Here is a 143,889-nt window from a genome sequence, read left to right on the forward strand (position 1 = left end):
CTGATTGCCTCTAAGTACCTCAACCCCATTCGATCCTGGGAACTTCACCATCTGGTGATAAGTCGAGGAGACTGCCCTCATCTTGTGCAACCACGTCCTTCCTATAATCGCGTTATAGGAAGAAGGAACATCGACGACTAAAAAGTTTGTTCTCAAAACCACTGACCCAGCCCGAACAGGAAGTGTTACCTTCCCAAGAGGCCAGACTGCTCTTGCACCAAACCCGATCAGAGGTGTTGTAGATTGCTCTAAGTCTATTTGGGTCAGTCCCAGCTTCTTGAATGCATCGTAGTACATTACCTCTGTACAACTTCCTGAGTCAACTAAAATCCTCTCAATGTCATATTCCCCAACTCGTAGGGTTATGACCAAAGCATCGTTGTGGGGTATTTGAACCTCTCCCAGGTCATCATCACTGAATGCTATGCTCTCATTGCACACACCAGTCTCTCGCCCTATCTTGTTTCCCAGTCGCATCAAATACTGATCGTGTTTCACTTGCCTTTGTAACAGCCTAACCTCATTTCTCGTATAAGGTGTGGCCAACCCATGTATCATATGGATTACTCATTTGGGGTTTTGCTCGTAACCCAATTCCATAGCTTTCCCTTTCTCCTTTGGATCCTCCTAGATAAATTCCTTGAGATAGCCCCGAGAGACCAAATCATCAAGGTGTCTCTTATACATCTCAATATCCTCAGTCATATGGCCCCAATCTTTATGGTAACTGCAGTGCTGATTCGTAGCACGTTTTGCATCCTTATCTCCACCTAGACTCGGGGAGTCGGGGGCCATTTAAAATATGGCTGATTCTTTATTCGATAAAGAATTCTATAGATTGGTTCCTTCCAAACCGTAGTGATAGAAAAGAAAGATTTTGGGTCAGGAGCTTGCTTATCCTTGTACGGCTCTTTCTTAGCCTGCCCATACTCCCTTCTCTCTCCATAAGTTTTGGGCTCTAGCTTATCCACTTTTTTGGCAGGTGCCTTCGGCTGTTCGGCGACAGTCCTGCCATCCTCACGGAGTATGTCATCCTCCATTCTGGCATGTTGCTCTATCCGTTCCATCAATTTAGCCAATGTGGCTACCGGATGTTTATTCAATGAGCGACGCAGTTCTCCCCGAACAGGCAAACCAGTCTTGAAGGTGGCAATTGCATACTCCTCACTGCAACTTTCAATCTCGTTGAAAGTTTCCCAGTACTTCTTTGCATAATCCCTGATCTGTTCGTTCTCCTCCTGTTTCATGGTGGATAGACTCTCAAAGGTCTTAGGGGCCTTTCTGCTCGTCAGGAACCGAGCAGTGAATTCCTCGGCCAACTGCCTCCATCCTCGTATGGATCGCGGGCCCAGTTTATGAAACCAAGCTAAAGCCACCTTACCAAGGCTGGAGGAGAACATCTTGCATAAGATGGCATCATCTCCCTCGTGCATGAACATAGCCTGCTGGTAATGCTGGATGTGAGCTACGGGATCCGTATTTGTCTCGTAAAGTACGAACGTACCGTGCTTCATTCTGCTCGGCAACCTAGCCTCTTGTAGCCTCTTTGCAAAAGGGGAGGCTGCAATATTACTTAGGGCCTTTCGTGCTGCTTCTCGTGCAGTCACTGTCCCATCCTCATGTTCCTTCGATTTGTGAGCCGTAGCCTCGACCCAATCAGCATCAGGCCTCTCGTACCTATCTCGATGATGCTTCCTTTTTTCCTCCTCTTCTGTGGTGGAACTTCGGTCTCTACTCTTCCTTTTTCGTGAAAAAGCCCTTCTCACCGGTGCTCGGCTTCTACTTCTGCTTCTCCTTTTCGTAGAGAAGCTTCGTATCTCCCTTTGTTAGGACTCCTGCTCGTTCTCCTTCATGAATGAGTCTGCTTATGGACTACCAGAGTCCGTCCGTCCGTCCGTCCTTTTGGGAATTCCTGCTAGAAAGTCCAGAATCTTCTGGGTGCTCTCGTACCTGCTGCAATTCCTGTATCTCGTACTCTCATTTTTTAATCAAGCGAGCATATTCCTCGATTTCCCTTCTCTTTTTATCGAGGACATCATTATCATTATATACACTTCTTGAATGTGTAACTAACTCATCTCTTCGATGAGACTTACTCCTTCTCGTGGAACCAGTAGCAGTTTTATCTCCTTTTTCTCTGGAGTTATCCCCGTTATGTCTACCAGTGGGCTTTCTCGGAGCACCTGGTGAGGATTTATCTCTTCCCCCATCCAACTGGTCCTTCGGACTAAATGGAGTAACTGGATCTTCTTCCATCATAATTATTTTTCTAAAAAGCTTGGTTCGTTTCCCACAGACGGCGCCAATTGTAGGGGGATGAAAACAATTGATGCTTCGGATCACCTTGGATTGCAATGGCTTATTCGTGCCTTTTCACCGGAACCCTAATTCGTCGTCGGAACCCTAATCTGCAAAATAGACAAGGGATGAGTGCACCTTTGCCTCTCGTGGCAAAGGCCCTCCGATGCCAAAGTTAGTATCACGTACTAGCAGTCAAACCCTAATTATCAGTAGGAAAACAATAAGAATGCAGTGTATTGCGTACCTTTCACCTCTAGGTTTACCTCTTATTTATAGATTTTTGTATGCTTGTTGCCCAAGCATCTCTGTTGCCATAGGATTTCCATCTCGCATAGGAAACCTCAGGATATCAAGGATTCTTGTTTCATTTATCAGTTTATTGGAAAAGAGTCCTTTTTGGATTCTTTTCCATAATGAGCTGAACATCCCATACTCGTTAGGTATCTTTCTCAGATCCTATATTCTTGGGATTTCATCCCTTAACGGAATACCACTATTTCTGGATCCTTCCAGAGTGTTCCCTTTACTCCAACATCTGATTGGATTTCTTTCTCTGTTCGGCTGTCTCATCGCCGAACAGACCGCCTGGACCAATCACTTCACATGTAACTGGTCCATATTGCCGAACATTGTCTAGCACGATGACTGTCCTGTCTATATTCAAACTTTGGTCCCATGTACCATTTGTTCGGATATCAATTGCACTGCTTTCAACCCGTCATCCCTCGTATCACGTGTTTGGTTCTTACTTCACCTGTTCGGCTGTATCATAATCGAACAGTCTGCTTGGACCAGCTACTTCACATGTAATTTGGTCCAATGTAGTCAGAATGTCTCTATCTTCCGAACAGTCAGTTTACACCCATGACTTCTCATGTCATTGGACCTTATCGCTTTCGAATGCACTGACCGGCAATTAGTCATGTTCAATTTCTCACGTGTTCTTATACGCCACGTGTTCGGCAACTAGATGTATCTGTTCGGGAATCACCTCCCTACAAGTTCAACCTACGACCATCATCGGAAAATGGGAATGCACGACTGTATGCCTTAGTGGCAGAACCAGCACTTCACCGAGAGATCTTACTAGCCCAAACTTTCGAGCAGGATTGTGAGTTCATTCGGTATCGAATCCGAGAAGAAAAGGTGTTACCAGGATGGACAATCGAGAAGGATAACAACCTGAGATTCAAGGGAAAGGTGTTTGTACCTAATATTGGGACCCTTCGAGAAGTCGTACTCTGAGAAGCTCACCATTCGAACTTCGTAGTACACCCTGGCAGTACAAAGATGTATCATGACCTACGAAGAACGTACTGGTGGGAAGGAATGAAAAAGGACGTAGCCTAATTTGTATCTACCTGCCTAGTGTGTCAACAAGTCAAGGCTGAGCATCAAAAACCGGGAGGAGATCTCCAACCTTTACTAATACCAACCTGGAAGTGGGAGCACATCTCAATGGACTTCGTGACTGGATTACCAAGATCCGCCAAGTCCAATACTGCTATATGGGTGATGTGGATCGGCTCACCAAATCTGCGCATTTTCTGCCTGTTAAGATGACAAAGAACGTAGAACAACTGAGCCTACTGTACATTCGAGAGGTCTACATGGAGTATCTATCTCGATTGTATCTGACAGGGATCCACGTTTCGTATCACATTTTTGGAAAGGATTGCAGAAGGCATTAGGAACAGATGTAAGGCTTAGTACGGTCTTTCACCCACAAACAGATGGACAAACGGAGAGGACTATTCAGACATTGGAAGACATGTTAAGAGCCTATGCTTTAGATTTTTTCGGGAATTGGGAGCAGCACTTACCATTTGTAGAGTTTGCCTACTGCTTCGTTCGCTCCGGTATAAGAGATAACGCCCCAAGCGTAGGGCCTAATACGTCAGTTGAAGCATGATAATCCGAAAATTCGGGATCGTACCCAAGGAAATAATTAATACGGCTTTGCTGGATTTGTAGATGCAAGCAAGGGCTTTCAGCTTTTTAGACAGCCAACTTGGTTTTACGTGCGTAGTGAAAATTAAAAGGGGCTAAATTGAAAAGCTAATAAACTAAGAGAAAAGACAGGTTAGGTCTAGGAATTATTAACACTCACGACTCAAGTTAAAACTACATTTCTTACCCAAATACGCAATCCAGGATACACAATTAAGGTTTCCGAATCGAAAAAATAGAATGGTTCGAACACCAAGCTAGCTCTAGAATTTATTTAACAAATGCCTCGTGCGTCAGAGCTCCAAGTATCATGTGTGGTAAGTAGGCGATGCTCCTACTTACACATGATCAAGGAGATTAACACCTTAGCGATTTGATAAATAAACCCGAATCCCACATCGATTCCCGAACCAAAGGTTTAAACTTTATGGTGAAAAACGCAATTCTACTTGAGCCATGAGGTGCTAATCACCCCGTGACTTAACCTTGAAAAACTACTCACCCATATCTATTGAGATAGGAGCAAACAAAAATCTACTTAACATAATGAAATAACAATACTAGAAGAAAATTAGAGATTATGATAGATCGGGAGTAAAGCAACAACTTTAATTAAAGCGACAATATCAAAAACTAACAAATAAATGCAGAAATTAAAATATTCAAAACTGAAAATGAAGAACACTCAAGAACAATGTAAAGAGATTCAAAATCTATTCTAGATCTAAAAGTTGTGTAAGCAAATCTATTCTAAATCTAAAAGTTGTGTAAGCAAATCTATTCTACTCCCTACTACTTGGTACGCGCCCAGCATATTCTCCAAAGATGCTTTGAAAGTCCCCTCTAAGCCTTTCGGTACTGATGGAGAAGGCCTTAGGCTGGTCTGCTTAATCCTCTCGGTACCGATAGAACCAATTACTTGGTATCGGTACCGAGCTGTTTATCTGTTGCCGCTAGAAAGGGTCTCAATACCGATAGAACCAATTACTTGGTATCGGTACCAAAGAGCTTAAATCAGCACTTGACATCGTGGAGAAAATCGGGAAGGTTGCGTATCGTCTAGCGCTGCTGCCACAGCTAGACAGAGTACATAACGTGTTTCATGTTTCAATGCTCCGCAAGTATCTCGCATTACCCACGCATGTCCTCAACTGAGAAGACCTCACCATCGAGGAGGATGCGACCTATAAAGAAGAACCAATAGAAATTCAGGACCGAAGTGAAAAGACAATCCGAAACAAGACCGTCAGGTTGGTACAAGTTTTGTGGAAGCACCGCGGTTCTAAAAAAACCTTATGAGAAAGAGAAGAAACTATGAATATGAATTACCCTCACCTGTTCGAATCCGAGCGTGCATCTAATTTCGAGGACGAAATTGTTTAAGGGGGATAGTTTGTAACGACTCTAAATTTTAATGAATAAAAATTTCATTTAAATTTTTTCATTTCTTTTTAATTTCATAATATTGCTTTTAATATTTCTTTTTAATTCCTATAATCCGTCATAATTAGATTTTAGCCCTTTAAAATTCATTTCTTGATTAAAAGCCCTACTTGGCAAGTATAGTTAGCTTCTAACCAATTAGTTGAGGAAACCTAACTACCAATTCATCTAGTTACTTTCTCTTAACCCTATCTTTTAACCTTTACTCATTGGACAATAAAAGTTAGGGAAACTTTTATCCATTAAACACTAGGAAATCTAGATTTTTCACCTAAAGTACCATTCTAGATTTATTGAAGTACATATATAAGATTATATATAGACTTCTGTACTTCATACATTTATTTAAGCTTGCTTAAAGGACTTTAGTCCTTTCAAGGTATTATTCTAGAATATATTACCTCACCCCTTTAACCATTGGTCAACACATGCTAGGGTAAACTTTACCCCTTGGAAAATAAGGTTAGTCTACCAACAAGTACTAGGATTTTATTAAATAATCACTTCCTAAATTTTTCATGTGATTATATCCTTAAAAAAATATGTGTATATGTACCTTATAAATCTATTGCCCTAGATTTTCTAAAGATATTGTTATATATAGATATGTGTACTAAAGTACTCTAATATAATAATGTAATAGGAACATGTGCTTATTAGATTAGTTTATTAAGAAATCTTGACCTTATAATTTTTTATTGGATACTTGAAAATTTTAGTAGATTACATAGTACATTATGTACTTCTTTATTTATATATATACTTGGTCATACATATATACATACTCACACCAAGTACTAGAGAGAGAGAGAGAGAGAGAGAGAAGAGAGAGAGAGAGAGAAAAGTAAGGGAGAGATTTGAAGTGTACCTTGTCTTGATCTTCCATAATCTTCTTACACCCTTACAATCTATGGTTATACACTTCTCCAAGCAAAATTTATCTCCCATTGTCCTTATATGTTCTTTTAATCACTAAATCTTTGTACAAACCCTACTTTCTTCCACAAGATCTTTCCAAACCAACCCTAGAAGTACTAAATCTAGCCATACAAGCCTAGAACTAGGTGGGAGATGTACAAGCAACCCTTAACCTAACCTATCAAGCTTTTAATCAAGCTTGACAAGTGAAAAAAAATCAAATATATATATATATATATATATATATATATATATATATATATATATATATAGAGAGAGAGAGAGAGAGAGAGAGAAAGAGAGATTTCAGGTGGGAGAGGGAGAGAGGAGAGCCTTGGCCTATAAATAGCAAGCTCACCCAAGTCATTTCTCACACCTTCACTCCTTGCTCCAACCTTTCTCTAGAAATTTTAAGTTCCAAAGTTCAAGTTTCTTTAAGTTCTTGAAATTCTTGAGAGATACCACCAAACCACCTCTAGGTCTTTAAAGTCGCCTAATTTAGTTAGCAAAGTTGTTTCTAGGAAGAGAAAATTCAACTCTCTTCCTTTCGAAGCACTTTGGAACCATTACGCCACCGATTCGCAAAATCGACGACTTATTCTCAAAACCGACCAACCGCCAAGAAGAGAGGTAGAATCCCTTGTCATCTAACTCAACGTATATCGTAGAACCGTATGTTTAAAAATAGGATGTCTTTACTCTTTAGTTTAAAGTATAACATGAATATTTTTAAGTAGATAAGGTTATCTATCGCTTATAACGTTTAGAATGCATGATGGTTAACAAACTCGTTTTGCTAATGGTACTATGAGCATGTTGAATAATAAACTTTTACTTCAATAAACATATGTTGTTTAGAATTTTCTACAAAGGAAGAAAGAACGGATTTTGAAAGATAAGTATTTAACGTTTGATTAGAAGCATTCGTAATTTGATCTTTAGAATGATTTTGAGCATGATTTGTAATATAGAGTTGAATGATCTTATTAGTTTAGTTTCAAGATTACAATGAATGAATTATGAGTACGTATGTGAAATGTCCTACCGCGGAGTCGTTGCATGAAAACGAGACACAAAAATAGAGAAAGTAGAGACATGGCACCTAGGGTGTGGTTAATAAAAAGACGTGTTTTGAAAATGTGAAATGTTTTGAAAACCGCAATGTGGTCGGACGTGGTAGCCCATTGTGTGGTGTGTGTTTTTGTGTGCCAATGGGAACCCGGTGCGGCGGAACCATTGTGAGGATACTCGAGAGACCGGAATGGCAGAACCGAGGTTGGGTGTGTGGCATGGTTATCCGCGAAGAAGAGCCAATGCAAATGCGCCAATGGGAACCCGGTGCGACGGAACCATTGTGAGGATACTCGGAAGACCGGAACGGCGAAACCGAGGTTGAGTGTGTTAAAACGATTTTGGAAACGTTGATATGGTTATGAAATGTGGAAAATGGTGACACGGTTTACGAGGAATCGTGTAAGAGAATCTCGGAAAATCATGGACACCAATGTTAGTTTGGATAATGAATGTGGATGTGTCATTGTTAACTATTTTGTCGAATATGTATGAACTATGTGGAAATCATTGAATTTATGATCGTTTGTTCGTAAGTTAAAGGTTAGTGGGTATGAGTTACTCTATTGAGCTTTTGTAGCTCACGGTGTTACCTTTGGTGACCCTGACATATTATATTGGTGGCGACACTGGTATAATGTGTCAGATCTTATAGATGAACATGGTGAACTTTATACCTTGGAAGCCTTTGGAGCCGAGGAGCTGGTTAGGATGGAGGAACAGGCAGAGCAGTAGTTAAGAACCCTAGTTCCCTCCCTTATTTGAATAAAAGTACTTGTTTAAGGCTTATGATGTAATATTGAGTCAGACTCTATTTAATTTTTTTCAATGAAATTGTCTATTTAACGTTTCCAAAATTAGGAGCGTTACACAATGCATATTTGTCCAATCACAAACGAGTTCCAATCACGCATCCGACGATACCAAATTATTCGTCTCGATGAGATGATTCCAATGTAGGGTGTTTTTGAGTTATTAAGTTTAGTTATAGAATTGGTGGAATTTGGTTATTTGCTAAAAGACTTGTAACTTTGCTTATAACAATGTGGGGTGTTTTCTGAGTTTTATTGTTAAATTTGCTTATCTATACCCATCTGCTTATTAGAATAGGGATGCTTTAAAAGACGCTAGGCGAAGGGTTTTCGCTCATTCGATAGCCTTCTGTGAGTTTAGAACGGATTTAATCTCTGGTGCCAAACTATGGGGACGACTATTCGCAGCCCCGTATTTTCTCCCATAGCCTGTTAAAAATTTTCAATTATACTAGACAATTAGTTACCGAAATTGAGATACATTTTCAGCATATAATTACTGAAATATAATATTTTTTTCAATAGCTATTTACCGAAAATGTATGTTCGGCAGTTGTTTACCGAAAGTTGAACATATTTTCGACATGTAATTACCGAAATATAATCTTGTTTTCAACAGCTATTTATCGAAATGTTGTGTATGATTTTCTTATCGAAATGTAGTGGGTTAAGGAAGAAAATACGGAGCTGCGAATAGTCGCCCCCAAACTATTGATTCGAATCCAATTCAAGTGCAGGGTTTATATAATTAATAAATAGAATACTTATATGAAATATACTAGTAAATCGATTAGCACATAATTATGAAGATTACTGCGACACAACATAACATTGAGGACAAACCAAGTACTAAGTAATGGTGTAATTACTTTGTGCCACCACAAGCCCCACCAATTGGGTGATTGGATAATGCAATAGGTGGGACCCTAAACCGACCAACTTTCTATACCCTTGAATGAGTAATTATTGAATGGTCTTAGGGCGCCATCACGTGATATTTTAATACTTTTTTAGTACATATTTTTGTGGGATTCACACTGTGAAGGTGCTTCAAAACCACCAAATATTTTTTCATGTACTGCAACTGAAGGGAAAAAATTTCGGTGCCGAGCGGGTACCACGTATGGCTTGCTCACACATTTAAGCCGTCCATTGCGTGTTTGAACGGCTCAGATTTGGAGAGAGAAAAATGAAAAAAATATTGGGGTGAGAAGAGAGAGAGGGTTTTAATATGAGCCATTCAAAAGTATATTGAACGGCTCGGATGCGCCGAACGGGTACCACGTAGGATATACCCACTCGGCACTGAAAAATCACTCCCACTGAAGAGAGTTGCAATAAGCATCTTCATTTGCCACGGTGCCTCAATACACAAATCATGGGCGCCGCTATTCGCAACCCTTTATTTTCTCCTATAGCCCACTATATTTCGGTAAATAGTTGTTGAAAATCATAAATAACATTTCGGTAAATTGCTGTTGAAAACAAGATTATATTTCGGTAACTACATGTCAAAAATATGTTCAACTTTCGGCAAACAACTGCCGAACATGCATTTTCGGTAAATAGCTGTTGAAAAAAATAGAGTCCTGCTACATACACAACAAATCTGTGCACAGATTGTGCAAAGATTTTGTTGTGGGGCCCACCACGGGTCCCACACAAATCATCCGAGCCGTTCATTAAATGTAAAACATTTTTTCAAGGGTCCCCGTAAAAAATAAGCTCAATCCAATACCAATAGGTGCTTCATCCAACCATTTAACTTTTCATTCAGATTTTCGGATAATGAAAAGTTATATGGTTGGATCGAGCACCTATAGGTATTGGATTGAGCTTATTTTTTACAGGGACATTTGAAAAAATGTTTTACATTTAATGAACGGCTCGGATGATTTGTGTAGGACCCATGGTGGGCCCCACAACAAAATCTGTGCACAATCTGTGCACAGATCTGCTGTATATGTAGACTTTCTGAAAAAAATATTATATTTCTGTAATTGGATGCTGAAAATATATCTCAATTTCGATAACTAACTGTCGAATATAATTGAAAATTTTTAACGGACTATGAGAAAAAATAAAGGGCTGCGAATAGCGGCGCCCCAAATCATTTGACTTTTAATATGTCAAAACTTTATTTAGCCAATTGGCTGGCTAAATAGGCCCTAGGCCCTTAAATGTGCTAATTGCGAATAGTGGGTGAATAATCAAGTATTCAAAATTTCAAATCCTAAGAACCACAAGCTGGGTGAAAGTTCAATGGCGAGTACCTTGTACACTCATGCATTGCATTAGAAGGTGGTTTTAAACCTCCGCCACTCACCTTACACTCATGCATTGCATTAGAAGGTGGTTTTAAACCCCTGCCGCACACCTTGAACTCTTACTGAAATGCGTATAAGGGCATACCACTTGGTTGTCATTTCCTTTGCCACATATAAAGTTGAATAACACTCTCGCAGTCATTTTCAAATTTTACTTTTTAAAGCAAAACAAAAAATCACCATGTTTTGTGATTTTAATAGTCAAAACTTTTTTTTTAGCACACTTATTCCTTGTTCGGTTGTGGGTTTGGAAAATTTTTAGGTTTGGTTTTTGGGTAATGACTGAGAAAATAAAATAGGGTAATAATTGAAGATAAGGGTAATGAGTGGAGAGAGATAGAGAGAGAAATAAAATTAATGATTGGATATAGATGTAATGAGTGGAGAGATAAATGAAAATAATGATTGAAAATATAGGTAATGAGTGGATTTGGATTTTGAATTTTTTTTTTCAAGCCTACAACCGAACAAGGTATTAATTAAAATTCTGAACTCTATTTTTAATCTACTTATCGAAAATTTAAAAGTTCATTTTTGTCGATTCTTTTCCTCCCCTTAGTTCGGCCCCTCCCTACTAGAGATCCTGGCTCAGCCACTGCGAATGGCCGTGTGCGGATTCACGAGTCGATGCTGAATTCATTTCCTTACTCTCCTTTTTTAAAATTAAAATTGAAATCAGTACCATATACTTTTACCAACGAACATAAATTGTTTTTCCAGGTCAGCACGCTAATTTTTCACACTACAATTTGCATTCCTTTTTTATGAAATCAGACAATCGCATGCTCAAATTGAAAAATAAACTGCCCCGAAGGCTACAATTTGCATTCCATGAAATTCCCTTCTTACATTGTAGCAACTACAAAATAGAGGAGTGAGAAGCAAATTCACAAACTCAGAGTAGTAAACTGTAAAACTGAAATTAAAAGCAAGTGGGTGGGTATCTGGATAACTCTCTCTCATCTTTCTCTCTCTACCATCACATACGACAAGTGAGAGAAATCAGAGTGTTCCCGGACACAACCCCCCGCAGAAAACTCGCCGGTCATAATCACCGGGGAAAACCCTCAAGGCATAAACTCCGGTAACCCGACTAGAAGAACAATCTCAGAAGCTTTCCTTCGCTCCGTTGATAACCCAAACCGCTCCCCAACGACGTCGTGTCGGACTCCTCCGACGGCGTCTCCGCCCGCCGCCGACTCTCCCTCCCGCCGGCCGTCTTCTTCGCCGGAAAGATCTGGTTCAGGTTGAGATCGAGGTCGGATGTCTCCTTCGCGTTACACGCCGATTGAATATTCAGGGATCTGAACAAGTCGACGTTGCTTGCATTAGAGGCGTCGTCGACGTCGTCAGCCCGAGATCCACCGGAAAACTCCTGCATCGGATGTAATACGCCGCCTAGAAGCACCGTCTCGACAGCTGACTGGCAAAGGTTCCAGTTTCCGGTCCATAACAGCCCCACCGCTCCGTTCACCGGATTAACTGTCCGTCCACAGGCTTCGAACAACAGTGACTGGAAGAGTGCTGTGTCACAATCCATAAAAACGTCATCGTTTGAACCAACGCGATATACGTGTGTACATATCTATCTATGCGAGCGCTTGGACGGTCCAGTCCGTTTCATGGGTTCCCATGCATCCGACTACCGTTGTATCCGGAACGGTAATGATTTCCACACATATTTTTGTGCGCAAATCATGCACATATATTTTTGTGGGGTTCATATCGACGTCCCACAAAATAATTCAAATCGCTCATGTTTTTTAAAATATTTTTTGAAGGATTCTTGTAAAAAATCAGCTCAAACGGATATCGGTAAGAATTTTTTCAGAAATCGTAAGGCGAATCATTCTGTTTTTTCGTACGATTTCTAAGAAAGCTCTTACCGATATCCGTTGGAGCTGATTTTTTACAGAAACCCTTCGAAAAATATTTTAAAAAAATTGAACGGTTCGGATCATTTTGTGGGACCCCGATATAAACCCCACCAAAATGTATGTGCATGATATGTGAACAAAAGTATGTGCGAGTAGCATTGTTGTATCCGGAATTGCTTTTTAAAATTTGGGAAAATGACGGCCAAGTATATATTTTAATAAGTAATACCCATTAAAGACATGCGGAGAACATTTGTTAATGTTGAAAATATTTTTGACGGGTATTAATTATCAAAATACGTCATGAATCATCATTTTCCTTTAAAATTATGTGCATAAACTTTTTTGGTAAATAATGATACAGTATGTCAGAAAAAGTAACAGTAGAAAGATATTTATTCGCGGAACAACTGTGAATAAGCTGTTTACAAAGGCGGTAAATCTCGCCCATTCATTTCGGCAATCAACGGTTTGAATTTCAAAAAAAAAATTCTGAGCAAGAATTCAGAAAAGTTTTTTTTTTTTAAAATCTAAACCGTTTGGATTTTGAACGCGTGTGATTCACCTTCGTAAAATTTTTATATGTTAACGGAACGGTAATAACAATACTACCTCCGTTCTAATTTAATTATCGCTTTTGAGAGTTCGTGTCACTTTTCAATTGATTATATATTATAATTTATAATATTTTAAATAATTTTGAAAACATTGTATTATAAAACAAATCAAGATCTATCAAATAAAATTCATATTAAATATAAAAGTCATTACCAATTTAAAAATATAACTAATTTTTTTATTTAGTTAAAATAAAACTAAAATAAGTAAATTGGAACGGAGAGTATATGAATTAACTTTATTTTTTACACGGTAATAGTTACAATATATGGTACTAACTTCATTTTTTACCATTTTTTTTTTCCGGTTGTTTCGTATTTTATATTATAGGCCGGTTTCCGTTACGTATTTATTTATTCATAATTCGTGAATTAAAAATAAACAAATATGTAGCAGGAACCGGCCGATAAAATACGAAACAACCAACATTTAAAGCCTTAGGCCTTTCATGAGAGCATCCTTTGCAAGCTCAATTAGAAACTGGATAATCGAGACCGTTAACTCTATAAATCTTATCAAGAACAAGAAATGGGACAAAAATATGTTACAGGAACCGGCCGATAAAATACGAAACAGCCGACATTTTAAAGCCTTAGGCCTTTCATCAGAGCAATCCTTTGCAGGCGCAATTAGAAATTAGATAGTAATCGAGACCGTTCCCTCTTTAAACCTTGTCAAGAACATGAATTGCGTCAAAAATAACGTTGATCAGATACTGTTTTTAATACGTTTTCATCACGGATTTACGTTGAAAAGAAAATACTGTAACACTGCATCGAAAAAATCATCAATTTTTTTCTCAAAATCTCGTCGTTTAATCATCAAAATAAGCTCCAAAAAGGCCCCGCAAATAGAGGGACGAAGGGATCAGATATATCCAATTACGGAGAGGGAATTACCGGGGCGTTGGGAATCGGGGACGGCGGTGAGGAAGGAGATGAGGCCGGCGCGGCCGAAGAACTTGGCGACGAAGAGGGTGGCGTTGGCCTGAGCTTGAGGGTTTTCGATTCCGATGAGAGACTGTCTGAGTATGCAGTTCTCATTGCAACCCTTTCGAAGAACTCGGCACCCGTTGCAACTCATCTTTTAAACTGCAATTCTCCTTCACATGAAAACTCTGATACGAAAAACCGATTGGATTTTCCTTTGAAGAAGAATGGGAGGTGGGTTCTGGGTTTGGGATGTGGAGAAAAGTGGGGGAATTATTGGGTGGGTGGTGGCCAGGGTTTATAACTTTAACCAAGGTTGGGTTTAGTTAGGAAAAGCTAACTGTGATTAAAGGATGACTTTTTGGAAAGGGTTTTGTTTTATAGTAGTAGTATTGGTTTGGGAGTGGGGGGGGGGGCCTGGGGGGTTCCAAGGTGTTTGGCAGAGAGCGGTTCCGTGTCTCCGCGAACGGGTGGGCTCATGTTCCTCCCCTACCTTTTGATTTCTGTGTGCTCCTTGTCACTGAGAATAAATTATTAATCGCTCGTGAAGCACTATCAGTCTATCAAGTAACTTCCGGCCATAGAGTTTGATATTTTTAAAAATACGTGTCATTTTTAAATTGTATATATTTTTTAATTCATAATATTTTAAGTGATTTTTTTAACTTTATTTAATAGAACAAATTACAATATATCAAACAAGATACATATTGCTTATAAAAAAATTACGAATTAAAAGATATAATTAATTTTTCATAGAGCTGGAATAATGAAAGTGCTAAATTTTATAAGATGGAAGGAGTAGTATTTTAGGGGCCTTCTCGATTGCACATACGTGTTGTGATTGCCACATAAATGTATGATTGAAAAAGAGTAGTAGTTCAGTAATTCGGGAGCACCGCTATGTAATGCTTCGGATCATTTCAAACAATACATTTATGTAAAGTGACCTCATATGAACGTGTGGTTATGGAATAATTTGAAGCCTGAAGTGGTAGTGCTCCCCGGGGTTACTGAAAGCACCGAAAGCACTCAATAATCACTCGCTTAATTCAAAAAGTCTAGGTATACAATTCAAATACGACACCAAAAACAACCTTTTACATACATGTAAGATTTACATCCGCTGTATGTAAACCCCACATGTATATAAGATGTTATGTTTGGTGTTGTGTACATATGTAATATAGTACGTTATAATATATATAAATTTGGGAAATGATAATGCCAAAACTATTTTTGTTGGTGTTAAAACTCCAATATATAAAAAGATTGTACCATGTCAAGTGACAAGTCTTTTATGCATTGAAGTTTTAACACCAAACAAAACAGTTTTGGCATTATCACTATCATATAATTTTTGCGCTTAATTACTGTTGTTGTGCAGGCAGTGGAATACTCCCTCCGTTCGGATTTAAAAGTCACATCGTTCAATTCTAACTGAATAAAAAAGAAGTTATATCTTTAAATTAATGAATTTTATATCCAATATAGATTTTGTTTGATAGATCTCCATTAGTTCTATAAGACAATATTTTCAAAATTACATAATATATTATAAATTACAAGATATAATTGATTGAAAACTGGAACGAACTCTCCAAAAAGACTATTAAATTTGGACGGAGGGAGTATTTCTAACTTTTTACACCCCAACTAGCAGGTGACTGGGTGTGTTAAAGTGCATGAGTACCACAGTCCTAAGCATGATCCATGTTGATTCCCAATCCAAAATAGAAGCGGTGTAAAAATTTGATCCGTTTTTTGTTTGGCTTCTCGAATTTTTGTGTGTAAAAAAATTACGTTGATCGAACGTCGCCATTAACTTGAATGGAGTACTTTCGCATTGAGCAAAACTAGCGGCTAATATCATATCGAGACAAACATGTCTCAATCATATTGCTACTGATGTGTGATCAAAGTAGTTATGGTGAGCACAACCTACACGATGAGCCATATAAATTGAAACTAGCTATTTGAATCGACCTTTTTTTTTTTAATACTATGAAATGGGTCGAACATTTGGGTCACAACATATGTATATATAGCTTGTTGCGCCTCACTCTCATCAGGCCCCCCAAATTCCATACTCCCCTAGATAAAAAAAGCTAATTTATCGTTGGCTGCGTGGGCATAAAAAATGAGACTGGATTAAAAGTATTTTTCGAGTGATAATATTTAATGAGAGACTCTGAAGTTACTTTTCTCTTTTATCGGATAGTGAAATTATACAACTATTCACTTTCTATCTCATTCTTTATTCTTTATACCATCTAAATAAAAGAAGAGTTGCAAGGGTAGTGGTAGTCCAATGATAGACGCCTTAAACTCCCATGCATTTGTGCAGGTTCAAATCTTACCGGCCCCATCCACAATCCCTTAGAATATGGAGTACTAGATTAGATTTCTTGCCTTGTGTAAATAAAAAAGATCAATAATTGTACTAAATAATCTCATACTATCATATACAACCTCATCAAGTACTACTTTCCAGGAGATCCTGATGTCACTTGTGTAGTTGTGTGTCCCATCTTGATCTCACATTTTTTAATCTTTCTAGAAAATAATCCACCAATTAATCTTTCTAAAAAATAATCCATCAATCAAACGTGTCCGTTGCGTATTGATGATCAAATAAAAAAAAAAAAAAAACCCATTGCGTATCAATGTTCATTGCATAGTAGTCAAGGCATACGTGTGTTAGGCGGAACACCTAAGTTATTAAAAAATTATTCAATGAAAAAACAAGATGCGTGGATCTAATGAAATGAAAACAGTGCTCCTCGGCAAATATTCCTCACTATTTGCAAACGAACCGAAGCTCGTGACTCGGCTTGTTAAGGCTGGGCTCTACTTGTTTAGTAATCAAACCGAGCTTGAATTCAAGTTTTAGGCTCGTTTACTAAATGAGTCGACCTCAGTACTTAAAAGCTTAGCTTGTTTAAAGAAGCTCGTCAGACTCGTTTAGTAAACAATCCGAACTTGAACACTATAAAGCTTGGCTTGGCTTTTTGCACCCTTGCTTGAGGGAAGTTTTGCCATTTTGAAAAGCCTTAGCTCCATTAAAAATTTGGTTAATAGGCCAGTTGTTTCGATGAACCCAATGGTCGGGTTCGTTTGGTACGTTCACATTTTTTATTAGCCATTAACATCGAAAAATATCTTAGCTTGATCCTTTAGTAACTTGTCAGGATTAATTAACCAACCAAATCAACCCATCCTTTTTACTAACAAAAAGTCTAGAAATACAATTCCGGATATAACTGCGTTGGCAACCGTTCGATATATGTGGGTTCACATGTATCGAGCGGTTTTCAATATAGTTATGTCCAGAGTTTTTTACTAATTAATACTCCTCTTTTTACTAATATATATGCATGTCATGAGTGTAAAGTTTCTTACGCAAAACAAAGACTTTGTCGGTTGGTAGTTCAATAAGGTGCAGCATTATCATTTTACTATTGATTTGTCCTTCACCAAATCTGTACCACATTCTCATTTTGTGACAATGTTATGTTGAGATTCCTCTGCCTCTTACCTGATCTTTGACAGGAAGATATGATTCATGCTTTCTCCCCATTTTTGAAAAAGCTCCCCCAATTATTCTCTTTATTTAATTTAGTCAAGGACCATAATATTCGACGGCAAACTCCGAGGGGTTGGCCGAGACGCAGAGGTTTGCTATTTTTTAGGATTTTAATTAGGTTTGAAACCCCCATGTGTTATCAACTAATTTGTAGTCAATTCATATGGAACTTTGCTCTTACTTTAATTGGATTCCCGGGAAGTGAACGAAGAAAATTAGGCCTCAAAAAATAGTCGAGGTGCATGCACGTAAACTGGCCAAGACATCTAAATTATATAAAAAGAGATATTTGACAGCAAGTTGTGTGCAACCTAGGCTCAATAATTGTGAATTCTCAAGTAGGTATTTTAATTAATCAAAGGGATAAAAGTGGTTCGCATATTGACATCTTGTGCATGGCTTAATATGACAACATTATCTGCAAATTAAGCAATAGATAAAATGGGACTGTTTTTGGAGAGCAGATCGTTCCAGTATGGTAAATGAAAATGAAAACTTTACCCACAAAAAAAAATGAAAATGAAAACATGTCACGCAACATGTCTTAAATGAGAAAAACTATTTCACGGAGCTTTCCGTGAATAGTGCTTTACGGAGGTGAATCGCGTCCGTTCAAAATGTATTGGACGGTCTGAATTTTAATAAAGAGCTAAACTTTTATTTGGTAAAGTTTAATTAAAATTCAGACCGTCCAATGCCGAAATGAACGGCTGAGATCAAGCGACTCCGTAAATTACCTCTTCACAGCGGCTCTTTGAATAAGCTATGCATACTCGTCTTAAATTACGGTACGAAGGAGTACGCCTCTTTAGATTACCAGATCAGAATTGGTGCTTGTTTTAAGAGACAAGAATTGAATACAAGGACTATTAATGATTTCTTAGTTATCCATGCATGTAAAGCAAATCTGCAGAAACATTATAACCAAATTTTTCTATAGCTTATATTACTTAGAGAATCCGTATCACCCTTTCTAAATTTTGAATCAAATTACACCTTAAAAAATTACTTTACTTCTTTAACTATTCACTTTTAAAATGTCTACAGCATCAGGCTCTCTATATTGAAGTTATTCCATTAAAAATAGTGTTTCCTTAATTTTTTTATCCCTCCCATGAATGCAATTTTTTTATCCCTCCCATGAATGCAAAAGTAATATCGTGTGAACAGTAAAATAACCAAATCAATTGAATGCAAAAGCAAAGCTACTGACTTGAAAATAGTAAAATATTCCATACCGTGTGAACAATAGCTCGTGATAGGTAACGAGCAACTGTAGATTACAGAGATGGTGGAGCTAGGCTGATGCACATGATTTTTCAGATTTCAAGTTGCTAGTTTAGCTAAGAAGGACAATTTTTAACTAATGGAGATACTAATGCGGATGCTCTAAAGCTCAAATTTGTCTAGCTTACAAGGGAAAATCTCAGGATCTCTTTGGCTCGTTAATTTCACTGCTTTTTTAAAATGCAAGGAAAAAATATTAATCTTTTTTTTTCGTTTTTGAATATATACAATCTCTGACCTATTATAGCGTAACTTACGGCCGCTTTCTGAGTCATATTCCTGACTCATCCAAACACGCTACGGAAATTACTTCTAAAGGAAAATCCAAACAAGAGAAGCTCCGACGATTTATGGAAATACAAGCCTTAAAAAGCCAGAGTCTGCGAGAAACAGGAAATGCTAGTTTAACTCTCAGCCCTCTTCCCAGTCTATATCATCTTCGTCATCTCCTGATGCATCAGCTTCGACATTCAAATCATTCACCCTTGTAACTTTCGCCTGTATTGCCTGCAGGTGCAGCTTCTTCCCACTGATCCATAACTTCATCTCCTTCATTGTCATCACGTTTGGACTTGCTGCCAACTTGAAGATCAATATTTTGAGTCAGTGGCTTTTTGTCCAATCCACGTTGTTCTTTTGTAAGGTTCATTCCTTGCTTGATCATCCAAGGAGGCAGAACTTTCGTAGCTGAATTTGAATTCTCAGATTCCGTGTCCAGTGTCCTCTCCTCTTTGATCATCAACACCACAAAAGGCTACTTCAACCTTTGTTTTTCCAACAAATGGCATAGGCGGTGTTCCACCAAAACCTTAGGCAGATACACGCCTAGCATTGGCACGACGAATTGCCCACGCGTGGAGATTTCCAAATTCGGGAACTGGCACATCTTTTACTTTGCCGAGTTGATCCTTTAGTGGCTTAAGCTGTTCCTCCAGCTTCCGAAGCATGTCCTTCAGCCCATCCCCCATTTCTCGAGCAGCAGCTAAATTGTCACTCTCAGCCACAAGTTCCCTGTTACAACTTTTGCAATGAAAATATTCATCCTTGAGAGAAGCAATAAGTTGCAGTGCATTCATAGCAGTATAACTCTTTCCGCAGTTGGGGCATCTATACTCCTGAACAGTCTTCTTGTTCTGGATCTCATCTTTTGGCTTCTTCCTCATTCGGTGCAGTTTGTACCTCACGACATCATATATCTGTGCATAGTCCAAACAACAATAGGATTGATCAGTGTGCTGCAGCTTAATCTTTTCTTCTCCCTCTCGCCCATGCTAACCATCAGCTGTGGCAGCACTATATATCTTTGCTGCCTCTTTCCTATGGTCCCTAGTGACTAGCTTTTCTTCTTCGAAGAATCGCAGTGTTCGATGAAGTTGCTTTGATTGTAGCTTCAAGTCCTTTGCTAAATCTTTCTCTCTTACCTACTAGCGTCTGGTGAGAGCATCGAGTATAACCACAGCAATGCCTCGATTGTCGCTCCTCCCAGTTTCGGGCGGATTCTCGATGTCATTGTTAATAGCCCTCGTACCAATTCTCTCATTTTTATGTCACGTCTCGTCATCTATCCTGCCCCTACAGTCAGATTCTCGTTCATAACCTAACATGCAGATGCTCATTTAGGTATTCCTCAACGTGTCAAACTACGGTAGGTTAATTATGTCTATTTGCCAAATGCTATACCAAATGAATAGTCGACAACAGATAATAATAAGAATAGCGTAGTCAACACCCCGCACGACATCTGTTTCCTCTAGTCACCATGTACTACAATGATATTCAGATTCTGAGTTCAATACAACCAACTTCGCCCTTAGAGTCACCACAGCTTTTCTCGGGTCTTTTCCCTAAGTTGAACCTGAAGAGAGTCACCATGGCTTTACCCAAGTCTATTCTTAAATCTGCAGAGCAGTAGGGTCACCACGACTTTGAACGGGTCTATTCCCTCTTTCACAGAGTAATAAGGTCACCACGGCTTTACCCGGATCTATTCCCACATTCATAGGGCACTTGGGTCACCACGGCTTTACCCGGGTCTATTCCCATATTCAACATATAGTCACGATTAGCAGTGTGCACGGGTCGGGTTCGGCTCGAACCCGCCACCTGACCCGACCACATCGGGTTGGGAAATACACACCCGTCGGTCGACCGACTCCACTATCCAACACGACCGATCCGACAACATCGAATTGTTGGTCGGGTTTCGGTTTCGACCGAACAAAACAGATCTCAAGGAAAAAGAAAACAGATCTTAAGAAAAAAAAAAAACCTAAATCTTAAGAAAAGGAAGCTGATAAAGACGACGATTAATCTTTTGGCGTCGGTTGTTGTCATCGTTTTCTGCTGGCGAGGTCATGGACTCATGGTCTCTGCAAAGATGAATGAGGAAGGAGAGAGAGGCGATGGGGAACCAGGAACGGTCTGAGAGAGAGAAAGAGAGACGATGGACAGCGCGGTGGAGGCTTATGGCGGACGGTGCGGCGGAAGCTAGCTCATGGTCGGTCTCCATTTCCAGATCTAGACGAAGAAGTGGAGGGCGGCTGTATCTCTGTAGGTTTTAGTTTGGGGCGACTGGAACAAGAAAAATGTATATATGTGTGTGTCTTCGGGTCGGGTTGGACCCGACGGGTAAAACACATATGAACCCGAACCCGAACCGAAAACAGATTTTTAAACAAAAACCAACCCGTACCCCGACTGAGTGCTTGCTCGGGCCCACCCAAAACCCTTCGGGTCGGGTCGGACCACGGATAAGCGAGTATTTTGCACAGGCCTAGTCACGATGCAAACAAATTGATACGATTTCACAATAGAGTCAACCCTACGATGATCGTTATGAGAGTGACATTTGCATATCAATGAGTACTTCCATCATGTCCTATCTCGGATTAACCTATCTCATACCGATAACAACTCATCACATCACCATTTTAACGTTAGCTTATTGGTTAACCGAATCATCTCATATTTTCCTCAATTTCTTACATTTATAAAACTTTTAAATAATATATGAAAAATACGGGTCCTTACACTTAATTCCAGGGGTCTTGCTAACCTCCGCTTAGAGCATCCACAACCGCAATGGTAATAATCAAAATCAATAACCAAAATGTGTCACATCAGCATTTGATTATCCATTTAGATCATGTATAATAAGTGAGTTAGGAGTTGGGATATAATTATTAATCTTGTAGTCCCTTTTAACTCTTTTTTTGATTGCACAATAGGGGTTGAGATTAGTAATACTATGGGATTACCAATCCTCCAAATTCATGGGATTATCAATACCACCTCCCACTAGGTATTACTAATCCTATCTCAAGCTCTGTGATGCAAAATGACCTCCTTACCCAGGGTATTTTTTGGTAATATCAGTGGTACCCTTTTATTACTCACCCACCTATCCGCAAAAGGACTCCTCATACTTAAAAACACCCAGACCCAGTCATGTATGTATGATAAATATAAAAAAGGATGTTCCAAGCCTTCCATAACTTGAGGACCAGAGTCCATTGGCTTTTGCCTTCTGTAATGCAACATCCAGTATTTGTCAGATACTTTAATCCAAATAAAAAAAAATTACTTTTACCCAAATATTTCTTAAAATATCTAAGAAAAAATCTAAAAGCAGGTTCTTTGGGCTTTATCTTGGATATTTCCAAAAATATTTAGGCAAAAGTCATAATTTTTTACTTTTTTGATTCATTTTGACAAGACGAATCAATAATCTCCACAAGTTAGGTGCAAAATTAACAAACGCGAAAAAACTATGCATAAATAATCATGAAGGAGATGAGAAGATGGAACTCATGCATGCATTTGTAGCCTTAAAGCATCTTGTGGCCTCTACAAATTATGCAGGTGCCTTATTTGTTATAAATTTTGAAAAAAATCAACTAAATGAACCGGTCAATGATATAGGGATGGTTGTCCAAATAAGAATCTGGAAATTGATTAGATGAAAAAAAAATGCAAATTGTCCAAAAATGATTGAAAAATGCAATCTGTTAGTGGGACTTCCTTGCAATTTTATAGACCAGGTTTTTCACCCATGGGTATGATTGGAAAATGCAATTTGTTATCTTATCCCTTGGTATTTCAATCAAACAAGGAATTGAGATTGGTAATCACAATTCCATGATTTAATTCTTACACAACCAAACACCCACTTGGAATTACACTTGGGATTACTAACCCATCTTCTTACCAATCTCACCTCTTACTAATCCTATTTAATCCAATACACTTATCAAACGTGGCCTTAGTTCATAATCAAACTTAACAACCTCTACCTCCACATTGGTTATTTTTTCATCCCTAACCAAAAAACCCCCCACAATACACAATGCACATTTGTCCAATCATAAATGAGTTCCAATCACACACATGAACACACCAAATTATTCGTCTCGACGAGACGACTCCAATGTGAGGTGTTTTTGAATTATTGAGTTTTCAGTTTGGTTATCGGTAAAAGTTGTTAAGTTTGGTTATAGAATGTGTGAAATTTGGTTATTTGCTAAAGACTTGTAACTTTGCTTATTATAATATGGAGTATTTTTTAAGCATTATTGTTGAATTAGTTTATCCACACCCATTTGTTTATTACAGTGGGAATGCTCTTAGTAGGCAATCGGTAATATGTATCCATCTCACTAATATTACACTTTCACCGATATCAATATATTTTTTTAAATATTGATACATCTTTTACATATTATCCTTCGCCTTTAGGACTGTGGTTAGCATTTTCCCAATGCCCTGCTAAATTGTGAAGTATCAATTTTCTGAAAGCTTAAAATTGTTGGACAAGGCCCACAACAAGTCCTCCCAAATTCTCAACAAAGCCCAACCCAAACCCAAACCCAAACCCAAAACCCAGCCCTCCCTAACCATATCCCCAACCAGAAATGCACAAGATTCTCTAACTCTAGAGAGAGAGAGTCTCACTCTCTCCCATGGCGACCTCGCTTCTCTCTCCTCCATCCGCTCCACCCGCCGCGGCCTTCCGTTCCCCTTTCCTCCACGTTTCCAAGCTCTTCTTCGCGTCATCCCCCTCATCCACCGCCGCCTCTCGGAGATGTCGTCTCCGTCCTCCGATGGCGTCGGCCGAGGATCCCATCAACGAGAAACGTCAGTCCCTAAAACCCCCATCCCTTGTTTCCTTTCCGCTAATTTTACTCCTCTTTGAAATTTTCGAGACACAACTGCGTTTGGAGCCGCTCATTGCACAGGGGTCCACATGCATTTGACGGATTTGACTGCTCTGGATGCAGTTGTGTCGGGGGCTGTGTTTCTAGACTTTTTGAACTGAATAACTGTACATAGTAAAACTGGGGCAGAATCTTCTGGGTTTTTTTTTGTTCATTTTCTGTTTTTGCAATGATTATTTATCGCTATTTTTTCATTTTCTTCCTTGTAGCGACGGATGATGACAAGAAATCCTTTGAAAAACTTTATGGCCTTTCTCCTAAACAGTTGAACATGTTCATCAGTAGACAAAAATATGCCGCCAAACAGCCCGTAAGTGTCACAGGGGTTTACTTTCTTTACTTGCTGCTTCATTTTTGTTCCAATTTTAACTACTCAAAGTACATAGAAGAAGTACAACTTTTATTCTGCTTAGTCACTTTTTTTTAGGTGTGCGCTCCAACACAACTAGTCTTTTTGCCTAGAAAAAGTTTGAGGAGAAATATGAACATATGGTTAGCGGGGTGTGTCATTTTTCCATTGGTTATATGAATTTGCCGGGCGATTGGAGACTAGTTGCGTGTAGCCAGCCGTTAGAGCAAAAGGAGAAATGCTCTAGTCTTTGAAAGAGCTTGTTGGGCTTGTAAAAAGTGTGTTTGAATAGGCATTTTCCCTTAAAGGGCTAACATAGGGAGCCTGTTGAAGATGCTTACGCCCTCATATTTGTTACTGTATTTGCTAGTGCTTGCTCCTTACATCTCCAAATTGATTGAAATCTCACGGGCGACTACAACTAAGTATGCCTGATAGATCTTTATTCCTGGTATTGTATTTTTACAGGAAAACATCTCACAGCTTGACAATTTTGTCAATCATTCTGGAATGGCGATTGCATCAAGCATGAGTGACAGAGGACCTCCAAACAAAATCATGAATACCGCTGGGTCTAATGAACCTTGGCCTCCAATAGCAAGGGGTTGGGGACGCGTAAAATCTAAGGGAAGGCTCATGCCTGAAGCACCTGATTTGATGTCACATTTTTTTATGAAACGAGTTATCTACGTGGGGGATGTGAGCTACCTGCAACCTATACCTTTTTTTTTTTTTTTCTTTTAACGCGTCTACTTATCATTTGACTTTGTATTATCTTGATTATTTATGGTTGGTGCAGATATCGAGAGAAGAAACTGAGCATATAATTGCTCAGTTGTGGTGGTTGGATAATTATCAAAGGAAGCCTATATATATGTATCTACTTTCAGAGGGCGAGGTTAATACTTGAACGAATTGCATTTTACCCATTGTTTCTTCTGGTTTTTTAGTACTTTCATTCAAGCTGCGCCAAGAATGCAAATGTGAAGTTGCCTCTTTCCAGTAGATAGTTGGGAATGAATATAGTAAAGTTGCCTCCTTCTAAAAGCTTAAGCTACTATAGGATTAGGAAGGGGCAACATTATTTAACCACTCTCTTGATGTGTTCTGTTTGGAGATTGTATGCTTATCTGTATTGATTTTTATCTGCAATGAATTTTGCCAGGATGAAGACGACATTGAGTATGACGACGAGGAGCAACCTGGTTGGGCCGGGTCTGATTTAGACGGATTAGCCATTGCTAACTTCATGATGGTAAGGATTATTCTTATAAATTGCGTTATTTGTTGTAATGTTTTCCAGAGTTAATAATGTGTTCATAGAAATTCATGAAACGTGTTTCTAAGGAATAGGTCCTAGTTTCTACCTAGAAAATAGAAAGTAATATAGAAAAGGAGATATCCTTAAATGTATGAATCCAAAGTTAGCGTTACATATATAGAAAAGGAGAGTGCTCAATTCAGTCTCATGAGGTCCGGTCCGCCTTTAGCTTGTCTACTTGCTTATTTGTTTGTGCTATAACGATTCGCTGATTTTAATATTTTCTTTAACCATGTCTCAAGACGCGCAAATCGGAAATCATTACCATCAATATGGGTATGGCGGATGGTATTGCAGCATTGCTTTTATCTCTTGGAGTCAAGGGTCGCCGTGGCATTCAACGACACGCTCGCAGTATGATTCATTCCTCTCAAGCATTTTCAGATAATGCATAAAAGTTGTGCACTTTCATAGTATACTTCAAAATACACTGGGTATCCATGCTAATGTCTATCCGTGGCTTGCCAGCATGAAGTGAAAATTTTGGAATTTAACATGGGGTATGGTGTGCCTTGGGGATGAAATGTGTATTATCTAATATTTTGATAAGTTAGTGAGTTGCAAGTACTTCTCATGTTTACTAGGGCTATGGTGTGCCTTGGGGATGAAATGTGTATTATCTAATATTTGATAAGTTAGTGAGTTGCAAGTACTTCTCATGTTTACTAGGGCTACAAGAGTTGGAAGTATATTAGTATTTCTACTGTTCCACATTTGATTAACATGAGTTATAAAGCCCGCTTGTGGGTGGTATTGTTGGCAACATTACATTTTTGTGCTTCCTACGTGTTCTATACTAGTTCAAAATTTCTTAACCCAAAATGGGGATTCGTAGTCCATGTAGAATTTGGAGAAATTGTACAATTGTTATAATATATATGTAATTGTAATTCCTCTATTTTAGGAAGTCAAGCGTGTGAAATTTGAGATCGACTTTTTTTACATTGTGCGAAGTTCCTGAACCACTGTGGGAGCAACGTGTTCCTTCTTTTTGAAGAAACTCAAAAAATAAATTATTGATATAAAGGCTGGTCTGGAGTGTCCTTGAGAGTTTTGTTGTCGCGACATAGACTTATGGTCCTAGGCATTTGCTTGTAAAGGTAACAGAGAATACAAGTATACAACGAAAGAAAGTAAAAGCCCATAAACTAGATGGTGGAGCCGATGAGGAGAATTTGTGGGGTTGTTTAGAGACGAAATTTTAAAGAAGCAAGATAGGATTTGGAAGACTGTAGTGAGGAATTGGGGAGTGCGATGGCAGGCTGAGTAATGCATTAGAAGAGTATTGCAACAAGTCCTTGGAGAGTTGAATGTGAGAGATCTCACCTTCAGAGGTACGCGGTGGATTGACAAGGTCCAAGCCACAGTAAAAGCTAAAAAAGAGTCTTTAACCAGTAGCAGAAAGATAGAATTGTAGACAATTTTTATGAGTAATAATCGAGCCTGCAAGGTGGCTAAGAAAGCCGTGGGGAAGCTAAAGATGATATTGTTTGGATATGTTTGTGCGAAATTAGCTTGTAAGGATTGGGGAAGGATATTTACAGCTTGGCAAATGGAGAAAATAAAACAAGAGGCTTCAAGCGGGAATGAAGCCAAGAATATATGCAGTAGCGCAAATACTAAAGTTTGAAATCGCAAATGCGTTGCAAATGATGAAATCAAGCAATGGATTAGATGGTTTTCCTATAGAGGTATGGAAGAGCCTCGTGGTTGACAAAGCTGTTCAAAAAGAATATTCTAACTACAAAGGTACCTGATTAGTGGTGAAGGAGTATCTTAGTGTCCATATATATAACTAAAGAGGACATTCGAAGTTGTACTAATCACAGAGGTATCAACTTGATGAGTATATAACCAAGCTATGGAAAGAGTTGTTGAGCATCGCCTAAGAATGATGACGATATCAGAGAACCGGTTTGGGTTTATGTCACGCAGATCAACTGTAGAAGTAACCTACTTGATGAGAAAATTAGGCGGATATTATAGAAAGGACAAGAATGTCCTTCGCATGGTTTTCATAGATTTAGAGAAAAGCATATGATAAATTGTTACTTATCAAAGAAAAAAAATTGATAAACTGTTATATGGTGGGTCTTGGAGAGAAAGGATGTGTGGCACATTGATGTGGTTGTGGTTAAGGGTATGTGTAACTACTATTGGATCCTTAGTACAGGAAACAAGCAAATTCTCAGTCAGAGTAGGATTACACCCGGGGGCAGCCCTTTTTTCTATGTGGAAATGGAAATATTCCATAGCTTTTTGCCTTAAGTTATGGATGGAAATATTCATTAGCTTTTCGCCTTAGTTATGGATGGAAATATTCATTAGCTTTTCGCCTTAGTTATGGATGAATTTACTAGACATATTGAGGGTGCTATCCCATGATATATGTTGTCTCTGGATGATATTGTCTTAGTAGATGAAACTGCAAGAGAGGTTAATGCCAAATTAGAAGCATTGGAGTCTAGATTATTTAGGATTAGTAAGAGTAGAGCAGAGTGCATGTAATTTAAGTTTAGTGGTTAGTGAAAGTGCTAGTGTTGACTTGACAGAAAGACCTCTCGTAATCAAGAATTGTCGAGAACCGAGCCTTTAAGTATCTTAACTCAATTGTTAACGAGGATGGAGACATTAGAGAGGATGTGGCGCATAGAGCATATATTGATGGGTTAAGTGGTAGAATGCTGTAATCGTTTATAAAGATTAATACAAAAAACAAGTGGTAGAATGCTGTGGGAGTGTTGTGTGACCTCAAAATAGCCACAAAAGTTGAAGGATAAATTACCCTATCGTTATAAGGTTTACCATTTTCTATGTCACGAAGTCTTGGCTATTATAAACATGTGAGTAAAATGAGCGGAGCTGAAATGATAATGCTGAGATGAATGTGTGGTAAGACTTGGTGAGATAGAATTAGGAAAAAAACTTCACGGGATTTGAGGCGGTAATTTGAAAGACCTAGATTTCTTTGATATCATGGAACGCAATGTCCTCGATAGAAGTGATGGGAAAACGGATTCATATAGCCAGCCCCAATTGTTCAAGTTAGGCTGCGTTCTTTTACACTTATCTTAAAATAAGTTGGTTTGTCATTATTTGAATTTTTTTGGCATTTATTAGTTTTGCGCCAAACTTTTGTGGATTATTGATCCGTCTCAACGAGAGGAATTGGAAAAGTAAATTTTGATTACTTTTACCCAAGTATTTTGAGAAATAACCATTTTTTAGCAAAAGTGAAATAAGTGGTTATTTCCCAAAATATTTGGGTAAAAGTAATATTTTTTTAATTTTTCGATTTCTCTCGTCGAGACGAATCAATGATCCACGAAAGTTTGTCGCAAAACTAACAAATGCGAAAAATATTCAAATAATGACAAACCAACTTATTTTAAGATGAGTTTAAAAGAACCTTAGACTTGTTTCGGTTTGGTTGGTTTGTTTTGGTTATTCACCGACCCTTAGAATGTGCTTATGGGTTAGAAGTTTTCATTGAAATGTATTTTCTTTTTTGGGGTGGGGGGTGTGTGGAATTCTTGTTTCAATTACATCTATTAAGCCGGTGAAGGGCCGAAGGACTTAACCTTTGTAGCACGGACATGCGACATGATACGACACAACACTGACACTTCGACACGTAAGTTTTAAAAAATTGGAGGACGACACGACATGTTGGGGGACACGTAAAAAATATTTGTGCACTATTGTATGCATAAAATGCTCTTAATGGAAATGGGTGACACCATATGTATCTTAAATCCTACTTTCCATTACACCAGTCATAAAAACATTTCAGCAAAAAGCGTTTCATTATTTATGTCTTTAGAATTACCAAACCATTTGGAAAAAATAAGATTTCCGTAAGGTTTAATACTTTAATTTTAGTCTACTATTTCTGTTAACACCCTCGACTTGGTTGTGAGTATCCTGAGAGTTTTGTTCCAATGCCGTTGTCATTTCCAATTCCTTCTAGTCCCTTCGTCGTTTCCTTCCAACTGTCATCATTTCCTTCCAGTCACTGTAGCTGTTTTGGTCTCCAATTGGACTGTATTTTTGTTTAAGTTTGTCTCCAAGCTGCGTGCTGTTGCTGTTGCTGTTTTCGTCTCTGATTGGAGCTGGGAAGTGTAGGGCCAGATGGAAATTGAAAGGCCTTGTGTTGGGGATTGGGGTTTTAATTTTTATCATATTCCTACATGTGTATGGCAAGACGGGAAATACTCTTCACAGCTGTGTACAGTTTTTCTTTTTTTATCACTTCAGCTGTAAACTTTTAACGGAATTAAATGGGACTCTTCATTTTTCCTCTTCTTTATGGGTATGGTATGGGTGTGTATTACAGCAGTGAACTAAGAAAAATGAGCCAGATTATATTTTTGGTTGAATAGAGTTTGAGAGTCTTTCTGTTATTTTTTTTAAAAAATGAGTAAGAGGGAGACAAAGGGAAAAAAAAGAAAGAAAGAAACACAAGGATTATCGATTTTTGGGTAGATATAATCCTTGTATACGCTAAATTATGTTTGGAAGGGAATTCTCAATGCCTACTTTTTTAAGTTAACAATTTCAATCTTACTAAATATTCACGCTTTAAATAATATGAAATGTACTATAAAAATATGCATAGATGCTCCAAAACTTAGGAGCTTCTACGTACCACCACTCCCGCCCCTGCTTTGTGCAACTAAGGATGCTCCTGTCTGTATTTTCTTTTGTTTCCGCTCTTATGCTATTCTATTTGTCCAAAATGCATTTCGAGCCTCACCATATTTGCAAATTGCATTGTCCAATAGGTGTAGCCTGTGTACGCGTATGTGCAAGTGCTGGATAATATCTTCAAATTATTTATCTTCTGGGTCTTACTTTTTTCTATGTTGCAGCAACGTTGCGTCTGCCTGGAGTCAACAGGTCAAGTGGGCTTGCCACGGACATTTGGGAAACGGTCAATCTCTCTCTCTCTCTCTCTCTCTCTCTCTCTCTCTCTCTCTCTCTCTCTCTCTCTGTGTTTGTGTGTATGACTGCAGTGTTAATCAATTCAGGGTAAAGTAGTTGATTCATCCATGGAAATTTTCCTAGAGCTGTTATCAAGAGGAACTGGGAAGCCAATGATGGAGCTTTACAGAGACCTACATGAGCCAAAAGTATTCACTGCAAAAGAGGCAATTGACTATGGGCTTGCAGACAAGATAGTGGCAGCGCCGGACAGCCTTGCAGACCCTCCTAAAAAGAAGAGTCCGGAGGTAAGGAAAGAAAAGCTTGCAGCACGATTAGGTCGATTAGCAAAATTCCAAGCCAAAACTGTACCTTGAGGTGAATCTTGTTCTTTTGCCATCACTCCTTTATATTTGCACAATAGGGGGGAGCTGGTGGGGTTATATGCTGTGGTGCACTTCGGAAGTTTGTCATGTTAAATGATGTGTACGCGGGGAGTCTGAGAGGATGATACGTTTTGTATTCCTGCAATTGTTATTCCAGTCAAACCTAAAGGTTCTATGTAGGAAACATTTTACCATATTCCCCTTTCCAGAGTTGCAACTATCTGTTGGAAATAATTAATGTTCTCTTACAAGTGCGGATAGTCGTATACCCAAGTAGGCTTACAAACATGAGCACATCATGATCAAGTGCTTTCTATGTCGTATCAGACATTGCTATAGATAACCTTCTTTCTTTTTTTCTCGATTCTATTCTGCTCAAGCCTAGATATCTATGCTGCTATGCGTAACTAGCTAGGCACTTTTGGATTGATGTGGAATTTAAAATCTGCACTTTCTGGGTTTTATTGGTCTGTTTGTGCTAATGTAAAAAGCGTGCTGATAACGATTATTGGGATGGCAACAGGTAAAATATTGGTTGGGGTTTCTTCTTCTTCCATAATAGGCAACTGTTTACATATACTTTGTGTCGTAATAGGTAACTGTTTACATATACTCCATTTTTTTTTTTGAAAATCATATACTCCATTTAAGTACTCCAACATTGAAGATTCAGACATATTGCTGTATATGCACAATATGTGTGTGTGTGTGTATACATAGAGAGAAACTTATTCACGGAGAAGACAAAAACTCCTTATTCACGGAAAATCACTCACAACATGCCACATAACCTATTTTGGAAGACCCACCACTAATCTTTACCTCTCATCTAGGCCCTTTTCTCCCCTATTAATTTCCCCTATCCCCCTATTTGTAATGTCTGCCCTTCCTATCTCTCTACTGACCTTACTGCGATCACTGAACGACGACGCCACCCCAGATCACCGTCACCTCTCAGTCCTTCCCTCCCATAACCCCCCGCCAATCACCATTGCACTGCCATTTGCCTCCCTCTCTCTTCTCCATCCACCTGCACTACCTTTGCCATACCGCTTCCACAAAATACCCAAATAACTAGTTTTATTTGATCCGAAAACAGAAACAAAGAAACAGTTCTAAATTTGGTGTCTTACAACTTCCAATTTGTTGAACAGGCTTATAGCTCCCTGTTTTGCAAGAACTTTCTTTGGGTTTTGATTTGTGCTCTATATTGAATGAGAAAATGAGAAGTATAGATTCTATAAAGTTTCGAATTGAGTTTTTGGTTCCTCTGGACTGGTGGGAGTGGGCATCCAAACAAAGCTTTGTCCAGTCGACTTACCAAGAGGAAGGGGAGACATTGAATTTATTAGGTGAGAATGGGTCTAGATGAGAAGTGAATATTAGTGGTGGGTCTTCCCAACTAGGTGATGTGGCATAATGTGAGTGGAGTTCCGTGAGGAGTTTTTGCCTCTTCTATAATGACCCTTTTGTTGGACAGATAAGGGTTTGGATGGATAAGGAACAAGGGTGGATAAGAGGTGGATATGTTACAACGAGGGATTAGTTACTGGAAGGAGAATTAGCTTATACTTTTTGGTTTGAATAGTAGTTGATATGAGTGGATAAGATTAAGTGAATAAGAGTGGATAATATGATAAATTACGTGGTTGCCCTCGTTTAATTTGAGAATACAAAATGATTTGATGGGTAATTTGGTCTTTTTTCCCATTCGGATAAGTTAATCTTAGGATGGGAGGTGTTGTTAGCTAACACCCTTGGAGGGGGATAAGTTCTCCCTAGTGGCGGAGCCAATGTAGGCCCATCGGGGACACTAGCCTCCAGTGCATTTGTTTTGATATTAGTTACTTGAATCGAACTTGTTATTGCTTTTCATATAGTTCAACCAACTTGCCTACACATGCACATATAAAGGATATACTTTATTCAATAACTCAAAAGTAGGGGTGAGCAAAATAACCATGAAACCGTGAATCCAGTCCAAATCAGTCCAAACCGAATAATTTGGTTTGGTTTTTTAATGATGTGGTTAGGTATTGGTTTAAAAAAAATAAAAACCGTGTTAAATGGTTTGGTTTATGGATTTACGTTAATGGTTCTGGTTCCAAACCAATCCGAACCGTGTGATAGACACACACACATATAGTATATAATCTGTTTAGATATACTTAATAAACTTAATTTCCTTATCTAATACTCTATTCCACCATCCTATTCTTTTCTTTCACTTTCAATATTAATTTCCTAAACTTCCTATTCTTACAATTTCATTACGCTAAACATACATGGTTTGGGCTTAGTAAAGTGATTTCCTACTCTTTTATCTCGGTAACTTACTTTCTAATGTATTCTATTCTTATTTAGTTGATTGATGTTAGTGAGATTTGATGATTTTAATATATTAATTTCAATATAACTTTTAGTTTAAGTTATCTATGCAATTTTAAGTACTTAAAATAGTTTATAGTAATGATATCTCAATTTTAAACGAACCGTGGTTTAAAACCGAAACCAAACCGCCTTTGAATGGTTTGGATTGGTTTGGTTTTATGAATTTTATGGATTGGTTTGGTTCTCTAAATTCATAATCCGTAAGTAGTGGTTTGGTTATTGGATTACTATAAAACCAGACCAATCCGATCCATGCTCACCCCTACTCAAAAGTATGGTGAATATTAAAACATTATTTACTTTATTTAGGATTTGTAATAGCTGTGCTAGGGACAAAGAAAATACCCTTAAAGTGTATATGAACGGCTCAGATTCATTGTACAGTGAATTTGAGCCGTGCATGTACACTTTAAAGGTTTTTTCTTTGCCTATTTTCTTTGCACTTAGCATTTCTTTTTGTAATAAATGGGTGAACAAAACACTGCTCCAAAATTTGAAAACTCATTCGTTTCTCGTGATCTAACACGCAAGCCTAACTCCCATTCTTTCCTCGTGATGTGATATAACATGCAAGCCACTGATGCATATATTTGGCTACTCGGGTTGTCTTTGATCTTAGATTTAGTGCTACCTAGCTATTTAGTCCTTAATGTTCAAAGAAACTTATTACAGGCATAGCAAAAGGTATTAGATTTTCCTTCATGAGATAGAGACAGAGTACTTGCCTTGCCTTTGGTGGCAAAGTTGCCACGCTTGCTGGCGTGCTCTATGCTTTCAATTTCTTCCAAGATTGCTTGCACAAATCTCTCTCTCTCTCTCTCTCTCTCTCTCTCAATCAAAATGGGAATTGCGGCAGGCCCAGTCTTGCCAAGAATATGAAAGATCCATAGGCACTCACACTAAAAGCTACAAAGCTTCCGTTTTCTTTTGAAGCATCAAAACATCCGCACTGGACTCTCTAAAGACGCGTGTGCCATATGACCAAAAGTGATAAAAGTGGGGTTTCAAATCTTTTATCTCAAGAATTCGTTATTACAGAAAATGAATGAGTGCTTTATTAGATGAGTTGAAATTTATTTTAGAGTACCTGTTAAGTTATATAGGTACATAAATTACAAAGAGGATACTCTCTCTTTCTATCTCTCTCTCTCTCTCTCTCTCTCTCTCTCTCTCGGCTCTCTACTGTTATCTTGGGAGTTGAAGCATGTACTGGTATGGTGAAATTTTTTGCTATTTAACAATAATATTAAAAGGTCTAGGGGAAGGAAAAATGGATAAAGTTCTGTTAAAAAGACACTTCTAAAAAGGTTAATAAAAGAGCTGATGTACATGCTCTAAACAGTGATCGGAATACAATATATACTGAGAAGAAAATACATGGAGTATGGTGTGGATTTAATTTTTTGAATGATGAATGCACATCCATAATGAATTGGGGTCGGGTCAAGTTTTCCCTGACCAGTTTTGTCCAATTTTTTTTCATTCGGGCCGTCCAAAAGTGTTTTGGACGGCTCAGATTTGTTCGGTGTGTTTTGCATATTTCTTAATAAAAATTAATTTGAACAAATCTGGGCTATCCAAAACACTTTTGAACGGCTCCGATTCAAAAACTGGACGAAACTGGTCGGGAAGAGACTTGACCGGATCCGACTCCGAATGAATTAAATCCATCTTTAGTAATTCTAAATTACGATCCACGATACTTTTTTTCGGTACATAGCATTTTTCGGGCATCCTGTCTTAGTGTACAAGGCAACAATAATTGAAAGAAAATTTTTGAGTCTTGGATCAGCTTTTTAGTATAAAATAAATATACATTGCCAATGCATTCACTATTCCACACCAACAGAGAGGTGAAAAAACAAAGCTCTAGGCAACTTGAGGAAGTCATGAAACAGAAACAGCCTCTTCTGTTACCTCTGTTCTTCTCATTTTCCCTGTGCATCCCACAAACCACACACCAATATGCATGTGACAAGAATGATCCTGGTAACACAAACAAGTACTACCAATTTTGCAACACCTCTTTAACATATTCGGACCGGGCCAAGGACCTAGTCTCGCGCCTGACCCTAGACGAAAAGTCCCAGCATCTAGTGAACACGGCCAGTGGCGGAGGGACCATGGGACGAGCGGGGGCACGTGCCCCCACTCAATTTTTTTTTTAAATTGAAGATTTTAAAATATATTTTTTGTTTTTTATTTTTTTAATTGTATTTTATAAATTTACTTTTAATTTTTCTAAGGCATGTCGAATATCATTTCATTCTCAATTTTTTGTTTCATATATTTGAACATTGTCATTACACTAGCGAAATAAGATGTCTAATGAGAAAAATAGCCACCACTTACTATTTGAAACTCTCTAATGCATAATGTTCAAAATTCAAAAATGCCTAACCAATAGGTTATACGTTTTATACTTTAGCAATAGTATTAACAATGGGAGCGATATTGCTAAATATTTTGTATTGAATTACTTTCAGACTTGATCCGCTAAGACAATTCAAGCAATTCAATTGTTTTCATATTTTCTGTAATTTATATATTAATAAATATGTTAGGTTTTTCAATTCTTAGCACAAACGTTTTCATGTTGCTTAGTACAAATGTTTTTGGTTGAAATGTGTTTAAAAGATGCCCCCACTTACATAAATTTCTGGCTACGCCACTGAACACGGCCCGAGGAATTCCAAGGTTGGGCATACCCATGTACTAGTGGTGGTCTGAGGCCCTTCACGGGGTCTCAAACTCCGGCCTTGGTGTCCACTTCAACGCCACCGTGCCCGGTGCCACTAGTTTCCCAGCGGTGATTCTTTCGGCCGCTAGCTTTAATGCGTCGCCGTGGTACGAGATGGGTCGGGCCGTGTCGATAGAAGCCCGGGCCATGTACAACGTGGGCCTGGCCAGGCTCACGTTTTGGAGCCCAAACGTGAATGTGTTTCTGGACCCGCGGTGGGGTAGGGGCCAGGAGACCCCTGGAGAGGACCCTTTTGTGGTTTCAAAGATATGCTGTGAGTTATGTCAAGGGATTGCAGGACGTGGGACAGGAAGGGAGTTTTAATAGTGAGAAGCTTAAGGTTTCGAGTTGTTGTAAGCATTATATACTGCTTATGATGTTGATAATTGGAAAGGTGTTGATCGATTCCACTTTGATGCAAAGGTATGGTTGATGATCTATGATGTTACATAGATAATTTTACGATTACGTGGTTCCAAAGAATGCAAAATACCAAGCAACGGAGGATTGTCTCTCACGAAGTATCTATGTTTATTTGTCTTAATGCGTTAGACATTTGTACAATCATGCTTCGAGATTCATGTCACCCTCCTAATCAACTCTTTGCACTTTGGTCAAAATTATAACAATCAACTCTTTTGCACTTTGGTCAAAATTACAATGTCACCCTCCTAATCATCTATCATTAACTATGCTCGTGATATGTGAGGCTCATGTGGGGTGATTTTCAAGGGGTTTCTTTGAGCTATTAGGAAGTGGATCCTTTCCAGAGCGGATAGTCAAAATCTTGACCGTCCAATGTTGCAATTAATGGTCCAGATTTGCTCAGAGACTCTTTGATTCTTCTTACGAAGAGTTTGTGAGCAAATCTAAAACATTGATTTTCTAAATGTGCGGCCCATATTAGGACTGTTTTCTCCAGCTAAAACTTGAACCGGAAAGGATCTGAACCCCACATTATGTATCCAGTTCTGCCTATATTGATGTTCCGGTGCATTTCTAGCCAATGTATATCATGGAATGCACCAAAACACACAAAATTGGATACAGTGGATACTAGCTCATTTTTGTGTGCACGCCCATGAGGCTTCTTATAAGGTTCGCTAGTGATTACTAACTCTTTTATACATTAGCGTCTTCGAAAACCCAAACCCAAATGAATTACCTACATCACCTATTTACTGCCCATTTGGATGGAGTGATTTCATTAGAAAAAAGAAGGAAAGAGTTATGGTTTCTTAAGACATTACTCATTTGGATTGAACATTTTTGTAAGAAACGGAGAGACAAGTACATACAAAAAAGAAATGTTTTGATTAGCCATTCCCCTTTTTCATCCAATCTCACCAAAAATGGTGAGATTTGGAGGGAAATGACTTCCCTTTCTTTTCTCCTCCTTTCTCACCATCCAAAGGGGTCTGAAAGTCTTGGCCTAAGACTTCAGGATTTGCTCCCACCTAAAATTTTATAGGGATAAGTCGGAGCCCTTTCTTTTCTCCTCCGTTCTCACCATCCAAAGGGGTCTGAAAGTTTTGGCCCAAGACTTTAGGATTTGCTCCCACCTAAGGTCTTATAGAGATTAGTCCAAAATGCACGCGAGCTGTCCCAGGACACCTTGCATTACCAAAAACATCATTGAATTGTTTTTTTTTTTCCCCAGGTAACTCCACATGATCTAGAAGATACGTATCAGCCGCCATTCAAGAGCTGTGTGGAGGAAGGTCATGTCACTAGTGTCATGTGTTCTCCTACAACAGGGTAAATGGTATCCCCACTTGTGCTGACCCAAATCTGTTCAAAGGGATAATAATCAGGGATCAATGGAATCTAGATGGGTTTGTTCCTTTGGCTCCAAAACTTGTCAAACTTTTATATGCCTGTATACTTTTGTTTCTGTGGATTTGAAATTGAAAGTAGGAAATGCATATCTTTTGATTCAGGTATATTGTTTCTGATTGTGACTCTATTGAGGTCTACTATGATTACATACATTACACTGCTACACCAGAGGATGCAGTAGCCCTTGCCCTAAAAGCAAGTACTGTAAATGAGTGTTCATCGTGGATATGGTTAAGACCGAGTATCATTCTACTAAAAGTGGAAGCTAAAAGTATCAAAATAAAGCTTTCGAGTTATCGGCCTTTTTAACCTTATTTTAGTTGATTTTCCTTATGAATATACCATAGGCATAACTGACATACTAAACACCTATGCAGGTTTAAACATGAATTGTGGAAAGTATGCAGTTAAATTGAACAAAGTGGAAGAGTCCACTGTAGACCAAGCCTTGATATACAACTACATAGTGCTACTGAGGCTTGGTTTCTTTGATGGTGACCTCACCACCCTCCCATTCAGAAAACTCGGTCCGTCCGATATATGCACCGAGGATCATCAGAAGTTGGCAGTTGAAGCCGCGAAGCAGGGGATACTTTTGCTAGACAATAGAAGAGCTCTACCTTTATCCACAAACACCACCAAGACATTAGCCATCATAGGACCAAATGCCAATGCCACTGAAGTTATGATAAGCAACTACGCGGGCGTATCGTGTGGGTACACCAGCCCTTTACTAAGGTTACAAAAGTACATCCCAACGGTCACGTACGAACCGGGATGCACATTGGCTGTGGGGATGAGAGCGGACTTGTAGCGGCGGCGGGGGTGGATGCAATGGTGGTGGTGGCGGGGCTTGATCAGTCCATTGAAAAAGAAGGATTGGATAGAGTTAACTTGACATTGCCTTGATTTCAAGAGAAACTTGTGATGGATGTGGCTAATGCTACAAATGGATCTTTGATTTTGGTCATTATGTCAGCTGGTCCAACTGATGTGTCATTTGCAAGAAACAATAGCAAGATTGGGGCAATTTTATGGGTTGGGTACCCTGGTCAAGCTGGAGGGGATGCCATTGCTCAAGTCCTATTCGGGGACTATAATCCAGGTTCTCTCTCTCTCTCTCTCTCTCTCTCTCTCTCTCAAAAGAACCCACAAAGTGAGTCATAGAAAGCAGTACAACGATGCATTTTGTGATTCATTATGTGTTTCTAGAATTACTAATGTTCATAGTAAAATGCCATTGTTTTCCAGGTGGAAGATCCCTTTTACTTGGTACCCACAGGAGTACGCCGATGAGGTGCCGATGACTGACATGAACATGAGAGCTAATGCTACTCAAAACTTTCCAGGAAGAACATACCGATTCTACAATCGCAAATCGATATATGAATTTGGCCATGGTCTCAGCTACTCAACTTTCTCCAAATTCGTAACATCTGCTCCGTCAATTATAGTAATAAAACCTTTGTCAAAAAACCACCAAAACAACACTCTCTCCCCTGACTCCACTGGCCTTCAACCTTGTTAGTAATTTATTTTAATCCCCTGACTCCACTGGCCTTCAACTTTGTTAGTAATTTATTTTAATCAACGGGTATCTGTAATCTTAACGTGGGGAGATTAATGAGTATTTAATATCATGGAGCTCGTAATATAATTGAGATAAGGACGGGAGTGCAATTATAATTCTGTAGTGGGGTGAATTATAATTAGTGAAATAAAAAATAAAATCCTTGTGGGATTAAGTTTTCTTATTTACACTGGGAGCCCAGACTTATTACTCCTTAGGTCCCTATCGTAGCCCTATATATACACGTTATGCTCTCTAGGTCAGGATGAATGTTTTTCTATTATTCAGTAAATAGAGGCAGACTTAGAGAGAGCAAACAGATCACGAAAGAGTCCACACTTGGTTCGTGTTTTAGACGTGCAGGGAATACGATAGAAGATCGTAAGGTACGGTCGAGCAGTATTCGTGGTTTATAGCAAGACGTGCTATAACAAGTTCAACCAGCGTTCGTGTCGTAGGGAGTTGAGGTAGAACCCTAATTCCGCTTTATAGGGTTTTACAATTTTTGTTGTCTAATCTGTACACGTCATTACTGGGTCTTGGGGATTCAGTTTCCCAACAGTGGTATCAGAGCAGGCTGTAATCACGCGTATGAATTAAACAAGCCATGTTGTCCGTAGGTTATAGAGGATAGAACGTAGAACTGTGCTAACCCTTGTTTTGCAGCGTTCTTACCCAGCTATTATGGTCACATGATTTTTATTGGTTTTATGTGATTGGATCCCACGATAATTTTTTCGTGGTTATTGTTATTTATTGGGTACCACGATTATTTTTCGTGGTTGTAATAATTAACGTAGCATGTGTTATTTATTGGGTGCCACGATTATTTTTCGTGGTTGTAATAATTAACGTAACATGTGAACTCCAATGGAGGCATAAGATCGATATTTGTATGTTTCTTCGATTGTAAAAGCATTCGACGGTTATTCGGAGATCGAAGATGATAGATACAAAAGATTCAAGTTATTTGGCTCGCAACAGTTTTTTTTCCAGACTCGTAGGGTCTGATTGCAGGACTATTTCGACCCAGTAAACATTGGAATCAGAAAATCTGTTCTTCACGAAAGTTGTAGATAATTGAATTTCGAATCCAACCCAATTTGAATCACTTCAATTGGAGGTCAGATGAAGAAGATATGGCCAAAATACTGAAGGCTATGCAGTTTACGCGGGAATATGTTAAATCCGAAATTTCTTGCCTAAGCACGGTTGGATTTTGGTTTTCTTGATTGATTCAAACTATCTAAATCTTCTACACAAGTATAGCCGAAGGATTTCAAGTTTGGAAGGACTCCTTATTGCTTAAGGATTTCAAGATTGGAAGGATTCCTTGTTGCTCAAGGATTGCATCTTTGACCATAATAGTTGGGATGCATATTTTATTATGTTTCCTAAATTATGTTTATGCATGTTTCTATGATTGTTTGCATATGTGATAGTTTACCATATCGGAACAACATGGTAATATATGGCTTTTGACCTAGATCACGTTTTTTGCAAATTTAAAATTTTTGATAACCCTCACAAATTTTTTTTAAATAACTAAGTGGGAGAGGGAGTTTATTTTTATAAATTCCACGGTCTCCATTACTAGTATGTAGATGATGTAATTAATTTTGTGTGATGGTTTTAGAACCTTCCCCCCCATCGGGCAAAATTAATTATGCCCTCATCGGTACAGACTTCCTTAAAGGATAGGTCTATGATGATTGTTGTGTGAATTACTACACCATCTGAGGTAATTCATAACGGAACAATGGGTCATGGGGCTAGGTAATGGTATACACTTAGCTGTAAATAATAGTATCCTCACCATCTGAGTCACTATTATTATTTATAGGACCGAAGTTATATTGGCTATTTAATTTTGCTTGGCACGGTATAGTGTCTAGATAGTAAAATTAAAAGGTTGTGCCTATCTACACGAATGATAAAGAGTAGAGACTTCCCATCGAGGCATGCTCTTCACGGTGTGTAGGATTGCCAATGTTTTTCTTTTAACATGTGGTAGAGGGAACCAATATTAAAATGAAATTCAAAATTTTTATTGCCCTTCATAATTGATTGTTATGTTATTTGATTCTCAGATTCAAAAATGGGCTCTTTCAATCCACTTGCCATTATTCTCAAAGAAAATAAACTTACTGGACCAAACTACGTTGACTGGAAAAGAAACTTGAATATTGTGTTAACTGCTGAGGGCCACAAATATGTGCTTACTACGGCGTGCCCTCCTATACCTGAAGAAAATGCCACAGAACAGGAAGCAAAGCCTTATAAAGATTGGGTTAAGGCTGATGAGATGGCGCGGTGTTATATTTTGGCTTCTATGTCGAATATATTGCAACATCAGCATCAAGCTATGAAAACTGCTTCTGATATGATGCTGAACCTCAAAGAAATGTTTGGGGATCAGAATCGGGCAGCAAGGCTAGTTGCTATGAAAGAATTGGTGAGCATCACCCATGTTGAAGGGACCCCGGTTAGAGATCATGTTCTAAAGATGATAACTCTTCTTAATGAACTAGAGATCCTTGGAGCTGAAATTGATGGGGAAACCCAGATCGATTTCGTTCTCAACTCACTGCAGTCTGAGAGTTTTAAGCAGTTTCGCCTGACTTATTCTATGAACAAAATGCATTTATCTTTAGCAGAACTTCTTAAGGAACTCCAAGCAGCTGAGGGTCTTTTGGTTGCGAAGAAACCACCATCAATGCTAGTGGCTAAGAAGGCTTCTACTTCTAAGCCGAAAGGCGAGAAGAAGCAGAATAAGTCTCAGAAAAAGGTTGTGGAGGCAGTTCATGCGCCTCAAGGTGGAGTGAAAAAGCCTACGGGCAAGTGTTTTCACTGCAAGCAGAAAGGACACTGAAAGAAGGAATGTCCGATTTTTCTCAATAAAGTGAACAAACAAGGTAAATCTTTTTCACTAGTTGTTGAATCATGTTTAGCGGTGTTATCTACCAGTACCTGGTGTGTAGATACGGGAGCCACTAATCATGTTTGCAATTCATTGCAGGGGTTCCAGGAAACCAGAAGACTCAGTGATGAGGAGATTTATCTACATATGGGAAATGCTACGAGAGTGGCAGCAGTTGCAGTAGGAAATATTTTTTTAAATTTTAGTAGTAATAGGAGTTTAATTTTAAGAGATTGTCTTTATGTTCCTACTATTAGAAGAAACTTGGTTTCAGTTTCTAAGTTAATAAAGGATGGATATTTGGTTTATTTTAGTGACTCTGTGGTTATTAAGTTAAATAAACGTTTTATCTGTTCTGGTTCATTGGTGGATGATCTCTACATTATAAATCCTATATTTCCTACAGTGCAACTGCATGAATTGAATAACACTAATAATTTACCATGCAAGAGAAAAGAGCCTTCGAAATTGAACCAAACGTATCTTTGGCACTTACGTCTTGGTCATATTAATTTGAATAGGATTTCTAGACTGGTTAGAGATGGACCTTTAGGTTCATTAGAAGTTAAGGAACTTCCAGTCTGTGAATCATGTTTGGAAGGTAAGATGACCAAAAGGCCTTTTTCAGCAAAAGGATATAGAGCCAAAGAGCCGTTAGAATTGGTTCACTCTGATTTGTGTGGGCCTATGAATATCCAAGCTAGAGGTGGTTTTGAATACTTTGTCACTTTTATTGACGATTACTCAAGGTATGGATACATTTATTTGATGCACCGTAAGTCCGAATGCTTTGAGAAATTCAGGGAGTATAGGGCGGAAACGGAAAAGCGTTTGGGTAAATGTCTCAAGACACTACGATCTGATCGTGGTGGTGAATATCTCTTGGGAGAGTTTAGGGACTACTTGTCAGCTGAAGGGATTACATCCCAATTGTCAGCTCCAGGTATGCCACAACAAAATGGTGTAGCAGAGAGAAGGAATAGGACTCTTATGGATATGGTAAGATCAATGATGAGTTATTCAGATTTACCAATTTCGTTTTGGGGACATGCACTAGAAACAGCAGCGTATATTCTTAACTTGGTACCATCTAAGTCAGTACCATCTACACCCACAGAACTATGGATTGGGCGCAAACCTAGTCTCCAGCATGTTCGGGTTTGGGGTAGTCCAGCACATGTGCTGAATGGGAACGCAGATAAGTTGGAATCGAGAACAGAAGTTTGCTTGTTTGTGGGGTACCCTAGAGGAACAAGAGGTGGACTGTTTTATAGTCCTGCGGATAAGAAGGTCATTGTTAGCACTAATGCCCGGTTCTTAGAAGAGGACTATGTGATAGACCACAAACCCAGAAGTAAAATTGTTCTAGAAGAATTGAGAGGAGAGAGACCGGCACAAACTTCTTTACCACCAATAGTGCAGGAGGAAATGCCACAAGAGATATTTGTAAAGGCACCTATTGACACATCGGTACCTCGTCGTAGTGGGAGGGTTACTGTTCCACCCAGTCGGTATACGTTGTTGGGAGAGTTTTTTGAAATGATCTCTGATGATCAACATGCTGAACCCTGTAACTACAATGAGGCACTTCAAGATAAAGATAAAGATGTGGAACTTTGGCAAAAGGCTATGAAATCAGAGATGGAGTCTATGTACTCTAATCGGGTCTGGGATCTTGTAGAACCACCTGAAGGGATTAAACCCATTGGGTGCAAGTGGATCTATAAGAAGAAGAGAGGGGCGGACGGGAAGGTGCATACCTTCAAAGCTAGGCTTGTTGCGAAAGGGTATACTCAGAAAGAAGGGATCGATTATGAGGAAACTTTTTTGCCAGTAGCCATGCTTAAGTCCATTCGGATTCTCTTATCCATTGCGGCTCATCTCGATTACGAGATTTGGCAAATGGATGTAAAGACCGCGTTCCTTAATGGAAATCTGGATGAGTGTATCTATATGGTGCAACCAGATGGATTCATAGCAAAAGGTCAGGAGCACATGTTGTGCAAGCTTAAGAAGTCTATTTATGGGCTTAAGCAGGCATCTAGATCTTGGAACATTCGTTTTGATCAAGCAATCAAGTCTTTTGATTCTGATCAATGTCCGGATGAGTCATGTGTGTACAAGAAGCGCAACGGAAAAGTTGTAGTGTTTTTAGTACTATATGTCGATGATATCCTGCTCATCGGAAACGATGTGGGAGTGTTATCTTCAGTGAAAGTGTGGTTATCCGGCCAATTCGAAATGAAGGACTTGGGAGAAGCTGGTCATATCCTAGGGATTAAGCTTATACGAGATCGCAAGAATAGGATGTTGGGCTTATCACAAGCTACTTATATCGATGTCATTCTAGCCCGTTTTAGCATGCAAGATTCCAAGAAAGGGTTCCTCCCTTTTAGACTTGAATCAATCTATCCAAGGATCAGTGTCCTAAAACACCTGAAGAGATGGAGAAAATGAAGACAGTTCCTTATGCCTCGGCAGTAGGAAGCCTTATGTATGCTATGTTGTGTACTAGACTTGATATTTGCTTTGCCGTTGGCATGGTTAGCAGATTTCAGTCTAATCCAGGGCAAGAACATTGGACTGCAGTGAAACATATACTCAAGTATCTGAAAAGAACTAGAGATCATATGTTAATGTTCCAGTCAGATAGTCTGGTACCTCATGGGTACACAGACTCAGACTTCATGTCAGATAGGGATTCCAAAAAGTCTACCTCAGGATATGTGTTTACCTTGGGAGGTGGAGCTATAAGTTGGAGGAGTATCAAACAATCTTGCATTGCTGATTCTACCATGGAGGCAGAGTATGTGGCAGCTTCTAAAGCAGCCAAGGAGGTTGTTTGGCTTAGAAACTTTTTGTTGGATCTGGAAGTGGTCCCTTCAGTGCAATCAGCCATTACACTCTATTGTGACAATAGCGGTGCAGTTGCTAATTCGAAGGAGCCGAGGACTCACAAGAAGGGCAAACACATTGAGCGTAAGTATCATCTGATTCGAGAGATCGTACAGAGAGGTGATGTTGCTGTGACCAAGATTGCATCAGTGAATAACTGGCAGATCCTTTTACGAAGAGCTTACCAACTAAGACTTTTGATAGTCACGTAGAAGGAATGGGAATGAGATGCATGGCAGTATGGTTTTGAGTCTTAGTGGGAGTTTGTTAGGAGATTATGTAAAAGTTATGTTTTTATATGATGGATTAATATTTAATTATTAATCAGTTTTATCCATTTTTTATGAGAATCTTTTATGGGCAATATTTGCATGATAATTTTGTATATTGTGCATGTGTGTCTTTTATTCTACATAGTAGATAATCCAGTGTGTAGAGTACGGCTTACACACAGAAGATTGGATCATCGGTTCTTGTGGAATATAAGTTATGGTTCACAGTCTTAGATGGAATTTGACACACCATCGGTAGGACTGTAGCACAATATTTTAGTAGGTTTTTCTTGACTACAGGGAATGGTGTTAATTCCAACTCATTGTGCTAGTATACTTTGTGTGTATTGAACGGGACCGTATTGAGGTAATTGTCTTTATACTAACTTTATAAGACAATTGGAATCTCATGGTTATTATGAATGCTTATGCTCTTAATTCAAAGATAATTATTAGAAGTATATATTTAATGTTGTTGACTTTGATTCATTAAAGAGTGAGATCTTTGTACGGTCAATAGTCTCGGTGAATTGGGTAGCAACATTATGTATATGACAACTATTAATTATTAATGGAATCCACGTCCCGATAGGGATTGATGATACCCCTTGAGTAAGCTTATAAGTTTCGATTATGTCAAACCCTGCAGGTGGATATTTGTATCCGACATATCGAATAAGTTAAGCGGATAGTCTCAAGTTAAGATGTTGATTAAGTGGGAGATTGTTAGTAATTTATTTTAATCAACGGGTATCTGTAATCTTAACGTGGGGAGATTAATGAGTATTTAATATCATGGAGCTCGTAATATAATTGAGATAAGGACGGGAGTGCAATTATAATTTTGTAGTGGGGTGAATTATAATTAGTGAAATAAGAAATAGAATCCTGGTGGGATTAAGTTTTCTTATTTACACTGGGAGCCCAGACTTATTACTCCTTAGGTCCCTATCGTAGCCCTATATATACACGTTATGCTCTCTAGGTCAGGATGAATGTTTTTCTATTATTCAGTAAATAGAGGCAGGCTTAGAGAGAGCAAACAGATCACGAAAGAGTCCACACTTGGTTCGTGTTTTAGACGTGCAGGGAATACGATAGAAGATCGTAAGGTACGGTCGAGCAGTATTCGTGGTTTATAGCAAGACGTGCTATAACAAGTTCAACCAGCGTTCGTGTCGCAGGGAGTTGAGGTAGAACCCTAATTCCGCTTTATAGGGTTTTACAATTTTTGTTGTCTAATCTGTACGCGTCATTACTGGGTCTTGGGGATTCAGTTTCCCAACAAACCTAACAGTCAAGCCATTGACATTTCCTCAATAAGCTGCCTAAATCTACGATTTGAAATTGGTGTTGGGGTGAAGAATGGTGGTCCAGTGAATGGGACCCATGTCGTGCTGGTGTTTTGGAAACCGGCGAGTTCAGAGGGGGTTGTTGGGATGCCGAGCTTGGAGTTGGTTGGGTTTGAGAGGGTGGAGGTGAAGAGAGGGAAGACGGAGACAGTGAAGACGGAGTTGGATGTGTGTAAGAGGCTGAGTGTAATGGATTGAGATGGGAAGAGGAAGGTAGTTATTGGGCAGCATACACTTTTGATTGGGTCTTCTAGTGAAAGGCAAGTGAAGCACCACTTCAACATTAGGTAGGCAAATGAAGCACCGCTTCAACATTAGGTTGGCCCAAAGTGAAGGTGAAGTAGGGGGTGCCTTTCTCGTGTAATAGGTGTTTGGGAAAATTTCAAAAAAGCCTCTAATCTATTGTCAAAATGTCTCATAAACCTTCAAACTTCAATAAATATTAATTAAGCCGATGAACTTGCCAACATTTCATCAATTACACCCCCATTGCTTGTTTTCGTCAATGTAAAAATGGAGGATGGCTATGTGGCCCATAAACACCCCCCCCCCCCCCCCCCCCCGGTGTTTGGAGGGAAAACAGGCACATTATGGTCATTTCCTCTTCTTATCCAGAGGGTATTGTATTTGGAAGGTAATCAACCCTAATTCCTGCCAGTTCCCACCCTTTCCTCTCCATTGATATACACTTGACACCCCATCTTCCATCTTCACTTCTTCCTTCAACAGATTGAAACCCTATAAATCAACCTACAATCTTCCTTCCAGTCTGCAATATGAGGAACGAAGGTGACATCTTCAACTTCATGGACAACAATACATGCGTTGTTTGTGGGAACTACATAGAGATGAAAACCTCTTGGACAATGGTGAACCCAAGAACCCATAAGCATATCCTCGCATGCTCCAAACCATAGTTATCTCCGAATCCTAATCGATGCACTCTGTTGCGTGAGAACCCTAATCGATGATGTCAAAACCCCTTGTACGAAGATTGATGAGAGGATTAACAAAATGAGTTATGACATGAGGATGGGTGCATTGGAGAGGGAGAACCATATTTTATCAAGCACGTGACCCTCACGTGTCTGTTTTCCATCCAAAAGTAGGGGGTTATGGACCACGTAGGCATCCTCTGTTTGTGCATTGACGAAAACGGATGGCAGGGGTGTAATTGATGAAATGTTGACAAATTCAGAGGTCTAATTAACATTTATTGAAGGCTGGAGGTATATGAGACATTTTGGTGATAGTTTAGAGGTTTTTTTAAAATTTTCTCGCGAAATTATGGTAACTACTAAAGATATTGGCAAGCTAGGAAGACTTACAAAGCGATTCTATATAACAAAGGATGGTTAACAGCCCGCACGCTCTGACTAACTGAGCTACTCCAACTTTGGTTGACGACAATTTCTATAATACGATATTCTTATAGTATTGTCTTAGCCCCAACAAGTAATGAACTAGACATGTAGCTCCCAACAATTGCAAAATAATTAGACTTCTACGCAGAAAAAGTAGGCTGATTTTGGAGTAGTCCTGCATTTCCAAGATTTTATGTACTTCATTAGGATCAAAATAATAGAGTCGTGTATCCCTTTTATTCCTATCTCCAATGTTCTAAAAAAATATAACATGCGACCAAAATCCCGAAAACAAAATCTCGGGGAATATAATGAAGCAGTCGGGAGTAAATTGACACATGGACTATTATTTTTAATTTATTTTTGAATATCGGAAATTTCATTCAAGAAGTCAAATGGTACTTACAAAGCAATTCCATCACAACTGTATGGAAAGAACCACAACCACCAACACTTAAACATGAGCATTTCAGGCTAAAAAGCAAAGACTTAAAATAGCACATCCCAAAATACAATTCGGGAGATAGTTCCACTCAAGAAAGAGGAGGTAGAAGTCCCAATAAATGGGTAGCTCAAACCAATAAAAATGAACACATAGGAAAATCATAAAGAACCAAATCCTAGAGGTTGGTAAAAGCTCAATACAGGAAACGGAAGGAGAAGAACTAAACAACAAAAAATAAAAAACCCTTATTCGGTCTTCACAATTGTTGCCCATATCAATAGATCTGTTGATTGCATCGACTCCAAAGTTGCCAGAAAACTTCATTGCCAGACAATTTCATTGACAAAGTGAGCGGTGGCTGCCAAATCTAACTCAAGGGACATCGAAGAGGAAGAGGTGTGATAGAAAGGGAGAGAGAATAAAGGAGAAGACATGGTCTGTGATAGAGATCGCTAAAATCGTTACAACAATATATGATGCAAAGCCCCGAAAACAAGAATCTCCAGGCGTAATCATGCAGTTGAGACTGTATTGAGATATGAACACTGATTTTGTGCAGAGAGTCCAATGCCATTTGATGGTATCGCTACTTGTTATGGCAAAAGCTATTTTGTGCTGAGGCCATTAAGGGTGTTGGTAACTCAACTGCAAACTTGAGCAACATCTTTCCCATATTTTTCCTTTTGGTTCTTTTATAAGGCTGAAGCCAACAAGAAGAAAAAAAAACTTTATCTCAACCTGGGCCCCCCAATGCAAAACACTAACTCATCCAAACAAGAGGGTGATTGAGAATTAGCCTTGCAAAGTTTCACAAGTCCATCCATACACCCGTTAGCCTCTCGAAACACAGGTTGCATAAAGCAAGACACTTTGCCATTTCAAGGAGTTAAGGAAATTGCCAACTCTCTAAGTTGTTCCATACTTCCATACATAACCAAAAAGACTATTACTTAAGATCGAATCACATTACATGCAAACCAAAAAAACAAACTTCAAGAGTACGGACTCTGTTAGTGTCATATCTTGCAACAATACAACATAAACATAATAACTTATTGGATTAATCGTCATCCTCTGGCTTCCAATCTTTAACCATGACATACATCGACAAACAGTTGAATAATATTGTAAAAGTGCAGCAATTCCTCAAATTAACTGTTTCCAAACCATGTGCACTAGAAAAAAGATTGACTAAAATCCTAATAAATACAAGCAGTAACAAATGACAACGAAAAGTCAAAACCTATCCTGTGCTCGAGAAGGTCCCTAGGCAAAACTTCGAGGTCCATTTAGTTGTCTTACACGGGACTCACATACCGCTTTTGAATCTATTGCCTCCATTACAACCAATTGTTAACACAACTATATAGGGATAATGGAATGGCTGAACACATAGGAACACTATTCAAGCAACTGAACACATCTATGAAGCAAACAATACTTCAACCTTTGCAATTTGATCCTCTTCGTTTTCTAGGTTGGATTCGTATTAGCCTCCTCAAACCGCTCATCTTTTGCTTCTATTTCCTCTCCTTCCATCCATTTATGATGGAGGGCTTCTTCAGCTGTTATCCAGGCCTTGGGATCAAGGCAAAACAAACCTTTTTAAAAATACGAAAAACTTACCGTAAGTGATTATTTCAAGCAGAGGAAATGGAAATGAAGTCGCTGGAGAAGAACTCGTCGGACGAGTCTGATCACAACCTGTTTCACTAGGGGTGTCAAATGGGCGGGTTTGGGTCAAAATGGGTAAGTTGCAAGTGGGTTGGGTCTTTAATGGGTCATTGACCCATTTGGACCCATTAATTATGAGTCTCATTACCCATACCCAACCCAACCCATTTATTTAAATGCAAACCCGACCCACCTATTAACCCAATTACATACTATATACTAAAATACATATGTACACTAAAATGACCGTATTACCCCTGTAAATTTAAAGGACTAAAATACCGTGTGCACTAAAATTACCATACTATCCCTCTACTACAAAAATGACCAAATTACCCCTATACACTTAATTACCATATTGGTCGATCTTAATTACCGAATCACAGCGTATCCAAGTGGCTTATTTTTTTATCTTTATTCAAATATTTTTTGCATTTGTTAGTTTTTTGTCAAATTTTTGAGGATTATTGCTTTGTCATGACGGGAAGAATCTAAAAAGTAAAAAATTATAATCGAAATTAATATTTTTTTGAATAAAGACGAAAAAATTGGCTTATTTTTGTCTTCATTCAAAAAATTTAGGTTTCGAACATAATTTTACTTTTTAGATTCCTCCTGTCACGTCGAAGCAATAATCCACAAAAAATTAATGAAAAACAAACAAATGCAAAAAAAATTAAATAAGGACAAAAAAACAAGCCATGAACAAACCAACTTTCTATTCATAAGTTGAATTTTCCATTTGATCAAAATCAAAACTAGCCCGTTGCAAGACGTATGTATCTTTTTTTTTGTCTTTATTCAATTTTTTTCCGTCTTTAATAGTTTTGCGTCAAATTTTTGTGACTTAGTGATTGGTCTCATCGAGAAAATCGAAAAAGTAAAAAATTATGATCGAAACTCATAATTTACACATTAACGGACGTGCTTCCAAATGAGGAAACCACTGACTCCATGAAGAGAAGTTTTTGGGCGTCCCGCAGTACCACACACGTAGGGTGTCCCAACGTATTTTGAACGGTTCAGATTTTAAAGAGAGATAGAGAAAGAAGAAAGAGTGGTGAGATGAGGGAAGAGAGAGAATAAATTTGAGTCGTCCAAAACACATTTAGAAAGTTGGAATGCACGATGGATTCCGTCACGTGGTACCAGCTCGACATCCGAAAATTTCTCAGACTCCTTGAATATACATGTCCATATAGTAACCAAAAAAGACGCTGAGACTATTCTCTACCCTTTTCAGCAAGATAAGATCAAAAGTAAAAAAATTTGGTGGGTTACTTTCATGGCGCATTGGGTCATTTAAATTGACCCAATTGATGCCTAATTAAGACCCAACTAATAATGGGTTAGTTGGGTTTGGACCCATTCTTACCCAACTAATAAATGGGTTGGGTTGGGTCTATCTTTTAGTTGATGGGTTTGGGTTCAATTTGCCACCCCTATGTTTGAGGTGATTATCTCTGCCCCATATCTTCTTTTACTCTCTCGTTCTCACCTCCTATTTCTCTCTCACTCGGCACATCAAAGCTCGTCTGTCCATCTTGATTTTTGCGCGACCATTCCTCCTACCGCACTCGCTCTCCTAGGACAGTCGGAGAGCTCGGCCGAGAACACCAAGTCGGCAAAGACAATTCAAAGGTGAGTTATTGCCGCATTCTCTCTCTCTCTCTCTCTCCCTCCAAGTTCTTGCTGTTGTATAGCAATTCTATCATGTGATCATGTGCGATGTGCTTGATCTTGTAATTTTTTGGGTTAAGACTCATATTAGCCTCCTCAAAAGGTTATGCTTTGTTTCCATTTCTTCTTCTTCCATCCATTTATAATGAAGGGCTTCTTCAGTTATTATCCGAGCCTTGGGATCAAGGCAACCTTTTCAAAAGGTCTAATAAATTGACCTCAAGGTCGGGAAAACTAACTCCTATATCCTATAGAGGCAACATATGCTTCATTGGTTAACTATGCATGTAAATGGGTAAAAAGCAAGTGATGGATGCTAAAAAATACAAAAAACTTACCATAGGTGGTTCTTCGAGGGGTAGGTTTGGATGTGGATTGCTAGGGAGTAGTGTGACATGGGGCCACGATTCTTCTGATAGCCACTCCAGCTTGCTGAAAATCTAACTCATTACATGGACTTTTGAATATCCATGAAAGGATTGCTTTAAACAAAGCATCTCAGCAAAGTACAACCTACCACCCACATGTCTATCGCGATAGTGTACTCAGTGAAATCCATGAGGACTTCCGAGGCTCGGTACCTTAGCGTCGCCACCTATAAATGCATTCAAACTGTCAATCATAGTACAAAAGATTTCCTTTCCAAACTCTCAATTATAACAAGAAAAAAAGTTAGCACAAAAGTTTAAAAGCTACCTTAAACTCGGAACTTTCTAACCTGATATAAACTTTCCACCAACTTTTATAGTTTAAAAGCTGATACCTGAGCAGTAAGAGCGCTACTGCTAGGGCATACAAATGACTTAGCAAGGCCAAAGTCACAAATCTTCACAGTATCATTTTTGGGGTCAACTAGCAAATTTTCCGACTTTAGGTCCCCGTGAAGAACCTTATTTTCATGGTAATATGCTATCCCTAACAATATCTGCTTCATAAAATGTTGCAAGAAAGATTGTTCTAGCAAAATGATGGTAGAAAATAGAGTTGCCATTAGCAGATCTTTTATTTCAGGTGAGCTTTTGCCAACATAGGAAGCCTAGTCATTTATAGAAAGTACAAAAACTATGGATAACTGATAGAGGCATAATCACTTACTCTTGTGATATCCGGATACTTGTGACTATAATTAACCAGGTCCATATGAGAATCTAGATTCATGGGCACGTATTCTAACGCCATAAACACACTTGCCCCGTGTGAATGATATTACTTTTGTTTAACTAATAATACTTCTCTTTTGTAGGATGGATTGTGTGTTTATACACGGGGCAAGTGTGAACATGGCGTTAGAATGAATGTCCATGGATTTGAATTCTCATATGAACCCGGTAAATTATAGTCACAAGTATCTGATATCACGAAAGCCTATAAAAAAAAAGTGATTATGCTTCTATCAGTAATTCATGGTTTTTGTACGTTTTATAAATGATTAATCTTCTTATGTTGGCAAAAGCTCACATGTGCGAATCAAAAGATCTGCTAGTGGCAAGACTCTATCTCTACCATCATTTTGCTAAAACAATTTGTTTTCTGCAGCATTGTATGAAGCAGATATTGTCAGGGAAAGCATATTGCCATGAAAATAAGTTTCTTCACAGGAACCTAAAGTCGGAAAAACTTTGTTCGTTGACCCCGACAATGATACTGTAAAGATTTGTGACTTTGGCCTTGCTAGGTCATTTGTATGCCTTATCAACAGAACTCTTACCGCTGAGGTATCAACTTTTAAACTATAAAAGTTGGTGGAAAATATATATCATATTAGAAAATTTTGAGTTTAAGGTAGCTTTTAAACTTTTGTAGTAACTATTTTTCCGGTTATAATTGAGAGTTTACAAAGAAAGTCTTTTGTACTATGATTGAAGGTTTGATTGCATTTGTAGGTGGCGACGCTAAGGTACCAAGCCCCGGAAGTCCTCATGGATTCCACTGGGTACACTACCGTGATGGACATGTGGGTGGTAGGTTGTACTTTTGCCGAGATGCTTTGTTTAAAGCAACTCTTTCATTGATATTCAAAAATTCTGGTAATGAATCAAATTTTTAGTAAGCTGGGGTGACCATCAAAAGAATCGTGGCCCGGTGTCACACTACTCCCTAGCTATCCACATCCAAACCTACCCCTCGAAGAACCACCTACGGTAAGTTTTTCGTATTTTTTAGCATCCATCACTTGCTTTTTACCCATTTACATGCATAGTTAATCAATGAAGCATATGTTCATATGTTGCCTTTGTAGGATATAGGAGTTAGTTTTCCTGACCTTGAGGTCAATTTATTAGACCTTTTGAAAAGGTTGCCTTGATCCCAAGGCTCGAATAACAACTGAAGAAGCCCTCCATTATAAATGGATGGAAGAAGAAGAAATGGAAACAAAACATAACCTTTTTGAGGAGGCTAATATGAGTCTAACCCAAAAACTTACAAGATCAAGCACATTGCACATGATCACATGATAGAATTGTTATACAACAGTAAGAACTAGGAGAAGGAAGGAGAGAGAGAGAGAGAGAGAGAGAGAGAGAGAGAGAGAGAGAGAGAGAGAGCAGCAATAACTCACCTCTGAATTGTCCTTGCCGACTTGGTGTTCTCGGCTGAGCTCTCTAACTGTCCTAGGAGAGCGAGTGTGATAGGAGGGATGGTCGCACAAAAATCAAGATGGACAGACGAGCTTTGATGTGCCGAGCGAGAGAGAAATAGGAGGTGAGAACGAGGAGTGAAAGAAGATATCGGGCATAGATAATCACCTCAAACAGGTTGCGATCAGACTCATCCGACGAGCACTAGGGAGAGAAGTTGATAGAATCAGTAATAGAAACAGGGAGAAATAGAAGAAAATATTGGAAGAAGAATAGTGTTCTAATACTAGAACTAGGGTTGTTCGCTATCTGGATCGGATCAGATTCCTAGAAATCCGAGGACTGAACCAATCGTAGCGTATCGTAAACTATGTCATCATTTTCCAAGTATCGATTCCACCTCCCATTTTATTTTCTCGAGCACTGATTGCGCTGACCATCTTTTAGGACCAACCGGCTCCCGGGCTAAGTTCAGATTTTGTCACCCAAAAGCACATATTCCGTTGACCGTCTCTTTCCAGGCCTATCGGGCTCTCAGTCTTTAATCATTTCTCATTTCATAACGCATACACGGCACTAGTTCCGTTGACCATCCTTTCAGGACCTACCAAGCTCCTAGGCCACACACACACACCCAAGCCATGATTCACACACACACCCGAGCCATGATTCCGCCGACCATTCTCTTAGGACCAACCAAGCTCTCATGCTCACACAATCACTATCTTCTTCTTTGTTTTCATTCTGTTTTCCCATTTCCTTTTCGTAAGTCAATTCTCGTTTTTCGTATTTCGTAAACATGCATCATTTCCTCGCGTTCACATTATTCTTTCAAAACTTGCTAGAATCATGCGGATAAAATAAATCATACTTTCATGCTTTTCTATATCACCAAATCTAAGATTATATCTGCATGTAGTATAAGAACAACATTCCTACCACGTTATTTGTAACACATGCGCTTGGCATCTTACCACTAAATTTTTGTCACGTAAAAATAGTTGGATTCCGATTTTCCATTTACTAAATTCTAAGTCATGTTTTTCTTACTAAAAAAAATAGTAATAATAATAATAAATAGCAGTGAACAACATTTTAGTAAAATTCCTTTGTTCCAACCATGATACCATTCCAAGGGCCCAGCTAACCATTATGTTTCTTTTCTTTTTTTTCTTTTTTTTTACTTACAGTTAATGTAACCCGATTTCCGATAATCATAAAACTCTATTTTCTTTTATCGATCAATACTATTTAAAATTAAGCGAATACATAGCACTATTATACTTAGGGGAGCAGATAAGATGTTTCTACCGTTCTTTTTGGCAATAGAGCAGCTATAGAGTACGTCGGGTGAAAATGCGGGCGAAGTAACGTCATTTTGGCTTGACCAAAGAATAAAAAGAAAGTACTTTTCGTTTTCCAGAAACACAAATACTTCTAGAAATTTTAAAAATCGAGGTCAAAGGGTGATTTTGAGTGGTGTAGGAGAGGCAGCAAGGTGGTGGTGGAATTGAATTAATTTCCTCCTCCTTTTCTTTTTCTAGCCGAAACCTCTCTCTCTTTTGCTCTCCAAATTTACTAATGAAGCATGTGAGAAGTGGATGATTGGTGGTGTGTGTGTGCTTGTGAATGTGGAAAGAAAGTGAATGGGGTTATGCCTATTTATACTAATGAAGGAAGGATCTAGATCATATCTAGAATATAATCCTAATAATCTAACAATATCTAACAAAATCCAATCCAATCTTAATATATCTTATAAAATCTAGGGATATCTAGCACCCTTCTTTCCGGATTATTCTTTGGACCTTACGGTTTTCCGTCTCGCGAGGACTCGTGCCTCACTCTCGTGTCGTGATGTTGTTAATAGGGTTGAGGCGATATTAGTAGAGTTTAATAAAAATTGCCACCTAGACAGAAAAATACCCTAATCTTTAATAAACCTTGAGTCACGTTGACATACTCCTTAAATCCTAACAGTAAGCGGCCCACTAAAAGTTAGCTCCTTATTTGTTATTTTTTTCTAATTCTTTTTAGCGTCTTATTTGTTTATAAAAGTTAGGGTGTTACCTCTATGACTCTCTCCTTATCTATATTTATACACTATGATTATATTTGGATATCAATCTCTCCCACTTGCTAGGATTTGTACAAAAAAAATCCAAGTTAGGGTTTGCATGCGCGCGCGCACGCACACACACACACACACACACACACACACATATATATGTAGATAGATTTACAAATTTACTCAATAGGGTTTTAGTATTTTCTTTTAAATAATTTCATAAAAAAAATCAAATCATTTATTAAAAGAATACTAAATTAACATCTAAATGAAAGAATTGTAATTAAAATATTAATTTTATTATAAAAATTTAGGGTTGTTACAACATGCCATAACATTACACTATTATAGCAAGTTAGTTTAAGTCCAGATACGAGCGCAGCAAGGCAGCAACCAAAAAAATTTATGGGTTTTGACTTTCGGACTTCGGAGTACTGTGTGTGTATGCTGTTTAAAATTTACGTTTTCTTTTTTACAAAATACTTACAGTTTACCCCTGAAGTTTTAGATATTGTCACATTAATGTAAAATTGTTAAAAAAAATCATAACAATTAATAAAGTTATAATTATTTATAAATATTACACACACATATATATATTTTTTATTTTTTTAAATATCTCACGATTCGGTTTGGTTAATCCACGGTTTTGAAATGAAAATCCAATCCTAATCCATATCTCACAGTTTTTTAATTTTCAAATCCGTGTCTGGACCATTAATCCACAGACAAAATCCAAAAGACACAGATCGATTCGGTCCGGACCGGTTTCAAGGTCTCGGTTTTTCTTGGACAGCCCTAATGGAAACGGAATCGTGAAAAGTGTAGAAGAGAGAAACATAATCATGCAAAATGTGGAAGGAACAAAGAGATTAGAATTTGGAGGGGGAAAAACCGAAGAAGTACAGCAAAGAAAGGTTTACGCAAGAGGAAGAAGGGCTTGGTTAAGGTTAACAGCCTACTGTGCTTCTACAGCTTTGATTTTTATGGTATTAACTACCTAGAGTACAGTTTTAGCCGCAACAAGCTCCCAACAATTGCAAAATAATTAGAATTCTAAGCAGAAAAAAGTAAGCTGATTTTGGAGTAGCAGTCCTGCATTTCGAAGATTTTATTTTACTTAATTAGTATCAAAATAATAGAGTTGTGTAGCCCTTTATTCCTATCTCCACTGTCACTACAAAAATAAGTGACCAAAATCTCGGGGCCAATAATGAAGCAGTCAAGAGTAAGTTGAGATATGGACGATGATAGAGATTGCTTATGGACTAAGATAGAGATTGCTTAAGTCGTTATTCCTGTCTCCAATGCTCCTACAACAGATAATGAAAAGCCCCCAAAACAAGAATCTCGAGGCATGATCATGCAGTTGAATATGTGAGTTGAGATATGGACACTTCTTTATTTATTTTTTTGATAAGTCAAATATCGATTACAGAACATTAAGATTGTTTATCCTTCAAGAGAATGGATGCTAACCCAGGAGGAATACAACCAAGGAAACAAGTAAATCTCTTCTCTAAACAACTAGCTGCTATCCAATGCGCTGCTTTGTTTTGTTCTCTGCAAACCCAATTGAACGTCCAATTCTTCTGCCTTGCCCATTGCTTCATGTCTGCCACCATTGCAGCTATTTCCCACCGCTCCTGACCAAGCTTACATTTCATGCAATCAACTAGCACTCGACAATCCGACTCAAACACAGCATTATCAATACCCATATCCAATGCCAGTCCACAAGCTATACGGAGGGCCCATGCTTCTGTGACCAACGCTGAAGAGGCCACTATTCTACCTGATCTGTAAAATTGGATCCCTCCACCACTATCTCTGGCTAAACAGCCAAAGGCAGCCTCGCTGCGGGAAGAGGAAAAAGCTCTATCGCAATTGAATTTAACACAAGAATGAGGGGGAGGGGACCATTTCCTTTCTCTGTGTGGCTTGGTTGTATGTTGTATTTTTTCCCCAAACGCAACTTGAAGATAATCAGAATTGGCTCTCTTAGCTATATCAACTGTTCTCTTTGGATCAGGCAACACCCCATTGAAAACACATTCGTTCCTGGCTTTCCATATGGCCCAGCAAACCTGAAAGATATATCCAACCACCTCTGGACTTGATTCTTTGGCTAAGTTTCCACATAATAACTCCTCTGCCCACCTATCCGCTGAAGTGATAGTGTGTTCTTTGATCCAAAAAGAAAGACCACAGCCAAACCAGACAGCTTCTGTCCAAGGGCATCTAAATAGCACATGTTCAATGGATTCATGCTCTAACTCACATATAGGACACAAAGGGTTCTGAGCACATTTTCTTCGACAGAGGTTATCCTTACATGCCACCCAATTTCGAATTACTTTCCACATGAAATTACGTACCGTTGGGATTGTAGGCGTAGCCCAGAGTTTTGTCCAGAACTTGTCTGGATAGCAATGAGAAGAGGATGGACGACGGGCTTTGGCCTTGGCTTTGTAAGCTAGATCGTATCCAGACTTCACTGTATAAGATCCAGACTTTGTGTGCCTCCATATGACTTAATCTGCAGAATTTGTCACACTGATAGGGATTGTGACAATGGCCTTTTCTTCATCTGCTGTTGTACAACTTCTCAACTTTCCCACATCCCAAACTTGTGTTGGTTGTTTGATGAAATCAGAGACTTTGGTCCATGGGCAGTCCTCATGCGGCTTTGATTACCTTGCCTTCATCCCAACTTGGAATCCAGTAATCTCTCCAAAATCAATGCTTTCTCCATTTCCCACATTCCATCTTAGACCTTCCTTCAAAATAGATTTGCCCTCCAAGAGGCTGTTCCATAACCAGGAAGGATTAGCCCCTCTTTCTGCTTCCATACACGAGGTGTTAGAGAAATAAAGTCCTTTAAGAACCTACACCCAGAAAGCATTGGGATTGTTTATCATTCTCCACTTTTGTTTAGCCAAAAGAGCACCGTTGAAGGCTTCAAGGTCATGGAATCCCATCCCCCTTTTTCCTTTCGCCTCTGTCAATTTCTCCCATGACCCCCAGTGAATTTTCCCACCTCCATTTCCACTTTCCCACCAGAATTTTCCAATAATTGAGTTCAACAAAGAGCACAAAGACGTAGGCAATTTGAAGCACATCATGGGATACATTGGAGTAGCCTGCACCACTGATTTAATGAGGACTTCTTTGCTTGCTTGTGGAAGGGTCTTTCTATTCCAACCTCGTATCTTCCTCATGATCTTGTCTTTGATAAATGCCAATGATTCCTTCTTGGATCTTCCCCAAAACACAGGCAGCCCTAAATACTTTGCTCCTTGAACCATTTCTTCCTTCCCAAAAATGTTCTTGATCACTTCTTTCACATCAACAGAGGTATTTGAAGAAAAGTACAGACTGGATTTCTGGATATTAATCGAAAGACTAGAAGCTTCACTAAAACACTGCACCAACTCTTTGAAATTTGAGATATGGACACTTAGTGCAAAGAATATCATGCCATTTGACAGTATTGCTACTTGTTATGACAAATGCCATGTTGTGCAGAGGCCATTGAGGGTGTTGGTAACTCAACTGCAAACTTGAGCTGCATCTTGCCCATTTTTCCCTTTTGGATCTCTTATCGGAAGGCTGAAGCCAACAAGAAAAAAAGAAAAAGAAAAGAAGCAGCAGCTAAACTTATCCCAATCTGGGCCCTCCAATTTTAAACACTAACTCATCCAAACAAGAGGGAGATTGAGAATTCGCCCAACAAATAGTCAGCCTCTCAAAACACAGGTTGCTTAAAGTAACATATCTTCGCCATTTCAAAGAGTAACGATTTTGACAACACTCTAAGCTGTTCCATACACAGCCAGAAAGATTATTACTTAAAGACCAAATCACATTACGTGTAAAAAAACAAACTTGGGAGAGTACGGACTCTGTCAGCGTTGTCTCTTGTAACAAAACAGCAGAAACCTAATAACCCTATTGGATTAATTGTCATCCTCTGGCTTCCATTCTTCAACCATGACAATTGACATACATGGACAAAAGTTGAATACTATCCTAAAAGTGCAGCACTTCCTCAAATTAACAACTGTTTTGAAACCATGGGCACCAAAAAAAATGGATTGACTAAAGTCCTGAGAAATACAAGCAGTGACAAATGACGAAAAAAGAAACAGGAACAAGCGACTGAACACATCTATGAAGCCAACAGTGCTTCAACCTTTGCGATCTGATCCTCTTCGTTTTTCTGGGTTGGACCAGCATTAGCCTCCTCAAAGAGGTCATGTTTCCATTTCTCAACACGTGCACCACCCCTTGGAGGAGGATACCCTTGCCTCCCATTGAATCTCTCTCTTCCCCCGTAATTGTTGCCACCACCATACCTATCTCTCAAAGGAAAGCTGCCCCTCTGTGCTTCTCCTCCATTTCCCTCTTTGTCCCCTACAGATGCTTTTTCTGGTTTCTCTGAATGATGGTTGTGGCCTCCTCTCTCTGCCCTTCTGTCTCTTCCTAATATTGGAAAGTCAGGATTGCTTGGCTTCACAGGCTCAGCTGGTGCTTTTTCAGCATGTTCAGCGACAACTGCGTCTTTTTTCTCCCTAAATGAAGGTCTTTTCCTTGTGGTTCGTGGTTGATCTCCCTCTATTTCAAAGAATCCGTCATGGCGCCAAACACGTTCCTCACCACCCTTTGGAGCTCTGGATTTCTCATCTCTTTGCTCTGTATCACGAGTTGATGGCTTCTCCACTGCCCTTTCACTATGTGGATCCTTTGAGTCTTTCCATCCACGCTCTTCATGGAGAGGAAAAAGCAAGTCAAGGCATTGCTTTAAGAAAAAAGTTCTAACCATAACATTAGTGCATGCAGAAACACATCATACGTGATAGGCATCATCATACGTCGAAGATAATAAATCCCGCAGTCACAGTGGCGGCTACAGCAATTTTTTCTAAAGATCGGGTCAGTAAAACACATTACACTCCATTTGATTTGAGCCATTTAGTGAGAGAAGAGATCAAAGTTTTTTTTTTCTTTTTTTAGTTTTTAACTACATAGTAGGTGTCAAAGATAACTCTCATTAAGCAAAATTTGTCTCTCACAAAAAGGGTAAAAACACGATGATAGCTGTGTTAGGGAGTGCTGTTTGAGTTTGTTATATCTGTTTCCTCCTCTTCCGAAGGGTTGTTTGTGATCCAGAGGCCTGGCTCTGTGGTTCTTGTTCTTGGGTTGTCACAAATTAAGCTTACCCGAAAAATAAATATAGATCTTGCCATTAATTATCGAAGGAAGAAATATATATCACACACACAAACATTTCATATAATTTGCTTTCTTATCATCTAAACATAAAAAATAAAACAACCCGAGAAAATACAGTCATTTCTTTTCTTTTTTAACCAACATAAGAAACCAGTCTTTTTCTACCCTTTTTAAACTACAACTATTTTTTTTCAAAAAATCTTCCATAGTTTAGTGGGTTCGACTTTTTCCGTTAATGGGGCCAATAATAGGAAAATCATATATAATAAGAATTACTTAAGAGGGTGTACCATCAGATTTAAGGCACGTACCAGTAGCAGCACCGCGACCAGTGGTTCGACCACCTTGCCCAGCAATACCGCGCTCGTCATGCTGCTATAAGACATGATAGCCAACCCCAAGATGTTATACACATGGAGGCACTGAAAGGTACCGGCCAGACAAGTATTCCGCAACATCAGCCCAGAAAAAAGGGTTTGAATACACTGAGTAAGAACCAAACTATCAACTCAACAGAACCACTCGTTGGTAAGTTAACCTGAAATGAGGATCAGGAAATTTTCCAAGACTGCGTGTATTATTATGGATGACTGCAGTAAATATCTATATCACCTACCAGCTGTCCAGAAAAGTCCCTTGGTTACTTAATCTTCTTGAAAAAAATAAGAGCAACATATCCAACCAACTTATTTGTGCTGCTAATCAAGAAAACAAATTGCCAAGGTTTTTCTGATATAATTCGTAGAGTGACCCCAGTACAATCTGTATTAGTCACAAAAACTCTTTAATCACTACGGAATTAACTACTGGAGCAGAGACTGGATGCACCATCATATATGCTACTTGTCCAGAAGTAATGATGAAAAAATATAGAATTGCAGATTTGTATCAAAAGAGCCTCATATGTATGGTTACATAAGAAGTGAAACTGGCTGCTGAGCAAGAAAAAAGAAGTGAATCTGGCTATGTGCAAGCATATTTCATCTATCACCACCAAATCAGCTAAATTTTCTACATGCTTACAACAACAAAAAATCACAGGAAAGACACAATGACGACCACACCAATGGAAGAATGAGAAAAAACAGGAGAAATAGCAGAAATAGATAATGTGGTAGAAAGATTAACTCTATAACATAAACAGATCAACGTCACGAGTCCAGGAGGAAATATGAAAGAATAAGAGACAAACATGCCAGAAATGTTCTTTTCCTATCACTGCGATGTACAAGAGAAAGAGCCCCAAGGTCAATGTGAACTCCTACAAGGTCAAATGCATGTTAGGGAAAAGTTTTCTACAGGCTGGGATAACTGACTCAAAGCTCTAAGGCTTCAACCCCACCACCTAACTCCTGCCAAGTCAAACCTAGAGGCACTGGAAAACAGCCTTCTACTAGGTTATCCATCTAGCCAACCAAGATCTGTATCCGTGGCAACTGACTCTCAAAACAAAACATAGAAACCCCTTATCCCTTATGCCAAAATGAGACTAAAGATCCCCCACTAAACGACTGGAAAATTTCACCCTTATGATTGGTCCTAAGTATTCTAAGGTAACATCATAGCCTAGGACAAATACGTATTTATTTATAATACCCTAAGCACCATTCAGCCATAAAATTAACAGCTTCATGCAGATGAGCATCAAAGGTTCTCATATGTCAGTATGGCAACATAAGAAGTGCACCCGGCCGATCAAAAAAAAAAAGGTGCACCCGGCTATGTCCAAGTACATTTTGTGACTTGTGTCTATCACCACCAGATCTGTTAAATGTCCTACATGTTCACAACCAAGGAAATCACACAATAAATGACCAATGGGGACGAATGAGGAAAAGATAAACATGTCTACGAAACATAATACATAAAAATATTTCTTATGTGTTCATTTTCTGGAAATCTGTGCGTTGCAGTGTTGGCGTCGTGTCGTGTGGCCGTGTCGATTCTACTTAGACACAAGGTCAAGGAGAACTGCCACAAGGTCAAGCTGCATCTTAGGAAAGAGCTTTATACCCACAATACTGAATGCCATAAAATCAAAGTTCTAAGGCTTCCTCCTCAATACCTAATCTCCTATAACACCACCCTTGCCAACTTGCCACCATATAATCAGTGATAAGTATTCTCAGTACCCTCACAACCTATGATGATTTAAGTACTTAGAAATACATAAACATCATCCAGCCATGAATTTATCAGGAACTGCTAATTTTGTGTTCCCTTGCGGATAATAAAACTTTTCAGAAGGCTTGTGGCATCTAAAATACAGTACTATTGAGCCTGAGATCAGTTCATAAATATGCAAGAAATCTGAACATGTCAACTAGCAAATAAGTTAGGAAAATGATCATTTGTACAAGTAGCAAAATCATGTTTAGATATTCATAAACTCACAACACCTGGAAATAAGATCGAGAACGAGGTACTTCAGTAGGATTGGATGAATTCTTGCTTCCTTCATGCTGTTCATTGGTTCTCTTGTCAAATTCTTTTCTCTGAGGTACTTCAGTAGGATAGGAAGAACGTTTGCTTCCTTCACGGTGTTCACTGGGTCTCTTGTCAAATTCTTTTCTTCGAGGTGCTTCAGTAGGATTGGAAGAATGTTTGCTGCGTTCACGTGGTTCATTGGCTCTCTTGTCATATTCTTTTCTCCCAGTCCCAGTTTCTACCTTAGAATCAGGTGGTGGTGGAGCCTCAAGAGGCAAAGCATCTTGTAGCCGTTGGCGGTGCTTCTGATCCCTGTCTAAAGGGTCCCCAACATCCGAATTAAGGTTGCTAGAGGGCCTCTCAGTGGCTGGTTTTCCATCCCTTCTTGATCGCTTAGGACTGGAAACATTCGAAAGCAAACATGAGCCAGGTTATTTCCAAAATCCTTTTCACCTGGGAAACCACATGATACTGACCTTCTAGCCATCATTAAAAGGCCTAGACATAAGCATTAGAGCACAATGTAAATCGAAACAAAGAAGTTAACCACCAGACCATGGAAAACTTAAGAAATTATGAATGCCAGGAAAAATGCAAAACATAACTTGCAGATTCTTTGCCTCCAAATCTAATGATTATATTCATGGGAGCACATAGTATTAGTCTATTATCTTAATATATACAAAAATGTGTGCTAAGTAGAGCAATGGCTGCTGTTAAGGATGTCTCCATGATTGTATCATGAATTGCAACTACAAATTATCTACTCGACACCTCAAGTATTGACTACTCCTGCATTCAAGTGGAATATAAAGATCTTTCCCAAAGTTAATAAGCAAGAAGATTCAAAAGAGCTAGCTGGATTGAGCATAGGGAGGAGACAAAACCAGCACAAGCAGGTGAGAAGGAAAATTGGGAAGAAATGGACATAAAGGAATAGGAAAATGCTATCAAACACTTTTAAACTTCAACAGCTGCTTTAAAGAACAGAGATTACCACCAATTCAGCAATCTACATCTGGACATCAATAATTTGCAAAATCAAAAAAGACTAGCGGACTGACAAAGATATAAATACAAAGACCTAATGATTCACCTATAAATACAAAACTAAACTTGGGACAGGTCAACTCATTAAACAAGTCAAAAGAAGACTTGATATGATTCTGTTCATATTGGCATATCGATATAAGGCCGTTTCTAGAGGTCGTACCCAGTGCACAAAGCTCCCACATATGTGCGGGTGCAGCTAAGAAAGGGTTGATGTACATAACCTTAACCCTGCAAGCAGAGAGGCTGTTTCCGAGCTGGTCAATAATACTAAGCTCTCCACGCCATCTACAATTATACAATTCATAGAAGCCTAATACCAGAATTGTGTATGTTCTTCCAAAACAAATGTGAAAATCCTGGTAAATTCCCTCTTATCTCTACATTTCCAGTATAAACATTTGATCAACCAGACCTTAGTTGCAGGGGCCAGGCTTCTAAAGTGGTACCGCTCCCACCTTAGGAGGGAGGTCCTGCGCTCCCGACTAAGGAGCTTGACGGGAGCCCACTCCCATTGAGATGAGAGCACACTCCTTATGAAGATGGGAGCTTTTACATAATTCTTGTAAACGTCACATATGTACATGTTCCTTTCATGCTCCCAACCTTGAGAGCTTCTATATTCCCGTGCTCCCCCACTCCCACTTCCACCCCCGCTCCCACCTCGTGCAACTAAGAAACACGGTGTCCATTCATATTTTCATTAAAAAAGATAATGTGAAGAATCCCGCTGATTCCCCAATATCTCCACATTCCAATTGATATTCTGATAAAAACGCTTTGCTCATCCACAAAGACAAGCATAATCATTTCATCCACGGCATACCCATTTCGAATTAGAAGCTGAATATCAGAATACGCATTCACGCCAATACGAAAACTCGAAGAACAAATAAATTTTCACCCAGTTCACCATGTCAAGATCTTGATTTATTTTATTTTTTTTGGGTGGAGAACAGACGCAGTAGAAATACAAAGTGTAGACAGGGACTAAAAGAAGCGAGAAAGAGAGAAAGAGAAGGAAACCTGGGTTCTCGATCGAACTTGGAACGGTGGCGTTTGGAGTCGGATTCCCTACCCTCTCGTCGAGACATTTTTGTCTCTCAGAAGATACTCTACTAGGGCTGATTCTGAGGAGAGGTGAGAACCAAGGATATACCAAGTACCATATATAGTGACGATATTCGAGGAATTTTCTTTTATACTCAATTGCTATTGCCCCGCCAACTCTTACTACTTTCAGAACAAACGTTAAACCTGTCTGTCTGGAGACTCCTGGACTGGAGTCCTAGACCCTCAGGTATTTTTTTTTTTTTTTGGAAAATGTCTGGAGTCTTGACCTTCAGATTTTATTTTTTTTTGGTGAAAATGTCTGGACCTTCAGTTTTTTTTTTTTTTTAAAATGTCTCAAGGTCTTTCAATTTGGGAATTGGCTTCTCAGCCATTTGGATTTGGGGTTGAATTGCAGGGGTGCAGTGCACCCCTTCGCTTATCTTTACCAACGATTATTATAATTTCACAGCTACAAATAGTTCTGAACAAGTTTAAATGCGAAAATTAGGTTTTGGTGGGTTTGGATTCGAACCCATTTTACATATCTAAACTTGTTCAGACTATGTACTTGTAGATATCGGATTACGATAATTTTTGGTGACGGTCTCTTGACGAGATCTAAAATATGAATGCATTGAGTTATAAAATTAAGACCAAAATTGAGGCGCAAAGGGTTGAACTGCACCTCCCTCCAGATCAACAACACCAAAGGGCAGAGAAGCCAGCTCCTTTAATTTGGGACAGACATGGACTTCATTTTGGTTTTATCTTTACACCACATCGCAAGCTAACATAATTTTGCACACCCACTGCAAAATCTTCCGACATGACATTTAGATACCATTTCACGTCGGGCATCTTCTTCACTCACACTAACTAACATTATTTCATGGTTACCGACAACAGCCATGGGATTGGGGTGCTTAACGATTCAGTAACCAAATGATTGAAAGCAATCCCCTGTTTCACGAGAAGGGTGTAGTGACAAAATATAGGAGTAAATCTTCGATTTCCAGCATCCGAGCAATGTCTAATTGGAGCTCTCCATTAACGAAAAAATTATGATAGCACTCAAACATGGAAATGTCTACTAAATACAGTGCATCGCAAATGATAGCTTTATTGGTACTGTTTAACTTGAGATACAACAATATGGATACTGTACAATATACATGGTGTCTGCAATTTATTAAAACAATACATTAATAGCTGAGAGAGAAATATCTGCTACTGTACAAAATATTACACAATATACACAATACGATGCTAGAAGTTCTCATTACTTTTTACAAAGAACATATCTATCGGCAGGTGTTTACCATCTGCGGGGGATAACTTGCGCTTCTTCTTACGCCTGGTTTGGCTTGTCACGTGGTCTTTCTGAATAAACCTGAAAAGGTTGAGTTTTATCACAACACAGCATTTGAAATCACCAAAATTAGTGATGCTAACAGGTGCTAAAAGATATCCCTGCAATAATTGGGTTGCAAAAATAGGGATACTAAAAAACTCAAATTGACATTTTTCATGTCAAATCAAACCGTTTCACCACGGACAAGTTCAAATCTCCAATGGATATTTCATAACTGCACTCTGTTTCCACAGCATTTCTAGGCTCCATAATCCCCTTGAGAGAACCATAACGGTGAGAAACAAGACATGTAGCTAAATCCCCAATTAATTAAAACTAAATGCGGTTTTTTGGGGTTCTGTTTGGCATCTCCATGAATTTTTTTTTTTATCGGATATTCAGCTCCATGATGGAAATGAATAAATCAAAGTTATCACAACCAACAATTATTACATGTAAAAACAAAATCTACACATTTAGTTCATTGCTATGACAATTGACAACTAACCTGATTACCTGAGCATCCTACATGCAGTTTACTACATTCGCAGCACATTTAAATTTTTTGAGAATGATGCATATGACAGGAACAATGTGGTACCTCTGCTTAGGAGTGAGACTTCTAGGGTTGCTATCAGATTCCTGTTTCTGCAGCCTCTCAGCTAGATGAAAGTCAGCATGTTCTTGCCTTTCCTCAACAAAACTAGGAGGCAGTTCAACCCCACATAGCGAACACTTGTAGTCGTCCACCCACAAACATTGCTCGTTCTGATTTGACGAAGATACTGCTTCACTATCTAAAAGGTCGGTCCTCTTCTTCAATTTATCCAAGCTGCTTCTGTCAAACTGTCAAGATTTACAAAAAGAATCTCTCATGAGTGTCTCGATTGGAGATGATGATTCACACATTGAGATGCTTCAGTTTCAATTTAGGCTTTAGGCCATGTTTGATTCACAAGATTAATACTGGGGGCATATATAATCTCATAGCATTTGTAATCCCACCGGACTGGTAGCGAGGGGATTACCAATACCACATCACCAAAGTACTGTAAAGCCCATGTTCTCAAAGGGTATGTAATCCGTCCACCAATTGTTGCATTCAAATGACTGAAATCACCTCACCTCCCACGGGATTTGTAATTCCGCTCGCATGCCCAATCTAGGCAATTAATGGGGCCCTTAGCATCTGGTCTACCTTTCACGATGTGTGAAAGGATGATGACCAGTGCCCAAAAAAAAATGGACGGGAGAAAGAGCAAAACCAAGGCAAGAAATGTCAATAGTGTTTTAGCATGATAACCAGAAGAAACTAGGTTACATGATGTTTGATTTTGATGAACTCCAGGGATTAAAGGAAATTCAAACCTTGGCATTAGACTTGTTGTCCAGTGATCCATGGTTTACCTCCAGTTCACCGTCATAGCTTAGAATGTCGTTACTGTTATTAGCACTTGACATTCCATTGCTTTCTAATGGATCCCTCAAATCTATTTGATATATCTCACGATTGTCAACAGGAAGACCAATGCTTCTTTCTGTTGTGAAATGGTCATCACTAAGATCTGAGCAAAATGATGTTTGCTCATCCATGTTTCTTCCTGTAGCATCCCCAAATATAATAAAGTTGGAGAGAGTTTTTTGTGTAGGATCAGATGGATTGCCATCCTTGTCTTCGTTGAACTGAGACATCCGCAATCCTGCCAGAAGACACTAAATTGCTTCACCATACAGTGTTAAATTAGCGGCGATTGGAATCACATAATACAGCAAAGAGCTGCAAAAGACAGCACATATATGGTTCAACGCTTTATACAGGCCAGGGTCCTAAAATGCCAAAAGTTTCAAGGGTAAAAAGTAACAAACAAAGGCAAATCCAAAACTCAGATGTAGAACAGTGTGATATGACACTTCTGTACCAAATAGCTTTGATATAGTTAAAACACAAAGTTCCCCAGAATCAGATAGTCTAATCTCTGAACACACAAACACAAGCAATTACCCCACTGATACTGATCATGGGAAGTAACCAAAAGAAACAAATTTGATCAACCTAATTGATTTATTTTCACCAACAACTTTGATGATTTCAATCAACATATTCTTAGCTAATTTGGTATTTGAATTTTTTTTCTTCTGATAGTGACATTCCAAGAATTTGTCCTGGGAAGGGAAACGGAAAGGGAAATGTTAATACTTGTCCTTTAGCTTCTAATTCAATTTCTTGTCTTCTCCCTTCTCATGTTTTCCATCTTCAAATCCGAGATCCAAAATAGCTCAGTTTTATGTCACTCACACTTAAAAGTGATACGTAAGATGGAAATGATAATTCTGTAAAGACAAAAAGCTTCCTCAGATAGTTTGCAAACTGTTATATGACCCATCATCAATCACTTTAGTTGATCCGCTTTGGACCTATGCATTTACATGACGTATACAGGCTAAAACCCAGGAGCTAAACATAGACACTTTTCATAGAGAAGGTAAACCAAATCTGTCCTGTAAAATGGTGAGCAACTATTATTCAGAGTTCAGCTTCTCCCACATCCTAAACAGATTCTTATGGACAGTGAAGGCATTAAAACCAGTGCTGGGTAACAGCTCCTTTCATCCAAGGCCCAAAAGTGGGAACATAGTACTCTTAATCAGACGCTGTCACGGAGTCAATCACTGAATATTCTTCTTGCTTTGACTACTAGGAAGTCCAAAAGATAACAGTTAAAAATGCGGGCATACCTCAGATTTGAACAGCAGGCAACTTTTGTACCACAAAATATTAATGAAAAAGAAAACAGCAACAAGAACAATGGAGAAATATAAGGGCACATAAGGACTAGCTTCTTCTCCCATAAACAAGGTCAGATCGATGAGGAAGACAACCAACAAAAAGGAGAATACAGCACTGGATTCTCTCCGGAAGCCCATTAAGTTCTGTTCTTTCTTATTTTGAAAAAAAAAAAAACCTTAGTATGGAAAAACAATAAAGATATAGTGCCTGTAATCAACCATTCTTGCAATATATACTTAACAACCAAATCGCGTGCCCTTACCAATTAGTCGTAAGGATATAGGAAGTTCAGCCTTCAGTAGCTTTGATGCATTCTTCAAAATATCCTCATTTGAGCAAATATAATTTTGCAAAGTCAGCGCTCGGGTTCGAACCTGAGATTACAAAATATCCACTATATGTGAAAGAAAAAAAAGACATGGTGAGTTGTAACTACTAAAATGGCAGGAACATCTGGACCTAAAAAGACGCAAGTGACAACCTGATCATCCAATAGTCAGGCCTCGTTCCAGAAACCTTCTTAAAAAATAAGTACTTATTTTGTAACTTCTCAAAGAAAAATAAGAAGGGTCATTCCACAAAACCCAAATAAAAAATTTATTTCACATTTTCAAACTCAAAAATAATGTAAATGAAAAAAAAAAATTCAATTTCTTTTTGCACCATATTAAAGATCTCAATGAGATCTATCAAACAAGATTCATATTGATAAGAAAATTATTTGTATAAGCACATGATTTTTGAGTTTGAAATTGTCTTCTTAAAAAATAAGGAGTTGTGCTATGAGTAATGGGCGCCGATGAGGGAAATCGTACCGACGGCCGCGTTGGGCCGTCTCCAGCCACTGAACGGCCGATCCGAGCTGGCCAAAAATTCTATAAAAAAAAACCGAGGGAGTCTTCACGGGAATCAACAGTATCCGAGGTGTGTAGGGTGCTTGATCCGAGCACCCATTTTTCAAGTATTTCACACGAAAAATGGGTACTCAGATCAAGCACCCTACACACCTCGGATGCCATTGATTCCCGCGTTGGCCCCCTCGGTTTTTTTTTTTATAATTTTTGGACGGCTCGGATCGGCCGTCTGGTGGCCAGAGATGGCCCGGCGCGGCCGTCAGTACGATTTCCCTCACCGGCGCCCATTGGTACCTATATAAATTCTGAAAAAATAAGTACCTTCTTCTTATTTTTATGGAACAAGCCTTATTATTGAACAAAAAATAAGTTCTTATTTACGTTTTGGAACGGGCCCTCAATATACAGTTTCACCAGAGTCATTGATCGAGATCTTCCAGCATGTTATTGCATGAGTTTTCAAGCAGAGTTAAAAGCATCAGAAAGTACCTCAAAAGATGCAGTTTTCAGTTTTAAAGTCAATGTTCGCCCACAAAGACTTTCTTTTTTCATGTCAGTAGAAAGCATCTCCGCAAGATCCACTGCAAACAAAACTTGATTCAGCTTAGTCTTGTTGAAAGCATATATTTTCAATTAATGAAATGATGTTGACCACAATTCCAGATGCAAAGACATGGTTGCCCAAATGATAGAGGTGTTAGAAATCATCATAGTAGAACCCAGCTCCATAAATGAAACACATTAGCTGGCTGCTCATCGGTTGGGCAGTAAAGGTCTGGAAGAGCAAACAAATGATTTGCATGGTTTTCAAAGTTTAGCCATGCACTGATTTCCCATCTTGAATAACCAAGAAAGGCATGCTTGACAAAATAGAGTAAATCAAATCCCACATTGAAAGGTTACGAAAGTGACGCGCACAATATAAGCATGAGGGCACCCTCACCTAACAAATACCATTGGGAATTTGAATCTACCCAATACCGTGGAACACATATGTGTACACAATTTTGGCAACATATTATAAATTTTTACACAGAAAGTACGATCAATCAAATACAACAAACAAATGTTTAAGTTGCCAGCAAGGAAATAAAATTCCAGCAAAAGCACCTCCAAAAAGGTAAAATTTAAATGCAGAGATTCTTAACACAAAGCCGGGATCAAAGTATTAAACAAGTTAAGATGGTTGCGAGGAAGCAAAATTAAAGCAAAAAGGTCACTGGTACTGGTAAGTTCAAGCAGGTCAAATTGAACAATTGGAGGAAGATACTGATGATAATTATTCTACCATGATGAATCACAAAGGCAACACTTGTCGACAATGAAATTTAGTTAATCCAAGAGCTTACCATCCATCTACTAGAGTAGAAGTCAAAGCCCGAGAGTACAAGAAGGGGGGGGAAAAAATGTACGTTTGGCCTTCCTCTAATGCCAACCTACTAATAATAAGGGCCCCCATTAAGTCCAAAAATATAACTGAATTATGCCTAAACATTGAAATAAATGGAAAGGAACCTCCCATTGAGCATGATGCACTTTTGTGAAAATAAAATACAACTACCCCATACCAGGACATATTAGCATCACCTACAAGAATGTCCACTACAATTATAATCAAAACACATGAAACAAATTACCTAACTTCTGAAAAAGAAAAGCTTCATCATCAGTGGCCTGAAATGTTCTCTCATTGCTTATACTTTTCCGCAACCTAACTTGAGGAGTATTTGTTCCTCCAAGTCCAAGACCCACACAGAGGAAAAAATCTACAACAAAATGGCAAGATGGTTATAGACAGAATCATACTCAATCATAAAATCTGAATACAAAGTGGCGGCATGGAAAAAAACGCCAATAAGACTTGTCAAATTTTCAAACAGATGCATAATCGCAAAATCAAGAACGAAGACAAGATAGACTTATTTGTATAGTCATCAAATCGAGAACTAATAGAATCCAGAATCATGATATTCAAGTAACCAAATTCTCGACAGGAAGCCCCGTCTAGTTGACAAATTATTTGACATTTTATAGTATAACATTAACGATGTGACAGTAAGCTCCATCTTGTTGACAAATTATTTGCCTTCATCACCACAGATGTGGGTCCAAATCTTACCAACTGTAAAATTCTTACAAATCAAAGTATAGAAACCTTTGACATTCAAAGATAAGATGGATCTTAAGACTTGAAGAGAGTAGAGTAAGAAGAGAGAGTGGGTGAGAGCTTTACGTTTAAACATGAAAACCACAAAAAGTAAAATGAAAAATGTAAGGGAACATTGAATCTAATTGAGTTGACCAACACAGATCAACTTATTTTTATTCCCAAAATAAGATACAATAGATTTTCATTGGTTCAAAATTGCGTTAGCCATTAAAATCCTTAGGAATATGTAACAAGAGATTTTTTTCTCAGGAAAAAAAGAACAAGAAAAAAGGGGTTAAAATGTGGCCGGGGTAACTAAGATTCTATTGAATCATGTAATCACTGAATGAACGACAAATTATGCACAAGTATTGGTTATCTCCTCAATAAACGCTCTAAAAAGTTGTGCTTTGAAATTTTAACAAAAACGAAACAGAAAGGAACTTGGAACCTAGCGGCTAGCGCCCTGACAGTTTTCAACTTTCAAGAATCGGATGCATTGTAAATTGCGAATCAAACTGTCAATTGAACATGATTTGTAAGATTCATAGCAGAGTTCACCCATATATCTGCATCGATCTATGCATGAATCATGATACCAAATCATGAATTCTGATACTCTGATTGTTATGCCAGCAGAGTAACGAGGTTGTCATATAACTGATTAATGTAATATACCAATTTTAGTCCTGCAAGTCAGACAACTATATGCATGTATTAACTGGAAAAGATAATAAGGAAACAAAGTGACATTCTAAAAGTAAAATCAGTAGTTGACAAACAGCTAGACCAGGAAGCAAAAATGTAGCTTATTTACCCCAAAAAAATTTCACCAATTTTTCTTTATGAAATTAGATTTCCAAAAACTGCCACTCGTGCAAGCCTTCAAATAAAAAGAAGACAGCAGAAGAACAAAATAATATCCTTGAAATCTGTCATTAGCACCAAACTATTAAAGCCATGCAACAGATATTATTCTTCATGCTCCCACAGGCCGTTGCTTGGTGCAATGGTACAAGTTGCGCTTGCATGCATGACTCCTAAGCAAGTAAAATCTGTTGATAAACTGATAATACGTAGTAGACAGGCCCAAACAGGCGCTTTTCGTCATAACAGTGCAAAAGATGGTCAAACAATTATCTAAATTTAATACACAGGTCATGGCACCTTCCCAGTTACAAGCAGTTTAAAGTTCAAGGACCAATCAGTGTACAAACCTGCTGAAGAACGAGAGAATAGAGCACAAAGGAAGCCACTCTTTTGCAGCATCTCCTCACAAGTTGTAATTCCAATAACGTCCCTTAAAAGATGTTCAGTGACCTTACCAATTCCCCCTATCTGTAATAGAATTCTTCAAAGTGTTTCTCCTCAAAATATATATTATACAGGGGTCTTTCCAATAATATCAAACATGTTTATTTGTCAGCAATAAGCAGATAGGGACATACCTTCCGTATGGGAAGTGAGGAAATAAATGTCATGATAGCCGTCCTGTCATTTGGCAAAACAAACTGACCATTTGGTTTGTTTATATCTGAGCAAACCTGATAAGTGTGGAGAAAATATGGAAGAGACTTAAAGACTCTAGGAGAGAACATATATTTTGGGAAGAACTTTTAGGCCAGTTCCAATCAATCCCATCATTCATAACTGTAGATGATAATGAAAAGAGAGCAGTGTAGACACTACAACTTAAATAGCACCAGCCTTATCATGGACTTAACTTTTCGATACAGAGCATATTAAAAAAATCAGTGATGGTTCTCCAATTTATTCATGAGAATCTTTTCCACCATTAAGTGGAATACAAATGGGAAAAACACAATTTTGGTGCATACACATTACTGTCAAATATCTATGCACAGTATCCAATTTTGAGGCATTACTTCTGTTTAACCAAATTGACAAACTCTCTAGATATAGAGGGAGAACCCCATTGTGGTGTTTGCCTCTTGTTGAAGCGATAGATGTAGTGCTATTTTTGATGCCCAAATTGCCCTCACGGCTTTTGTTTTACGGTTCGGTGCACTATGTCTGACTACGAAATACATAGTAAGGATTGATGTGTCATTTTCATATTTGAGCTATGACAAGTTTCAAAGAGTAAAATACATCTGATGTTCATGAATAAGATTACAAATGTTAACATTAAGTAAATGATGCCAACATCATCTGCCAATCTCAAATAACATTCACCTTAGCAAGTAATCGGTTTGGCGCCACTCCAGCGCTACAAGTGAGGCCAGTCTCTTCATAAACACTACTCCTGAGTTCTTCACCAATCTAAACAAAGGGATAACAACAATCAGAGGAAGTTAGAATGAAATGAGAACTTATATCAGAGGCAAACAAGGACAGTAGACATGCTGTGTTACTGCTAACCCGTGAAAGGAATTGATGCATAGAGTTATAGAGTTTAAGTGCTTAACTTACTTCTCCACTACTCATGTGCCTTTCTAGGCAGACAGTTGTTATATCAAGGTATGCCTCATCCAAACTAGCAGCCATGAAGTTGGGATCATATTTCTGGAAAACTGTGCAAAAGACATATATGGAAAGGAAGTTCATCAGCATGAGTTAGCCACAACTACATCGGAAAAAGAACCGGCATTAAAAGTACAATTCTAACCTTTTCTTGTTAAATCACTGTAATGAGTATACTTCTTGAAATCTACAGGGACAAAAATCAACTCCGGACATAATCTACGCGCAATGAAACCGGGCATTGCAGCACGGACCCCAAACCTCCGAGCCTTCAGGGTGTACAGATCTTTGATTAAAGCATGCGTAATAGTTTGAGATGTTTTTCAAATAAGAATGGAGCAGTGTGCAAATAGATCTCATATAAACCTATCGACAACAGCACGAATAACACAATTGAAGAACAGCTAGTAATTCGAACCTCGTAATTAGCGGTGGAGATCATAGACATTCCGCCAACAGCCATTGGTTTTCCCTTTAACAGAGGATTGCTTAATGTTTCAACGGCTGCGTAAAAGGCATCCATATCTACATGTAGCCAAATCCTTGTCAAATCGCGAGTAGCTTCTAACTCTAAAATTCGTTTATCAGCAACCTATGAATATTACATACCATAAAGAATAATGTAAGTGCCTTGTCAAAACTACCATTTAATCACAAAAAAAAACCTATGCACAACTAATACATGATTTGAACAGCAAAAAACAAAAACTCAATGTATTTAACAACAAATACATCATTCAAAAAGCAAAAAAGAAATACTTGATATATTTCTCCTTCCCAACATTTATTCACATTTCCCAACATTGCGTAGCACTATTCCTTGACACAATCAAGATTCAAGCACCATAATTAACGTATATAATCAACACCATCGATTGGGGATTACATGTGTATCGTTATTGTATTCAAACACCATAAATATACGAACTATGCGTAGCTGCCAAGAACCCTAGAATCAATGCACCTCAAGATATGCGTATGGAACATGTCAATATTCCTGCATCCATCCATTTTAATTTTACTATCTCATGGTATATGTTTGTCAAATTAAGTAACAAAAGACACTCGGGTTGCCACACGATGAAGGTTGTCACCATCACAGAGAAATTAAAGAACAAACTGTGCATTTTCCTCACAAAATACCTTCTGATAATGGGATATCTCAGAAGCAGTGAGCTTTGCAAACTGAGCCCGCATGTTTTCAATTTTCTGCTTTATAAAAGCATCCTTACGTTCCTCATTCTCAAAATACTTTGACCCTTTGCTCATTTCATAGATAATCCTTTGCACTTTTTCCTTGTCAACTCCCTCCATTCCTGCAATATCACATCAAAACATTCTAAAAAAAGTGCAAGAAATCCGACTAATCTATTTGAATGCCCCTTTCACAACCTCCTTACTGCGTCCAAACAAAAGCACAAAAATCTAAAGAGAAGCCTCTGCTACACACTTTACCCAATTTTTAACTAACCAAAACCCTATGTAACTACCACCATATATTTCCGTAACTAGCCAAAATAATTTGTAATTGTACTGTGTACGGTACACATGACCATATTACGAATAACTAACAAGAATAGAAAGTAGAGGGCCTGGGGCATCTACTACTAAAGATTTGGCTATGCAAGTTGGATCTGATCCTCCAGTAATTGGGGGGTGGGAAACGCCTGGTTTTCAACAGGATAGGCCTCGAGCTGGTAAGGCTCCAGCTGGGGTTGTGTTGAAGGAACCTGTAGGAATCTTGCATACTGTTGCTCAAGTGTCTGCTATAGCAAAGGCTTCTGGTAAGGTCTTGACAAGGGATGTAAGTTCTTCTCAGTTATCTAATACGTTTGCTGTGCTGGATTCCACTGTGATGGTTGAGGGACAGTTGCAAGTGGAGGATGGTATGGTCCCTCCTGTGTCTCTTTCTTTAGGGGATAGTTCTAAACCTATTCCCCCTATTGTTGATCCTGGGGCTAAGAAGAAGCCCAAGGGTAGGAGTAAGAAGTAGGGTGGTTTTTTGTCACTTCTCTTCTGATTGTTTTCCAATGTTGAAAATTGCTACATGGAATGTTAGGGGACTCAATAACCCCCTAAAGCAGAAGGAAGTCCTTTCCTTTATTCAGTCACATAAGCTGAATTTTATTGGAGTAGTGGAGTCTAAAGTTTGTTGGGAGTTTCTGGCTACCACTGTTGCTCGATGTTTTCCTCTTCATTGGTCTCATGTGTCCAATATAGACAATGTTGTGGGCCCTTCCAGAATTTTACTGGCTTGGAACCCTTTGTTGGTTCAGGTTAGTATTGTGTTCTCTTCTGCTCAAATGATATTTGCAAAAGTGGAGAGTGTGGATCGACATGCTGTTTTTTATGCTTCTGTTGTCTATGCACATAACTCTATGAGTGATAGAAGGAGACTTTGGCATGATCTCATGGTGGCTAGTGGCATAGTTGGCAATGAGGCTTGGATTCAAATGGGCGATTACAATGCGGTGAGAAGGATTTCTGAGTGAATGGATGGCTTTGATCATACAGCAGCTACTGAATTCAATGATTGCCTTCATGCATTGGAGTTGGATGACCTTCCAACCAAGGGTTTTTGGTTTACTTGGACTAATAAGAGAGGTGGTTTGGGGGATAATAAAAGTAAATTGGATCGTGCCATGGTTAATGCTAGTTGGTTATCTGCTTACCCTGACTCTGAGGCTTGGTTTTTGCACCCTGGAGTTTCGGGATCATTGTAAGGTTCTGGTGTCCATCCTTCCTCCAGCTGTTGTCAAGAGACCTTTTAAGTTTTTTGCTTTCTGGATGTCTCATGCTTCGTTTAAAGATTTGTTAACTAATTCATGGGCTGTCCCTGTGGATTGTCAGTCTCACTTATTGAAGGAGTTTAAAGCTTAAGAGACTCAAACCTGTGTTGAGAGAGTTGAATAGAGAGCACTATTCTAGTATTAGTGTAAGGGTGGAAGAGTCAAGACTCAGGTTACACCAGGTCCAGGAAGCTTATTTTGACCATCCTCATGATCCTCTTTTGTGTGAAGATGAAAAGTTGGCACTTCATCAGTTCATGGAATTGAGTTTGGCTGAAGAGGGGTTCAAAAAACAGAAATCTTGGGTCAAGTGGTTGGCCTTGGGGGACAGGAACAAGTTTTTTCATCACAAAGTGGCTACTCACACAGTTAGAAGCAAGATTTTGAGTTTGGTCAACAAGTCTGGAGTTCGTTTAGAAGATCAGACTGAGATAAAAAAGGAAACTCTTGGTTACTTTCAAGGGTTGCTTGGCACTAGGTTTACTCAAACTCGACCTGTTTCTGGAGTTAGACAAGCTATCCGAGCTCGAGTTCCGTTGGATATGGCTTCTGCTTTAATTCAGCCAGTGACTGAGTTGGAAATTAAGAAGGCTATGGATTCTATAAATGGGGACAAGGCTCCTGGCCCTGATGGGTTTAGTGCTAGTTTTTTCCACAAGAACTGGGATATAGTTGGAGATGATGTTGTTCGTGCAGTTAAGCAATTTTTTGACACTGGTTTTATGTTGAGGGACTAGAATTCCACAGCCAATTCCCTGGCTCTCAAGAAGAGTGCTCCTGTTACCATTAAGGACTATCGGCCTATTTCTTGCTATAACGTAACATACAAGTGCATCTCCAAGATTTTGGTGGCTAGGCTCCAACCTCTGCTTCCTTCTCTGATTAGCCCTATCCAATCTGCATTCATTAAAGGCAGATCTATTGTTGACAATATTCTTCTTTTGCAAGAACCGGTGAAGGACGACCACAAGGATCAAGGTGCCCCTCGATGTGCTTTGAAGCTTGATCTTATGAAAGCCTATGATTCAGTGGCTTGGGACTTTCTATTTGAATTAATGGAGGTAATGGCTTTCCCTTGTCAGTTCATTTCCTAGGTTAAGCAATGTGTTTCTACCGCTATGTTTTCCATTGTTATTAATAGGGAATTGGTGGGTTATTTCCCGGGACATAGGGGTTTACGGCAAGGTGATCGGTGATCCTCTCTCCCCCTATTTGTTCCTCCTTGTTATGGAGGGTTTTTCCTCTATGTTGCAACAACGGATTGATGCTAGGGGCTTCTCTTTCCACCTTAGATGTGAGGAGTTACAACTTTCTCATATTATCTTTGCTGATAATCTTTTCATCTTGAGTGGGGCTGATTCCCAATCTTTTCAGCTTGCTAGTGATTTGTTACTAGACTTTTATTTAGTATCTGGCTTAAAACCAAACCGCCAAAAGAGCAGTGTGTTTCATGCTGGGGTTAATGATATCTCAAAGCAGATCCTTTCTCAAATTCTAGTTGTGCCTGAAGGAGTATTGCCTGTTCGATATTTGAGGGTTCCTCTTATTACCACTAGGTTGCATGCCGTTGACTGTCAAGTGCTTTTAGTTAAATTTCTGGGTCGCATTCAATCTTGGGCTAATAAACTGCTTTCCTATGGAGGCAGGGCACAGCTCATCAATTCAGTTTTGTTTAGTATTCAAATTTATTGGAGTTCAATCTTCATTTTGCCTCAAAAAATTCTTAAATGGGTGGAGAAGATGGTGTGAGCTTTCTTTTGGTCAGGTACGGAGTTGAAAAGTGTGGGTGCTAAGGTGGCTTGGGCTGATGTTTGTGTCCCAAAAGAAGAGGGTGGTTTGGGTTTTCAAGTGTTAAAAAATTGGAATAGGGCTTCCGTGACAAAGCTTTTATGGGCCTTGCTTTGAAAACTGATACTTTATGGATTAAATGGGTTCATACTTACATTATAAAGGATAAATGCATGTGGAATATGACTGTCCCTAACTCTGTAACTTGGACTATCAGGAAATTTTTCAATCTGAGGTCTTTTGTGCAGCCCTGGATTACTCACCAAGTGGGTAACGGAAATCAAACTTTCTTGTAGTTAGATAATTGGCACCCACTGGGTCTACTGCTTGCTAGATTTGGTGCCCGAGTGACTTATAATTTGGGTAGGAATCTGCTGGCTAAAGTGGCTACTATTATTGTTGATAATCACTGGTTTTGGCCCAAGGGAAGGAATACAGTCACTAGAAAGATTATTGAGCATACACCTATTTCTCTTCTTCCTAATACTGCCAGGGAGGACTCTATTATTTGGAACTTAAATGCCAATGGTAGATTCTCTATTCAGTCTGCCTGGAATGCATTCAAAAGGCCCAAATTTCTGGTCCCTTGGGCTAAAGTAGTGCGGTACAAGCATGCAATTCCTAGGTGGGCTATTGTGCAATGGTTGGCTATCCTATGTAGACTTTCCACAAAGGACAGGTTGCAGCAGTGCGGTGTTTTGGTGGAAAACCAATGTGTGTTGTGTTCAAATGCTATGGAATCTCATGAGCATCTATTTTTTCAGTGCCATTTTTCATCTCAGTTGTGGAGCTTGTTACAAATGAAGTTTAGTTCCTTTTGTAGCCTCTCTGTTCTTTCACAGGTGGTAGATTGGATGGTTGAACACCATACTGGCACTCTTTTCTTGAATCTGGTGGCTAAAGTGGTTTTGCTGCTATGATTTATCATGTTTGGGGAGAGCGTAACAGGCGTATTTTCCAACAGCATAGAGGACTTGGATGTGCGGGGTTTGGAAGCTCAGATTTGCACAGAGGTTAGAGCTTGTATCAGTTCTTTTAGAGGAGTGGAGAGAATAGGAGTTAATCTGGCCCTCTGCTCTTGTTGGCGCTTCTCTACTCGTATTTTTGACTCTAGGTATTAGCGAGTAGTTTGTATAGTTGTCAGTTTTGGGTTAGTTGTCTTTTTTGTTGCTTGTTGGTAGAGTGCTCTTCTGAGCAATTTTTTGGCTTGGTTCACTAGGGAATGCCCCTTTGATTTTGTATTCTGTTTGTTGTGAATAAAAACTTTAATTACCCAAAAAAAAAGAAAAAAGAATAGAAAGTAGGTAATACCATTAAAAGTTGTAAAAGATGACTAAAAGTATGTAACAAGCCAAACCATAAAATATGAATAACATTGAAAAAGAAGTACTAAAATTTATGTGGTACACAATGCATACCATAACTTCCTCCAAAACTGATTTAACCAACTCCTTAACATGCCGTCTAGTTGATTGAAGCAACCCATTACCCGACAAAATTGTTCGCCCTAACAACACAGAAAGACCTTTCTCTCCGGGGGGGTGGGGCGTGGGGGTAGTAAAATCATGATCGGAAGAGAGGACCGATATTTATTGAACTTGGGTGTGGGTCTTTTGTTGAAATGTAATGGCCTTGCTTTTTCTTTTGATTTCTTTTTCTTTCTTTTTTTCCGTTAACATAGAGTTTCATTATCATAAACCCAAATTCCCAAAACTTCCCAACACAAGTCCTTTAGTTCAAAGATTACAAGACAAAACAACAGTTCTTAAAATAAAAAAAATTAAGTTCCATCCCCTGCGCTAAATGTTTCGCAAAACACTAATTGATTTCACTATTGAATCGGTTTACCTAGTAAATTACCGGAGAATATACGGTATAGTTTCTCAAATTTTTGGTAGCGAGTAAGTGAGTACCTGCTTTGGCGTTGGTATAAGCAGTGTGATAAGACTGCCATGGCCGAGGAGTATCTCCAGAGGTCTCGCTCTTCGCCATCGTCTGTGATATTCTGAAAGCTTGTTGCGGAAGAAGGACAAGAAAACCGATGAAGGGGGGAGGAAATGGGGGTTTTTATTGCTAGTTTGGAACTGGGTGCGTTCCCTCCGGATTTTGGTGCTGGCCCACTTTCAACACGGATAGGCTTACTTTCCCAAAATAGGTCTTTTTTTTACGTTTTGTCTTTATTCAATTTTTTTTTTAGTAAATTAGAAGCCAACCCCGCTTTTTAGGTTCGTTTTCATTCCAATCCTTAAATATTTTTCCGAACCTGTATAGGCTCGGTTATGCTGCATAATGACATTTATATCCCCAAGCCAAGTCGAAGCCCTCACTCTCTCTAAATGCTCCGACATCTCATCTCTCGCCATCCACAACCACAACCGAGACCTCCACTGCCAACACCTAGAGCCAGATTAGCATTATCGTTGACTTCTCCGATGAGTCCGTCTTCGCCCGCGGCAAATAGAGTCGGATCCAACAAGTGCAAGCCGGACAGCAATGATCATCTGCTGCCATATCGAATAGGCCTCGGGCAGCGAGATGGGAGGCTACGCAATTCGTAGGTGAAACTTAATTTTCCACCATATGGTGAGAGAGAGAGAGAGAGAGAGAGAGAGAGAGAGAGAGAGAGAGAGAGAGAGAGAGAGAGAGAGAGATCATCTGCTGCCTCCTCCTCTCCTCTTTCTGCCGCCGGAGGGGAAACATCATTCAAATTCACGGAGAACAGAAGGCTGGTTGAACGTCGGGTACATCGACTTTCACCTAGCCGTTGAGGAACAAATTGTCGGTGGGGATCGAGGCTCCGTCACCGTTAGCTACACACGAGAAGGAGAAATCATCTTCTTCGTCGTAGTCGTCATTCATCAAGTTCTTCATCGGACGACGATGATTCCTGTGTTTTCTAGAGATATTCCTGTGATTTATTCTCTCCCTTTCTTCTCTCTCTTACAAAACAATTTTGAAAAAAAACGTGATTGGAGCTGGCCATTATAAACCTAAAATTCTTGGATCGTTCTTCATCTGAATGTTTGGCTTGTTAAAGATTTGAAAATTTTGAAATGTTTCTTTCTGAAAAAAAGAAGAAGAATTGCAATAGGTTTCACTAGAGTTTAACAAGTTGAAATGATAATAGTTTGATTTCGTGTGCGAGAGTTTAACGAATGTATCTATGAGAACTATTTTTTTTTTATAAGAACTATGTATTTTTCTATGAAAACTGTGCATTGTCTATGAGAATTGTGTATTATTTATAAGAACTGTATATTTTTTAATGAGAAATGTGTATTTTTCATTTGAAATGGTTATGAGAACTGTGCATTTTCTATGAGAAATTGTGTGTTTTAGTGTGTGGTGAGGTAATTTGAACAGTGTATTTTCTAGTTCACATAACCATTTTACATGAAAACTGTCTATGAGAACTATGTTTTTTCTATGAAAATTATGTTTTTTTTTATGAGAACTGTTATTATCCCTAATGATTGTCTATGAGAACTGTGTATTTTCTATGAGAACTCCTTATGAGAACTGTGTATTTTATATAAAACCTGTATATTTTTTTATGAGAACTGTATTTTTTCTATGGAAACTGTATTTTTTTTTATGAAAACTGTTATTGTCCATGATGATTGTCTATGAGAATTGTGTATTTTTCTATGATAACGATGTATTTTAGTGTGTGGTGAGACTATTTGAACGGTGTATTTTCAAGTTCGCATAGCCATTTCACATGAGAACTGTCTATGAGAACTGTGTTTTTTTCAATAAGAACTGTTATTGTCCATGATGATTGTCTATGAAAATTGTCTATGAGAACTGTGTATTTTCTATGAGAATTGTGTATTTTCTGTGGTAACTCCTTATGAGAACTGTGTATTTTATATAAAAACTGTATATTTTCTATGAGAACTGTGTTTTTTTTTATGAGAACTGTTATTGTCCATGATGATTATATATGAGAACTGTGTATTTTTCTATGAGAACTATGTATTTTCTATGAAAACTGTATATTTTAGTGTGTAGTAAGGCTATTTGAACTGTGTATTTTTCAATTCACATAGCCATTTCATTTGAAAACTGTCTATGAAAACTCTATTTTTTCTATGAAAACTGTATTTTTTTCTATGAGAACTGTTATTGTCTATGATGATTGTCCATGAGAACTATGCATTTTTCTATGAGAACTATGCATTTTAGTGTTTGGTAAGACTACTTGAAACGTATATTTTCCAGTTTACATCGCCATTTCACATAATTCTCATAGAACTAACTATGACAATTGACTATGAGAATTGGCAGTCCAGTTCAAGAGCCAAGGGTATTTTTGTCCGAAATAATATGAATAAAAAATTGATTCTAAAAATATAAATTTTATTAAAAATGGACATGTAGACAAAAAGTTAAGAAGAATAGGCAAAATAGTAAAAATGCATGAAAAGTCAAGAGAAATGACTAAAATAAAGATTAAATATTTTTGTCAGGACTATTGAAGTCCGAACAGTTCTCATAGCTCAGTTCACATAACCGAGTAGTTCTTATAAAACTAATTATAAGAATTGACAATTCTCATAGCCAAAGGTATTTTTCTCCAAAGTTATTTGAGCAATTGAATTGTAATCAGTGTATAGCAAGGCTTTGGCGCACATAAAACTAACTAAAAATTCAATTACACGAAAAATACACAGTTCCCCTTAGAACATTTATAACTATATTTGATTTTGATTGCCTTATTATTTTTGTTCAATTTTTTTTTATGTGTGTATTTTCTATGAAAATTGTGTATTTTTCTATGAGAACTGTGTATTATTCATAAGAACTATCTATGAGAACTGTGTATTTTTCTATGAGAACTGTGTATTATCTATGAGAACTATCTAATAGAACCATATATTTTCTATGAGAACTATATATATTTTATGAAAACTGTGTATTTTAGTGTGTGGTAAGACTATGTGAACTGTGTATTTTTCAGTTCACATAGCCAGTTCACATAGTCTAGTTCTCATAACCAGTTCACAAAGCTAGTTCTCTATGAGAACAGTCACTTCTCATAGCCAATTCTCATAGAAGTGACTATGAAAACTGGCAGTTCTCATAGAACTGACTATGAGAATTGACAGTTCTCATAGCCAGTTCATATAACTAAGGGTATTTTTGTCCGAAACAGTTTTTATAGGGACAATTCTCATAGAAATAGTTCTCATAGACAATTCTCATAGAAATAGTTTTCATAGAATTTTCTCATAGCAAATGGTATTATTTTAATCTTTCATAATTTTATATTCAATATGGATCTTGTTTAGTAGATATCATCGAGTAGGTTCCAAAAATATATATTTTTTTAAAAATCAATATCTACAACAAAAGATATGACTTTTTGAAATTTAAACAATGTTTTAATGGTGCACCAGTGCTCATGGAGCATTGGATAATTTTTCTATACTAGATGCTCTCTAGTTCTGTGCGCTGATGCGCGTGAAGGGACAAGGTTGGAATAAAAAATACAAATAATTGTACAGGACTAAATGAAGACCGAGCAAAATTGTACAAATAATCTTTCATAATTTTTCACATTTGTTAGTTTATGTCAAAATTTTATAAATTGTAGATCGACAAAAAAATTCGAAAAAGAAATTTTCTTTTTCTTTTAGAAAACCAAAATTTAGAATTTTTAGCTCACCTTTTAAGTCTTACTAAATTTGGTTTAAATATTTTACTGTCCTAACAAGAAAATTGGGAAAAGTATAGAACTATAAATCAAAGTTCGACAATTTTCAAATATCAAGTATTGACACAAATTTTTAGTGGGATAAAAGTAAAACAACAATGATGCGTACACTCCGACCGATTAATCATCTCACATATGCATTGGCCTCACATATTTAATTGTGGGATGAGCCCAAGGATGGAGCTAAGGGGTCCATTAGGAGCGGCTGTCACGGCAAGAATTTTGAAAATACAATTATTATATATAAAAAAAAATGGTTATCTCCAACTTATATAGGCTCTCCACTGCTAGATTTTTTTTTTCCTTATTTTTTGTTGTATACTAATCCTAAATCCTCGTCTTCTTTTTTTCAAGAGATGAGACCCAAAATAATATTCCAAAACTAAATTCAATGGGCCAAAGTGAAATAGTAAATGAGGTCTAATTAGGGGGGGGGGGGGGGGGGGAACCCCACATTTTAACCTAAAACAACTTAACCTAAAAAATTAAACAAGTTAACCAAAATGGTCGGCACTGTGCACAACTCGACAGTAGTTAATTTCATGTTTAGCGGACTTCCAAATTTCCAATGCCCGCACTGTGCAGAAGTGGACTTCCAAAAAAATAAAAAAAAAGCATTTATCATTTGGTGTTTTGCGTGGATTTCTCAAACTTCATTGGGAAAGGTTAAGCCCTTTATTCGATTGTGGGTTTAGAAAAAAAATTTCAAACCCAAATTCACTCATTACCTATATTTTCAATCATTACTTTCATTTCTCTCTCCACTCATTACCCTTATATCCAATCATTAATCTCATTTCTTTCTCTATCTCTCTTCACTCATTACCCATATCCCCAATTATTACCTTATTTTTTCTCCTCACTCATTACCCAAAAAATTTTCAAACCTACAACCGAACAAGGCTAGTCTTCTTCAATTTTTTAATATTCACTTGAAGTTAGAGAAATTATTGAATGTTTTGAATCCCTTATTTTGAGTAATAAAAAATAACAATTGACTCGTTCTTTAAGAAAGAGGTGTTGAACACAATACAAATGCAGAACCTTCACAAAGTGCAATTGAAACTTCGACAATTAAACTTGAAACTTCATTTACTATAGTTTTTATTATGTTGTTTTAATATTTTTTTTATAGAGCCGATGACTATTCATATTGCAATTTTTTTTTAAATTTTTTTTAATCATACTTTCTCCTTAATTCTCTCTCCCAGGGATGGAGCTAAGGGGTTTACTAGGAGCGGCCGTCACGGCAAGAATTTTGAAAATACAATTATTATATGTAAAAAAAATGGTTATCTCCAACTTATATAGGCTCTCCACCACTAGATTTTTTTTTTTCTTATTTTTTGCTATATACTAATCCTAAATCATCGTCTTCTTTTTTTCAAGAAATGAGACCCAAAATAGTATTCCAAAACTAAATTCAATGGGCCAAAGTGAAATAGTAAATGAGGTCTAATTGGGGGTGGGGGTGGGCAAACCCCCACATTTTAACCTAAAACAACTTAACCTAAAAAATTCTTCAATTTTTCAATATTCACTTGAAGTTAAAGAAATTATTGAATGTTTTGAATCCCTTATTGAGCAATTAAAAAAAAAAAAAACAATTGACTCTTTCTTTAAGAAAAGAAGTATTGAACACAATACAAATGCAGAACCTTCACAAAGTGCAATTGAAACTTCGAAAATTAAACTTGAAACTTCATTTATTATAGTTTTTATTATGTTGTTTTAATTTTTTTTTATAGAGCCGATGACTATTCATATTGCAATTTTGCCACTGCTGGGGTGAAATCCCACTTCCGTCATCGAATGGATCCCACACATGTGAAAAAAGAGTGGACGAGAGTAGGCCTGTCAATGGACCGGATCTAATCCGGATCCGATCCGAAAAATCCGATCCGGATCCGATAAAGTCGATCCAATAATCCGAATCCGGTAATTCAATACGGATTCGGATCGGATCGGATTAAATCCGTTATCAATCCGAATCCGAACTTTATTTTAAAAAATTTTTGAAGTAAAAAAAGTTTCCGGATCGTATTCGGATCTGGATTTTTCGGATTCAGATCCGGATTATCACTATCGGATTTGAGTCTTATTGGATCTGGATCGGATTGGGTCTTATCGGATCCGGATCTTTCGGATTCGGATCTAATCCGATTCATTGACAGGCCTAGACCAGAGTGACCGATAGACGTGTCTGTAGCATTATTTTAAGTAAAATATATCGAAGACTTGTGAGAGTTTCATGTGGAAGAATTGAAAGAAAACAGGGGGCACGTGACTCTGGTCTTACTGGGAGGATCCACCACTGTTTGTGAACTTTTTCCAAAAAGTGTTGAAACCAGTAGGGAAAAAAAAGAGAGGAGGGGCATTCCGAGAATCGAACTCGGGACCTCTCGCACCCGAAGCGAGAATCATACCACTAGACCAAATGCCCAGCTTGTTGTTACTATCTTCGCTTGATTATTTAAACGTTTGTGCGGTTTAATTTTTTTCTTATGTATACTTTCTTAATAATTACTCTCACTGAAAATCAGAAATAGCCTAATAAGCCAGGATATAGCAGTTTTGGTACAAGATTGTTTAGGATTGAAGGATTCGTTTCAGTTGTGTGAATTTTAAATTTTGTCAAACGTGATTGTAATAGGACTGCGCATACTTGTGCAGAGAAAGCCATTTCTTGTAGTTTGTCCCAGTCTGTGGACAACTACCTTGCCCCCATGGGGTTCCTCTCTCTTTGATGTGTAGGCGTTTTTCCTCCTCTCAGATTAATAAAATCTTCTCCCTTTTGTCAAAAAAAAAATTTAATAATAAGCCAGGATGAAAAATTCGTTGACAGAGTGCAAGTATTTTTTTTATTAGTAGTATTTTTTAGTTACTATTATGGTTGATTCTATCCATCTATACTACATACTAAGTAAATGAAGTTCTACAAAATAAAATCATACTTTCTCCTTAATTCTCTCTCCTAATGTGACATTCTTCTAATAAGAGTTTTTTTTTTTTATTTCCATATACTTTGCAAAGTACCAAAGTTAAATACAAAAAAGTTAGAAACAAGCTTTAAAATTAATTTTCTTTCATGTACAAACATTTTCTTATTTAAACTTGTATACTAACGTTAAATCATAAATAATGAGGTATAAATTACATAATAGTTGTTTTTAACGCACTACTATAATCAAATATATGTAGTTAGGCTCAAAAGCCTCCAAACTCTCAATCCTAAATTCTCAAAATTCTTATATATTTTATTTTTAGGAGAGAGAGAGAGAGAGAGAGAGAGAGAGAGAGAGAGAGAGAGAGAGAGAGTATGTGTGTGTGTGTGTGTGTTTTGAGTGAGATTTTTGGGAAGTGGAGACTTGTGGAGTACTATACAAATCACACTTACGAGTTTTCGTTTATTTTCTTTGTGTAGCCTACATTTTTTACTATCCATTTAATTAGAGAGAAAAATAAAATGGAAAGTGAAAATGATAGAAAGTGAAATGAAAGAAAAGAAAAAGAATTTTTTTTTCTCACATCCGTTTGATTAGAATGGAAATTTTGCAAGAAAATAATAGAGAAAATAAGATATCCTTGTTTGGAGGGAATAAATTGCCGAAATTAGATGAGAAAATGTGGAGAGAAAAGTATAAAGAAGGAAGTTAAAGTAATTGTTATTGATTTTCTCAAGAAAATAAAATTTTCCTGCACATTTTGTGAGAAAAATAAAGCAAACTCTCATGTTTTAGAGAGTTATACAAGAAAGTTTACTTTTTACAACTTTTTTAGATATTCTTGCTAAGTGAACACAAAAAAAGTATATTTTTCCCTCTTTCTTTCATTTTCTACCATTACCTCACTAATCAAACGGACCCTAAGAAATTTGGTCTTTGGAGACAAATGAAAATCGTCACAGATTGCATGTTTTTCGTCACAAACTCTCAAATAGTTGGTGATGGAATTTTTTTTTTTGTTGACTAAAGGTCGTCATTGATTCCTACTGTCACGCCCCGCCCCGCAAACGGCACCCAAAATGGGCCCGAGTCGGCGCGACCACGTGACATTCTACACAGAAGACCAAACCACACCTCATAACCTGTAAGAAATAAACACTCAGCGAAAGACTTAACACCTTAACATAACATAAAAAAATGAGTCAACGTATTGACCAACCAACCTTAATATCGCACAACCAAGAAACAACATCTGCATTATAGTACTTTAAAAATTCTATATTTCAACACATTCACCGACGACTTACTTACAACTTGAATAAACCAACTTCTTCATCAACCACCTACAACAAACTCGACTATCCACAACGTCCAAGACTAACCTCAAATAGAACACTAGCCATCGACCAAACATAATTACGACCTATACAATTTAAAAGCTTTAACTATCTTTAGTTACAACTCCTTACAAATTAAGTTCTGCACCAACTAAAGCACTCCACAACAACGTAACCAAAATCCCACCTGACACTAGCAAAACGCATCAACACGACGACCGGTAGTGGACTAACTTTAAGCAACCTGCACTACAAGAAAAATTGCATTGGGTGACGAATGAAAATTGTCACAAATTGCATGTTTTTCGTCACAAATAATATAGGTGACGAAAAAAAATTTGTCGACTAAAGGTTGTCAAGGATTCCTACCTGGTGACGAAATCTATTTTTCGTCACATATAGTACCTTTTGATGGCGAAATATTTTGTCACCAAAAAGTGAATAATTGGTGACAAAATTTTTTTTCTCGCTTATTGTTCTGTTTAACGATGAAAAAATTCGTCACTGATGGGTCACATCGGTGACGAAATTTTTCGTTGCAAAAGACATTTTCATATGGGAAAAAAAACCTTCTTTCTTGCTCTTACTGGGTTTCGTACCCGAGGTCCTTGAGTTTTTCGCATAAGTCCCGACAACCTGCACCACACACACTTTTTCAGTAAATATTTGAAATATGTAATATATAACATATATGTTTAACATGAAATATATTTCGAATGTAATTTTGAACATTTAAACATTAAAATTAGCAATTTTGATAAACATGAAAGTTGTAGGCAATTGAGTTATTGTTCAAACCCAATTTGAATTATCTCAATCGGAGTTTTTAGTAAAGAGTAATGTCCAAAATATATTTAGTGACAAAGCGCAATTCATAAATTTCGTCACGAAAGGTACTCATTTAACGACAAAATATATTTTTCGTCACTGAAAGCGTTAAAATGGTGATGAAATTATTTTTCGTTACCAAAGTTAAGCATTTGGTGACAAAAAAAATATTTCGTTACTAAATTGGTCTCATTTGGCGACAAAATATATATTTTGTCACCAAATAATTACCATTGGTGATGAAAAATAATTTCGTCACATTTTTTAAGCTTTCAGTGACAAAAAATGTATTTCGTCACCAAATGGGTACCCTTTGGTGACGAAAATATTTTTTTTTGTCGTTAAACAAGTATAATTGGTGACGAAATTATTTTGTCACGGAAGTTGTTAAAACAGTGACGAATTTATTTTTTCGTCGCGAAATATACTCATTTAGTGATGAAATTAAATTTGGTCGCCACTTTTTTGTCACCAATTTTCATTTTTCTTGTAGCGCTGCTACCTAGCAAACCAAAAAGGAAAGACAGAGTGTGTGAGATATAAAAATGCTCAATATAATACCACAATATCCAAAAGAATATCAACATGAATACACATCACCAATGTAACTGAAATACTAGAATGTATATAACAGTTATTATCAACATATCTACCCAACTGAGCAATAATAATGAATGCACAACAATATGAATGTAATCACATCACATGCAGTGGCACGTCTGCCATATCCCATGAACCCAATATAAGGTGTCCCACATACCATGCTCCCATCCATCGACAATTAGCCGGCATAACATACGACATGGTATGCCTCACACGTTAACTTTCGGCGATTCAATCAACATCCATCAGCATGTATTTTCATCAAACACGTATAGCACAACCAAATCTCATATCCCACACACCATGCTCCCAACCATCGTCCATTGAACGATATGGCTTACGACATGGTGTGTCTCACACGCACACATTCACAACATATCAAAGCTAAACAACAGTAGCATGTTATACACTCACCACTACAACAATATCTCAGTAAGGATAACTATATCAAAAGTTAACTACGATTAGCAAGATATACATCCACCACCACAACAGTATTATACGGAAAATAACCATATTAAATACAATCACCTTTGTGTCGACCAAAGTACGTCAAACTTACGATTTCGGAACCTCCCCAATTGACTGGCTTGTTACCTAGTCACAAGCTAACCATATCAGTTTATTGAACGCTTAAACGTTACCACCAACTCCTTAAAATAATCTATAACACTAACAATAGATTAACGATGCTTAACGCATACAAGCATATCCATCTTAAAGATCTTAAAGATTTATAAATGTCCCTAAACAAGCGTAACACTCAAACACCAAATCACCTCTACATTTGGTCTGAAATCTACAACCAGCCTGTCGTATTCTACCTACAACTTCTTCGAGGATTAAAACCAGATCATGAAACTACCATCATTAGAAAGTACACCTCCGGTACATGAATTTTAATATTAAATTTGTTAAAAACGGAGTCCAAACGACAAAATTATGCCCGTCCAAAGTTACACAAAAATCTATTCAAAATCACAGATTCTGCACGTCTATCAACTTCAAATCAAAAACTAATTTAACCTGGTACAAACTAAGTCACAACTTTCACATATTCCAAAATACATGCGAGTCTAGTTTCAGAATCAACAACTCGTGTGCTAACCCGATACCCGAGCTAAAAGATATGATCATTTTTTCAAAATGTGTCAGTGCAGCAAATACAATACTCAGCAGGGACACGCCAAATTGTAAAATCCGCCAAATTTAGAATATGCATCTAATAAACCCTAAATTTAGTACACACCATTACCACACACCAACATTCATCCCTGATTTTGCCAATAAGGCAATGAGGCTTTGTGCCGGAAACCTTCTTAAAAAATAAGTACTTATTTTGCCACTTCTCATTCAAAAATAAAAAGGGTCATTCCACAAAATCCAAATAAAAAGTTTCTTTCACATTTTCAAACTAAAAAATAATGTAAATGAAAAAAAAATTCAATTTTTTTTTTGCACCGTATTAAAGATCTCAATGAGATCTATCAAATAAGATCCATAGTGATAGGAAAATTATTTGCGTAAACACATAATTTTTGAGCTTGAAGTTGCCTTATACAAAAAATAAGACTGTTGCTATGATAATGGGCGCCGGCGGAGGGAAATCGTATCGACGGCCGCGCCGGGCCGTCTTCGGCCACCGGATGGCCGATCCGAGCCGTCCAAAAATTCTAAAAAAAAAATTGAGGGGGCCGGCGCGGGAATCAACGGCATCCGAGGTGTATAGGGTGCTTGATCCGAGCATCCCTTTTCCGTATATATAGATCGGCCGTCCTGTGGCCGGAGACGGCCTGGCACGGCCGTTGGTACGATTTCTCTCCCTGGCGCCTATTGGTACCTATATAAATTCTTCAAAAATAAGCACCTCATTCTTATCTTTTTGGAACAAGCTTTATTATTGAACAAAAAATAAGTTCTTATTCCATTTCTGGAACGGAGCCTGAGTAAAATGCGAAAAGCCAAAATATATTCTGTAAAGTATTTGGGAGATATTCCGTAAAGGCAATAACTCAATTTTTTGGCTTTTTGTTGTGTTCGTACGATGCACGGAAACAAATAAAAACAACATTGGGGGATGTTTGGGAGAAATATTCAAAACATATTCCCCCAATATTGTTTTTATTTGTTCCCGTGCATAGTACGAACACAACACTTGTGCATGAGGGCAGAAGCTGATTACTGAGTTTCCATTTTTTGTTCTTCTGTTCTATTTTCCATGAAAAAGAAAAAATACGATGCCGCTGGCCCTCTTTTAAAGTTAAAGGGAAAACTTCTTGTCATAATCGCAAGGCAAAAGATGTAAAATGGGTAGATTGGGGGCATTCCGAGAATCGAACTCGGGACCTCTCGCACCCAAAGCGAGAATCATACCACTAGACCAAATGCCCACCTTTTGCTTCGAATTGTCCAATGTATGTATGTATGTATGTATGTATGTATGTATGTATGTATGTATGTATGTATGTATGTATGTATGTATGTATGTAAGTAAAACTATTATTCTCTAATATTGCTCGTCCCCTACTGCGTTCAGCACATAGTATACAGATTGATTGATAAAATGGGGGTAGCTACTTTGTGCCAAATTTGGTGTGTGTGTTTAAAGGGTTTATTTTATTGCTCTCTAGTCAGTAATTGCCTGGGTGAGTTGGTAGGTGAAATTATCCTCTTGACCTTCATATAAAAAAAAAAAACTTTGTGCCAAATGAGGGAAAAAAAACACCCAATCTGAGTGCAAGTTGGGCATTTCAAAGTGAGTAGCAGGGGAGTACTTTTACATGGTGCTATGGAACATTTTAGAATCGCATACTTACGTGGAGTCTCTAAACTTCATGAGAATATGTAGTTGTAGAGTAATTCGGAGCATCACGTGGTGGTGTTTTTACTAAATAATTTTATGGAAAATTTTTTTTTTTTTTGGTCGAATGGAAATTATTGGACGGCATTTCATCAGTGATGAAAAGAAGGAAACCAGAACCATGATTCCATTAACCAACTGGAGCTAGCTCAGTCGGCCAAGACTCTTGCATCTCACTAGCAGATCAGGAGTTCGAGTTTTTCCACCTGCATGTGAGTGTTCTTTCCTTTATATTTGTTGGGGGTTATTTCTCCCCTTAATAGGACTTGTAGTTGAGTTGGACTTATATAGTTATTATAGTCCATTTAATGAGCTTATTTATTCTGTTAGTTCATTTGTTGGACTTGGTTATCTCGTGGACTATCATACAATGGATATAATGTCCCGTAATTTGTACTTTGTACTTCATACATAATGTAATGATCTCTTCTACCGATTGAAGGAGGACATGATTCCATCCATCTGCCATTATTATTATTATTATTATTATTATTATTATTATTATTTTATTAAAGAGTACTAAAGAAACAAACCATCATGGTTAACCTTTGCATATTTCATTTTCACAATTCCATCCTCAAGGCTGTAGCAATTCTTTGGAAGATGATCTTCATAACATTTATGGACTTTTTCCCGGGATCATTTTGACAATAATTGAAATCATTCCATTAACAACTACTTCATTAATTATTTAATTACTATAAATCAAGTCAATTAATATAATTTCGAAACATATTACTCTTAAAATCTAAATCACATTACTGAACTGAATATTCCAAGCATATTGTTGCTCAGGTGCCGTTCTGCTTTCTTTTTAAACATTTTTTTTCAAAAAGAAGGTAATTTCAAGCTCAAATATAATGAAAATGAAAAATAAAATTTTGTCTTTTTTTACACCGTTTAAAAAATCTCAATAAAATCTATCAAACAAGATCCATACTGGTAGAACAATTATTTGTGTAAACACATAATTTTTAAATTTAAAATTATCTTTTTTTTAAAAAATATTTTTTCCAAGAAACTGGAACGGGCCTCAATCCCGCAGCAATCAGGTGTTTGTCTATATTATTTCGCTCAGCTGGTGTTTGTCTATATCCGAGATGACATGATATTGGTTAGGCTAATTGTAAAAGCATTCACCATTTTGATCCCCGAAATGAATTCGAAAAAGAGCCACAGAACCTGGGCAGTGCGGTGTAGACCACCGCCTCCTTTATTCATTTTGAACTCTCCTGAGTACAAAATGAAGATCCTTGCCAGACGAGTAATGCTACGGACACAGTCATTCGAATACAAATTCGGTCATAAGTAAGTCCAGAATCCATTCGATGTACGTAGGCTTCATACGATGCACCTTAAGTCCACACGCATCGAATAGTTGCAAACTTGTTTTCATCGAGACATTATGTTTTTAATAACCAGCTGTTTGGCTTATTTTTGCGCACCTTAATATCTTGGGGAACCAATTTCTCCGTCTATTAGGAGTAGCCATTTAAAGTGAACTTGCCTTAAAAGGAAAAATAATAGGGACTAAATTAGGGGCGGACCGAGTGAGGGGCACATGGGGTCACGTGCCCCCACTCATCTTCACCGACTATTTCGTACAGAATTCTTGGATTCACCTCAGTTCCCATGTAAATGACCGTAGTTGTTCATTTTTTTAGAGAATAATCTTCAAGCCCTGTCTAAAAAATATTAGCTCAATCGGATACCACTAAGTGGTTGATTCATTCGTTCAACTTTCAATTCAGATTTTAGGACTCCAAATTCTAAATCAAAACATGAATGAATAATCAAGCACTATTTATCGGTGTCTGATACAATTAATTTTTTTCAAGGAATGCTAAGAATTTATTCTTTACAAAATGAACTTCTTCGAGTATTTGTGTGCAAGGGACTCGATGTGAATCCACAAATTGCATTTGTACACTTTGGTCTTGAAATTTGTATGATGGATTATCAATAGAAAAATAGATGATGAACACCTGATAAGTAATTTTTTGAACGCATATAGTCAAGGTGCACAAATTTGCTCAAATAACTAGTTATTAAAAAATAAATGTACTTTCAATATTGGTATTTTATCATGAATACTAAGATTATTTTGGATTGATTGTGCTTAATTATAACTCATATTTTACAGTTACAAATAGTTGGTGCTCCAGCTGTGTCAAATTCCTAGGTCTTCCACTGGGGCTAAATTGATGTAGATGATAAAGAGTCCCGCCATGGGTACCGACAGCGTGTGGGTCACTTTTGGATTCCATACAGATAATCCAAACAGTTCATTAATTTTAAAATAATTTTTCAAGTAGCCCTGCAACACATTAACAAAAGTAGAATTTTATCAATTACTTACACATGTTCAATTGAGCTAATTTTCTTTTCCAAAAACACTAAAACATTACGTACTATTTTAAAATGTCTTTTAAAATTAATTAACAATTCGAATTATTTATATAAAACTCCAAAGTGGAACCCATTGCCACTGGCACTCGCCTAGTCAGTACCCCTAGCATTTTCGGATGAAAGTAGCAGTAGGGATGGAGTTGCTTCAATTTCGGTCAAAATGATGGCAAGGAATCCATTACCACCAATGGCTTTAGGCATCTGGAATATGTTGCCCGCAATTCACTGCAACCCACAAGCCTCTCTCCCTGCTTCTCATATCCTTCTCCTCTGCCTTTCTTCCTCACTCTTGTTACCGAGAGGGGAGGAGGTAGCCGCAGAGGGAAGGTGAAAACGTAGGAGGGAGAGGGAGAGGAAAAATATTTGGGTTTTTCTTCCTACTCTCTCTCTGTCTCTTGATCTCGATCTTTCAAAATTTGGGTTTTCGTAAGGTTCCCAAATGGCATTCGTGGGAACGACCCAAAAGTGCAAGGCCTGTGACAAGACTGTGTATCTAGTTGATCGATTGGCGGCGGATAACCGCATTTACCATAAGGCTTGCTTCCGATGCCACCACTGCAGCAGCACCCTCAAGGTTACCCACCTCTCTCCCTCTCTCTCTCTCTCTGAACCATTTCGATGCATGTGGGACTCACACATATTGGACGGTATATATGGATGTGCAGTCTGTATCAGAGGAGTATTTTTAGGGTGCGTTTTTGGTAAATTAATTGGACTATAAAGCCAATGTTTTCACGGATTTATAGGGAGATCATTCTTCTTATATACAACAGTCAAACAAAAATGACAGGGATAGAATACTCTACCTAAACACCAACCACACCTGTAGTGCCCGCTTACGTGGCACTGCATGATTGGTGGTTGCAAAGTTGTTTCAAAGTGATTGTTTTCCCATTACCAATCATGCAGTGCCACGTAGGCGGGTATGGTTGGTGTTGTGGTGGAGTGTTGTGTCGATAGCATCATTGTCAATTAAAATATAATTTAGCAAAAACAACTTGACTATTGCCATTAGTCTATAGTCTAATTAGTTTAGCGAAAACACATCATCTTCCTGGCACACACGCTAGCTGCAAGGGCTGATATACGACCCCAATAAATAGAGTAGTAGTGGAATGTTTTGAGAACTTAACGGGTTTTTATGTTTATCAAGCCAGTGGTGGACTCAGAATTTTTATCGCAGGGACCAAATTACATGTATTCATATATTAACAACAAAATATTTCCGTTATACAATAATAACACAATTTTGAGGGGATCTTTCTTCATAATTTTTACAAACAAAACTTAAAATGTAGTAGAAATAATGGGATAATTGAGAGGTTTGCGGTACCTGTGCCCCCGCTTGCAACCCCCTTGGTCCGCCTCTGTATGAAGCGGCGGGCGATCTGCTTTAATCGAGCAAATTTTGAATAGTTTGAATTCCAAATTTCGATAAGTTAAGGAACTGATTACTAGTACTTCTTAAAACTTGGTTTGAAAGCTTAACTAGCTTTAAAACATATGTCCAAGCAAGTAACAAATCGATTAAGAAGGAAATTTTCACGAGCTAACCCGACTCGAAGTGGCTAGTTTTCCTCTCCTTATTGAGATCAGTCCTATTTTGGTACTTGGACACTACATTGTGATCCTAATAATAGATCTTTCATGCAGAAAAATTTATTCCATGATCAGATTCACAAGCGTTTTATGGGAAACTTGTTTCTATTGAGAAACAAGATTTGCTTATTTTTTGCTTTGTGTCATGCCCAAGCCTTGTGCTTGATTCTCTTTCATTCCTGGAATGCGGATCGTTCTCGTACGTGAATGTAACCGTGTGGTCTCGGGTATGAGAGACGTAGGCTTGTGTAGATTAGATTACATGCAATGTGGTAATAGAGCAATTCAGAAAGGCAGCTTCCTTCTGTCCTGGACTTCTTGATGATAACAGAAGGTAAGGCAGTCAGTAAGGCCTGCCATCTCTACTTCCGGGTCACTCTATAACTGAGAGCTTGTAGTTGGGGATTTACCAGATCTCTAAGATAGAGTCTATCCGACGTATCACCCGTAATTGGGAGTTCAAATGAGGCCTCAACGTAGATGCTGGAATTGGATGGGAAACGTCCATTTGCCGATGACATCCAATAAAATAACAGCAATGCTACGAACATAAATGTTTAGACACAGATCCTTGTACCTAAAAAAAAAATTAGATGTTTAGACATAGACCCGGGTGGTTCGATAGTCCACACGACGCGCATGGGATTCACATACGTCGGACTGCCGGCTGTGGATGCATCTTTGTCTGAATCTGTGCCCAGGCAACATAGAGTGTTTGTTGGTAAAATTAATGATCTCAGGACACATTCAGGAGCACTGTCTGCACCTTTTAAAATATTGTCCGTCGAAACTCCTTTTCCCGATTGTCTTCCAACATGTGCTTTCCAATGTCCGGTACCACTGGATGTACCTAGTTTTCCCAGTATCCAAAACATTCAAATCAATATTAATTGTACGATTACAGAATAAACCATGAACTCCATAAAAGTAGTAGTTAGAGAAAGGAACTAGTTCACATATTACTCTAACCGTAAAAGCCTATGAACCTGTATTAGCAATAAAGAAGTTTTAAAGAAGAAGAGAGAAGATTTCCGCGTTCAGGAGCATTCCACCATTCCTTCGTTGTGAATCTTTTTGAAACCAACTAATTACCTGACAAAAGATTTTCAACTTATCATGCAATACTAATATATATGCTGATTTTTCCTATTTGCAGCTAGGAAACTTCAACTCTTTCGAGGGAGTCCTTTACTGCAGGCCTCACTTTGATCAGCTCTTCAAGAGAACTGGGAGTCTGGACAAGAGTTTTGAAGGTATCACCAAATTCGTAAACTTAGACGAACATATTTAGTTTGATTACGATGAACAAACATTGTTATCTTCTCTCAAGTCCTCAAGCTGCTTTTCCTTTTCTCCAACACTTGTCAGGAACACCGAAGATCTTGAAACCAGAAAAGCCCGTTGATAATGAGGTACTTCCATTAGAATCTAATTCACGCTATTTTACTAGAAAAAACTGATTTATTGCAGATAAATTTCTTTACTGCTTGTTATGTAACTTGAAAATTCTGTACTTTTGGGTTCGAGACAGTTTTCTGGCTCTAGCAATCACTCAGTATAGCGTGATGATTTTAGTTTAATTTAATGCAGAATGCTGCAGCCAACAAGGTCTCCAATGCGTTCGGTGGTACCAGGGACAAGTGTGCGGGGTGTAGCAAGACAGTTTATCCAATTGAGAAGGTAACACGCTCCAAATTATGTACAGTTTTATTCTTTGAACATAAGGAAAAAAAAAAACTAAACATTGGAATTACGATTACATTTTGTTCTTGTTATGAGGAACATAAAATCAACATCTAAGGGGATGGGGAAAGGGACCGCCGTGGGAACTCAAGTCCCCGACTTTGTTGAGCGGCCAAGGATAGAGCGACTGTGTGGCAATGCCCCAAGGACCCCGCTACAATTAAACTTTTACCCTATCATCACCAAACACGAATTGGTTATCAAATAGGAAAAGGCAACGATGCAAGCTCTAGGCAATTGACCTCACTACCCAAAACTACAGGCTCCTCACTTGCATGTTTTTAAGAAACCACTGTCGCCATTTGAATTGTATGTTCCTTGCGATTCCCGGTGATGTTATGTCATAGCCTAGCTCGATGAAGCAAATGTTGTGCCTTGCCTCACCTAGCCGGGACCCGTGGGACAAAGACACTCATGAGGGACCTCTTTAACCACTGAGCTACGCTTATACATCTGTCATGAAATATTTGTAACAAATCCTTTGGGCAACTTATCCTAATACAAAAAGTTGATAATCGACGGGGAAATTGTGAAGTCTTTTTTTCCCATTGATGTGCTTGATAGGTCCTTGTAATTATGGTATCTCAAGTATACTGTGTTGATGTGCTTGATAGGTCTCAGTGAATGGAACTGCATACCACAGGAGCTGTTTCAAGTGCACATATGGAGGTTGTACCATAAGCCCATCCAACTACATTGCACATGAGGGAAGACTCTACTGCAAGCACCACCACATCCAACTGGTCAAGGTGAAAGGCAATTACAGCCAGCTTGAGGGCGACCTCGAGAATGAAACCGTGCCTGCTTCCATGGAAATTGCTGCTGAATCTTGATCGTTGCTTGAACAAAATTTTCCTCTCCCTCTCTCTGTCTTCTGTGGGGAGATGGGACTTATTGATGCTTCCATATATTTGTGTTCTTGACTTTGTTTTTGGAAGTTTGGAGAACTTGTGTGATTCTGAAATATTTGTGCAGTGTGTGGATGTTGTATTTGTTGTTTTTCTTTTACTTTTTTTGGGTAATTCTTTATATTGGCATTTTATTTGTTTGATTGGGCTGTTTCTAGCTATTCAAATACAGTGCTGCACAAGTACAGATTCCAAATCTATACCCGAGCGTGTATAGGCCCGGCCCTGAGTTTTACGGGGCCATAGGCGATCAACCAATTTGGGGCCCTTCACATTAAGAAATGCTATATTTTCAAAAGATACAAATCATCGCAAATATAAAACTTGCAAATACTTATATGTCGAGGTCACAAAAATTACTTAACATTACAATAACTAATGCCCATAGCCATACCTAGAATCAAAAGAGGATTCCGAGAGGCAAGAAAGCAATCCAACAAGGCGATATCGAATCAAAATATCAAATTTAAATGGTAGATTTATTCTTTGCCGTAAAAACCGGTTCTTGCATGTTGTATCAAGTTTTTACCTCTTCAAGTGCTAAAAGTATTTTGGGGGTTTGCTTTGATTTGGAATTTGAGGGTTAGGGCCACAACTCACAAGAAGGAGATGAAATTTTGGGGTGAGAGAAGTCGATTGGGTTTGTTTCTATGTAAAATTCTTTCATTTTTTTCTTTTAAGAGTAAGAGTTCAGAAATTGGCCAAATTGGGCTTACAAAAACAATTGGGCCCTTAGTTTTTGTATTTTTTGAATGGCTTCACTCAGTTAAGTTAGTTTTGGGTACAAATGTTGGTCCTAAAGACTCCTAGTATACTATGTTAACCTATAATAGTGAGGGGCCCTAATATTTGGGCTTTTTGGGGAGGCCCTAGGCCACCGCCTTGTGGACCTAGGCCTAGGGCCGGCCCTGCGTGTGTAAAATATTTTGTTTAAGACTCATGTCGAATCTCACAAAGATAATTGGAGCTTTTTCATTTTGTTGACAATATTTTTGTTTTAAGCCTCGTAGAAAATCAACTCAACCGAAATTAAGCAACTAAGGTCTTTGGATGACGACATTATGAGCTTCAAGTTAACTGTGTACTTGGTCTTCTAAACCTAACTTAGAGAGTATATGTCTACATGACACAGCCAAGCTAAAATAAGTAGTAAAATCTATGCAGGCTTTTTGAAAACACCCTTGGAAAAAATAGAAGATTCTTTATTTTCACTTTTACTAACGATGACAAATTAGTCAAAACTTTACGTGAGATTGTTTGATAACTTAAATTCAGCACTTAATACTGAATAGATTAAGTAATAAATAATTAAATGGGTTTGATAATCATATTTAATAATGGTTAAAAGATTAAGTGCCTCTTAAAATTAGACTAAAAAGTTAAATTTTTTTGGCTGAATTCATAAAAACTTGCATTCAACCATTTCCTCCTCCACCACTAACCTCCATGCCGTCGCCACTATCACTGCCGTCGCCACCATCACTGCTACCACCGCCGCCACCACAATCACCACTCCACCATTGCCACCATAATCACCAACACCACACCATCACTCCATCACCGCCACCACAATCACCATTCACCTCTACCACCACCACAATCACCATTCACCTCCACCACCACCACAATCACCACTGCCACCACAATCACAAGCACCACGCCAACACTCCACCACCACCACCACCATCACTTCACCACCACCACTATCACTGTTGCCGCCGCCGCCACCACCACCCCCACAGTCACCACCACCACTCCGCCTTTGTCACTATGATCACCATTCCACCACCACCACTACAATACACACTCACTACCAATCCCGCGATCATTCCACCACCACCACTACAACTACCACTTCACTGCCCCCATAATCACCACGCCACCACCACAATCAGCACTTTATCGCTGTTGCCACAATCACCACTCCACCACTACGACAAATGCATTGTAACCATTAGTAAAATTAAAAGAGAATATGATCAAAAAATAATAATTAAAAGAGAATCACTATAACTAATAGAACGAAAATTATTTCAATTTTTTTTTCTTTCAATGCTTATATTTTTATCAAACCGCTTTTCTGCTTAAAAAATTCAGCATTAAGCTATCAGTACTTAAGTTTTCAATTTCAATTTTCAGATTTATCAAACAATACCGTAGTCTAATTTTGAAGTATGCAATCTCATCGCTCCACATTTACCAAGTAATTATTGAACACTTGTATTAGAGCATCCACAGTGGTATAATCAAAATTAAAATGTTGTTAAGTTTAGCAACATTTGTTCAAAAAAAAGCTCACAGTGGAATAATCGTATTTAGCAACCTCTTAGCAACTCTTCAAATTTTAACCATTGGATAATCAAAATTAACAATTTTTGCCAATAATCAAATTTAGTTGTCCCTACATTTCCTCAATCAAGTACACCATCATAACACAAAAACATTCTCTCTTTTCCATTTTCAACATATTTCTAAGAAAAATACTTTTTAAAAGAAGTTTCTATTTTTTTGCAAAAACTATTTTTTTATTAAAACTGTTTTTCCCAAAACTTTTTTTTTTTTTTTTGCAAAAACTGTTTTTTATTGAAATTTTTTTTTTCAAAAACTGTTCTTTTAAAAAAAATTCAAAAACTATTCTTTTATTCGAAAACTGTTTTTTTTTTAAAACTTTTTCACGAAAACTTTTTTTTTAAATCAAAGTTTTCAAAAAACTATTTTCTCTTTTTCTAATAATCTATTTTTATTAGTTTGAAACCTATTTTAAAAAAATTATTTTCTATGTTCAAAATTTTTAGATTTTTATAAATTGAAAAGGTGATGTGACAAATTTTGGTTATTCAAATTTGATTGTACCATTGTGGACCTTTACATTGCTAACCTTAGCAACCCCTTAAATGCATAACTAAAAGATGATATTGCAACTTTTGATTATTGACTTTTGATTATTCCATTGTGGATGCTCTTAGACCCTCAAGCAGCCAAGCTCAATGCCATAACCTTTGGACGACATGAAATATTTACTTGATTGCATTTCCCCTCAAAATATTTTAGAGGTCAAATAGACAAATGCATGTAACCAATACTATATACGGGAAAGTCTACAGTACATACCATTTAAAATGGTGTATTATATGCACCTATTTTATGGTTCATTCATAACATTTTAGCGTGTTTCGTAACTTTTGTTCTAGAATTCATAACTTTTCAGTAGTACAATTTGTAACATTTTCATTATGATTCATAACATTTTGGTGTATTTCGTAACCTTTATTCGATTCATAACTTTTTAACAATACGATTCGTAATATTTTCTCTATAATTCATAACATTTTAGGGGTGCATATAATACACACTCAAATAAGAAGTGTGTATTGTAGTCTTTCCCCTACTTTTATGGAAAATTTGCAACGAAAGTACTTACATATGAACTACTCCAAATTAACACAATACATTTCAATGGTCCTCGTGGACCGGAGTAGACATTTAGTTCACCCTGTGGTAAAGGAGTGATTATACGGTGGTTTTGGAACAAGATTATGCTGCATTACATAGCAGTGTCCCATAATCATTTCGTGTGGCAAAGGCAGTGTCACATAGCGGTTGACCGGGCATAACAACCCTCTCCTAGACGTGAACATAGGAATTCCAGACCCGTGGTGGGCCTTGAAAGGGACCAAAGAATCATAGCAACTACTGTCTCACCAAATGCCAGTGGACCACAGCCGGACTTCGAAGGAGGACCAAATTTGAAAAAGTATCATTAATATGACTCGAATCTGTGACCTCCTGGACACCCAAACCCGTGACTTGACTCGAACCAGTGGCTTCTTTGGTTGAGACACCGAAAAGGTGACATAATGCTTCCTGAGGTGTATTCCAACATAGTACTTGAAAATGACTTTATTTGGTCCTTTAAACGGTGTATAGTCCCGCACTGTAAAGCACCAAATGGACCAATCTACAACAGCAAGCACTATAAAACGTATATGGAGGAATCTTCTTATCCTTGAAGTTGAGGATGACCTTAGATTTGTGGAAGGAAAACAACAGCAAAGGGGAAAGGTAGGAAAGAGGAATAAGCAGAAGCCAAGTGGTTGGATTAGAAAAATGAGAAAGTCTATGAATAGGTAGTTGGCAACAAACCCTTTTTTGTCTCTTATAGTCACAACCACAACGCATTTTTTCATAACTTTTGAGTCAACTTATGTGCACCTCGACTAATTCAGAAAGTTCAATCCACTGCCCACTTGTAGAAAGCCAATTAAAGCCGGAGCAAAATTCTGTATGAACTGGCCTCAATGAAGTTGAGAACACCTGAGAGATTTATGTGCAAGTAATTCCATTTCGCTTTCCTTTTCCCTTCTCATATCCAAGATCCAAACACAGCCTTCTTTCCAAAAGAGAACTAACAGTGACAACCACTCAAGAAAAGAGCCTCGTGAGGAAAGTATTCACACAAGGAATGATTCCTCTCTCCATCCTTATATAACCAACGGATTTAACAAGAAGCAACCCTCAAGAAAGCACAATTTAAGCATAAATTCCAATGATAAGAAGCTGTCAAACGCCTTTCCATATAACAAATGTGAATCTCCCACGATATACATTTCTAATGAAATGAAACCAGACAACTTTTTAAATCCGAAGCAGAAATCCATAAACAATCATATGACATATTCCGAAGTTAGAAAGTCCAATTATTTAATTGACGCGAAACACAAACAGGTAAGAGACCCTGTGATGCCCGATTAGATGACTTGATTTTTGGGTGCCACTGAATCAACCAAACATCTCTGCAGACACATTAGAAGCATGCATCAAGGAGGCAGCAACAGCAAAGAGCAGCCAAGCTGCACAAAAAATTCACAGTTTCGGAAGCGAATTAGAACCGTACCAAATAAATGAACCCATTATTTTAATTATGGGCATATTCTATTCCAGCACAGCATAAATCGCACCAAAGCATATTCATTTAATAAGTACCCATTGTGCAAAGGTGAACCAATCATCATCTTCAAGTTAATTTAAAAAGAGTCCTCTGGCCCAACGGTCTTAGATACGATAAGTGGGGGAATATTTGAACTGAAAAAGGACAGTTCCTTGACTACTACGTATCTTTGGGTCTATTTTTGTATTCCTCGGAAACCCACCCACATCACCATTAACATTCGCTGTCCGCTAATGGCTAAAACATGTTTGCACACGCTTAACCATGTTTCATAGTTGGGAAAATGAGAAACGTGGATATGCAAAAACAAACTAAAGAAAGATGATGGAGAGTTGACCAAAGGATGCAATTTGAGAGGTCCCAAATTGTAAGCAGCATGTATGCTCCATGTCCAAGTTGCAACTAATACAATTTTCTTATAGCACCTCCCACTGTTAAATTAGGGTTTTTTAGGAAAAAACAACATCCCACTCGTAGCAAAATCCAACAGAGGAAACAAACTAGTACAAAACCCTAGTTTTAACATTTTTAAGGATTGATTAATTGAAACATATCGTGATCCACAATAACAAGCCTTTTACCCGACCAATTTTCACTACAATTCATCTCTCAGACTTTTATAAAGATTGAAGGACTCACCAGGAATATACCCAATCCTGACTTATCAAATTGACAGCTATTGGCCTGTTCAAGCTGATTTCAACAAGACTTGTAATCTTGACAATTCACAAAGGACTCCTGCTCCTTACTGCATATATCTACATCCTATGCTATATAGGCCAGATAAATACCTAAGCATAGGCTTCATCAATGAATAGTTCAAGGATACATGATATCAGCATAATGCTCATATTTCTTACCGTGTTTATTAATTTATAGGTATAATCGTAAAAATGGTGTTTACACAGCCTTTGACACAGGTGAAATGGAGAAAATTTATTCATGTCACCGACCACAATTCATTTTATATAAAAGGCTTACTATGGTTTGGTTTAGGTAAATATTGAGTTTACAATATGCAATAGACTTTTGATACATAATATATAAAATTTATTAATTTATAGTTACAACCGTAAAATAGTGTTTACATAGCCTTTGACACAGCTGTATGGAGAAAAACTATACATGGAGGCTAGAGCTGACTACGATTCATTAGTATACAAGGCTTAGTTTGGTTTGGTTTGGTTTAGGTATATATAGAGTTTACAATATGAAATAGACCTTTGATACATAATAAATACAGTTTTATGCACGGCTATACGGTAAAGCTCAAATATCTACATATGCATGTAAAATGTCCGACCACTCAAGTCAAGACAAAAATCTCACACCCTTACCCAAGAGTTCGACATCGGATACGAGTATTCCATAGTTCATACTATTAAAAGGGTCCATATGAAATAGCCCATATCAATACCTACTTAGAAACTTGTTTTGCGAAAACCCCAATGAGAACACCGCCAACCTCTTTTGATTTTTTTATTTATTTATGAAATAATGTCCATATTTGACGTCTCTATAGTTAGTTACTTCTTTGAAAAACATGGAATCAAATACCCTTTGGAGGCAGGATCCTCTGTGCCGAAAACCCTGTACCCCTATGCCGAGGGGTTTTTTCGGCCGTTAAATTTAAAACGTAAAAAAAAATATCACAATCCAATGGCCGAAAAACAGCATTCGGGACAGAGGAGATCGGATCCCATCCTTTGGCATTCCAATATTTTGACAAGAAAAAGTTATATGCATTCACAGGCCGTTAGAATGACAGAAAACCCCCCAAAGAATCACCAGAGGGTAGGGCATTTATGGAATCATAACACCAAAAGGCAAACTATTCCACGGTCCAACAACCGAGTGAGTTGTCAACCGGTCAACTTGGGGAAGCAACCTACGTCGTAAGATCTGACTGATATCAATCCCATCCACAAGATCAACATGCATACACCACACACATACATACGTATATGATTAGAGAGAGAGAGAGAGAGAGAGAGAGAGAGAGAGAGAGAGAGAGAGAGAGAGAGCATACCAGCCTTCAAGGCAACCACTGCTGCCGCTTTGATGTTGTTGAGGGGGAGGCGCGGCGTACTGAGGGGCATATTGGGGAGGGTAACCCTGCTGCGGAGGGTACCCCTGGGGATACCCTTGTGGAGGGTACCCTGGAGGAGGGTAAGCGTCCTTCGGATACCCCTCTGGTGGATAACCTAACACCCAAAACAAAACAATACAAAAAATAAGAAAAAACATCAAATCAACAACAAACAATGAAAAGGAAAAAGAACCCATAAATCTACCAGATCCGATCCACCCACAACACAAAATTCTCGTTAGGTATCATTAACAGAAAAGGAAAAACAAGGGAAATCAAGATTAGGGTGTGTACCTTGAGGTGGGGGGACACCGACGGGGGGTTGTTGCTGGTTGTAGTAACTCATGGTTTTTGGGGTTAATGGAGGAGAATTTAGGAAAGGGGATTTGATGAGATGATGGGAGAGAGAGAGAGAGAGAGAGGTGTTTAGATTTTAAATAGTGCGAGGGGGCTGTCTATGACTATGAGAATAATAAGAAGATAGGAACGGGGGTGGGGGATTGTTTATATGCGAAAAAGTTGGGGTAAGATATGTATAATTAACTTCACCTCTACACGGCTACACCCAATAACCGTACGGGCAAAAAGGTAAAATACCAAAGCCACAACACACCCACGTACAAAATTTCCAGCAGTTATCGAATCTGCAGCAGTAGTTGAGAGTTTAGTTTAGTTTAGTTTTGGTAGTGGGTGGAGAGAGAAATAGAGTAATGATTGAAGATAGGAGTAATGATTGAAGAGAGATAGAGAGAGATGAGAAAGTAATAATTAAAAAAATAGGGTAATGATTGGAGAAAAAAATAGAGTAATGATTGAAAACAAAACTAAAACTAAAACTAAACCACAAAACGAACAAAGACTCTTTCAGCTGTTCAATTGCGAAACCTTCTTGCATCATCTTCAACGCAATGTGAGATTCCATCCATGTAAAAGTGTTCTGTTCCAAGGTAGTAGTACAAATGCAGCAAACCTAGTTTTTGCTCTCTCTCTCTCTCTCTCTCTCTCTCTCTCTCTCTCTCTCTCTCTCTCTGCGTTTACTTTTTGGTTATTCCGTCCAGCCAAAAATAAAAACTCCATCCACATTTTATTAGTTTTTGCTTAGAGTTTCCTAATTCCAGAATATTTTCAGTTACCCTTTTCCTGTTTAGGTTTCCTAATTTTTTGGTTTAGTTTTCCACTCCTTCTTTCCATCAGTTTTTGAAGTCTGACAAAATTAAGATACCACACTCTCCCTAACAAAATGTGGTTGAGAATCAGAATTTAGGTTTGAGTTCAAAAATTAGTGGTCTGGGATGAATTCAACAAAGTTGCGAAAATTGAAGGGTTTAGCACATTTACAATTAATTGCTTCTCTGTTCTTCTTTTTTTCCATCAATACCCCCTACAATTAAAAATGTACGTACATAATTTCATACCATGGCAGCAAAATAGACCCATTACGTGAAGTGAAAAAATAAACTGTCGATACGCAGGGAGATTTATTAGAGTTTTTTCCCCCCTTTTCCTTCACATCTGTTTAATAAGTCATGCTAAAAACTAATATACCAACACCTACTAACATTGATCATACCACGTTTGTCTACATTTTTTCCGCGAGAAATCAAACCATAATGCACTGTTTGTCTATTTAATTGTCGATTATCTGTCACAATAGGTTAATATTAGAGGCCGGGACATACATAATGCGTGTGCAAGTCAAAATTTGATGAAAAATGGCAAAATTCGATCAAAAAATGCACAAACTTCTATACGCATCGCGTGTGCCCTGGCCTCTAATGTATAATTAATTAGTTAGAATAATAACGCGGTGAATTATTATTTTAGGCAGCTGAAAATGCCAGAAATCATTTTTGTGATGGCTCCTCGTTGAATAGTTATTTTCCCCTGCTACATCTTGACTTTTTAACCCATCTTTGCAGATACTTTTCAACCCCATATGGAATATACTTTTGTAATTAGGTCTATTTTGGCTTCATCATCCTGGAAGATTTTTTAATTTTGTCTTCATTTAATTTTTTGCATGTATTAGTTTTTTGTCAAATTTTTTTTTGGATAATTGGTTTGTCTCACAACAAGAGGATTCTAAAAACAATTTATTATGTCTACACTTTAAATGCGAAAAGGATTTGAATATAGAAAAAAATTCCTCAAATATTATTAAGCTAAAATAAAATATAATAATACATATAATTTGGACTTCCCGCTAACTACAAATTCAGCGTTTGCTGCGGAGCAAAAGAATTCCAACATGACGTACACGTAGAACTCATACACGTCAATACACATATCAAACAGACGTCCAAATCTGTGTCTTGACATTTGTCCCCAAAATATTTTTGTTTGGTTATTCGCTGTTCTCTTTTTCTTTTCTTTTTTTTTTATTCCCTTTGTTTATGGTTGTTATATTTGATGAATTTGACTCCTATCGTCACTGTCGGCTTTGGGCTAAGGCCCTGGAGGCGTGTGCCTTAAGTCCCTCAAAAATATCAAAAAAATAGGTCCCCATTTATTTTTAGGACTTAGTATATATGTGTTATTTTAGGGACCAATTTTAAACCCAATAAGACATTTTATAATTAAGCCCCAATGACCCAGAAAAATGAAACACGGAATGCAAGAAAAAACAAAAGAAAAAAAACAAAAAGAAGTAGTAAAAGGTCACGGGATCGCTAAAAATCTCTGGGGCTCTTCAAAATTATCCAGTATGGTGGATGTATGGATGCATCTTTTTGCCCTCTTAAACGCTACTGCTCCTGTACTTCTCATTACAAACAAATACTATATCCGAATCAAAATTATTCAGTGTGATTGACTTTTTATTTGATTTTTGTTTACAATTATTAAGGGCATCACTTTCGAAGACCGTCTTAAGCCCCCAAAATCTCAGAGCCGGCCCTGCCTATCGTGGTGCTATATTGACTTATCGGTCCCACTCCATGTGGACGAAAAATTGTTTCATGTTTCTTTTTTATCACTGTACCTATTTGGATGAGGTATTGTGAAGAGGGATTGTGATATCTCTTTTTAGTCCGTAGGTCCAGCCTTAAGATTTTTTTTTTTTTTATCCGCCCTTAAGATCTTATTTGAATAGTAAAATAGAGGGGGTATTAGCTAAGCCCGAGATTATATTTTATCCCCTAATACCCCCGGAGGGGAGATTATTTATGGGGAGGTTCTGGGGTGTTATAACGTAATACCCCATTCTCTTCTATTTCAACTACAAAATAACTTTATCCCCCCATTTTATCACTCATCCAAATCAAGTACTATTTAATCTCCCGTCACATCAATGTGGGCCTACCATTCTTATATAATTTCATCTACTATCTTATCCTTTTATAATTAATACCCTCATCCTTATCTCGCATCCAAATAGTGTATAGTGAATTTTGACACATGATAATTAGCATGTCATCGTGTCGACTTGACCGCACACAATATTTCAGTATCTCATGCATTTTTTTGGAACCCGGGATGGTGTTGGACTGAACGTGCTAGGCCCCAAAATGATGTGGTCTGCTAAGGGGAAGATTATTAGTGTTGCGAGGGCCCCGTTTGATGGGAAAGAAATGGGCTGATTTTGTTAGTTTTTGCGGAGCCCATTACTGTTTCTTTAAAGATGATTCAAACCGTAAATTATTTTTAAAATATTTTTTATGGGTTCTTGAAAAAAATTATGTTCAATCAGATATTGGTAAGGGCTGCTTCAGAATTCGTAGGGTGACTTTACGAATTTTGAAACACGCTACGAATTCTGATACAAACCTTACCGATATTGAATTAAAACGGTCCTAAGAATTCTACTTCTGCCACCAGGAGCTGTTAGGCAGAATATTCTGGTGATAGCTTTCGTGTTTGTGCCTTGTGGAGTCTTGTTCCTTTACCTAAATTCAGGGCAAATCCCAACTCACATTTCTTAGCTTCGAAGGCAATAAAAATGCAGAATTGGGGTATGATGTTGTACAGTGGTGTGCGCAACATCGTACTGTGCACATTCGAGCCATCAGATCGTATATCCGACAGCTCGGATCTTATCTCGACAATGAACGGCTCTCGATTGTTGGTTCCCGAGATGAGGTCTGAGCTGTCGGATGCACAATCCAATGACTCAGAGGTGCATACTGCACAACATCAACCCGAAGTCCAAAAATGCATCTTTGCTCCCCCTGCGGTTGTTCTGACCTTTTCTACCAAAAAAATAGTACTCCGTATTTGCAACAATTAATTTTGGGCTTATCTATTAGTAGTTTGGTTCCTACAAAATGAGACCAGTTTCAAAATCGTCCTCAGAGTTTTCCCCGTTTCGATTAAATACTTGCTTTTGAAACCATGTGTCAATGTGGTCACTGCTCTCTTAGTGACTGATTTGGCTGATGTGTCTAACGGAAAATGGGAAGGAAATGTTGTGGTGCCACTTGGCGCCACTTTGCCAATTAAAAGAGAAAAATCAAGGTCATAACACACCGAAGCCGCATGCCCACCCATTTAAACCAAAGACCCAAAGTAGTAGCATTATTGAGAGAGAAGTAGCACTACACATTTATACTATATTCACGTGAGGTCCACCTCGGATTCCATAAAAATATAAAAAAAGTACTCATAAATTTTAAAATAATTTTTAGGGGGCCTTATAATCAAAATTTATGGGCATTTTTTTTTTGTATATTTTTGGGATCCGGGATGAACCCCATCTATTTATCTATCAATATCCTAAAGGAATGTAGTTGGACCGCCCTAAGCCTCCAAACCCCCGATCCTTAATTCCTAGATTTTTCACTTTCTTTAAAAACAAAAAAACCCCCACGATCTTATTTGTCTCACACTTCCTATATTATCCAAATTAAAAAAAAAAAAACCCCTATGATCTTTTGTTTTTCCATTTAAAAAAAAACAAAAACAACTGCCCTAGCCCCCTTCACTCCTCCAATTCGGCTGAAAACAGCCACCCCACGTCCACAAGTAAACTACTAATCGCCCCCCCCCCCCCCCCTACAAAATCAAGGTTGAAAGTTGGAAAAAAATTAATCGCACCATTGGTTGAAAGTTGCAACAGTTGACCAGTTTGAAGTTGGAAAAAAATTAATTGCACCATTGGTTGAAAGTCCTTCTGAACTCACATCATTTTTTTCAGATCAACAGGACCCTGCATTGATAGCGTTGGTTGAAAGTTGGACCTGCAACATTTTTCAATGTTATCCGTTGCAAAATCGACACTAGCGCCTATATATTCAGTTGCCTGTATATTTACTTATGTATGTCTTGACCTATATATATGTCTTGACCGATATAAAGTAAATTTAAGTGAATTCAACATACCTAATTTATTTGAAAACTCAAATCTAGAAGTTTCAAAAAATGAAGGACAAAAAAAAAAAAAACAAAAAGATAATATATTGGGCCCAAAAAAATTATTTAATATTTCATATTCAATATTAGACTTATTTGATAGATTTCGTTGAGCATATTTCAAATATATAAAATTTATTTAAAAAAAATACGTGATTTCAACATTTTCAGACAGTTTATATATTAAAATATATGATTAAAAAATTAAGTATTCCAAATTTCAATCTGTTTGAACAGGTGAAAATATTTTATTGTTCTGATCATTTTATCCTAAATGGTCATAATTAAATTTTGACTCTAAGACTCTCATTTTTTAACCCTAAGAGATATTTGATTCTACGACTTTCTTAGAGTTAATCAACGAGAGCTCCATATTCAAAATTTAATTATGACCATTTAGGATAAAATGATCAGAAAACTAAAATTTTTTCACTGATTCAAACGGATTGAAATTTAGAACACTTAATTTTTCAAACTCTTTATACATTTTAAACTACCACAAAAATATAGTTTTTCTGTTTTATATTATTTTACCATCAATATTAGGCTCGTTTGATAGGTTTCGTTGAGTAGATTTTAAAAATATATAATTTATTTTAAAAAAATAGGTAAAAAAAAATTATTAGCATTTATAATTTTATAAAAAAATAAAATAAGAGCGAGAAAATGCGAGAAGAAAGAGAAAGAGAGCATGGTAAAACGGGAAAATCTGATGGGCCGGTGTCAGACCCCCCTGACACGGGGGCAATTAACAGCTCTCGTTCACAACCGCTCTCTCTCTCTCTCTCTCCCCATTCCTCAACCGCCACCACCCCACGCCTCTCTCCCACAACTGCCATCCCGCCCCCCGTTCTTGACAGAACCGTCCCACCTCCCGCCCTTGACAGAAAGGTAGGACTACTTCTCCTTCACTCTTTACTCTCTCTTTTTTGTATTTCCCCATCTAAAATCCTCTCTTTCATCTATTGTTTTTCAGAGGTGAGGTTCAGAGGAGGCGAGGAGTCAATTGTTGATTACGAGCCTTCAGGGGTTTCTTGAATTCAACCAAGTAAGTTGATTTCCTCTGTGTTTTTTTACCCTTATTAAAATGTTCAGAGGCGACTGGAGTAGTTGGATTCTATTTTTTTGCCATGAACCTTGGCGAAAATGGGGCCTAACTGCCTATATTTTAGGCTGTTTTTCAACTAAAATCTCAAATCTGTTAGTAAGAATTGAATTCACATTGAAGTCAAATCCCTTATTCTGATAAGGTTTTCAAGATAGCTGAAAACTCCTCTGTTAAGTCGTTAAATACAAACATAACCGGAAAAAAAATCAAAATAATGCCATATAGGAATATTATATGATTCTGGAAGTCGATATGATAAGGTGTATGTGGGGGAGCTAAGTTATATGGGAATTGGAATCTAATCTCTTCCTACTTATTGCCTATATATATACATGCAGTATTTGGATTCTATTTTTTTGCCATTTAAAGTCTCCCTTTTTCTCTTTGTTCACAAAGAAATGCCTATCCTCTTTGCTTATTGTAGGTCATAGAGACAACTTGAATAAATTGACCCTAGCTATCGCATGAAGTTTAAAAAAAAAACTTTGGTTACAATTGACTGTCTTTTTCGTGCTCGACAGAATGCTTCACTCATCCTTTATGTGCGAATTCATTTGGCAGGTTTAAGGTTTTGACAATTGAAAGCAATTCGGATCTCGCACCGCTCAGGGGTTTCTTGAATTCAGCCAAGTAAGTTGATAATTAATTAACCACATCAACGCACTGCATTTAACAAAACAACAGTGCATCATGTCAGCCCATTAGTTGCAAGGAAAACCAGTTTGTGAACAAGAGGGATAATTCTATTACCAAACTCACCAGTACGGCAGTCCCAAACTCTCATAGGATTGTCCTTATTCACAGTTTCTGTTTGTAGGAAATATAAGAATAGGAATAATCAAGGGGTCATGGTCCATTGTGCATTTCCAAAGAGGGTTTCACTGTCTTTTTCTTGCTCGACAGAATGCTTTACTCATCTTTTATGTGCGAATTCATTTGAGAAATTCACCAACAATCAAATGGCGAAAAAGACAGTGAAACCCCTTTTGGAAATGCATGAAAAAGAAAAATACAACTACTAGAATGAAAAGAAAAATCATCGTTATGAATCAATTTAGTTTCAGTGTCTTTCTCTTTCATCTTTTTCGGTGTGAATTGGTTTTGCCTGTGCATTTTCTTAGATATATCCTTCATTAATGACACCAGGGCTATTACCAATTTGCTCATTGCTCCCATTTTTACTTCCAGAAGCACTCCCATTCAAACTGTAATTAGCAGCATTGCCTTCAATTGGCGTGTTTATCACATTGGATGGCCCACACTGTGGATCTGCTTTAACCATTGTCCTCAAAGACAAATCATCGTGGTTTGGTTGCTGCTTTTGTTCCTGCTTCATATTGTGAACATGATGGTGATGGTGGTGGTAATGATGATGGTGGTGTTGACCTTGGACATGGCCATTTGGAATTGGTTGGAATGCAGAGCTTGGATGGGTATTGACTCCAGAATTGGACATTGGCTGATCATTAAAAGTTGATGGCTTCGTAAAAGCATTGTTAGTAGTACGGCCCATGTCGTCGTTGTTGCTACTGCCATGGGAACGGCGATTAGGGGTGCCATCTGAATTAGAATGTAGGTTTGATTCTGTTTTTGCTGCTTCTGAGCTATTATCAACTGGAGAACAGTTGCCCACATTCCCTGCTGGAGCCTGATTAGCAGTTATAGTTGTATACCTGCATAGTAATGAGACTCAAATGATTTGTTCTTACTACCAAATGGTAAAATGTGTAAGCTATTTGAAAATAATCTTCTGTGCAAAACAATGTCGTTATGAACCTTTTTCTTTTTCATGCATGATTGCTACCGGTAATTGTGTTTTATGTTCACATGCTACCATTATATTTTTTCATAAACCAGCGTTCAACCGGTTCTATGCACGGGCAAAATTAACCCGTTCTAGTGTTGTGCTTGTTCGAACCTACTTTTATTAATTGTCCCGTGCATCGAATAGGCACAACACAAGAACGGGTTAGTTTTGCCCGTGCATAGAACGGGTTGAACGCTAGTGTGAATGTAGTGTAAATGTGTAGTGCGTAGGGTTTTTGTTTTTGAAACCAAAGACCCATGCCTGCATGCCCACGGAATTAAGATCCAAAACCCACCACAATAGAAACCAAAGATAATTGCCCTTATTAACCAAACAACAAACTGCTCAAAACCAGAAAAATTCCCAAAATTTGATCCCGATTGATAATTTTGCACAACAAATTTTTAGACTGTTTTTTTGCCCATAGTTTGTGGCAACTGAGCGTAATGTATTTGAGGGGCTAGGACAAATTTTCGAATTTGAAAATGGGGAATTTAGAAGCCGGCCCCGAAAAGTAGGTTTGGATTTAATTTAGTCTTGACAAAAATATTTCTTTTTTTATTTCAATCATTTTTCTTGACTTTTCATGCATTTTTACTATTTTACCTATTCTTCTTGGGGAATTTTTAGGTTGGCCCCAAAAAGTAGGTTCGGACTTAATTTAGTCCTGACAAAAATATTCCTTCTTTATTTCAGTCATTTTTCTTGACTTTTTATGTATTTTTACTATTTTGCCCATTCTTCTTAACTTTTTGTATACATGTCCATTTTTAGTAAAATTTATATTTTTAGAATTAACTCCTGACCCATATTATTTCGGACAAAAATACCCCTGGCTATGTGAACTGTCAATTCTCATAGCCAGTTAACATAATATTTCGAATAAAAATATTCCTGCCAATTCACATAACCCGTGTTAACATATTATTTTGGACAAAAATACCTCTGAACTATAGCTATGATAACTAAGGCTATGAGAGCAATATTTTTTGAATCAATTTCTGAATTATATTATTTCAGACAAAAATACCCTTGGTTATGTGAATTGACTATGAGAACTGCCAAGTCTCATAGTCAGTTCTATGAGAACTCCCAATTTTCATAGTCAGTTCTATAAGAATTGGTTATGAGAACTGACTGTTCTCATAGAAAAATACGCAGTTCTCATTGAAAAATACACAGTTCTCATAGACAATTCTTATGAACAACACACAATTCTCATAGAAAATACACATACGAACAAAAATTGAATAAAAACAGAAAGGTAATCAAAATCAAATATAGTTATAAATGTTCTCACCACAATGTCTTAAAAAAGTAATCAAAGTAAAGAAGTAATAGTTCACATAGGAAATAAATTGATTTAGAATTGAATTTTTAACTGCCAAGTCTCATAATTAGTTCTATGAGAATTATGAGAACTACTCAGTTCTCATAGAGAATTGACTATGTGAACTACCAATTCTCATAGTTAGTTATATGAGAACTGTCAATTTTCAGAGTCAGTTCTATGAGAATTGGTTATGAGAAGTGACTGTTCTGGTTATGTGAACTGTCAATTCTCATAATCAGTTCTATGAGAATTAGTTATGAGAAGTGACTGTTTTCATAGAGAATTAGCTTTGTAAATTGGTTATGAGAACTGTACTATGTGAACTAAAAATACATAGTTCACATAGTTTTACCGCATACTAAAATACACTGTTCTCGTAAAAAATATATAGTTCTCTTAGAAAATACACAGTTCTAATAGATAGTTCTTATGGACAATACACAGTTCTCATAAAAAATACGCAGTTCTCATAGAAAAATACAAAATTCTCATGAACAACACATAGTTCCAATAGAAAAATATACAGTTCTCATAAAAAGTACACACACGAATAAAAATTGAACAAAAATAAAAAAGTAATCAAAATCAATGTTCTGAGAACTGGATTATATGAACTGAAAAATACATAGTTCACATAATTTTACTACACACTAAAATACACAGTTCTCATAAAAAATATATAGTTCTCATAGAAAATATACGGTTCTAATATAGTTATCAATGTTCTCACGGCCAGATCAAAATCAAATATAGTTATCAATGTTCTCATGGCCAGATCTTATGTGGAATACTTCTTAACAATTACAGAAAATACAAAAGTTTATTTACAAAATTGAAAATGTTTGTACCTTTCCCGTTCTTCTCCAACTGGAGCATTCAACCACCTAAAAATAAAAGGTCTAGAAGCAATATTATGACAGAGAAGAGTGATTACCACAAACTTTAGCGATCAATTTTTATTGTTATTGATCCATTCTTAATTTGTGTCCCGCCAACAGCCTTTCTCTAAGGGACATCGATCACCATCACTGTGTCAATCGATTGCCACCGCCGTCGATCGGCCGTGGCCGGTCATCCTGAGTACTCCACTGCCCATCGCCTCCACCCCTTTTGTGTCGATCTGTCACGATGTCGCCGCCTCCGTTGTTTGTTCTGTCAGGCGTTTTGAACGGCGTAGGTGCTTTTCGACTGCCTACGGCAATGGAGATCGATGATGGATGAACAACCTCTATGCCGGCTCCACCTCTATCAACGCCGTCGTCAAAGACAGCGGCCTCAAACTTGTCCAAGTCTTCGACAACGGCCATGGACGGCGGCTCGCCTCGCTCAGAACAGTATCAACAAGGAAGAGATGATGGACGTGGAAATGAGAGAGAGAGAGAGAGAGAGAGAGAGAGGAGGAATGGCGAGATGAAGTTGACGATGCGGAATAAAAAGGGTAAAAAAGTCATTAGATAACATATCCGAGCCTAAGCAGGTTTGGAAATAATATTCAGGGTTGGGATTAAACTGAGCCTAAAAACAAGGACCAGCCTCTAGTTTACTAATTCTTCTTAACTTTTTGTGTACATGTCCATTTTTAGTAAAATTTACATTTTTAGAATCAATTCCTGACACATATTATTTTGGATAAAAATACCCTTGGCTATATGAACTGGCTATAAGAACTGCCAATTCTCATAGTCAGTTAACATAATTTTTCGGACAAAAATATCTCTATCAGTTCACATAGACCGAGTTAACATATTATTTTGGGTAAAAATATCCTGGAACTATAGCTATGAAAACTAAGGTTATGAGAGCTATATTTTTAGAATCAATTCCTGAATTATATTATTTCGAACAAAAATACCATTGGCTATGTAAACAAACTATGAGAACTGGCTATGTGAACTGAGTTATGAGAATTGGCTATGTAAACTGCTAATTCTCATAGTCAGTTCTATGAGAACTGTCAATTTTTATAGTCAGATTTATTAGAATTAGCTATAAGAAGTGACTATTCTCATGGAGAATTAGCTTTGTGAACTGGCTATGTGAACTGAAAAATAAACAGTTTTCATAAAAAATATATAGTTCTCAAAGAAAATACACGGTTCTAATGGGCAGTTCTCATGGACAATACACAGTTCTCATAGAAAAATACATAGTTCTCATAGACAGTCCTCATGAACAACACACAGTCCTCATAGAAAAATACACAGTTCTCATAGAAAATATACACACGAACAAAAATTGAACAAAAACAAAAAGATAATCAAAATCAAATATAATTATAAATGTTCTCACAGCCATATCTTAAAAAAGTAATCAAAGTAAAAAAGTAATAGTTCACATAGAAAATAATTAATTTATAATTGAATTTTTAACTGTCAAGTCTCATAGTCAGTTCTATAAGAACTGCTCAGTTCTCATAGAAAATTGGCTATGTGAACTAAGCAATGAGAATTGGCTATGTGAAGTGTTAATTCTCATAGTCAGTTCTATGAGAACTGCCAGTTTTCATAGAGAACTAACTTTTTGTGAATTGGTTATGAAAGCTGGACTGTGTGAACTAAAAAATACACAGTTCACATAGTCTTACCACACAATAAAATAAACAATTCTCATAAAAAATATATAGTTATCATAGAAAATACACGGTTCTAATAGACAGTATTTATGGACAATATACAGTTCTCATAGAAGAATACACAGTTCTCATAGACAGTTTTCATGATCAACACATATTTCTCATAGAAAAATACACAATTCTCATAAAAAATACTCACAAAAAAAAAATATAAAAATAACTTATCACACAATTTACATAACTGAAACACTTCCAATTTGAAAGTAATATTGAAATTATAGAAAAAATACTTTTCAAGAGCACAACATTATTATTTTTTGCTAAGCAAGTACAACATTATTACTCCTACATAAATCTGATTGAACATAATAGAAATCAAACTTGAGGAAATTATGGCAGTTTGGACATCTGGCGGAGCTTTATTTTAACGCCGACAAAATCGAGCAATTTATGAACTTGAGAAATATTGCCGGCTCGTTCAGTTATGTGAATGGTGAGGAATTTACCAAAGATGATGTTAGCAGGATTTACGTAGAAAAAGAATTCGACTGGAAGAGGTGGTCAGGTGGTGTTCGAGATTAAGATAGGTCGTACGAGAATTAGATCGATGAACTCGTCGGAGTCAACGTTGACGTCCTTTAATGTTGAGCTAGATGAACTCGCCGAGGTAGATGTGGCCGTTGCCGTCAACCTCGTGGATCATGGCGGAGATCTTGTGTAACATCCTTTTTAATTGAGGTGCTTAAATGCTAAATTTAATAACTTAAAGGACTAAAGTGCATTTTTTTTAAAATTGTGCATGTGTGCCGTGTGTATGGTGTGGTGTTGTGTGTGTGTGTGTGTGTTCTTTTAAAACAAAAGAGAAAAAAAAATAGAAGAGAACAAACCCATCAGAAAGGTTTGTACCAAGTGAGAGAGAGAGAGAGAGAGATAGAGAGAGAGAGAGATCAGCCGTGAGGAGAGAAAGAAGAAGGAAGAAAGGGATTAAGGGTTTTGAAGCTTAATTAGGTAATCTTCATCTTTTTAAGTGTTGAATTTTATATTTCTCATGCTAGGTTTCTTATTCTGCATCTAATATGCTCTGAATTGAAGCCATGGGAGAGGGGTTTTTAGGTTGGAGTTGAGTTTTATTCCAGAAAATTCGTGTATAGTATGATTATGCATAACTGTGTTGAACCAAATTGAATCTGTCCTGTTTTTGATGAATATTTCTTGTCGACTTTCTAAACATTTTATTTTCTGGTAATTTTACTGGAGATGCCTCTGTGAGTGTAGTTTATGCTGTAAAAATTTCAGAATTTTCTGAGAAATGTGGAAAAAGATAAAAATCATGAACCGGACTGCAGTCAGATTCGCGTCTGTGCTGACAGCCCAGACACATGTTGGAAAAACGAGCATAACTTCTTGCTCGGGTATCGGTTTTACACACCGTTTCTTGATTCCGAAACTAGACTTGTATATCTTTCTGAATCTGTAAAGATTGTGCCTTATTTTGGTCTGAGAAAAATCAGTTTTGGTTCCGAAGTTAATAGTTTGGTAATTCTGAAATTCTGGGCAGGTTTTGTAGCTGTGTTCTTCATCAATTTTGTCATAGTTGAATATGCTTACTGACTATGGATGCTGTTGAGTCTTAAACCTTGATCAGTTGATGTTTTTTTGGCGTTGGAAGTATTGGAAAAGATTGAGTATGTGATTTTTAATGAACATTCGATCGCAGACTGTTTTGCTGGGTCTGTAGTTTCTGTTTTAGATGTTTAATTTCAATTGAGCATATCTTAGTCATTCGGAGTCCAATTTGGACAAAATTTATATCTAGATTGATGTACTAGAAGTCTTCTTGCTAGTAGTGGCGGTCTTGTAGTATTCTTTGAAACCTATAGAATTCTATAGTCAGAAATCGATCAGTGGTTCTGTTGATAATATGTGAAATTGTGGAATTCTTGGTTTTGGGTACGAATTGGTGAATTTACTTTTGTTCGGCATACGTTAAATAGTTGAATTGATGTAGAACATTGTTAATGCATTTGTTAAAGCCTTAAAAGTATCTCTATACTAAAATGTTTGGCTTGTGGATAGGTGACGAGTCGGTGAATCAAGGAGCAGCGAAACCATAGTTGTACTTTCTTTTGGAGTACGAGGTGAGTGTTTGATTCATAGATGTTGTTCTATATTGAATTAAACTTGAATGTTGGCTTAGTGCCCGGTGATTGGCTTTATGCCAAAAGGCTTTATGCGTTAAATTATTGGCTGTGTTTATGCCATATGGCTTTATGCCTTAAACTATTGACTGTGTGCCTGGTGATTGGCTTAATGCCAAAAGGCTTTATGCCTTAAATTATTGGCTGTGTGCCTGGTGTTGCTTTTAATTGCTTGGTTCACTGTTGACTGGTTGAGATATATCTTTTAGCTGTACCTTTAATATGGAATTGCATCCATGTTTCATAACACTCCTGGATTCCATTTTGGAATCCAGTTTTGTAGGCGTTGTAGATACCCACTGCTGATCGTCGTGGGGTTGTACGCTCGCTTAGGGTAGCATGTCGGAAAGGCTGGACTAGTTTGGCAAAATTTTGTAGATAGTGATGTAGTGCAGCCGATGTTTATATTTGGTTCATTGTATAGTTTAATGCTTTCTTAAGACTTCCGCTGTGTTTGTAAGAACGTTTAAGTTTTGCGTTATCAATAAAATGGCTGTTGGTTAATTTAATTGCTAGAATTTGAGTTATAGGAATGGGTTGGTGGTTGATGTTGCACCCTCACGTCGGTTTGGGCTCATTTGAGTGCTGACCCGGGGTGGGGTGTGACATCTTGTCGTTGGGCTCCACGGACCATGGCGGCTTCGAGTTTGGGCGCCGGCGGTGGAGCTTGGTGGTGCGGAGGAACTTCGGCTTTGGGCGCCGGTCGCGGAGCTTGGCAGTGCGGAGGAACTTCGGCTTTGGGCGCCGACAGCAGAGCTTGATGTGTCGTTAAATTAACCTCGTTCAGCTTGATCTTCATAGAACTATGGAAGATGCAAAGGCTTGGGTGGCGACATCTCCTTACTGAACAAAGATCAAGCAGCTAGAATTTGAATGTGAAACAACGGACTTTTAATTTAGAATTTTATGGAGGATGAGTTGGTGATGGACGGAAATCTGGTGGGAGAATGAGGTTGTCGGTGTCGTCAGATTCTTCCAATGGATCGTCGTCGTCAGGGAGTAATAGTGCCAGTCTCTCTCTCGGGCAAAAAAGTCATTTCGCATGTAGCCGAGCCTATGCTGGTTTGGCAAAAATATTTCAGGATTGGATTCAAATTGAACCTAAAAAAAAAGACCCGCCTCTAATTTTCTATTTGAAAATTAACAAGGTTTTGGGCCATATATGGCAGTTGGGTTGGGTTTTGGGTGGTAGGTGAGGCAAGTTAGGATTTATCTGTTGATTTTTCTTTGCATAAGTGGAACAAATTAATAGCAGCACACCGGCTCCACCTCATCTTCTGTTAGACACATCAACAAAATTCTACAGTATCACTCAATTGACGGCAAGGACAACATTGAACCATGATTTGCAAAATAGGAATTAAATTAGTACTGAATGTTGTTTTGTAGTTGAAATGAAGGAAGAGGAGGATGAGGTATGATTTCGGCCTCATCAAGGGATATTAATTAATGACATCCCAAAATCCACCCATAAATAATACCCTGCGTCCCTCTACGCTCGGATAAACTAATCCCCCTGCATCCCTTATACCCCTTGTCCAAATGCTTCCCAAACCAAGGATAAGAGTGAGCTCCACCTCCTTATCCCCCCACATAATGTAGAGACCCGTAAATTTTTATTTTATTTTCTTTAATCGTTTAATATGTAAAAGATCGTATTTACATTAAATTATATGTTTATTAATGAGGTTATTCAGATATGCTTACCATTGTGTACCGGACATTCGGAGAATAGTTGAACTTTGAGTTTCGGTATTAAAATGATGTTTGGAAGTGTTGATAGCAATCGGGGTTTAATTCGATGAACGTTGGCAAAAATTTCAAATCTATCCATGGTGTACAGGTACAACTTTTTCTATTACCAGTACATGCTGACCAGTGACCTTTTGTTCAGCACATTTGTGACCTGTACCGGTACTGTCATTTTTCAGTACCCCTGCAAAAATTCTAAAATTTCAGCACGCATTTCAGACCACTATAAATACACCATTTACCATTTTTTACACCCAAACCTATGAAATAAACCTAGAAATACCCCCTTTCACCTATCCCACTCCAATCTCACTCAAATCTTTTGATTTCTACCTCAAATCTTTAAGATCCAAGGGTTTTTTACCTCAAGCTCACTTGATTCTCACATTTGGTGAACAAAGCGTAAGTTTTGTATTCTTGTTCTCACTCGTTGACTCTCAATCACATTTTTTTTCTCTCTTCTCTTAATCACTTGTTGATGCATGCTTGTTTATCTTGTTTTTGGATTATATACACTCTAGATTTTGTAACAAAGCTTAGGAGGAGCTTGTTCTTAGTAGATTCAAGCTTGTAGCACTTGGTGTACTTAGGATTTTGCTCAAAACCCATTGTGGTAAGGATTTCTTACTCTTGTTATACGTTTATATGATGTTTATGTACCTAGATCGTGCTTTGTTTCATGCTTGAGGTTGGGTTTTGTATTTCGGTCGAATCTGAACATTCTGCTCGTTTTCTAGGTTTTAGCCAATTTCAAACGGCCATAACTTCTTCGTCCGATGTCCGTTTCATGTAAATTTTATATCGATTCGAAGGTCTTGAAGTCAGCTTTTATTTGCCATTAGAATTCTCTTAAAACTCTTAGTACATAGAAAGTTATGACCATTTGAGTAGAGATGTGTCAGTCTGCTGATGTCTGTAGCTACTCCTATGGTTGTTTTCGTTCCGTGTTATGACTCCCTATATGATTAGAACATGTTTAAGTCACCCTCGAGTATGATTGCTTGTGTCCTAATGGCTCGTTATTCGATCTTATCTCTTGGCACTCGTTAGATTATAATATTAGTGTCGTTGGGTAGGGAATGTACTGTAAGGTTGATAGGAGTACCGTGGACAATAAGGGGTAATGTGGTGAGTGTTATGGGTGGACATGAGCTTGTCTAGTGATTTGATGAGTAGTATTGTGACTCGTATCATTGTGCCTCATTTTGTTGAGCTCTCTAGGTTCCTTTGGCACTGGTTCTATAAGATTCTCATTTAGAACTTAGCTGGTGATGTGTCATAGAGTCGTTGTGGGTTCGGTACGTGACGTAGGGCGTCGTGATAGACTTAGAGGAATAACGTGGACTTAAAGTATTTATCAATGTGCAATGGGTTATGCTTATGGGTTTGTAATACATTGTTGATGATGTATGAACGAATGTGAACTTGAAAAATGATGTCTGCTTATATACGGATTGATAATGCTTTTATATTTACGTGAGTTATGAATTCTGAATTGAGAGTCTTGCAATGTAAGGTGTGGTAATGCGAAAACCCAGGCGGAGAGAATTCAATGTGACATAAGGGGTGGTGACACAATTGAATGTCTCGCTTGATGAAGAGAATTTTGATTGACTTCAGAAGTCTATGTTGATGTTTGGATTGTTTGTTGCTTAGGATTGTGGTTGTTTAAAAGAGAATGAAAGGTTGGTTTCATTAAAGAAAGAAATTTGGATTTTGAATGAGGAATTTTATCAAAAATCCTTCGGTATTATTGAGCGAATCAAAGGATCCGGTATTTGGGCACAAATCAACGGATTTCGGTATTCAAGCTCGAATCAACGGAGTTTGACCTATAATGGTCTTGAGTTTTCTCTAAATTGTTTTGAAAATCAAAAAGTAAAGTTTTATGAACGAGGCTCTGTGGTGAATAGTATGAGTTTAAATGTTGATTCTAGTTGACGTATGAATGGTTAGAGACATCTATAGGACGTCTAGGATTCTCCAGTCTTAGTCCGCTTGTTCATAGTGGTAGCTCTTGTATCTCACATTCGTTAGTTGAAATTCATTCACTCTAGTTGCATATTTCATATAACTTGAGTATAAATTTCTCTATTGAGCTAGTGTAACTCAACATATTATCAATTTCAGGTACATCTTAAGAATCTTGATGCAGAGTGCATGATGTGCATGCTTGATTTCATATCTTTTCAAAAGTCGTCATTGAGAAGTGGTTCAATCATCTTTTGTTTGATCTCTTGAAAAGATGTAATTATAAATTTATTTGAACTCTTTTAACTTTAGATATCATGTACCCTTTAAATTTACCGTCATTGACTAACTATGAAATTTTGGGCTTTCATGCCAATATTGTAAATCTTAAAACTTAGGGACTTGCTTTTGTAAGTGATCACATGGGAACTCTCTTTGGATACTATCTATATTATTCGAAGTTTTTTTATTGAAAATAATTATTTATTTATGTTGAAAATCGAGGACGTGACACATATCTTTTTTTTTTGAACAGTTTATCCCCCCACATAACTGATTCCTTTCACTTATATCCCATCCAAACGGGCCTTTAATGTATGCTAGTGTCTCACACGTGGTGTCTATTCAAAACCAGGGTGATGTTGATCATACTAGAATGAATATGGCAGAAAGATTCCACTTTATTTGAGATTCTTGATCGTATGCTAAAATGAAATCGGCTTATTCTCTTTTTCGCAGTTGTGGTAAAAGATTTTTCTAACCAGCAGAGACGAAGCCAGGAATTTCACCACGCAGGCGCGATCGTGCATGCGAGAAAAAAATATAAATATACATGCATAATCACGTAAATACATTAAAATTCAAAATAACATAAATACATAAATTTGTTTAACTAATGGGATCGATCTTGATGTATGTGTCTTGTTTCTCTTTATTGTTCATTTTCTTCTTTTTCATTCATTACAACTGGACGAATTTGGTACATGGGATTTCATTTTTACTAGTCAAAAAATAAAGAATTATGAGAAGTCTAAAACAATAATTGGGGAAAGACATACCTATAACTTAAATTTTACCAAAATTATAGGTTTTCAAAATCTCTTCTCCTCTGACTCTATTTTCTCGAAATTGCATTGAAAGTCTTAACAATTAGGGATATTTGTGCCAAGAGAGAGAGAGAGAGAGAGAGAGAGAGAAGATTTGGTGTGCCATTGAGATTTTAGGACAAAAAGAAATAAAATTGTAAAACATTAAACTTATCTAACGAAAGGTGGAAGTTTATTACTTGAATATTCACAATATTAACCCTATAGTTTTATGTTTTGTTATAGTTTAGCCCTTAGCCTTTAATAATTAATGTTGGTATCCTCGTAGTTCAAATGTTACAATTATTAATTTTTTTCAAAATTTTACACAGGGGCGAGCCTATATACTTTCACAGGAATTTTTTTTACATATAATAGTAGTGTTTCTTTTTCTTCTTACAGGCGCGATCACCCCTACTGGCCCCTCCCTGGCTCCATCCTTGCTATCCAGTAACCACCTTAATTTTCAGATTTTTGAGAAATTCTTTAAACAATCGTAGAAACTTTATATTCATCCAAAAATCAGTTAGCAATGAGTGGAGAAATTTCTCATGTTATTAAGTAGTTGCTCATTACACTCCTAATGTGAGACTATATTTTCTTAATATCCCCCTCTTACGTGCAGCCGCATTTGAGATCTATCACGTGTAGCCTCTATTATTGTAGAGTCTTTTTGCTGGTTCGTCATCGCGGGGTGTTGATTATAAATTTTTAAAATGTAGAGTGGAACAGACCTGTCAAATATTTGGATTGTAAGTTCTACTGTAGTAGTATCACATAAGGGAAAATGGGCCAAGAAGTAGGCTTAGTTTGTAGTACTACTTAACTTTGATGACTGGCCTGGAACTTCTTTTGAAAACCAAAAGCCCAATTCAAATTGCATGTTTCCACGTATAGGCAAATAGTCTTGCTACACACACAACAGATCTGTGTGCAGATTATGCACAGATTTTTTTGGGGCCCATCACGGATCCCACACAAATCATTCGAGCCGTTCATTAAATGTAAAATATTTTTTCAAGGGTCCCCGTAAAAAAATAAGCTCAATCCGATACCTATAGGTGCTTCATCTAATCATCTAACTTTTCATTCAGATTTTCGGATAATGAAAAGTTATAGGGTTGGATCGAGTTCCTATAGGTATCAGATTGAGCTTATTTTTTACTGAAACCCTTGAAAAAATATTTTACATTTAATGAACGGCTTGGATGATTTGTGTGGGATCCATGGTGGGTCCCACAACGAAATCTGTGCACAATCTGCTATGTGTGTAGACTTTCTGATAGGCAAATCACATTTTCCGGAGCACAGCTATGGGTTCAGATGGGAATGAACCGATAGTGGTGCACAGATCGGTGAATGGAACTCACTTTGGGGTTTTAGAGCATCCACAGTGGAATAAGCAAAACAAAAAATTGTTAAAATTAGCAATGTTATATAAAAAAAGTGCTCACATTGAAATAACCAAACCTAACAACATCTTAACAACTCATCAAATTTTATTTCTCAAACAAGTACATCAACATTACGCAAAAACCTTCTCTCTTCCACTCTCTTTCTCTCTCTCAACAATGTTTTCAAAAAATAATTTTAAAAAACTAAAACTTTCAGATTTTTTTTTTGTTTTTTTCAGAAACTTTTTTTTTTTTTAACAAAAAACATATTTTTCAAAATTTTTAAATAACTATAAGTAAATAAAGTGTGTTTTTCAAAAATTTATTTTTGAAATTTCAAAACTCTTTTATAGATACAAAATTTGTTTTTTAAAAACTGTATTTATAGTTTTTAAAATTTCAAAACTATTTATGTAAATATAATTCTTTCAAAAAATTTCCAAATTGTATTTACAGTTTTTAAGTGAACAAAGTGTGTTTTTTTTAAACTGTTTTTTCTTTTGAAAAACTTTTTTTTAAACTGTTTCTAACATAAACTTTTTTTTTCCCTTCAAAAATGGTTTTTTCAAAAAATATGTGTGAAATGAAGGGAAAAAGTTTGGCGGACCCATTGATTTTGATTATGGGTAAAAAATAATCAATGTGGGATTTAATATTGCTAACTTTAGCAATATCTAAATGAATAATCAAAATTTGATGTAGCATGTTTTGATTATTTACATTTCCTTATTCCACTGCTGATGCTCTTATATGGATAATCTAAGTCGTTCATTAATTAAAATAACTTTCTTGAGTGGTCTTTCAAAAATTGAGCTCAATCAAATAACTGTAAGTGCTTCATCCAATGGACTAATTTTTCATTCAAAATTTTGACAATAAGTTTGATAATTGGATCAAAAACTTATAATTATCTAATCATCCGATTGAGTTGAATTCTTGCCCTCACAAAGTTATGTTGTGTTTGGATGAGTTTTTGAGAAATTTTTTATAAGAGTAATAATTGAAAGTAGGGGTAATGAGTGAAAAGAGATATAAAGAGAAATGAGAATAATGATTGGAGATAGATGTAATGAGTGAAAAATAATAATTAAAAGTAGAGGTAATGAATATTTTTTGAGTTAAATTTTTTTTTTTTAAATCTTGATCCAAATAAGACATTAATATTTTAAATTTAATTAACAACTCAGATTATTTATATAGAACTACAGAAATGCTACACACACATACAATCTGTGCACAGATTGTGCACAGATTTTGTTGTGGGACCCACCACGGGTTCCACACAAATCATCCGAGCCGTTCGTTAAATGTAAAATATTTTTTCAAGGGTCCCCGTAAAAAATAATCTCAATCCGATACCTATAGATGCTCGATCCAATCGTATAACTTTTCATTATCCGAAAATCTGAATGAAAAGTTAGATGGTTGGATGAAGTACCTATAGGTATTGGATTGAGCTTATTTTTTACGGGGACCATTGAAAAAATGTTTTACATTTAATGAACGGCTTGGATGATTTGTGTGGGATCCGTGGTGGGCTCCACAATGAAATCTGTGCACAATCTGTGCACAAAAATCTGTACCGGTAGCAGGACTCATAGAACTATTGTATTTTTTGGCTTTATCCTAAACCGGTCGAGTTTCTTGGCAACGGTCCGCTTTTTTTGGTCCGTACGCTGGTACTTCGCTACTGGACAAAGTGGCCGATAGGATTTGGGAATGAGCTCTGCAAGAATTGGGGACCACAGTGGGGAGAGAAGACCACCCTCACGTGGCCAACCCAACGAACTACGCTGAAAAATTTTCAGTGTCGGGTGAGTAGAACGTTGTGACCATTCGGCGCATTCGAGTCGTCCAGTGTATTTTTGAACTGCTTGGATTGGAGAGAGTAAAAAGAGAGAGAAATTATTGGGGTGAGAGGAGAGAGAAAATTTCAATTCGAGCGATCCAAAAGTGTATTGGATGGTCTGGGTGTACCGAATGGGTACAACGTGAAATATATCCACCTGGCACCGAAAAATTTCTCATTCGTTCCAATTTTTCCTTCTTAAAAAATACAGTAATTACTTATTTTCAATTTTCAAACTCAAAAATAATGTATTGACTAAATAATTTTTTGATTTTTTTTGCACCGTTCAAAAGATTTCAATGAGATCTATCAAATAAGATCCATATTGCTAGAAAAATTATTTACGTAAACACATTATTTTTGAGTTTAAAATCACCTTCTTAAAAAATAAGCACTTATTTTGAAAATTGGAACAGGCCCATCCCAGTAGATTTTAATGATATCCGATCAAGCTAATTTTTTAAAAGAAAAATTCTAAAACCAGCCCAATAGACTGACAATAATAAGTGTGTGAATGTGTATTAAAGGGTATAAAAAGTACACAGAACTCGTGTTTTTTTGTCTTCTAGTGTGCTTATCGTCAACTCAGTGAGCTGACAATAGCAAGACCGTTTCTAAAAAAGTTGTTCTACTCGACGAGTTTTACGAAGCGAACCATTTCTGATAATCGAAGCAAGACCGGAGCAGGCCCTGCTCGTCCGGGACAACAAGGCGCTGTCCCTCCATGGTTCCCATTAGTGTTGAATAGTTGTGGAGCCAAACCGGCGGACTTTGTTCGCTTTCGGTTTCCAAAATCACTCCCGCTCGATCTCTCAAAGCACGATCTCTAATAAATTTTCTCTTCAATTATTATGTGAGCAATGCTAGGGACTCCAAAAAGTTTCTCTAAAATGTCTCCGACCGAAAGAGAAATCTATGATTCAAATTCACTTGGATGTTTGGGTTCCATACATCAAAATGTATATCAATCATTGATTTCACTTTTGGCGATATTTTTGGAGGTACAGAGAGTTATTGCTACTATTATTTTGAATTTTTTTCTCGAGAGCTGCTACACACACAGCAGTCTGTGCACAGATTGTGCACAGATTTTTTTGTGGGGCCCACCATGGGTCCCACACAAATTATCCAAGCCATTCATTAAATGTAAAACAGTTTTTCAAAGGTCCTTGTAAAAAACAGGCTCAATCCAATGCCTATAGGTGTTTCATCCAACCATCTAACTTTTCATTCAGATTTTCGGTTAATAAAAAGTTGTGGTTGGATCGAGCACGTATAGGTATCGGATTGAGCTTATTTTTTGTGGGGTCCCTTGAAAAAGCGTTTTACATTTAATGAACGGCTCGGATGATTCGTGTGGGATCCGTAGTGGGCCTCACAATAAAATCTGTGCACAATCTGTGCACAAAGTGTATGTGTGTGTAGACTTTCTGTTTTTTCTCTCTCTCCCTCCACTTATATTACCTCCCAAAAATCACCTTCAACGCCACCTTGAAGAATTTTTCCAACCCACCTTGGAGCGATAATGCAATTGCAGAAGGGAAAAAAATTTCTACAACCATACACACTCACGCAAATATTTTTACACATATATTATGTGGGGTCCACACACACTGGAGACATAAATGCTACGAAAGTAGTATGAAAAAAAAAAAATTGGCTCGTCATGTTTCCGAATCAAAAATCAATTTTTGTAGAATTTCAAAACCAAAGAGACAGGAAAAAGAGAGGATCAAAATTCATCTCGTTCGATTTTCTTCGGAAGGTTCACTCGATATAGCAACTTTGTCTTACAACCCTAGCAAAAGGTTTTGATGTGTGAGCCCACCTTGGCATGAAGTTGGAATATAATACATTGCCACAAGCTACTCTATAACCCGAGTTTAACAGGTTAACTGGCGCGGGTCGTTACAGTTGGTATCAAAGTACAAAGACGTTGCATCATAAGGTGGAGAGAATGTGAGAGCACACCTGGTCATAAGGCCCACATCAGTAATAAAGGTATATTTGGTTCGATGGAATTAAATTGAACTGGAATGGTCATTTCAATAGCGTACTTATTCCTATGTTTGGTTCATTATGAAATGATGGAATGATCATTTCAAATACAATCACTGTTCACCTTAGTAAGTTGGTTTAATTGCCCTAACTATGGCGGAATATTTTCGAGAACGGAGTGAAAGAAAGGAGACGATTCCTTTCCACTAAAAAAACAAATGAATTGTCATTTTATTTCTTTGTCACAGTGAAATTATTAGTGTCACTCCATAATTATTATTGCCACACCAAAAATTACTATTGTCTCACCAAAATTACTATTGCCGCACCAAAAATTACTATTGTCTAACCAAAATTTAATATTGTCATTCCAAAATTACTATTGCCACACCAAAGTTCTATTGCAGATGAGAATGATTATTCCTAAGCACAACCAAATTTGGGAATAAGAATAGATATTCCAATCTCATTTCCTCCAATTCCATTCCAACCTCAATTCCATTTCATCGAACCAAACATACCCTAAGATGTGAGAAATGAATCTTATATATAATGTATCGCCACAAGCTATTGTATAACCCGATGTTAACTTTTTAAGTCACGTGGAGCCAATAATTAACAGGTCAGGCGCGGATCGTTACACATTTGATGCCCGATTCAAATTCATTTCCCAAATGCAAGTGGCTGTTAATATCGAGTGATCCAAGAGGGAGAGCACATGTAGGGAGAGAGAGAAGTTACAAGTTATAAGCAGTAAGTACTTTGAACATTTGACTGGATCTACCAGGAAATTAAACCAAAGCAAAAAAGCTCGCTCTCAGACGACGAAGCACATCCCAATTCGTCCTAAACAAATTAAAACTAATAATCAAACATGTTGCTCCTCATAATTACCGCGCTGGACAACATGTTATGGGATACAGTAGTAGAAAAATGATTACTATTTTTAATTTTTGCTTGCGCTGCTTCCCAAAATCCGCATATGAGCATTTTTTTTGGGTGGGTTTATGTGTGTATGGTCCTTCCGAGAAGGATGCCTTGGAGTGGAAAAGACAGCATGCTGTATGGTGTGTGCCTTGCTAGAGAGAGAGAGAGAGAGAGAGAGAGAGAGAGAGAGAGAGAGAGAGAGAGAGAGGTTTGAGAATTGTAGTCGGAAAATGGAAGGAAATAGATTGAAAGGAATCGGTCAAATGTCATCCCTTTATCTGGATTCAGCCCCCGTTTCGTCAAGGTTTTCATTTTTTAAGTACTTGTTTTTCGTTTTATGAGACGGGTCATTCTCTCATAATACATCACCTTTTAACGAAATTTTGTAATAGGAATAAAATTATGTGAAATAGTAGACTTCTGGGACATTGATTCCGATATAAATTAGTCATAATCTAAGTTGGAAAGGTGGATATATACTTGGCTGAATTATTATTATTAATTTTTTTTTTAGAAAGAGCAAGGAAATCATATTATCAAAAACCAAGTTGGGCAGGTGGAAATTGTGGAAGATTGGCTCGATTTTCAGGTTTCAGGTACTACCTTCCGGTCCAGACGGTCGTTGCACACGTCTGTCTCAAAATTTGAAACTTAAGGTTGTAGTTGTTTTCGTCCGGACGGATTCCCATTCTCTTCCGGACAGTCGGACGTGGTTTTGCGTACTGTTTATGTAAGGGCGCCCGGATGGACCTTAATTGCGTTAGACAGCCCGCGTCGATTTTGTGAAATTATAAATATCTGATTACGATTTTCAATTAATTGTGAGAGTTACACACTTTTAGAGTAGTCTAGAAAGCTTTGAGACACTTTTGTTTGTAGCTCTTTGAGCTTTCGTATTCGTGATCATGGTAAAACCATTTGATAGTGTGATTGGCCGTGTAGTAGATTTACATCACTAGTAAACCGAACCAAGTAAATCTTTGTGTCTCTTGTGTCTCTCTCTCCCTCCCTCCCTCCTGTGATTTGATCTCTCGTTCACAACTGGGGGTATTCGGCATGGGTGGAGAGAGCATCTGAAAGGTTGCTTCACCAAAGGTAATCACACACCGAGCCGGGCAATAAATGGCTAGCTACAACCCAATGCTACCATCAATGGAATTTCAATTCATTCTATTCAGGCGGCCGGCTGCCCGCTTTTTTTTATATAGCCGCATAACCATAACAAGTTCAAATGCCATACCAGACCAAGATCACTAGAAGTATAAAGGCCTTTCGTACCGTACCGTTGCGAATGGTGTCTTTACCGTCGTAAAAGGCTTTTGCATTGGGATTGGGACGGGAATGGAGTAGTGGCAATTGGTGGGATGTGAAAAACTTTTCATGTCGTGTCGAGGAGGTCCAGCATGGTGAATTTGCGATGGGCGAAGATGAGGTAATCGCGACAGGTATTTTTACCGACATAATGTGTACGAAAACATTGGTAGGTGGCAATTGCGAATTTGGTATCTTATCCCTTTTGGTACAGTTTTCTCGTCGCAAAAATAACTTGTCTTCTGCATAAAGAAAGTGCATCATCAATCTAACAAAAGTGTATCATCAATCTATTTTGTTAGATCAAACACATTCCCTATTCCAAATAAGTGAGCCTCTGAGACAATATGCCCAAATTTCCATCACCATCGGCTATGTACGCGACCGGCCATCTCTTCCCTACTCTAGCACCTAAAAACCAAAGAAACAATGTTCGAAACCGGATAATGTAACACCACAAAAGGTTGTACTAACTTTTTTTTTTTTTTTTTTTGCGTCCTAATAAAAGAAGAAAAAAAAACTCTTGCATCGGGAATTACTGTCGCAAAAACTCCCACTAAAAAGACATTACTCTTTTTGGAAGGCGAGAAAGGACAGCTAGTTCGCTCGAGCAAACGACATGAACGAAGAAAACTCTCACGTTGCAAAAACAAAAAAAAAAAAAAAAACTTTAAAACCCAAGCTCCTCGCCATCAAATTCGCTTCCGAAGGTGAAAACAAGCTGTCATGAATTCCATTTCCATAGAAGTTAGTATTTCAATGTTCATTTTTTTTTCCTTGGGAACAAGTGAAAACAGAGTGGTTAAGCAGAGCATTTTAGGTAGGAGTGCGTGCGCACGTGCGCACATGTATTGTAGAGTAAGTAAAAAATTGTGGAATGGGAATCCCACATGCAAACCCACGCACGTGCCTACATGTGTGTGTGAGTTCGTGTATTTACATGTGGTGGTTTTCATAAACACAGAGTCAAACTGGAGTGAAGTAGCACTGCATGCCATAAGCTCCCAAATTCCAATAAGTGAAGAGTGTGTGTGTATATATATATATGTATATATATATATTATTGTATTCAGGTAAGCTTTTGCGCATCTAGACTAATCTTGAGGGTCCGATTATACCGTCCGCTTGCACGGAGCCCTGTAAAGTCGAAGTCGATTTCCGCATGGACTGACCCCAAAAAAAATTGATAACATGTGAAAAAATTTCAAACTTCGAACAGGAGAGTGCAAACCCCTAAGACCCAAACCACCGCAAACCCATGGGGGTTTATACTATCTCCTCTGAGTTACAAGTACTGATGATGTCATATGCCCAGATTTCTCGGTACTATCTCCCTCCCTCAATCCACAGACTTTGGCCTTAATTAAACACACGCTTTTGCATAAGTATATATTACATGCTGTTCCATTGACTATTCTTCACCACAACTTTACAATTTATACTAACGGGGGAACAGCCCTAGCAAGAGTTATTTTTTTAATAGAATCTAGCTTCTCTGCGGTCTATTATTAGATTGCAAAGTGCCGTTCGCGTGATCTTAGCCGTCCAAAAGTGTTTTAAATAGAATTTGGCTTTTCTAGCTATAAGAGTTTTGTTAAAATCTGAACTGTTGAATGCAAAAATAAATTAATGACTACGATAAAACGGAAGAGGGCTAGAAGCTGGGCCCTTTTGAATATTGGTGTTGGGTATGGAAAACAGTTGTTTCAGCAAATTTATGTTGATTTCGATAATGGACTGAGCTTCTCTTTGTCTAATTGGAGAGGTCGAGTTAGGATCGGTGACCTACTTTAACTACCAAACACATTATTCATGCGAAAAATCAATTTGATATCGAATTGAATCACTTTTATTTTCCGAGATCTTACTTATGATACTATCCTCCTTATTAGAAGTGAAGCTTCTTTGAATGTTTTGAAATCTAGATAAAGTCTTATTTTGGAACTGATATGAACTTCTAAGATCATGAACCATGTAAGTATAAAAATACTTTCAAGTTTTTTTTCTTCTTCCGAAAATGTAATGTTCGTTGTTAACGGATAAAATTGTGAAGAGATTAATCGTTTGTGATAGTATGAGAATGCAAGATTGGAATTCTTCATTGTAGTTCTTGCCTTTTAGAAATGGAAGTGATAAGTATGTGGATTTTGTTTGGTTTGTGAAGCCTAATTTGTATTCGCAGTACGTAGGCCTACACTTTTGTTAGCTTATGTAGTGAGAGATATCCTAGAAAAACATTGTTGTAACTCTATTTCTTTGAAACTGCAGTGAAAAGATGTCATTGTTGCACGGAAACGTTAACGAATACAGAAAACGGCTGTGATTATTGCTTTGTAATTGAACAAATCACAGGAGAGAGAGAGAGAGAGAGAGAGAGAGAGAGAGAGAGAGAGAGAGAGAGAGAGAGAGAGAGAGAGAGAGAGAGAACAAGTAATTACAGAGACACAAAGATATACGTAGTTCGGTAACGAATACCTACTCCACGGGCAGTAAAACAATCCAAGATTTCACTGTACAGAAGAAAACAAATGCCCAAAGGGTTACAAATGAGATCTCTCAGAATTTCTCTCTTGCCTCTCACAGAAAAATATGTTGTGAATGTAATACAATAAGCTGAAAACGGCCTTTTTATATATGAATCTGTTCTGCGCCCAACTGCCCGGGCGAAAAATTCAGAGAGTGAGGGCCGACTTCAAGCAGCACGGACCGCCCGGATGGGATCGATTTCCGCCCGGGCGGGAAGTTTAGACAGCACACAGAAAAACTTCAAACAACTCTTAACAGTTTCAAATAGCTCCGAAACAGCCCCAAACAGCTCCCAACGGGATCCGAAGTTGAGCCAAAACGCTTCAGTCATCGGCCGTGAATGTAGGCATTCTTGTCAATCAAACCATGTATATCTTGGTGTTGTGGTTTATTGTATCATCGCTCTATTATGTATGGATGTTTGGTTTACTGCCCAACGTACTTGAACATATACGAATAAAAGGATTTTGAAATACCAAGGAGAAAGAAGCAAGGGTGTTGAAAACTGAGAAGTTACTTGAAGGAAAAACAAGAATTGGGTAACTTGAATATACATAAATTTTTTCGTATATTTATCCGTGCGTAGAAATATTTTTGTGATCGAAAGTTTTTTTTTTTTTAAACGACAAAAAATTTATTAAAAAACTTGATAAGGGTACATCAAGTGAGGGGAGAGAGATCCAATCAAAGGTTGAGAAACGGCCGAGGCCCAAAAACACAATTGAAAGTTGAAACCACAATTGTAAGTGTAAGGTGTTCTATACATCAAATCATCCAAACTATCTTCCGAAATTTCGAAGCACCAATGTAACACGCCCACGTGGTGCTTTCGAGCAATGAAAGAGCACCAAAAGAATTTGGGTTATGTTTACTAGGGAAATTTTGTATTCCATTTGTGAGAGTCCATCACAAAAAGTTGTGTGATTTTTGGATTAAAAAAATAAAAAATTCCCGTGTATATTTTTGTACCAAATTAAAACATCAATTAGTTCTTGAAATTGATGTCTAAAAGATTTTAAAATTATGAATAGAGGTAATTTATTTTCGTATCTAAATATTACACGGCTTTTCATAGTAGACTGAGAATCAATAAAGGAGGGAGTACGAAAAATGTGATTGTATAGTAGTGCCAAGGAAGATTATGATGTGTATGTATAGTCACCTGTTTGTGTCTGCCAAGGTGGGCGCAAAGACAAGCATCTGGAAATCAGAAGCCTCAGAGCATCCCCAATGGGGATGTAAAAGCAGGTGCTATACTTAAAATAGCACCGGATGCAAAAAAAAACCCCTCCAATGGGGATGTAAAATGGAACAAATCAGGTTGTAAAATAGCAGAGATGGAAAAGGAGATGGATATTTCCATCCCCACATAACTACAGCTATAATTGACAGGTCACCACCCAACTGAAAATACCAGAATTTTGGACAATCGGAGGTCACCTGATTTCGTCGAAAAGTCGTCGGAAAATGGAAGAACTCGCCGGAATCTGGTAGAGTACTCCGGAATCCGGAGATGACCATCCCTCACCCCGATTCTTGACGATCCATGGACGGCGCAGATGCATGCCGCCGGCGTGCCCTTCTGAAACCCTCGCCGGCCATGCCCTTCCGGCTGTGATTTCCTTCGGTTCAAAGAAAGGGAGAGGAGGGCTGGGTTCTACAAAACCAGAGAGAGAGAGAGAGAGAGAGAGAGAGAGAGAGAGAGGGAGGGAGGGGGGTGGGTCTGCTGCAGTAGAGAAAGAGAGAGAGAGAGAGGGTCATCTGGTTTTTTTTGGGAGGAGGCGTGTTCTGGGTTCGTAGAGAGAGAGAGAGAGAGAGAGAGAGAGAGAGAACAGATAAAGAAGAAAGATTAGAAAGACTGAGAGTAAAGTTGGGCCTGGGTTTGGGTGTGGGAAAGCAAATTCTGACCGTTTGTTTTTTTTTTTTTTTTTTTCCTTAATTAGGATCCGACCGTTGGTCACCACCAACGGATGAAAAAAATTCCAACGGTCATTTTTTTTTTCCTTGCTTATAAATGTGTGTTAGTAGGATTTTAGACAACAAAAAAAATTTTCATTCTCCACAAACACCCTCCAAAAAAAATAGTGTATCAATTATGGCAGAAGGAAGTCGTAGTGCGAGAGGAAAATCGTTCAACTCCGATCAAGATGAAGCAATTTGTAATGCTTACTTGTGCGTTAGTCAAGACCCGATTATCGGTACCAACCAACCACGATCTAAATTATGGGATCGGGTTGCAAAAAAATATACCGAATTCACAGGAGGTGATGTACGATCGGATGCTTCTATCAAGTCTCGATGGCAAGTCATCCAGCAAGCTTGCAACAAATATCGTGGGCATTTAAGGCAAATTCAAAGGCAACATCAAAGTGGAATGACAGAACAAAATGAGGTATTATTATTTTGTTAATAATATTATTTTGTTTTCATAAGAATTAGTTAATATTATTATTTTGATATTTAATTAAATTATTTTGTTAATAATATTATTTTGTTTTCATAAGAATTAGTTAATATTATTATTTTGATATTTAATTAAATTGAATTAGTTAATATTATTATTTTGATAATTAATTAAATTATTTTGTTATTATTTGTATAGATTGATCTAGCGAAGAGACATTACAAAGATACTGAGACTAAACCTTTCGCCAATTTGGATTGTTGCTGGGCAATCTTAGAACACAGTATGAAGTGGGCGGATTTAACCCCACCCCGGTCCGACCCAAGATCTTCACAAATGGATACAAGTTCGGTCCCGCTATCTCCTGATTTCTCTCAAAATCCAAACTTAGACTCTCCTGATTTCTCTCAAGTTCCAAACACATCGACTACATTGGAAGATAGCAATCCTAGCATCATGATCACGTTGGGTTGGAAGAAAGAAGTTCAGTAATTTCATCACTAGCATCATGATCACGTTGGTCTTCAATTATCATGTTATGCAAAATGACACATGTTTTCATGATGTAGCCTAGATCCACCTCATTCCAGAATCGCGCCGGTCCTCTCACAATTGCCCAGCGTGCTTGGAGTACGCCAAATGCCCTTTCAACATCCTTGCGACATGCCTCCTGCATCCTCGCAAAGTGTTGCTTCTTTCTTCCTTGTGGTTGAGAAATGGTTTGGACGAGAGTCGCCCATTTTGGATATATACCATCAGCAAGGTAGTACCCCATGTCGTACTGACTCCCGTTAACAATAAAATGGGCTGGAGGGGCACGACCTGCACTGAGATCATCAAAGAGATGAGATTGATCAAGCACGTTGATATCATTGAATGAACCTGGCATGCCAAAGAAAGCATGCCAAATCCACAAATCATACGATGCAACTGCTTCAAGTACGATAGTGGGTTTTCCGCTGCGGCCACTAAAGAAGCCATGGTAAGCAGTTGGACATTTGTCCCACTGCCAATGCATACAATCCAAGCTGCCTAGCATTCCAGGAAAACCACGTTGATTGCCCACATGTAGGAGCCTTGCAGTATCTGCTTCATTTGGTTTTCTCAGGTATTCTGCTTCAAAAATAGAGATAACGCCTCTACAGAAGCTTTGAAGAGACTCAACTGCTGTACTTCCCCCAATCTTGAGATACTCATCAAGACTATCAGCAGGCGTCCCGTATGCCATCATCCTCAGAGCTGCTGTCATCTTTTGGATACCAGAAAGACCTACAGCTCCCGTCGCATCATTCCTTTGGACGAACGTCACGTCATGCTCTTGGAGTTTGCCCAAGATCTTGTGAAATAAGGGTCGACTCATTCGAAAACGTTGCTGAAACAATTTTTCGTCATAGAGCGGATACTCACAAAAATAATCATCATTGAGTCGTTGGTCGGCAGCAACTCTGTCACGGGGGATCCAGGCTCGACCGCTTGTAGAACCAACATGACCTCCTTGTTGGCGTCTTCTTTGAAATTTTTGGTATTGCCTGGCCATGATCATTTGCACCATTGTAATCTCATCATCATCGGAGGAAGATCCGTCAAATTCTCCCAGTAATATTCTGTGGGTTAAATTGCTCATGATGATTTTTTTGGAAAGAGAAGACTGTATATAGATTTGAGTGTGAGAATGAATAATGGGGAGGATAGTATATATAGATGGTAAGTAAATGGTGTAGTTGAGAGTAGATAAGAGTAAATGACTGAAGTAAATGGTGTAGGTGAGAGTAGATGAGAGTAAATGATGTAGGTGAAAGTAGATGACAGTAAATGATGTAGGTGAGAGTAGATATAAGTAAATGACTATAGTAAATGGTGTAGTTGAGAGTGTGGAGTAAATGGATCAATTAAATGACGTGGTTGAGAATTGATGGGAGTAAATGGATGAAGTAAATTGTGTTACTGAAGTGGATGAGAAGTAAAAAAAAAGAAAAATGAGAAGGAAGTTTTTTTTTTTTTCCGAAATTTTTTTTTTTAAAGTTCTCGATTACCGGATACCAAAATTATTTTTCAACGGAAGTAGTATTTAAATTAGGATTAAGAAAGTTAAGGAAAATTAAGGAGGATGGAAAGTTAGTTAATTATCCATCTTTTTTTTACATCCCACCATTGGATAGGCATGGGTTCTATTTTACATCTAACCAACTTTTAACTACTTTTTACATCTAAAATAACTATACAACCACTTCTAAAATGCATCCCCATTGGGGATGCTCTCAGAAAATCTTACATCTCGAGCTTGAGTTTCACTTGCATGCTATCGATTCCTGTACTGCGTCACTACATTCGAATCTTTTTCCTGACTTTAATTTTGCAAAGTAATTGTCCATTGAGCCAAACAACGAGTTATAAAAAAAAAAACATCAGCGAGCTGAAATTCCTTATTTTAAGGAGCACCAGCAAATTATGAAAAAACCGTGTTTTCCTAAGACCTAAGTTGTATCTCAAGTGGTCGTGAATGAGCATTTAAAGGCGTCAATACATGAGAATTCAGGTTCAAATCGATGGAACGAAATTGGTCTGCTATAGTAATCTAGACTCTAGCAGTAACACACTAACATCCTACCGGGAAAAAAGATGAGAGAGAGAAACTTTACTGCTGCATCAGGGGATAGGTGCACGTCCCAATACTGAAGAAGGGAAGATGAACTTGTACCCGTTTTTCTCGCTAAGAGCGTACACAGAGCCTCGCTGTCTTGTTACCATGTGAACGAGTTGTGGCTCCTCTCTCTCTCTCTCTCCAACCTATACATACATACGTACTCTCTCTCTCTCTCTCTCTCTCTCTCTCTCTCTCTCTCTCTCTCTCTCTCTCTCCTACCTATACATACGTACATTTATTATCACATTCGTGACACACCCACACAGGACCCCCTCCCCTCCCCCAGCCCAACTGGCAAACTTTTGTATCCACTCACACAGAGAGAGCCGAATGGGTTATTGAATGACGACAAACCCAATCTAGGATTCTACTCCAGATTTCCTTTTGTTCTTTTTCCCGCAACAGTCCACTCCACTCCACTCCCCTCCCTAAATACCCAGTCTTTTCTTTCACTCCATAACCCACTCATTCATTCATCATTCTTCTCTCCTTTTCGACTACACAAGAAAGAAGAAAAAAAAAAACCCCTTGGGAGATCCTTCGCCAGAGGCTAGGAAGCCACAATGAATGGCATTTTAGCTGCTTCAGAGTGCAGCAGTGGTTGCGAG

At 37.8% G+C, this 143,889-nt stretch overlaps 12 protein-coding genes and 2 non-coding genes across 16 annotated transcripts in view; 5 read left to right on the top strand and 9 right to left on the bottom strand.

The window, feature by feature from the left end:
- Positions 1–11,613: 11,613 nt before the first annotated feature.
- On the bottom strand, positions 11,614–14,599 carry LOC131327970 (LOB domain-containing protein 37-like). Its single transcript, XM_058361086.1, has 2 exons — positions 14,217–14,599; positions 11,614–12,346 (listed from the first exon to the last, which is right to left on the bottom strand). Exons 1-2 carry the CDS (start codon positions 14,398–14,400, stop codon positions 11,916–11,918), a joined length of 615 nt encoding a protein of 204 aa, XP_058217069.1. The 5' UTR covers positions 14,401–14,599; the 3' UTR covers positions 11,614–11,915.
- A 4,995-nt stretch (positions 14,600–19,594) lies between these two features.
- On the bottom strand, positions 19,595–21,237 carry LOC131327568 (uncharacterized). The gene is given in 3 exon segments (XM_058360720.1): positions 19,595–19,849; positions 19,851–20,652; positions 21,098–21,237. Coding segments are annotated over 3 exon segments (1,197 nt in total).
- A 2,721-nt stretch (positions 21,238–23,958) lies between these two features.
- On the top strand, positions 23,959–31,507 carry LOC131327971 (ATP-dependent Clp protease proteolytic subunit-related protein 1, chloroplastic). The gene is made up of 8 exons (XM_058361087.1): positions 23,959–24,252; positions 24,542–24,642; positions 25,150–25,380; positions 25,481–25,579; positions 25,847–25,936; positions 26,245–26,356; positions 30,874–30,935; positions 31,033–31,507. The coding sequence occupies exons 1-8, from the start codon at positions 24,078–24,080 to the stop codon at positions 31,300–31,302; spliced, it is 1,140 nt and encodes a 379-aa protein (XP_058217070.1). The 5' UTR covers positions 23,959–24,077; the 3' UTR covers positions 31,303–31,507.
- Positions 31,508–35,591: 4,084 nt separating this feature from the next.
- LOC131327569 (probable beta-D-xylosidase 5) lies at positions 35,592–47,581 on the top strand. Its single transcript, XM_058360721.1, is given in 12 exon segments — positions 35,592–35,814; positions 36,390–36,706; positions 36,708–36,803; positions 36,806–36,865; positions 38,103–38,186; positions 38,189–38,277; positions 38,383–38,480; positions 38,659–39,060; positions 39,063–39,396; positions 39,542–39,804; positions 45,589–45,608; positions 47,216–47,581. Coding segments are annotated over 12 exon segments (2,352 nt in total).
- A 2,578-nt stretch (positions 47,582–50,159) lies between these two features.
- LOC131327570 (cyclin-dependent kinase A-2-like) lies at positions 50,160–53,632 on the bottom strand. The gene is made up of 6 exons (XM_058360722.1): positions 53,549–53,632; positions 53,217–53,378; positions 52,971–53,048; positions 52,792–52,893; positions 50,413–50,483; positions 50,160–50,298 (listed from the first exon to the last, which is right to left on the bottom strand). The coding sequence occupies exons 1-6, from the start codon at positions 53,630–53,632 to the stop codon at positions 50,160–50,162; spliced, it is 636 nt and encodes a 211-aa protein (XP_058216705.1).
- Positions 53,633–60,934: 7,302 nt separating this feature from the next.
- On the bottom strand, positions 60,935–67,008 carry LOC131327973 (uncharacterized). Of its 2 annotated transcripts, none has more exons than XM_058361090.1 (4): positions 66,839–67,008; positions 64,735–65,161; positions 62,647–62,707; positions 60,935–61,867 (listed from the first exon to the last, which is right to left on the bottom strand). In XM_058361090.1, the coding sequence occupies exons 1-4, from the start codon at positions 66,904–66,906 to the stop codon at positions 61,272–61,274; spliced, it is 1,152 nt and encodes a 383-aa protein (XP_058217073.1). In that variant the 5' UTR covers positions 66,907–67,008; the 3' UTR covers positions 60,935–61,271. The 2 variants fall into 2 exon arrangements, with proteins under 2 accessions (XP_058217073.1, XP_058217072.1); XM_058361089.1 differs by having other exon boundaries at positions 62,647–62,710.
- A 943-nt stretch (positions 67,009–67,951) lies between these two features.
- On the bottom strand, positions 67,952–83,182 carry LOC131327972 (DNA polymerase kappa). Its single transcript, XM_058361088.1, has 14 exons — positions 82,982–83,182; positions 77,635–77,807; positions 76,910–77,083; positions 76,637–76,760; positions 76,441–76,541; positions 76,204–76,290; positions 75,456–75,551; positions 75,225–75,345; positions 73,496–73,624; positions 72,348–72,439; positions 71,267–71,378; positions 69,585–69,916; positions 68,818–69,062; positions 67,952–68,255 (listed from the first exon to the last, which is right to left on the bottom strand). Exons 1-14 carry the CDS (start codon positions 83,058–83,060, stop codon positions 68,132–68,134), a joined length of 1,989 nt encoding a protein of 662 aa, XP_058217071.1. The 5' UTR covers positions 83,061–83,182; the 3' UTR covers positions 67,952–68,131.
- Positions 83,183–89,158: 5,976 nt separating this feature from the next.
- TRNAP-CGG (transfer RNA proline (anticodon CGG)) lies at positions 89,159–89,230 on the bottom strand. The gene has a single exon. It is a non-coding gene; the product is annotated as a tRNA-Pro (tRNA).
- A 5,588-nt stretch (positions 89,231–94,818) lies between these two features.
- TRNAP-UGG (transfer RNA proline (anticodon UGG)) lies at positions 94,819–94,890 on the bottom strand. Its single transcript has one exon. It is a non-coding gene; the product is annotated as a tRNA-Pro (tRNA).
- A 2,976-nt stretch (positions 94,891–97,866) lies between these two features.
- On the top strand, positions 97,867–102,217 carry LOC131327974 (LIM domain-containing protein WLIM1-like). 2 transcript variants are annotated; one of them, XM_058361092.1, is made up of 5 exons: positions 97,867–98,343; positions 100,525–100,621; positions 100,737–100,780; positions 100,959–101,048; positions 101,726–102,217. In XM_058361092.1, the coding sequence occupies exons 1-5, from the start codon at positions 98,209–98,211 to the stop codon at positions 101,942–101,944; spliced, it is 585 nt and encodes a 194-aa protein (XP_058217075.1). In that variant the 5' UTR covers positions 97,867–98,208; the 3' UTR covers positions 101,945–102,217. The 2 variants fall into 2 exon arrangements, with proteins under 2 accessions (XP_058217075.1, XP_058217074.1); XM_058361091.1 differs by having other exon boundaries at positions 97,959–98,343; positions 100,944–101,048.
- A 4,349-nt stretch (positions 102,218–106,566) lies between these two features.
- Positions 106,567–109,667, bottom strand: LOC131327975 (cysteine-rich and transmembrane domain-containing protein WIH2-like). The gene is made up of 3 exons (XM_058361093.1): positions 109,351–109,667; positions 108,997–109,171; positions 106,567–106,869 (listed from the first exon to the last, which is right to left on the bottom strand). The coding sequence occupies exons 1-3, from the start codon at positions 109,400–109,402 to the stop codon at positions 106,824–106,826; spliced, it is 273 nt and encodes a 90-aa protein (XP_058217076.1). The 5' UTR covers positions 109,403–109,667; the 3' UTR covers positions 106,567–106,823.
- A 30,567-nt stretch (positions 109,668–140,234) lies between these two features.
- On the top strand, positions 140,235–141,129 carry LOC131327571 (uncharacterized). Its single transcript, XM_058360723.1, has 2 exons — positions 140,235–140,625; positions 140,836–141,129. Exons 1-2 carry the CDS (start codon positions 140,248–140,250, stop codon positions 141,127–141,129), a joined length of 672 nt encoding a protein of 223 aa, XP_058216706.1. The 5' UTR covers positions 140,235–140,247.
- Position 141,130: 1 nt separating this feature from the next.
- On the bottom strand, positions 141,131–142,417 carry LOC131327572 (protein ALP1-like; the record flags this gene model as incomplete). Its single annotated transcript, XM_058360724.1, has 1 exon — positions 141,131–142,417. A coding segment is annotated over exon 1 (1,131 nt), but the record flags the coding sequence as incomplete, so codon positions are not given.
- Positions 142,418–143,523: 1,106 nt separating this feature from the next.
- The window catches only part of LOC131327979 (protein SOB FIVE-LIKE 5-like), a 4,036-nt gene continuing 3,670 nt past the window's right edge, over positions 143,524–143,889 (top strand). Inside the window, exon 1 of the mRNA XM_058361098.1 lies at positions 143,524–143,889. This exon is cut by the window's right edge and continues 351 nt beyond it. Coding sequence (XP_058217081.1) covers positions 143,845–143,889 — 45 coding nt within the window. The 5' untranslated portion in view covers positions 143,524–143,844.

This window comes from Rhododendron vialii, chromosome 5a, assembly GCF_030253575.1.
Source record: "Rhododendron vialii isolate Sample 1 chromosome 5a, ASM3025357v1".
Classification (NCBI taxonomy): domain Eukaryota; kingdom Viridiplantae; phylum Streptophyta; class Magnoliopsida; order Ericales; family Ericaceae; genus Rhododendron; species Rhododendron vialii.

Coding starts and splice junctions, on each gene's coding strand:
- LOC131327970 (XM_058361086.1), bottom strand. CDS start 14,400: ATGAGTTGCAACGGGTGCCGAGTTCTTCGAAAGGGTTGCAATGAGAAC. Junction 12,347..14,216: donor CCCCGATTCCCAACGCCCCG/GTAATTCCCTCT, acceptor ATTGTGACACAG/CACTCTTCCAGTCACTGTTG.
- LOC131327571 (XM_058360723.1), top strand. CDS start 140,248: ATGTGTGTTAGTAGGATTTTAGACAACAAAAAAAATTTTCATTCTCCA. Junction 140,626..140,835: donor GAATGACAGAACAAAATGAG/GTATTATTATTT, acceptor TTATTTGTATAG/ATTGATCTAGCGAAGAGACA.
- LOC131327974 (XM_058361091.1), top strand. CDS start 98,209: ATGGCATTCGTGGGAACGACCCAAAAGTGCAAGGCCTGTGACAAGACT. Junction 98,344..100,524: donor ACTGCAGCAGCACCCTCAAG/GTTACCCACCTC, acceptor TCCTATTTGCAG/CTAGGAAACTTCAACTCTTT. Junction 100,622..100,736: donor TCTGGACAAGAGTTTTGAAG/GTATCACCAAAT, acceptor AACACTTGTCAG/GAACACCGAAGATCTTGAAA.
- LOC131327972 (XM_058361088.1), bottom strand. CDS start 83,060: ATGGCGAAGAGCGAGACCTCTGGAGATACTCCTCGGCCATGGCAGTCT. Junction 69,063..69,584: donor ACAACAAGTCTAATGCCAAG/GTTTGAATTTCC, acceptor AAATCTTGACAG/TTTGACAGAAGCAGCTTGGA. Junction 68,256..68,817: donor AGTCTCACTCCTAAGCAGAG/GTACCACATTGT, acceptor CAACCTTTTCAG/GTTTATTCAGAAAGACCACG.
- LOC131327971 (XM_058361087.1), top strand. CDS start 24,078: ATGGCGACCTCGCTTCTCTCTCCTCCATCCGCTCCACCCGCCGCGGCC. Junction 24,643..25,149: donor AATATGCCGCCAAACAGCCC/GTAAGTGTCACA, acceptor GTATTTTTACAG/GAAAACATCTCACAGCTTGA. Junction 25,381..25,480: donor GAGTTATCTACGTGGGGGAT/GTGAGCTACCTG, acceptor TGGTTGGTGCAG/ATATCGAGAGAAGAAACTGA.
- LOC131327973 (XM_058361089.1), bottom strand. CDS start 66,906: ATGTCTCGACGAGAGGGTAGGGAATCCGACTCCAAACGCCACCGTTCC. Junction 65,162..66,838: donor AAGTTCGATCGAGAACCCAG/GTTTCCTTCTCT, acceptor GAATGTTTCCAG/TCCTAAGCGATCAAGAAGGG. Junction 61,868..62,646: donor TGGTCGCGGTGCTGCTACTG/GTACGTGCCTTA, acceptor CTCTCCATGAAG/AGCGTGGATGGAAAGACTCA.
- LOC131327570 (XM_058360722.1), bottom strand. CDS start 53,632: ATGGCGTTAGAATACGTGCCCATGAATCTAGATTCTCATATGGACCTG. Junction 53,049..53,216: donor GTAGCGCTCTTACTGCTCAG/GTATCAGCTTTT, acceptor ATGCATTTATAG/GTGGCGACGCTAAGGTACCG. Junction 50,484..52,791: donor CCCTCGAAGAACCACCTATG/GTAAGTTTTTTG, acceptor CTATGTGTTCAG/CCATTCCATTATCCCTATAT.
- LOC131327975 (XM_058361093.1), bottom strand. CDS start 109,402: ATGAGTTACTACAACCAGCAACAACCCCCCGTCGGTGTCCCCCCACCT. Junction 109,172..109,350: donor CGGTGTCCCCCCACCTCAAG/GTACACACCCTA, acceptor TTTGGGTGTTAG/GTTATCCACCAGAGGGGTAT. Junction 106,870..108,996: donor AGTGGTTGCCTTGAAGGCTG/GTATGCTCTCTC, acceptor TTTTTTGTGCAG/CTTGGCTGCTCTTTGCTGTT.